General features: G+C 44.0%; 3 protein-coding genes across 4 annotated transcripts; 1 reads left to right on the plus strand and 2 right to left on the minus strand.

The window, feature by feature from the left end:
- The first annotated feature begins 11,844 nt into the window (after nt 1-11,844).
- On the plus strand, nt 11,845-36,695 carry LOC120032395 (voltage-dependent calcium channel gamma-1 subunit-like). The gene is made up of 4 exons (XM_038978471.1): nt 11,845-12,079; nt 24,396-24,470; nt 35,947-36,084; nt 36,288-36,695. The coding sequence occupies exons 1-4, from the start codon at nt 11,845-11,847 to the stop codon at nt 36,515-36,517; spliced, it is 678 nt and encodes a 225-aa protein (XP_038834399.1). The 3' UTR covers nt 36,518-36,695.
- A 4,509-nt stretch (nt 36,696-41,204) lies between these two features.
- LOC120032877 (probable helicase with zinc finger domain) lies at nt 41,205-100,624 on the minus strand. 2 transcript variants are annotated; one of them, XM_038979100.1, is made up of 31 exons: nt 100,585-100,624; nt 95,067-95,306; nt 94,596-94,632; nt 93,304-93,428; nt 92,237-92,293; nt 92,023-92,071; nt 91,652-91,724; nt 91,063-91,261; nt 90,474-90,581; nt 89,523-89,829; nt 87,965-88,232; nt 85,845-86,181; nt 83,368-83,498; nt 79,018-79,197; nt 77,710-77,811; nt 76,276-76,454; nt 73,213-73,331; nt 71,418-71,563; nt 70,732-70,879; nt 69,445-69,628; nt 68,031-68,259; nt 64,739-65,009; nt 59,835-59,886; nt 58,700-58,887; nt 57,001-57,223; nt 56,787-56,869; nt 55,577-56,078; nt 50,399-50,618; nt 49,611-50,217; nt 46,910-47,219; nt 41,205-45,647 (listed from the first exon to the last, which is right to left on the minus strand). In XM_038979100.1, the coding sequence occupies exons 2-31, from the start codon at nt 95,286-95,288 to the stop codon at nt 45,268-45,270; spliced, it is 6,036 nt and encodes a 2,011-aa protein (XP_038835028.1). In that variant the 5' UTR covers nt 95,289-95,306; nt 100,585-100,624; the 3' UTR covers nt 41,205-45,267. The 2 variants fall into 2 exon arrangements, with proteins under 2 accessions (XP_038835028.1, XP_038835029.1); XM_038979101.1 differs by lacking the exons at nt 93,304-93,428; nt 100,585-100,624 and having other exon boundaries at nt 95,067-95,176.
- A 774-nt stretch (nt 100,625-101,398) lies between these two features.
- LOC120032916 (26S proteasome non-ATPase regulatory subunit 12) lies at nt 101,399-107,749 on the minus strand. Its single transcript, XM_038979178.1, has 11 exons — nt 107,624-107,749; nt 106,905-106,964; nt 106,636-106,764; nt 106,172-106,279; nt 105,887-105,991; nt 104,977-105,126; nt 104,420-104,554; nt 104,067-104,179; nt 103,469-103,643; nt 103,135-103,212; nt 101,399-102,057 (listed from the first exon to the last, which is right to left on the minus strand). Exons 1-11 carry the CDS (start codon nt 107,747-107,749, stop codon nt 101,848-101,850), a joined length of 1,389 nt encoding a protein of 462 aa, XP_038835106.1. The 3' UTR covers nt 101,399-101,847.
- Between the last annotated feature and the right edge of the window lie 442 nt (nt 107,750-108,191).

The raw sequence follows: 108,191 nt of genomic DNA on the forward strand, positions 1-108,191 counted from the left end.
GTGCTATACACTTTCAACACACTTTGAATATTCTGATTACACTCTTAGAAGAAAGGGTTCCAAAATAGTTTTGGGCTGTAGAACCCTTTTTGCTTTTGGGTTCCATGTAGAACCCCATGTAGAAGGGGTTCTATACTGAACAAAAATATAAACTCATGTTTCATGAGCTGAAATAAAAGATCCCAGAAATGTTACATATGCACAAAAAACGTATTTCTCTAAAATGTTGTGCACAAATATGTTCACATCCCTGTTAGTGAGCATTTCTCCTTTGCCAAGATAATCCATCCACCTTACAGGTGTGGCATATGAAGAAGCTGATTAAACAGCATGATCATTACACAGGCACACCTTGTGCTGGGGGCAAGAAAAGGCCACTCTAAAATGTGCAGTTTTGTCAAACAACACAAATTATAATTGGCTAGGCCTGGCTCCCCAGTGGTTGGGCCTATACCCTCCCCGGCCAACCCATGCCTGTGCCACAGTCATGTGAAATCCATAGATTAGGGCGTAATGAATTAATTTAAAATCACAGATTTCCGTATATGAACTGTAACTCAGTAAAATCAGTAAAATCGTTGCATGTTGCATTTTATATTTTTGTTCAGTATACATAAAACCCCAAAAGGTTCTACCTGGAACTAAAAAGGGTTATTCAAAGGGTTCACATATGGGGACAGCTGAAGAACCCTTTTCAGTCCTAGATAGCAAATCTTCTAAAACCTGGGAAATTTTGGTAAACTTACTGGAATTTTGTAACCCTAATTCTTCTCTCTAACTGTCATGTGATCCTCATCTATCTATCCTCTGTGGTCTTTGTATTGGAGGGAACTGGTGTACCTGTACGCTACGTATGTTTGTACTATGATCTGACCCACTGCCACTCTTACTATTAGTAAATATCCAAATACAAACCCGTTGTAGATTGAAAATAAGTAAGGGGATGTATGGAAATACTGAACTCATTTTCATGAATATCAATATAAATAGATTTAATTCAATCAAATGGACATTGTCTTTATTGAGTGTTATGTATTATTTTCGATTTTGCTCTGGGAAGCTGTATTGGTATCAACTAATTTACACCTTTATGAAGCATTACCTATTAGGTATATTACGTAAAAGCATTTATGCTGTTATATCTTGTCTAACGCCATAAAGACTGTCATCAGTGTCCACAAATAGAGGTGAGATCACACTGTAGGCTATGTCTTGTTGTTTATGAATCTACTTTTTAAATCATGTACTTCTGTGGAGGACTGTGTGTATGGCAAGTTCCATGTAGAAGTTGCCCGTAGGAACAGATCTAGCATCAGCTTACTAAAATCCTAACCTTAACCATGAGGGGATAAAACGCTAAACTTACCTTGGATCAGCATCTTGAGAAAATGTCATTCCCTTATGTGTTGGAAAACTAAAGCCTTGTTCACATTAGCAATTTGAAGTGACTCAAATCTCCCACAAATGGTATATCCTACTTGAATATGTTATTTTTCCCGCAGTCTGAACAACCAAAAAGCACATGGAATTGTATAGTTGAAGCCACGTTTCTAACCACCTCTGTAGGGGGTTTAAAGTCAGATACAAATCTGATTCCTGGCCATGCGACTTGTGTCGGAACGGTCAAATCTGATTCCTGGCCATGCGACTTGTGTCGGAACGGTCAAATCTGATTCCTGGCCATGCGACTTGTCGGGACGGTCAAATCTGATTTATTTGCCCTTAAGTGGGTTTTAGGCTGTTATTTGGAATATCTTGTTCCTTTTTAGCTACACTTTTGACAGTTCGACAAGAACATGTGGTAGCCAACTAACGTTAGCTAGTTAATTGTTTGCAAACAAATGAGTGAATGTGCTAGACCGCTACCTCGCTAGTTGACTGCTGTGGCTAGCCAAAAAGGACTTGTTTTGAAAGTTGGATCATTTTATCCTTTGAGGCTTTAAAAGTGATCTTACACTATAATTTTGAACATTCAAAACAACTGGGAAACATCCATGGAAGGCATTGTTGTCACTTTAACTTGCTACATAACTTCTGAGCGACAGGAAGTAGTAGCACCACCACCAATCAGCCTACACCACTGCACACACACCCGTCATTACTATGACAACTAGCATAGCCATGTCAGCAAATGACTTCTGTCTGAACACACATCCGGTTTGGTAACTTGATGTTTGGACAGTCAATATTCCAAAAAGGATTTGAAAACAAAACTGATTTGAGCATTAAAGCCTGCAGTGTGAACAAGGCTTAAAAGGCCCCTATTCAGAGCCAACTTCCTTTAAATTGGATCTTCTGTGTAGCACCTTATTCCCTCAAACGCCACACTGTTCATGGTGTTCAGTTCCCCCTGACATTGAGCTAATGAGGCAGGCTTGATAGTCCTGTAATGCTCCATTCCGTGGCAGCACGAAAGGCAATAAGACATTACGAGCATCCACAGGGTGTGAATGAAGGGAATCAACATCAAGTCACTTCAAGCACGAGTCTACTAACAGACTCCAATACAGTGGCAAGAAAAAGTATGTGAACCCTTTGGAATTACCTGGATTTCTGCATAAATTAGTCATAAAAGTTGATCTGAGCTTCATCTTAGTCACAACAATAGACAAACACAGTGTGCTTAAACTAATAACACACCAAGTATTGTATTTTTCTAATCTATATTGAATACATTATTTAAACATTCACAGTGTAGGTTAGAAAAAGTATGTGAACCCCTAGGCTAATGACTTTTTCAAAGGCTAATTGGAGTCAGCTAACCTGGAGTCCAATCAATGAGACGAGATTGGAGATGTTGGTTAGAGCCCTATAAAAAACACTCACAAAAGAGTTTGCTATTCACAAGAAGCATTGCCTGATATGAACCATGCCTCAAACAAAGGAGATCTCAGAAGACCTAAGATTAAGATTTGTTGACTTGCATAAAGCTGGAAAGGGTTACAAAAGTATCTCTGAAAGCCTTGCTGTTCATCAGTCCACAGTAATAAAAATTGTCTATAAATGGAGAAAGTTCAGCACTGTTGCTAGTCTCCCAAGGAGTGGACATCCTGCAAAGATGACTGCAAGAGCACAGTGCAGAATGAATAAGAAGAATCCTAGTGTCAGCTAAAGACTTAAAGAAATCTCTGGGACATGCTAACATCTCTGTTGACGAGTCTACGATATGTAAAACACTAAACAAGAATGGTGTTCAAGGGAGGACACCACGGAAGAAGCCACTTCTGTCAACAACAAAAAAACATTGCTGCACGTCTGAAGTTTGCCAAGAGCACCTGGATGTTCCAAATATTCTGTGGACAGATTAAACTAAAGTTGAGTTGTTTGGAAGGAACACACAACACTATGTGTGGAAAAAAAAGGCACAGCACACCAACATCAAAACCCCATCCCAACTGTAAAGTATGGTGGAAGGAGCATCCTGGTTTGGGGCTGCTTTGCTGCCTCAGGGCCCAGGACAGCTTGCTATCATTGACGGAAAAATGAATTCCCAAGTTTATCAAGACATTTTGCAGGAAAGTGTAAGGCTATCTGTCTGCCAATTGAAGCTCGGCAGAAGTTGGGTGATGCAACAGGGCAACGACCCAAAACACAGAAGTAAATCAACAACAGAATGGCTTCAACAGAAGAAAATGCACCTTCTGGAGTGGCCCAGTCAGAATCCTGACCTCGACCCGATTTTAAAATGCTGTGGAATGACCTCGAGAGCGGTTCACACCAGACATCCTAAGAATATTGCTGAGCTGAAATAGTTTTGTAAAGATGAATGGTCCAAAATTCCTCCTGATCCTGGTGCAGGTCTGATCCGCAACTACAGAAAATGTTTGGTTGAGGTTATTGCTGCCAAAGGCGGGTCAACCACTTATTAAATCCAAGGGTTCACATACTTTTCCCACCCTACACTGTAAATGTTTACATGGTGTGCTCAATAAAGACATGAAAACGTGTAATTGTTTGTGTTATTAGTTTAAGCAGACTGTGTTTGTATATTGTTGTGACTTCGATGAAGATCAGATCAAATTGTATGACCAATTTATGCAGAAATCTAGGTATTTCCAAAGGGTTCACATACTTTTTCTTGCCACTGTATCTCTCCTCTCTTCCCCAGCTGGAGATTTTGGAAGGGAATTGGGTAATACGCCGGTGTTCATTTAGAGTTCACATGACTCATTCCTTTCATTGGATCCTGGTGTTAGTGGCCATTTTGATTGATTTAATTAGGTGACTATTTGTAACTCTGTTGTTTCCGGGGACTATGCGTGTTTAAATCATCAGGTTTGGTTGCATGGTTCCGCTGCTTCCTTTGCTACAGTAGTTGTCACTCACGACATGTGGAGACAGATTATGGCGCCTTTGTTACGCAATAATGGTCCACGGAACATACACCCTGGTCTGTTCATCAGCCGTGAATTTGAACAATTCTCTCCCCTCATCACAGATAGTTTCATCCATGATAAAGCTAAGCTTGTTCTCCAGTGTGAGCCAGTGATTTTTCCTCCCCCTCTAATTGAGACAGAAATGACAGGATTTTGTGGCCAATGACTTAGCTGTTAGTTAGCTAGCTACTGTGTGACGGCACCGCTGCACTATCTATGTTGAACGATTTGTCTGGGTCTGTCAGTCATAGCAATTGAGGATAAGATTACAGACAAAACAGTGACTGGCAGTCTTCTTAGGAACACATTTAAATCGTCAACCTTTTCCATGTATGTTTTTTCATTTGAACTTCACATTGATACACAGCGTCCTTAGATTTTTTTTTATCATGAACTTTCAATCATTATTTACTTTAACCATGGTCCATGGCTATCACCACAACATGCTTGGCACTGTATATATATTTTTTTTATTTCTTAACAGCTTCCCGCTAATGATTTTGGTATGCTTTAAGAATAGAGAAGAGAGCCCTTCCCAACGATTTAGAGTAAAAAAAAACACAAACAAATAATAATTATATAAAATAATACAAATAGTAACACAAAAGGAATAAGATACACAAGAAATTAAGCTATATACAGGAGTACCACTACCATATCACCGTGCAGGGGTACGAGGTATTTGAGGTAGATACACTATACAATGCATTCGGAAAGTAATCAGACACCTCGACTTTTTTCACATTTTGTTACGTTACAGCCTTGGTCTAAAATGTATTCAATATTTTTTCTCATCAATCTACACACAATACCCAATATAGATAAAATGAATACAGGTTTTTAGAAATGTTTGCAAATTTATTAAAAATAAAAAACAGAAATACCTTATTTACATACATATTCAGACCCTTTGCTATGAGACTCGAAATTGAGCTCAGGTGCATCCTGTTTCTATTGATTATCCTTGAGATGTTTCTAAAACTTGATTGGATTTACCTGTGGTAAATTCAATTGATTGGACATGATTTGGAAAGGCACACATCGGTCTATATAAAGGTCCCACAGTTGACAGTGCATGTCAGAGCAAAAATCAAGCGGTCAAAGGAATTGTCCGTAGAGCTCCGAGACAGGATTGTGTCGAGGCACAGATCTGGGGAAGGGTACCAAAAAAAATTCTGCAGCATTGAAGGTCCCCAAGAACACAGTGGCCTCTATCATTCTTAAATGGAAGAAGTCTGGAACCACCAAGACTCTTCCTGGAGCTGGCCGCCCAGCCAAACTGAGCAATTGGTGAAGAAGGGCCTTGGTTCAGGGAGGTGACCAAGAATCCAATGGTCACTCTGACAGAGCTACAGAGTTCCTCTGTGGAGATGGGAGAACCTTCCAGAAAGACAACCATCTCTGCAGCCCTCCACAAAATCAGGCCTTTATGGTAGAGTGGCCAGACGGAAGCCACTCCTCAGTAAAAGGCACATGAAAGCCCGTTTGGAGTTTGCCAAAAGGCACCTAATGGACTCTCAGACCATGAGAAACAAGATTCTCTGGTCTGATGAAACCAAGATTGAATTCTTTGGCCTGAATGCCAAGCTTCACGTCTGGGGGAAACCTGGCACCATCCCTACGGTGAAGCATGGTGGTGCCAGCATAATGCTGTGGGGATGTTTTCCAGCGGAAGGGAATGGGAGACTAGTCAGGATCAAGGGAAAGATGAACGGAGCAAAGAACAGAGAGATCCTTGATGAAAATCTGCTCCAGAGGTTCACCTAACAGGACAACGACCCTAAGCACACAGCCAAGATAACACAGGAGTGGCTTCGGGACAAGTCTCAATATCCTTAAGTGGCCCAGCCAGAGCCCGGACTTGAACCCGATCGAACATCTCTGGAGAGACCTGTGCAGCCATGCTCCCCATAGAACTTGAAAGAGCTTGAGAGGATCTGCAGAGAAGAATGGGAGAAACTCCCCAAATACAGGTGTGCCAAGCTTGTAGCGTCATACCCAAGAAGACTTGAGGCTGTAATCGCTGCCAAAGGTGATTCAACAAAGTACTGAGTAAAGGATCTGAATACTTTTTGTAGATTGATGAGGAAAAAACGATTTACTCAATTTTAGAATAAGGCTGTAACGTAACAAAATGTGGGAAAAGTCAAGGTCTGAATGCACTGTATATACACAGACAAAAGTATGTGGACACCTCTTCAAATTAGTGGATTCGGCTATTTCATCCACACCCGTTGCAGACAGGTGTATAAAATCGAGTACAAAGCCATGCAATCTCCATAGACAAACGTATGGGTGTGAATGTGTGTGGTTTTGTGTGAGAGTGTCAGTGTAGTGTGTGTGAGTGTATATATAGTGTATATACTGTATAGTCTTGTGAGTGTGCATAGCGTCAGTGCAAGATCGGGTCAATGCAGATGGTAACCATTTAATTAACTATTTAGCAGTCTTCTGGTTTGGGGGTAGACGCTGGTCCGAGAACCAATGCTCCGGTACCGTTTGCCATACGGTAGCAGAGTGAACAGTCTATGGCTTGGGTGGCTGAAGTCATTGGCAATCTTTCGGGTCTTCCTCTGACACAGCCTGATATAGAGGTCCTGGATGGCAGGGAGCTCGGCCCCAGTGATTTACTGGGCCGCCCCCCCAGCCTCTGTAGCGCTTTGCGGTAAAAGGGCGGTGCCAAGACTCATCGCCGTCGGTGATTAGTCCTACCACCGTCGTGTCATCAGGAAACTTGATGATGGTGTTGAAGTCGTATTTGGCCACGCAGTCGTGGGAGAACAGGCAGTAGTCGTGGGTGAACAGGCAGTAGTCGTGGGTGAACAGGGAGAAAAGTGTATCCATCTGCTTGATGTTTTTCCTATCTCAATTTAGATATTGATGTCTGCCATCGTCTTGGTAACAGCCAGTGCTACCTTAAGGTAATGTTATTCCGGGAAGATAATATTAGGCTACAGGCCTTATTTTTGCTAATCTCTGAAAACTCTATTGGGGCACATGAAAGTGAGAATATGTATGTGGTGATGCTGGCTTGGTAAAACATTTACGCCAATGATGAGGGTACTGTGTGTGTGTGAGAATGAGATACAGAATGAATGAGAGTAGCTCTATCATCTGCCAGGGCTTTTTGTCTTCGAGGCTCTTTCTTAATGTAGGGACACACAACAACATCAATCCACTGAAATCTCTGTCAGGCATCCCTCTAAAATATATGTACTGTATATGATTCCAGGTGTCTTTGAACATTTGTTTTAATTGAATAAAAAAGGTAATGTCACTGTTTGAAGCGTGATTTGATTGAGTTGAGAGCACCAGAGAGTTGTGCTCATCCACATGTATATTTCCAAGATATTGTCTGAGTGCTCAAACACAGAACTGGAAAAAAGCACTGCCATCCCAATACAGTTTTCCTTCTTAAAAACTTGAATCCTCATTTTCAAAATGGCTGACATTTTTCATAGTGGGAGTTCAATCCCCTAGCGTTCTGTTCCTAATCACTCTGTAGAATACATCCATGTGTGAGGGTACATTTTTTATTCATCTGATTATGTTTGAGGACTGTATCGTTTCAGAAGGAGAAATGTCAGATACTGTTCTACCGTAATTGATATCAAATCTGAAAGTGTGGTGGAATGCTTCCTTGCCCTCTCTTTTGTGTTTTGGTTTAGAAATGAACATACAAAGAAGTTTGCTGTGCTAAGATGAAGTCTCTCCTTTTCCTTCTCCCTCAATTTCAAAAAGTATTATGCTTTTACTTTAAGATAACAATGAAAAACAACTTGAAGTGGAGATTTGTAGATAGTATAATAAAAGGCTCAGTTTCAGAGACTAGGAGAACAAGCAAAAAAATATATATTTTTGGAGGCAATCTTCACGATAATGTGTCTGGTTTCAGTGTGTTGAATACAACAATTGTTTTCAATCATAACAATGCATTTTGTGCTTCAGGAAAAATACTAACATGAAGTTTTCAACAAACAATGTGCTGTACATGCATTCTGGGAATTTATATAGACTACATGGCCAAAAGTATGTGGACATGCCTTCAAATTAGCTGATTAGTCTATTTCAGCCACAGAAACAACGTAACAAATCTGAACTTGCTGTTAAAGGGTAGCGGCAGGGTGGGACTGACTGACTGGTGTCCTTTCTAGGGATTAGCAATAGTCTCCATAATCACAACCCAAGCAGAAAAATACATATTTAAATATACGTAAATCATACTTCATTAATATATTTAAGTATCTATGATAAATATACTTTAGTGTATTTAAAATGCTCTAAATATAATTTTTTATATACATGTAATGCATTTAATATGAACTTTATTAGCATTTATGTATATTAAATACATAGAAAATGATCTAAATTGGGACACTTTTGTACTTATATTCTTAGTATATTAGATATAGAGCACAACAAATATACTTTGAATACATCTTAACTACATTTTTTGTATATTTCTCAAATTAGAAGTATACACAAATTCTAATTCAGTGTAAATGTTGTACGTTTGATGTAGTTGACCAAACGTCGTTGTATTATTAGTATACTAGCATGATCAATTAAATGGTTTTTGAATTAGAATTCCTGTATTTTCTTTACAAATAAAGTGTATTTATAATGTTTTTCATGTATACTTTTACAAATAGACTTCTACTCATTAACCACATTGGCTATTGTAATTAGCCATGTAAAAGGTTAACTTGATTGACCAAGGCATCATCTCAGCCAATGTTACATCAGGCTACTTACAAAGCACTTGTGGTGGGAGCAGCACTTTAGAAGTAAAATTGTTGATAACTATGCACCAGTAGCATTTCACACTTTAGTTGTTCACACTACAGTGATAAATTAACAATGAAAAACATTTGTAATGTGTCATTCAAAGTACAACATTATTAGATTGGAAAACATCAAAAAATGTGATTAAGCTAAATATGAGGGAAAGCATATTATAAAATCAAAACTTTAACTGCAGAAAAGGATCCTAGGTAACGGTGGGAAAAGTACTCAAATACTTGAATAAAGATGCCGTAATAGAAAATGACTTGGTACAGATAAAAGTCACCTAGTAAAATACTACTTAAGTAAAAGCCTAAAACGATCTGGTTTTAAATACACTTATGTACCGTGGTGGGAAAAGTACTAAATTGTCATACTTGAGTAAAAGTTAAAAGTAATTCATATTCCTTATATTAAGCATATCATTGCATATATATATATATATCATATTTGTTTACGGACAGCAGAGGCAAGCCAGGGTGGGGCCTGGCTGGGCCCAGGTCCTGCTAGGTTGAATACTGGCTCACCGCTGGTTTAAAATATAAATATTTAAAAATGTATGAAATAAAGGAACTTGATTCGCTGGTTGTATTGTCCCCTAACTAATCAGAAACGTTGCAAATGCAGTAAGAAGTTACTGGGACCTAATTGGTTAAATCGCAGTCATATGGTAAATCATAAGCACCTAGGCTACAGGGAGGCCTGCAGCTTGGTCAGCGCACGCCCGGCAAATATGAAATAGTCCGTGAAAAGCCCTAGCCTATCGCAATATTTCAAAATTCAATCGCAGGATAAACACAAGGCACATTTTTTCCTGAGTGATCCTTTCAAATGATTTAACTGTAAAACGTACTGTAGTTTATTCCCATTAGTAGGCTACACCAGGACTAATCTATTCGCACCAGCGGAGAGCGTCGGACATATGCCTGTTGAGTGCGCATATTCACCGTCTTCATTGGGCGAGTCAGTGCCACTGGAAAGTTTAGCACAATTCTTTACTCCGGTCTAGATGTATGTCATATTGTACAATATGTATCTCCTTTTCGCAGGCCTAGATTAGATTAAATAAATGTATTCTAGTTCAGGCTGAGCTGCTACGCCAAACATGAGAAACTCACACGCCTCCTATGATGTGTATATAATTATGTGTGTTTACTGTTTCAGCGGTGTTGTTGTAAACGGTTTTAACCTGTGCTGCCTACTTGGCAATAGGCCTAATAACGGGCTTGTTTGACAAGGGAAATTTGTGGTGTTTCTTGGTCACATGTATCACGTGTTATGTGTTAAATGATGCAATTGCACAAATTTTCACTTACAATGTCGATGTTTTTGCTGGAAAATATTGGCCCAGCTCCAGACACTATTACTCGGCCTCAGACACAGCAATTTCTGCCCACGCCTCTGACGGAGAAACAGGGGACACACTCTAACGTCATTTGCAAACGCAGTATTTGTGTTTATTGAGTCCGACAAATCAGAGGCGGTAGCGATGACAACGTGTTATATTGATAGGTACGTGAATTGGACCATATTGCTTTTCTACTTGAGCATTTGAAATGAAACAGGTACTTTTTGTTTCAGGGAAAATGTATGGGAGTCAAAAGTACATATTTTCTGTAGGAATGTAGTGGAGTAAAATTACAAGTTGTCAAACAGATACCCCCCAAAAAACTTCTTAAGTAAGACTTAAGTATTATTACTTTTTGGGACATTGGTGAAGCTCACTACCATGTATTATCAATCTGATATGTGCCGGAGTTTGGCATAGAGTCAGTAATGTGAGTAATGGCAATACCTGAGTCTGGTTCAATGAGGGGATGCCAAAGCCACTCTCAGGCCTGCAGCGAGACAGCTGCTGTTTACAAACACATTTAGTCCTTGTAAATAGTTTAGAGATACATAGAAACTCAGACCCAAGCAGTTTGAGAATAGCAACAACACAAATCCTTTTAAAACAGCATCCACATATTGCCATTGCATGGACATGAGGTGTCAGTACCCCAATGCAGTTGTAAATGAACTGGAAAAAAATGGCAGGTCCTATACTTACTCTGTGTCACCGCACATATATAGTTCACTGAGATGTTTGCCAAATAAAGTGTGTTGAAAATATTCAAGTAAGTACCGGGAGATAAAAATGATTTACGTTACTAAGTCCCTTATCATGACACTTTACACATTTCCACCCACTTTGATGTAACCCAATAAAGTCACCCTGACATCTTGAATCACTGCACACATTTATAGCAGCAGACCCCCCCCCCCCCCCCCCTTCCATACCACGGCAGTCGGTTTGGTCATCAACTTTCCTGATCCACCTTAACAGCTGTAGTCTGAGGAACACAGGCCCCCCTCAGTCGGCACAGTCAGAGAAGGGAGAGGGCCGTGAAAACTAGGGCACAACAAAACTGACCCCTTTCCCTCAAACCAGAGGCACAGATCCAACAAAGAGAGAGGACATAGTGAGAGGGTGTAGGCCGGGGAAGAGAGAGACATTTGTGGAAGGCTGTGTGGTTGTTAAGGAGCGAAGCCCGCGGAAATCCACCATCGACGTCCCCAGAAGTCCGATGTCCCCAGAAGTTTGATGTCCCTTCAAGTCTGATCCAAGCGAGGACCTCGGTGCTACGCATTTCTTCTTCCTTGTACATCTTCGTGTCAGTGTTTCCACGTACAAAACTGCACCATGCACAAGCGCACGAAGGTGAAGATGACGTTCTTTGTGATCCTGGTGGGTATGGCGTCCATGTTTACGGCGGTGGTGACGGACCATTGGGCCGTGCTGAGCCCGCGGGTGGAGCAGGTGAACGCGACGTGTGAGGCGGCCCACTTTGGCCTCTGGAGGCTGTGTAAGAAGGCCATCTACATCAGTGAGGCGGACTACAATGGAAAGGGTTGTGGCCCCATCAGCTTACCTGGAGGTAAGACAAGATAACACGGAGACGGCTTATAGGTTGGACCTGAAAATCTGCACTGTCTGTGTCTATCCGAACCCTGGACCTCTCTGTCCAATGTCTGAGGCTACCTAATGTAACACCGACCAATGTGGCACTTTAAAACATTGTCTGTGTCTATAACTATTGTTAAATCGGATACACTAACTGCTGATCAAGAAATATGTGCTATCACACAGTATAAAAAACAGTATTTGGATTGTTGTAGAGATTGGGTTTGGTGGAAGGGGGTCAGTGAACTCTTGTCAAGGTCATGGTTCAACACTTAGCGGTTAGCCATGTCACCAAGCACCAGTCATCTTTGCAATGTGACCAGCTAATGTTCCTCTTAACCCACAAGCCTTCCTGGTGTGTAGAACCGCTTGTCAGACAATTATTTAATTGAGATATTGAGGCTTCAGAAGCCGGTAAACAAGAGGTAACTACCCAACAGTGTGAGGATTAGCATATGCTACAATAAATAGCGCAACAATAATATAAACTAAGTCAAGCACTTTCAGACTAATCTTGACCTTTAAAGTCCCAATCCAGCTACATCCCCACAGTAATTAAACGATGAGGTGTGTCTCTCCCCCAAGCTGAGGTGTTTGCCAGCTCCTCAGCAACTAAGAACTCTTGAAGCTGCAGTATCCCCTGAGTCCCAGCTCTAACAAGGCTAGCTCCAAGGCCTTAAAATACACTCTATAATGACTGCAGTTATCATTTACTCCAATCAAAACAGGACCACGGGCAGAATTCAATCTGGACCACGGAAGATCCGTTTTGTAGCACGGTTGACATTTAAAAAGGCCATTTTTTGCAAACATCTGCAGCATTTACTTTGAATGCGATCTCCGTTTCTGGTTAGAGAAGGTTTTAATAGTCACAGCGGGTACGACATCTCCGATACACTTGCTAATAAACTCGCTCACCAAGTCAGCGTATACATCAATGTTGTTGTCTGAGGCTATCCGGAACATATCCCAGTCCACGTGATCGAAGCAATCTTGAAGCGTGGAGTCCGATTGGTCAGACTAGCGTTGTGTTGACCTGCGCACGGGCGTTTCCTCTTTTAGTTTCTGTCTATAGGCTGGGAGCAACAAAATGGATTCATGGTCAGATTTGCCGAAGGCAGGGCTTTGTATTCATCGCGGAAGTTCGAGTAGCAATGATCCAGAGTTCTGCCAGCTCGTGTTGCGCATTCGATATGCTGATATAATTTAGGGAGTATTGATCTTAGGTTAGCTTTGTTAAAATCCCCAGCTACAATAAATGCAGCCTCATGGTTTCCAGTTTACATAGAGTCCAGTGAAGTTCTTTCTGGGCCGACGAGGTATCTGCTTGGGGGGGAATGTACACGGCTGTGACTGTAATCGAAGAGAATTCTCTTGGAAGATAATGCAGTCGGCATTTGATTGTAAGGAATTCTAGGTCAGGTGAACAAAAAAGTAATGCAGTGGATAGGCGCCAAGATTAATATAACCTTTCTAGTAGGTACAATGCCAGACACCAGGGTTTCATTTGGTATCGCTAGCTCTATTTGGGAATGAATAGCAATATTTATTATAGCCTCACATCTAAATGAGAGAAATACCAACCACTAGGACAGTTCATGCCCCTCTGTCATCTCTAGGATGATGGTGCTCTCTAAGTGACCCTCCATGAGTTTTGCCATCTGTTGGAATAAAAAATGTATATATATATATTTTAGCTAGTAGTCTACATAGATCAAGGAGAAATGGAGATCTCTGTATATATGTACATAGAGGTTGCTCACCTTGTTTGCCTTCCTAAATAATCATAAGAGATGGTTAGAAAATAAGAATGACTGTAAAACAGGATATTGACATAATTTATTACATAAGAATACTGTCCAGAACAGCAAACATACAATCTAGGTTAGGGATGTGGCGAGATGTTCAGCCAAAGCCAATATAGCAACTGTTACAGAAACAAAGATATCGGTGGGATTTTCTGTTGTGCGCAGCACTATGCAGCGGGCCAATGGAGGATAAATATAGGCCGTGTAAATACCCAGCTGTCCCGGGGTAAGAGCCGTGAGGGAGTCAAGTGTGTGCCCACCTTCAGAGCCCATCTGAGTGACAAGGCCACCTGCACAAGCCAGGCATAGCCCTTCAACCCCTAACCCCTAACCCCCTCCCTGGCGCTGCCCTGCTACCCACCGTCCAAAATCATTTCCCGTCCCATGGGGGTGGGCTACAAGGGTCCTGGGGTAGGCTAGTCAAAGCCCGGGCATGTAGACAACCGGAACTTCAACCACATACCAGTGCTGGGAGGGGCAACCCGGCTGTGGAAGTGCCAATGATGATTTGTTGCATGTTGGTCTTTCTGGTTTGCTTTTCTGTCTATAACGATCTCAATGGTAGAGTATCTAATGGTTGGTTATATTTCCCTATTTCTATTTTAGACATGAGCTTAAATGTTTGTATTTAACTTGTGTTTCGTATTCATCCTATCTGGCACCATCGGATATAAACTGGAGTCGTTCGGGGGGGGGGGGGGGGGGGGGTTCAGGGTGGGTCATTTTCGGCTACAACACGACACGTTGTAGCTATAGCCTATGCAACAGGCAAAGAGAATGAAAACATGGGGCTGAAAGAAATGCCTAACATAGCCCCTTATGTTGATGAAACGGCAGACAAACTCACTGTGAAGCACCTCATTACGGCACGATAGTGGAGTCTTATTTTGATCTCCTCACCTTTTTAAAGATAGATGAGGTACTGTTTAGTAGTGCGTAGATTTTCTGCATTGAGCAGGTCAGCTAATTGATACGCTATTGACTTGCCAGTTGAGTTCCATCGGGTGCCATTACTTATCGTCTCCTTGAGATGTTGACGTCGGCGAAGTGGCTCCTAGTTAGGGTGCGGTTTGGACTCTATTCGCACTGAAATGTATATACCCTGTTGGTGTGGAGAGGCCTGGGGTGTCACTGGGATGTTACACAGTGGGACCACCCTGGCATTACTAATCCACTCACTGCTAATCCACTCACATAGACAGAGCATTGTCTGGACATGTGCTGAGTCATAAGGTTCCGGGGTAGAATTAATACAACACAAAGAGAGCCACGGCATCTAGTAGTGTGGGACTATATTCATGGATGTTGTAGTAGGATATCCTTTGGTGGTATCCATACCTAGGTATTACATGCGAGGGTTAGGTTAGTAAACATGCTGGAGCTAGAACCTCGTTGTCATGTGTCCTTATTTTAGATCATACTACATGGTGTCAGAAGTGGTTTTAATAATCACATAAACGTGAAGGACGTACCAAGTAAATCGTACATTCCGGCTGTTTCAAAGCAGGGGGGCACAGTGTTGGAGATAAAATAGCGCATATCATTATTGTGCTAGCTAACGAGCAAGGACTAAGTTACTGCTAAGCAACATGTTGCAAGAGGAAGTAACTGGCGAGATTTCAGGGTTTGCGACTCCAAGTTCAACGGGCTCTGGCGCAAACACGGACAGGCCAGTGGCTAGTGCTGACGGATTTTGCATTAGTCCCCCGGAGAATTTTGTTTGTATGGACATTCAGGCGCTTTGAAAGGTACAGAGTAGCATCAGGCTTAAACGTGAAAAATGAGGCATTTCAAGTTAATACACTGATCTACTCTATGGGTGATGAAGCCGAGGATATATTAAATGCATCAATGTTGACCGTGGAAGAGAAACTTAACTACAGTGCCGGTAAAGACTGTTTTGAAACGCATTTTGTAGGGAGACACAACATTATATTTGAGAGAGCTCGGTTTAATATGCGCAAACAGGAGCAGGGTGAAACCGCAGACAGTTTTATCACAGCTGTTCACAAACTAGCAGAACATTGTCAGTTTGGGGCGCTCAGGGAAGAGCTGATCCAAGATCGGATTGTAGTGGGAATAAGAAATATCACTTTCTGAAAAGTTAGTTGGATTCCCAGCTTACCTTGTCCAAAGCGGTAAACCAGGTTAGGCAGAGTGAGACAGTAAAAAGACATCAGACGATACTGCGCGACAGCATTGGTATGCATTTTCATACCAAGCTAAAAAAACAGAGAGGAACACAGAACAGAGACAGACGTGGAGAAAACAATCACAGACAGCACCAGTAGCTCAAGTGTTTTGTCGCAAATGTGGGAAATCCCCTTTCCACAGATGGAAAGATTGCCCAGCAAAGGATGCGGAATGCAGGAAATGTCACAGGAGAGGACACTTTTCAGCTGTCTGTCGATTAAAGCAAATGCATGAGGTCTCAGAGGAGGTACAGCAGGACAGCATCTTTCTGGGAGAAGTAAAGGAAAACAATGCTGGCTGGCATTCAGACATTAAACTCAATGGGGAGGTTGTGTCATTTAAACTAGACACTGGGGCAGCAGTGACAGCTATCCCAACTAGGCTGTATAGCTATAGCAGAGATGGCCCTTTGCTCTCTACAAACAAGAAACTGTACAGGCCCAGTAATAAGATTTTACCAGTGGTAGGGCAGTTGGTGATTAAACTGGAGAGTAAAGACAAAAGTGCCATCCAGCCTGTCTTCGTCATTGACTCTCTAGCCAGACCGTTGCTGGGGCTGCCAGCAATTGAAGCATTGCAACTCATTGAGAGAGTGAGCGAACTGGAGGACCCAGGTGAGGTTTTCAAAAATAAATTCCCACAAGTGTTTTCTGGTCTAGGAAGGATAGAAGGTGACTACAAAATCCGCTTGAAAGAGGATGCTGTTCCCTATGCCCTTACCATCCCCCGCCGGGTGCCTTTCCCTTTATTGGCCAGAGTAAAGGAAGAGTTGGGGAGGATGAAAGAAATTGGGGCGTTGTCTAAAATAGAGAGTCCCACTGACTGGTGTGCAGGGATGGTGGTGGTCCCAAAAGCCAATAGGGACATAAGGATCTGTGTGGACATGACTAACTTGAATGAGGCACTCTGCAGAGAGAGACACATCTTACCATCAGTGGAGCAGTCACTGGCTCAGTTGGATGGCTCACAAGTCAGGTTTCTGGTAGACACCGCTGTCATCAGAGAGTAGGGCGCTCACAACGTTTATAACACCGCTTGGCCGTTACTGTTTTGCCATTTGGAATCGCTTCCGGTCCTGAGCATTTCCAAAGACGCATGTCCCAGCTGTTGGAAGGGCTGAGTGGCGTCATAGTCCACGCGGACGATGTGCCCGTGTGCGGAAGGGACAGAGCAGAACATGATGTAAGGCTCACAGCAGTTCTGACCCGACTCCAGGAGACTGGCCTGACACTCAATGAAAAATGCACTTTTCCACAGTCAGAGGTCTTGTTCTTGGGACACAAAATCAGTGCAGCTGGAATAGAGCCGGACCCGGAGAAGATCAGCGCCGTCACAGATATGCCCAGACCCCAGACTGTGGCTGAAGTCAGGACCTTCTTAGGCATGGCCACATATGTGGGTAAGTTCCTCCCACAGTTTTCAGATACAACCAAACCCCTGAGAGACTTACTAGCCAAAGAGAATGACTGGCCATGGGGTCACGTGCAACAGGTGGCGTTTGACAATATCAAAGGAGACCTGGCCTCACAGAGAGTGCTGGCCCAGTACCGTCCCCACGGTAAGACAAAGGTATCAGCAGATGCATCATCCTTTGGGCTAGGGGCGGACCTCGCACAGATGCAGGACAACATGGAGTGGCGTCTAATAGCATACATCTCCCGAAGCTTATCTGACACAGAGCAAAGTTATGCACAAGTGGAGAAGGAGGCGTTGGCTATCACATGGGCATGTGAAAGGCTCAGCCAATACCTTATTGGCCTGCAGTTTACAGCAGCGACTAACCACAAACCACTGTTGGCTCTGTTAGGGACAAAAGCACTGGACGACTTGCCTCCCAGAGTTCTGCGCTTCAGCCTCAGATTACTGAGGTTCACCTACAAGATGGTGTATGTGCCAGGAAAGGCACTCATCACAACAGATGCACTCTCTAGGGCCACAATTAAACGTCCATTATGAGAGGAGGAGGAATGTCTAGAGGGTGAGGTACAGGTGTCCATTAATGCAGTAAGGGACAGCCTACCTGCATCTCAGACCAAACTGCAGTAGATTGCAGAGGAGCAACAACGAGACCCCATCTGCTGACAGATAGTGCAGCAGTGCAAAAAGGGATGGCCCGGGCAGGAGGAACTGCCTCAACTGCTGAAGCCCTATTGGGTGCACCAAAGTGACGTCCACTGTAATGGAGATCTTCTCATGAAAGGACAACGAATAGTTATCCCAGAGACTCTACAACCAGAAATGCTAGACAGAGTGCATGAGGGACACATGGGGATAACCAAATGCAGACTGAGGGCTCAACAGTCGGTGTGGTGGCTTGGTCTGAGTACTCAGATTGCCAAGCTGGTGGCCCATTGTGAGGTCTGTACAAAATGTCAACCTTGTCATCCGGAGCCAATGATGGCAACGGAGCTGCCAAAACGGCCATGGCAAAAGGTAGGGGCAGATATGTTCTATTGGAAAAATGACACATCTGCTAGTGGTAGATTACTACTCAAGATACATTGAAATAGCAAAGACACCCATAACCACATCAGCTGGTTTTATCAATGGATTAAAGTCATTTTTTTCCAGGCAAGGGGTCGCTGAGGTCCTGGTTAAAGATAACGCTCTCCAGTTCTCTGCAAGCTCCTTTTCTGCTTTCGCCGCAGAATATGACTTCACACATGTGACCAGTAGCCCCTACCATGCACAGAGTAGTGGTGAGGCAGAGAGAGCTGTGAAAACAGTCAAGGGACTGCTGAAAAAGAACAAGGATCCATACAGGGCTCTGTTAGCGTACAGAGTTACACCACTGCATCATAGGCCGTCGCCTGCCGAGCTCCTGATGGGCAGCTGCCGGCTCAGCTTAAACCCCGATGGCCTAACAGTAAGGCCTTCGCTGAGAGGGACAAACGGCTGAAACAAACAAACTGGAGACTTTAATCGGAGACACCGTGCTACGGAGAGGTCAGAGCTGGCAGAAGGTCAACGTGTGTGGATTACAAACTCAAAGACACCAGCAATAGTGCTGAGGAAAGCGGATGCCCCACGCTCCTATGTGGTGGACACAGGCTCAGAAGAGGTGCGAAGGAACAAAACACACCTCAGAGCTCTTCCAGATCTACCAGCCACACAGACTGAGGCCACAGAAAATGCACAAAAAGAGGGTGAAGGAGAGAGAACGCTCACAGTGCCACAAGTGCGCCCAAAAAGGGATGTGAAGCGCTGAAAGACTATGTTACGTGAAAAGAAAACATACTGTTGGGGACCATACCCAGCAAAAAGAGACTGTACCTAAGTTAATGTTCATACTGTGTGATTGAATGCTTTCATACTGTTTCAGGGTGTGAAGTAGCATGTTAGAGAATAATACTGGTTTCCAAATTGCATTTCAGTTATGCTTCAGTGGTTATGCATGTTGAGTTCTTGTTCATGGGAGAGGGGAAGATGTAGTAGGATGTCCCTTGGGGGTATCCGTACCTAGGCATGACATGCGAGGGTTAGGTTAGTAAACATGCTGGAGGTAGAACCTCGTTGTCGTGCGTCCTTATTTTAGATCACACTACAGATGTGGATAGACATGGGGAGCCTTACAAGTCCTTATAGAGACCTGGGTTTGAATTCCAAGCACATATACTGTAAGCCAGTTCCTGGAAGGCCCGAGTCTCTTCTACCCATCATTAGAGAGACCTTTTGAGTGTCTTCCAATGCCATTAGAGAGCACAGCGGCACAGACCATGTGTGTGCGAGGGAGCGTGCACGTGTGCTTGCCTACCTGCGTTCAGTGTGTGTGTGTGTGCGTATTTGTGCCAACCTGACTGACTGCCTTTATATTGTGTGTGTGTGTCTCTAAAAGGTGAGGATGGGAGTGTGTAATGAGGACATCAAAAGCTAATGAGGCAAGCGCCGCCGCCGCATAATTGGCATAATCCCTGGATTTAGTGTTTCAATTAACAAACACAGAAGGACAGCGACACAGCCCCAATGCCTGTTCAAGTGTCTCATAATGCAGCGTGGGCTCTCTCTCTCCTGTCAGCGCAATGAAAAGGCACTTGGTCTTCAGCATGATGACAAGAATCACTTCTGGTCCATTACAGTTATTAACACAGGAGTTTGTGGTGCGGAGAGATACTACCGAAGCTAGAGCCGAGGCTTTTGTTAGAGGGGTGAACGACTTAAAATGGCTGGGTCGAGCTGAGGTGACTCAGCAATTGACCTTTCAAGGCCCGAATGTACTCTGACTCTTCAATAAACTAGCTCTCTCTCTCTAAACCAAAACATAGAATTCTGTGGCTAGTCACCACGTTCCCCTGCCCGCCTTACATGATAAAAAGAGCAGACGAGCCAGTTGCTAAGTAACCACCTCTGGGTTTTCCCTTGATGGCCAGTCTCGGTCCTCATTCACAAAAACATCCTCTATTTGTGAGAGTCAAAACATTAAAACATTTAGATCCTTTTTCATGGTCCTTTACCTTACCAAAACCAATCATTGTCAGGTTGTATAATAGTCGTATAAGGATGCTTTGTGAGCATATTTTAAAACCTTTTGTCAATACCTTTTGTCAATAGGGGGGCGCTATTTTCACTCTGTAAAAAATCGTTCCCAAATTAAACTGCCTCGTACTCAATTCTTGCTCGTACAATATGCATATTATTATTACTATTGGATAGAAAACGGAAGGAAGTGAAAAATCTGAAATCGAGGCTCTGTTCCAGGGCCTTCCTATTAATTTGCCTGAAATCTATGGATCTACATGCACTGCATACGCCTTCCACTAGATGTCAATAGGCAGTGAGAGGTGGAATGGGGTGTCTAGCTTGATCTGAGGCCGAACAAGAGCTTTTGGAATGACGTGACCAGAATTTTCATTGTCTTGGAAGGCGCGAGAAGGGACCCCAGATTGCGTTCTGAAAAGCTTTCGGAATAGACGTTAGATATCTCCGGCTCTGATTTTATTTGATATGTGTTAAAAATATCATAAAGTAGTTATTTTAAACCGAGTTATATCAGTTTATTGAAGGTTTATTGCGATTTTCGGCATTTTCTTTTCTTTGCGTTATGTGAAGTTGGGCACGTTTGCGCCACATGGCTAGCTTTGGTTGCTAATTCGACAGGAGAAGTGGACATTCTACAACCAAACAACGATTATTCTGGACAAAGGACAACTTGTACAACATTCTGATGGAAGCTCATCAAAAGTAGGAACCATTTATGATGTTATTTCGTATTTCTGTTGAAAATGTTTAGTCATATTTTCCGCCCTGATTTTGGGCGCTGTCTCGCTATAACGTAAGCTGTATGTCGTACTAAAGTTATTTTAAAAAATCGAACACAGCGGTTGCATTAAGAACTAGTGTATCTTTCATTTGCTGTACAACATGTATTTTTTAGTAAAGTTTATGATGAGTTATTTGATTAGATTAGGTGACTCTCCAAGATTTCTCCGGACAATTTTGTGCATTTTGACTACGTATTCACATTTTAAAACCACGATTTGTACCGCTAAATATGCACATTTTCGAACAAAACATATGTATTGTGTAATATGATGTTATAGGACTGTCATCTGATGAAGTTTGTCAAGGTTAGTGAATAAATGTATATCTTTTGCTGTTTTTTTCGCTATCGCTACCTTTGCGGTGAATGAATGCGGTTGTGTGGTTGGCTATTGTAGTAAGCTAATATAATGCTATATTGTTTTTTTCGCTGTAAAACACTTAAAAAATCTGAAATATTGGCTGGATTCACAAGATGTTTGTCTTTCATTTGCTGTACACCATGTATTTTTCATAAATGTTTTATGATGAGTATTTAGGTATTTCACGTTGCTCTCTGTAGTTATTCTAGCTGCTTTGGTGATATTTGTGATTGTAGCTGCAATGTAAAACTATGATTTATACCTGAAATATGCACATTTTTCGAACAAAACATATGCTATACAATAAATCTGTTATAAGACTGTCATCTGATGAAGTTGTTTCTTGGTTAGTGACTAATTCTATCTTTATTTGGTCGAATTTGTGATAGCTACCTATGCGGTAAAAAAATGGTGAAAATATGCGGTTGAGTCTTTTGCTATCGTGGTTAGCTAATAGAAATACATATTGTGTTTTCGCTGTAAAACATTTTAAAAATCGGAAATGATGGCTGGATTCACAAGATGTGTATCTTTCATTTGGTGTCTTGGACTTGTGATTTCATGATATTTAGATGCTAGTATTTACTTGTGGCGCTATGCTAGGCTATGCTACTCAGCTTTTTTACTGATGAGGGTGCTCCCGGATGGTGACTCGTGAGAATTAAGTAAACAGAACTAGATAACAACACAAAATCTGAAATATTTAACTTTAGGTTTTCATCCTGTACTGAAAAATACATCTTTACCTGGTTGTAACACAGACCAGTTGGTTGTACTCTGATTATATGATGATGTCTTCTCAACTAGAAAACCAGTTTACACAGAGAAAATTAAGTCATTAATCATGTGCCAAATTTGGTCAGCTGGATTCCACTCATTAAAGAGTGCTTTGCTGGCGCCAAATCCAGCTAATTGAACCTGCACATACTTTGTGTATCTTTCTTTATTAGCCTTCTCTCAATAATACATCCAAACTGGCAACCCCACCCACCAGTAACTCTATCTTCCTAGTTGTCCTGGGAGAAGGGGAATTATCTCTAGCCCATGTGTATGTGTGGATTTGAGGAACGCTGGAGCCGATGTGATAATATGCTTAGCTCACATAATTCTACATGACAGCCTGTCACTTACTCCTGCGTGGTCCCTGCAGTTGGCCCACAACATTAGATGCCAAGTATCTGATGCAGAGCAGGCCTCTCCGGTGACAGAACAGAGTTGAGCGACTGAAGTTCCCCTTAACGTCTGAGTGACAGAGCCGTCTGCCGCCGCTGTTTACAAATATAGTTTCCCCGGCGAATGGATGTTTTGAAGTTCTGGTTTAGCATCAAAGCGTACGGCGATACTCCTAGCCCTCTGCAATCGCTGTGATCGTATTCTGTGGGTCAGCTTTTACTCGTGCTTAGCACGGATCCCCAGGGGTTAACACATTGGGCCTAGCAAAGTGAACGGGATGCCCCTATAGGCTGCGCGTGAGTTTCAAGTTAGTGGAGGCTAAAAAATAAAGAATTGCATACATCTATCTATTTGCAGACTAATGTAAGATAGCCTTCTATTCGTAACATGGTGAGTGGATTGAATAGTCATAAACTAGGCTAATAATATAACTAACTCACTGTTCGCAAAAAAATACCGTCCGGCTTTTCTCTTCCTTTATTTGCACACGTCCAGAGCTCGGCACCAGCTAGATGGATTTTAAAAAAAAATGAGGATCCGAAAAAAATTGCCGTTTATAAACATATTTCATGCAATTCTACGACACTTTCGTCTCCATAATTGGAAACGAGCAGAATCTTTAATGCCACAAAAATCGCAGGCTACTCTCTCACCGGGGATATGACCGATGGTCTCCGCCATAGAGTGCCAATAAAATAGGCCACTGTTCGCTCAATAGCCTATTGTGAGTTGAGAATTTTGATAGCCTAACTTCACCGACAGCCGCAAATCAACAATCCGCTCTTTGATATGGTGCGCCGCCTGCCCAAATTGCGCGCTTCCCAACTGTAGGTTATGCCCTGGCATTGTGATTTAAAACAGTCCACAGCTATCTTTTAAAAGAAGCGAATCTTCCTTTGTGGCTAAATCATGCTCTCTGGTGTAGTGCTTTGAATGAATGTATTTATTTTTGTATACACAGGAGTAATTATCATTTTGGCAAGTTGAATTAAATGTACTTCCTATTGGATGCGTCATTTATGGATGCCAAACAACCTATGCTAACACAAAATCAGACACTGTCAATCAACATGGTGAAGATAGATAAGGGTTTTATGTGAACTCAGCGCAAACCATCAGATGAAAGTGGTGCGCCTAAATGTTGATCCGTGTGGATTAACTGTTACATCGCAACTACAGAATGCTTATTCATCGGTACCATATACAAGTAGTTTAAAGGTAGTCCAGGTAAAAAGCATCAACATCCTTTTATCTGTTTTTTATGAAGTTAGCGTCTTTACATTTGTGGAAGACTCGTGAAACAGTTTTTGGTAAACACATTGGTCTATTATGCTACTTTATTTCCGAAGTGTTGTGCATCTATTATGAAATAAATAGAGCTATTTTCACGATTATTTAGTATCTTCTGTGATGTTCAGTGTATTGATGAGAAATTGCACATTGCCTGAAGTGCTACGACCTGAAACTCCAGCTGACTGTGTTTTCATGTCTCCTACAGCGGAGAACTGCACCTACTTCAAACACTTCACTCCAGGGGACGAGTCTGAGATTTTTGAAGTCAAAACCCAGAAAGGTAAGGTTTCTTTTGTGCCTCGTCCATACACACGTTAATAATGGCCTAACAAACACACCATGATTCTGTTTTGTAACTTTCATGTACAAAACATTAGGAACACCTTCCTACTATTGTGTTGCACCCCCTTTCGCCCTCAGAACAGCTTCAATTCGTCGGGGCATGGACTCTACAAGGTATCGAAAGCGTTCCACGGTACTGGCTACTGGCTCATGGTGACTCTAATGCTTACTTACCACAGTTGTGTTAAGTTGGCTGATGTCCTTTGGGTGATGGACCATTCTTGATACACATGGGAAACTGTTGAGTGTGAAAAACCCAGCAGCATTGCAGTCCTTGACACACTCAAATCAGTGTGCCTGGCACCTACTACCATACCCCGTTCAAATGGCACACACACACAATTTATGTCTCTCTTGCCTCATGGCTTAAAAATCCTTCTTTAACCTGTCTCCTCCCCTTCATCTACACTGATTGAAGTGATAAGGGATCATAGCTTTCACCTGGATTACCCTGTTCAGCCTATGTCATGGAAAGAGCAGATGTTCCTAATATTTTGTACACTTGGTTTATACACTATATATACAAAAGTATGTGGACACGCCTTCAAATTAGTGGATTTGACTATTTCAACCACACCCGTTTTAGACAGGTGTATAAAATCAAGCACACAGCCATGCAATCGCCATAGACAAACTTTGGCAGTAGAATGGCCTTCAACGTGGCACCATCATAGGATGCCACCTTTACAACAAGTCAGTTCGTAAAATTTCTGCGCTGCTAGAGCTGCCCCGGTCAACTGTAAGTGCTGTTATTGTTGAAGTGGAAACGTCTAGGAGCAACAATGGCTCAGCCTCAAAGTGGTAGGCCACACAAGCTCACAGAATGGGGCCGCCGAGTGCTGAAGCGAGTAGCGCATAAAAATCATCTCTCCTCGGTTGCAACACTCACTACTGAGTTGCAAACTGCCTCTGGAAGAAACATTAACACAAGAACTGTTCGTCGGGAGCTTCATGAAATGGGTTTCCATGGCCGAGCAGCCACACACAAGCCTAAGATCACCATGCGCAATGCCAAGCGTCGGCTGGAGTGGTGTAAAGCTTGTCGCCATTGGACTCTGAAGCAGTGGAAACCTGTCTCTGGAGTGATGAATCACGCTTCACCATCTGGCAGTCCGATGGACGAATCTGGGTTTGCCAGGAGAACGCTACCTGCCCCAATGCATAGTGGCAACTGTAAAGTTTGGTGGAGGAGGAATAATGGTCTGGGGATGTTTTTCATGGTTCGGCTAGGCCCCTTATTTCCAGTGAAGGGTAATTGTAACGCTACAGCATTCAATGACATTCTAGACAATTCTGTGCTTCCAACTTTGTGGCAACAGTTTAGGAAAGGCCCTTTCCTGTTTCAGCATGACAATGCCCCCTGTGCACAAAGCAAGGGTCCATACAGAACCCCCCATCGAACACCTTTGGGATGAATTGGAACGAGCCAGGCAGTGAGCCAGGCCTAATCGCCCAACATCAATGCCCGACCTCACTAATGCTCTTGTGGCTGAATGGAAGCAACTCCCCACAGCAATGTTCCAACATCTAGTGGAACGTCTTCCCAGAACAGTGGATGTTGTTATAGCAGGAAAGGGGGGACCAACTCCATATTAATGCCCATGATTTTGGAATGAGATGAGCAGGTGTCCACCTACTGTTGGTCATGTAGTGTATCTTCAAGAACAGAAGAAGTGTATTCTTTGATGTCCTTCTGGCAGAATGTTTCATAAGGGAAGATTCAAAGGAAACAGTCATAAAACAAATAGGCAACAATGAAACATGGGTGGTGAATAATACAAGCCAAATTGGATACATCTCAACTCAAACAGTCCATGCTAGGCGCAAGGCAGGGCTGCCCGTTGTCTCCTAAGTTTCATGGACAAATGTTAACAAAAACAAACGTACAAAGAACCAGACAATACTGCTTCATTCTAAGCTTTGCGCACACAACCAATGGTGATTTGGTCATTCTTTGGATTTGTGCATCAGCCTTGAATTAATTTCAACACAAGCAGAAACATTTAAGTATATAGAGTTTTGGTAGGCGCAAGGGTTGCGGCCAAGTCAACTGAGTGGATATAAGCTCCGGCAGGTAGCGTGATGGAACTCCATGTGACAGAGCGAATCCCTGTCACCGCCCATTCCCTTCTCTCCTGGATATTTTCCTTCTCCCATCTCCCCACTAGCCCCCTTGGTGACCCTGCCAGTACTGTGCACATGCTTGGCCCATTAGACACATGTACTCTCACATATGACAGGACTTCCATGTGATGCACGTAAGGGCGCCAAGCACATGCAGGGCCTTGTCAGACCCAATCAGTAGGGTGTAAATCATAATAGATTTACACACACACACAGCTATGTCTTACTATACTTGTGAGGACTTTTTGGGGACCAACAATTGATTCCCATTCAAAATCCTATTTTCCCTAACCCCTAAATTAACCTTAAACCTAACCCTAACCTCAACCCTAATCCCTAAACCTAACCCTATTTCTAACCCTAAAACCTAAGCCTAAAATAGCCTTTTTACAAGTGAGGACCGGCAAAATGTCCTCACTTCTCTGAATTTTAGTTGGTTTACTATTCTTGTGAGGACTTTTGGTACTCAAGTATAGTAAAACATTTATACACACACACACCCTTTAAGCCCACTATGGTCCTTTGAGACCCCTCTTTCAAAGTCACTGAGATCTCTTCATCTAGCCATGGTACCCAAAATAATGGGCAACTGGGCATTTATATACATGACCCCTAAGCATGGTGGGATGTTTTAATTGCTTAATTAACTCAAGAACCACACCTGTGTGGAAGCACCTGCTTTATAGCCTTCATTTACACAAGTGTTTCCTTTATTTTGGCAGTTACCTGTATATTGGTTTATTCTCTTCAAGAACAACATTTGTGTATTCTTTGATGTCCTTTTGACAGAATGTTTCATAAGAGAAGATTCAAAGGGAGAGTCATAAAAACAAATAAGCAACCTGGGATATGAAACATGGGTGGTGAATAGTACAAGCCAAATTGAATACATCTCAACTCTCTCAACTCATCTCAACAACATTGTCTCCTAAGTTTTATGGACAAGCCGATTTATGCAGTCGGAAGATTGCCTTTACTTTCCTAACGCGCAGTAGCGCAGCTCTTCAGCGCTACGGATTGAATGGGGCCCTTGGTCTTTATTAGCATTTGTCCATCAGCCTTGGTTTCAACACAAGCAGAAACATTGAAGTACAGTATATGGACTTTTCCCAGCATACCAAGGGACGCGGCCAAGTTAACTGAATGGATAGCCAGCTAGCACATTTGGTTCCTAGGAAATTGTGGAAACGTACATTTTTGGTTTCCCATTGGTTCTGCGAACGAAGCCATATGTTTCCTGACCGGTAGAACTGAATTTTTTAAAACATTCTGAAAACGAAATGATAATTTAGCCTGTTCTTGGAATGTTCGTTTTTAGGTGGCAGGGAGGTTCTGAGAACGTTTTACTATGGTTCCCTGGAAGTTTTCCTGGGAGGTTTTTATTTTATGTTCTGAGATCAGAAATTATAGGTTATTTGGTGTTTTTTGAATAACTCCCTTAAAACTTTCCCTGAATTTTTCAAGAACATGGAAATCTTGCTTAGGCATTAATCATGCAAATACATTTATTTTTTATTATGGCACGGCGTCAGTGAGATTCAAACCTATGATCTTCTGTTCTCTATCCATGGAATTAGTCCACTGCGTCACCAGGACGGAGCAAGCATGCCATGTTTGTTTATTACTCAGCTGTTTTCAACGCTGTTCATTTTAGTCTATTCAAACAGACCCCATTTCAAAGTAAACAAGTACTCATTAACATCAGGTGTGGCCAATTAGTTGGCACGGACAACACACTTGAACACACTTAGCAAGATAGAGGATAGAGTTTTGTTGACGCTGAGAACAGAATGTATATGTTGAAAAAAAATACATTCTTTGAACTAGTGTTGTCACGATACCAGTATTGTGATTCTACGATACCAGATTTTCCATGGCAAAAAAGAAAGCATGAAGCAGACTCAACTCTATGGTCCTTTAAAACCTACTTTTGTTAAATATGGTGTGCTATAGCTTGGAAAATAAGCAAATGTGACTCTGGGTGACAGCATAAGACTTCTTGTATCCAACATTAGGAATGTTTCCCTCAAGAAATTTAATCCGCTTCATAATTTGTTTCCTTTTCTTCCATACTTCCTCGTATCGCGATACTGGTATTTGAGAACACTACTTTGAACGCTATTAATGTTTTCTTGACTTGCAGAAAACGTTATGCTGAAGTATTGAAATTCCCATCAAAAAACATATGGTTCGGGCCTCCCGGGTGGCGCAGTGGTCTAAGGCACTGCATCGCAGTGCTAGCTGCGCCACCAGAGTCTCTGGGTTCGCGCCCAGGCTCTGTCGCAGCCGGCCGCGACCGGGAGGTCCGTGGGGCGACGCACAATTGGCTTAGCGTCGTCCGGGTTAGGGAGGGTTTGGCCGGTAGGGATATCCTTGTCTCATCGCGCTCCAGCGACTCCTGTGGCGGGCCGGGCGCATTGCGCGCTAACCAAGGGGGCCAGGTGCACGGTGTTTCCTCCGACACATTGGTGCGGCTGGCTTCCGGGTTGGAGGCGCGCTGTGTTAAGAAGCAGTGCGGCTTGGTTGGGTTGTGCTTTGGAGGACGCATGGCTTTCGACCTTCGTCTCTCCCGAGCCCGTACGGGAGTTGTAGCGATGAGACAAGATAGTAATTACTAGCGATTGGGTAACACGAAAATTGGGGAGAAAAGGGGAGAAAATAAAAAAAAACATGGTTCTCAGAATGTTATGTGTTAGCTGAGTATACGATCTGGCAGGTAGCATCAATGGAATTCCATGTGACAGAGCTAATCCCGCTCAACGCCCATTCCCTTCTCACTTGGATATTTTCCTTCCCCCATCTTTCCACTAGCCCCCTCTGTGACCCTGCCAGTACCCTACTGATTACCAGTACCCCAGTACTTGGCCCATTCAACGTATGTACTCTCACATATGACAGGACTGCTAAGCACATGCAGGGCCTTGTCAGACCCAATCAGTAGGGTGTAAATTGGAATATATTTACGCACACACACACACACTTGTTTTTATAGTTGATGATGTCAGTCAGTTTGTTACATGGTTTATGGGGACACACCGTTCCCATGGTCCTATCAATGAATTGAACACATCACATTTTTTAATTTTATATGTAGAAGATACATCTGACTACAGATTTGTACATCGGATCATATTGAAATAATATACCTGTAAATGCACAGGCTTGTAAAGACATATAGTTTATAAGGACATACGTTATAAGGACATTGTGTATATGAGTACATATAAGGAGAGATGTACTGGATATTTTCTCAAATGAGCAATAGGAAGCAGTATTCTGCCTCAGAGTAATTGCCTCTTGTGCCTCTGAACGAGCATTGCTGGTGTAAGACTGGCTACTGCCAATCTGGGATGTAATATTTTCAATATTTTTTGTAAAGAAACGTAAAAACAGTTCGCATAGATCAGGAGACGACCATGTCACTGTTTTGATGTCCAGGTAACCATGACAAAACCTTTTGACGTTCCGAAGACGTCCTAAAGACTCATTTTTGTTTGCAGGGGTCACTGGGGAGGTGATTTCTCACAGTCAAAGTCCTGCAATAAGAGCTATGATGCTAATATTTGTGTAAACTCTTCCGAATTGTAATCTGTGGGTGTCACTGAGTAGGCTGATGCAGCATTTCATGGGTGCACACAGTATAGGTAAAGCTATATGAATGTTCAATACGTACAATAGTCTGAATAGTGAGGTGATTTCACACAGTTAAAGAGCCACTGAACACGCCGATCGGCCCGTTTTTTTCTGTTGCTCATTAGAAAAATTTGATTTCAGTCTTGGTGTTTTGTTTTCTGACCAACTACACGTTTGGTTAATGATGTTTGTCCCCCATGAGACACTGTAGATACGGAAGCCTATTTCACTTCCTCCAAATCCCCAGAAGGAATCTAAGATAACTCAAGAAATCTATCATTAATTTTGACGTTTTTGCCTTGCCAAGGATGTTTTAGTTGTGCAATTTTACATCTGACTAACACGGAACCCAAACCGGCTGCGCGCGCGCCATCATGCATAAATGTATTTTGTCCCCCCACACCAAACGCGATCACGAAAAGCAGGTTAAAATATCAAAACAAACTCTGGACATATTATATTAATTTGGGGACAGGTCGAAAAGCATTAAATATTATGGCAATTTAGCTAGCTAGCTTCCACTTGCTAGCTAATTTGTCCTATTTAGCTAGCTTGCTGTTGCTAGCTAATTTGTCCTGGGATATAAACATTGAGTTGTTATTTTAACTGAAATGCACAAGGTCTTCTACTCCACTAATCCACACATAAAACGGTCAACCAAATCGTTTCTAGTCATCTCTCCTCCTTCCAGGCTTTTTCTTCTCTTGACTTTATATTGCAATTGGCAACTTTCATAAATTACGTGCATTACCGCCACCGACCTATTTCGTCTTTCAGTCACCCACGTGGGTAGAACCAATGAGGAGATGGCACGTGGGTACCAGCTTCTATAAACCAACGAGGAGATGGGAGAGGCAGGACTTGCAGCGCGATCTGCGTTAGAAATGGAACTGACTTCTATTTTAACCCTTGGTAACGCAGACGCTCGTTGGCGCACGCGAGCAATGTGGGTGCAATAATTGAATAATATAGATTTCTAGACGCGAGCGGTGTAGTCAAAAATGCATGACGTGTTGTCTTTTGTAAACAAAGTCAGAGCTGCTGGGCAGGTCTGTCTCACTGTCTATGCTATTGGATAGAGAGCAATCACCGAAGCTGTTAGTGGGCAAATGGACATAGTCAAATCAAAACCCAACTTTCCTTTTTACCTGTTGTGATGCACGGATGTTATAAACGCCGTTTTAGACCAGACTGACTAAATGACAAAAATGATCATATTTACACATTGCAGTACATTTTGACTTTAAAAAAAATGTTTCTGACTCATACCGATACCACATAGGCTGTTTTCAAAGGGATTTGTTGCTTTTTAAACACACACACACATCTGTTTAAAGCAACAAGTAAAGTGTGGCTGCAGCAGGTCGGGAGAGAGGTGCAGCATTTCAGAGGGAGAAGGATTGCAGTGTATTGCGGGATGAGCAGTGGGCTCTCTCTTATTGCAGGACTTTGACTGTGAGAAATCACCTTCCCAGTCAGTCTATTGTGTGTATTGGAAATTCATATTGCAATGTACAGTCTTACCCCATATCATGGGTGCACACTCTATAGGTATCAGCTTGCTCAGTGTCACCCATAGATTACAATTCCATAGAGTTTACACACAATAATAGCTAAGATGATAATATGTGTGTAAACTCTATGGAATTGTAATCTATGGGTGACACTGAGCAAGCTGATACCTATAGAGTGTGCACCCATGATATGGGGTAAGACTGTACATTCCAATATGAATATTTAAAACACACAAAAGGTTGACTGTTGAGGTCATTTGTCAAAGTCCTGCAGTAAAAGCTATGCCACTAATATTTCAAATAAAATACAATTGTATTCGTCACATGCAAATAGTCTGGGTACCCATTTGATTAACTGTTCAGGAGTCTTATGGCTTGGGGGTAGAAGCTGTTAAGAAGCCTTTTGGACCTAGATTTGGCGCTCCGGTACCGCTTGCTGTGCTGTAGCAGAGAGAACAGTCTATGACTAGGGTGGCTGGAGTCAATTTTTAGGGCCTTCCTCTGACACTGTCTGGTATAGAGGTCCTGGATGGCAGGAAGCTTGGCCCCAGTGATGTACTGGGCAATACGCACTACCCTCCGTAGTGCCTTGTGGTCGGAGGCCGAGCAGTTGCCGTATCAGGCAGTGATGCAACCAGTCAGGATGCTCTCGATGGTGCAGCTGTAGAACTTTTTGAGGATCTGAGGACCCATGCCAAATATTTTCAGTCTCTTGAGAAATAAGCCATGCCCTCATCACGACTGTCTTGGTGTGCTTGGACCGTGATATTTTATTGGTGATGTGGACACCAAGGAACTTGAAGCTCTCAACCTGCTCCACTACAGCCCCGTCGATGAGAATGGGGGCGTGCTCGGTCCTCCTTTTCATGTAGTCCACAATCATCTCCTTTGTCTTGATCATGTTGAGGGAGAGGTTGTTGTCCTGGCACCACACGGCCAGGTCTCTGACCTCCTCCCTATAGGCTGTCTCATCGTTGTCGGTGATCAGGCCTACCACTGTTGTGTCATTGGCAAACTTAATGATAGTGTTGGAGTCGTGCCTGGCCATGCAGTCATGAGTGAGCAGGGAGTACAGGAGGGGACTGAGCACGCACCCAAGGGGCAGTGTGGAGTGTAATAGAGATAGCATCATCTGTGGATCTGTTGGGGCGGTATGCAAATTGGAGTAGGTCTAGGGTTTCTGGGATAATGGTGTTGATGTGAGCCATGACCAGCCTTTCAAAGCACTTCATGGCTACAGATGAGAGTGCTACGGGTCAGTAGTCATTTAGGCAGGTTAACTTAGTGTTCTTGGGCACAGGGACTATGGTGGTCTGCTTGAAACATGTTGGTATTACAGTTGACCTGTTTAAAGGTCTTACTCACATCGGCTGCAGAGAGCGTGATCACACAATCGTCCGGAACAGCTGATGCTCTCATGCATGTTTCAGTGTTACTTGCCTCGAAGCGAGCAAAGAAGTAATTTAGCTCGTCTGGTAGGCTTGTGTCACTGGGCAGCTCGCGGCTGTGCTTCTCTTTGTAGTCTGCAATAGTTTACAAGCCCTGCCACATCCGACGAGCGTCAGAGCCAGTGTAGTATGATTCAATCTTAGTCCTGTATTGAAGCTTTGCCTGTTTTATGGTTCGTCGGAGGGCATAGCGGGATTTCTTATAAGCTTCCGTGTTAGAGTCCCGCACCTTTAAAGCGGCTGCTCTACCCTTTACCTCAGTGCGGATGTTGCCTGTAATCCATATCCTCTGGTTGGGGTATGTACATACAGTCACTGTGGGGACAATGTCATCGATGCACTTATTGATTAAGCCAGTGACTGATATGATGTGCTCCTCAATGCCATTGGAAGAATCCCGGAACATATTCCAGTCTGTGCTAGCAAAACAGTCCTGTAGCTTAGCATCTGCTTCATCTGACCACTTTTTTTATTGACCGAGTCACTGGTGCTCCCTGCTTTAGTTTTTGCTTGTAAGCAGGAATCAGGAGGATAGAATTATGGTCAGATTTTCCAAATGGAGGGCGGGGGAGAGCTTTGTACGTGTCTCTGTGTGTGGAGTAAAGGTGGTCTAGAGTTTTGTTCCCTCGTTGCACATTTAACATGCTGGTAGAAATTATGTAAAAACGGATTTAAGTTTCCCTGCATTAAAGTCACCGGCCACTAGGAGCGCCGCCTCTGGATGAGCGTGTTCCTGTTTGCTTATGGCTGTATACAGCTCATTGAGTGCGGTCCTAGTGCCTGCATCGGTTTGTGGTGGTAAATAGACAGCTACGAAGAATATAGGTGAAAACTCTCTTGGTAAATAGTGTGGTCTAAAGCTTATCATGTCATTATGAGTTTGTGTAAACTATATATATATATATATACACACACACACACACACACACACACACACACACACACACACACACACACACACACACACACACACACACACACACACACACACACACATGAAATTGCTAATGGCTAGCCCCAGAAATAGAAATAGCCCTTACTTGAAATGTAGCACTGACCCATTCCAAATGCCCATTGGTATTCTTCACTCCTCAATAAACCAATGGTTACCATTTATACATAGAGCATTGATCCAGCGCTGCCAGTACGACTAGCCACAGGCAGATCCAGCCGAGCAGCGTAAACAGAGCTAAACTGAAAATGCCACTGGGATAATAAATCACTAAAGCACCAACAGAGCGCAAACGAGATCTTTCAGCCCATACCTGAGACATTAAACCACTGATCCAGCCTACACTGAAACCACTCACCCCTCTGTTTGGGGTTGCAAGGGGAAGAGAGCTAGCACTCCATGCAGGACATAGCATGATTCCAGAACTACTCAAGGGGTGAGAGCCAGCATTGGCCCATCCTCCCCCAGAATGAGATGAAGGGGAGCCCCCGAGGAGAGGCTCTCCCCTGGGCACCGATTCTAGGAGCGCAGGCGGAAGATCAAAGCCTAGCTCCTCCATCCACATTACAACACCAACATAACTGGAATGGCTGGTTAAGCAGCTTTGAACAACGTACAGTAATGCCAAGCTTTAGTTTTTTTCCTTTGGTTGAATAAAGATGGCTGCCTTACTGCAAGAGGAACTTTTTCACTGGGTAACATGTCTCTCATTTCACACAACAATTTTTACTTCAAGCGCAATGTCAATTCAAATGTAACCTAGTTATTTCATTCCGTTAGTTAGTTAGATTGATTTAGCTAGCTTGTTAGTTTGACTGATGGCAGATTCCACCAACCAAATGAAATTCCATCTTCCTTATCATGCTTCACACTCCTGTTCATTTAAAAAAAAAAAAATTAATTGTCCATTCTGTGACTGTACACAACCTCATGTACTGTAAAATGAGGTGACAAACTAAATTGGTCTGCACACGTAACAATTCAGTTAGGTCCCTTCAACTATTTTCTCAGGCAGAAATGAAAGACGAATTAAAAAAAACACATAAGTGTTTGCACATCCAGTTACGCCCAGCGCTGCAATGTAATGAAATATAATTTATATAACTCAGCTGGAGACATAAGGACTCACGCTGCTCTGGAATAAAACAATCTTTCTTGGAAAGCCTCCTATCGGCTTATGGCTGATTTATATAGACAAGAAATTAACCCCCACAACCCACCATAATGACTCTTGCTTACCTTTTCACCTTTTCGTGTGCTGTAACGTTAAAAAAAACGATTTGAGTATTGAAAAGCTAAAGTTAATTTGTTAATTAGCTAAAGTTAATATATGTTAATTTATGCAGATCCAGTTTCGAGAGGTATTTTAGTGTTTATAGGAGGAAAGTAGCACTCTACAAGTTTACAGTATGTACAATTGCTTAAGATAGAAGTTGCACTTAACCACAGATCTAGGATCAGATTACCTTTCCCTCAATCCTAGTTGGATGGAAAAATGTCTGACCCTGTATCAGTGGTAAGGGGCAACTTTAACCTCCTCCTGTGTTGTGTATTTACATACTTTCTATCTCGGTTGGTAGAGCACGGCACATGTAATGCCGAGGTAGTGGGCTTTATTCCCAGGACCACCCATATGCATGCATGACCAAGTCGCTTATGGATAAAAGCGTCTGCTAAATGGCATACTATATTTCCATAGGTCAGGGGTCATCTTGAAGTGACCTCTATTTGCTCTCTTTTCAGAGTACAATATCTCGGCAGCGGCCATCGCCATCTTCAGCCTGGCCTTTATGATCCTGGGCACCTTGTGTCTCCTGTGCTCCTTCAAGAAGGGAAATGACTACGTCCTCAAACCTGCAGGAATGTTCTTCGCTTTCGCAGGTAAGACCAGACAAGCAGATAACACATTACCTCTGTAATCTTTTGGTTGTACTGTTATCAATGGGTTAAGGGAACAGATACAGTACTAAAATCATAATGTAGTATAGCAAATTAAAAACAAATATCTGATTCAACTGCTTACCTGTGATTGGAGGTTATGCCCGTTAACCCATCCTCCTCTCTCCCTCTATGCCCAATCGCAGGCCTGTGCGCCATCATCTCAGTGGAGGTGATGCGTCAGTCGGTAAAGCGGATGATCGAGAGCGAGGACACCATCTGGATAGACTACTCCTACGCCTGGTCCTTCGCCTGTGCCTGCGCTGGCTTCTGCCTCCTTTTCCTCAGTGGCCTCGGCCTCCTCCTGCTCTCCATGCCCCGCATGCCCCAAAACCCCTGGGAGTCCTGCATGGACGCTGAACACGAAGTGGAGTAATAGACAGAGGGATGAGACGAGGAAGAGAGTGACACTTTGTTTTAAAAGCAATAAGATCACGATCAAGATAAACTTTGTGTTGTTATATAGTGGAACCAGAAGGTTATTTCACACAGTGCTTGGGAGCAGTCGAGTCCTGCATGCTTTCCCGAGTCATAGTGGGAGGACCACACAACATAGTGTCATCGTGTGACTCCAAGTTTTCGCCGATATGATGGTTATTATATCAATATTTGCTGATAAAAGGCCTTTCCACTGCAATTTCTCGCATAATTAATTTTACAGACACATAAATGTCAACAGACACACAAATGTCAATGATTCAAGTCTATTGGCCTTTGAGTGCAAACTGTTGGGGTACTGTACACCACTAGCAGCAGTTATGGGTAGGGGGGCTATGCACCTGTGGAGGCAACGGTTGAGACTTTCCACTGCAATTTCTCGCATAATTAATTTTACAGACACATAAAACATCCCACCATATCGAATGAGCAAATTGTCTGTTTTATAAAATTGCACCGGCATTTCCTGTTTCCATCAGCCCAGTCGTTACTTTTTAAGTGTTTTTTCAAATTAATCAGCATGAAATGGTTGGATGGAAACCTGGTTAATTATACCTTTTGACATGTTATTTAATGGTATAAATAGTAATTGATTGACATTTGACCTATGAATCCACCTTTTCCCCAATGTGTGTTTTTTATGATAATTCTGTACATAAGTCAATCAATTTATAACTGGGACGGTTCTGTTATTTTCAGTGCATCAAGCAACTTGCAATGAATTTATGTCAAATGTATTCAGGCAGATTTCAAGATAAACCAGAAAATTGTTAGAATCAGATGCCAAATGATTACTTCATAATTATTTAATATTACAACTCCTTTAAAAAAAAATATTCACAGCATACATAACACTAATTGTGATGTAAAGGAGTGATATTAAAATGATCCGTTTTAATTCTATAATTTAGGTCATGTTAGATTTATAGTGAAAAAAATATATTTTCAGTATTCAAAAGGACTTACTTTTAGAAGAATAATACATGGCTGTCACAGCAAATTGGAGAAGCAAATAATGCTGTCTGGTGGGTTTAGTGTGCATACCAGGCAGAATGCTAAACACCAACAGTCCACTGAATGCTTGGGTTGTAAAGTATTCAGTTCTAGCAGGTGCACACCAAACACTAAAAAACCCTGCTTTTTAGAGCTGAACACATTGCAGCCCAATTTCTTTGACTATTTGATCCCATTCAATTTAGGTGAACCAAGTACTCTATTTTTTTTGTATGAAGGTATCAATTTCTTCTAGTTTGGATTTTAGTTAGCATCTGATGCATTTAACTTAAAACTTGGAAGGTACTAAGTAGCCAACACTTTCAGGGGCATTCAGTTCAAATGGTCAGGGAAAAACTCAGAGCCTTAATATGTACCATCTAGATCCAGTATATGGCTTTAATATACACTGCTCAAAAAAATAAAGGGAACACTTAAACAACACAATGTAACTCCAAGTCAATCACACTTCTGTGAAATCAAACTGTCCACTTAGGAAGCAACACTGATTGACAATAAATTTCACATGCTGTTGTGCAAATGGAATAGACAAAAGGTGGAAATTATAGGCAATTAGCAAGACACCCCCAATAAAGGAGTGGTTCTGCTGGTGGTGACCACAGACCACTTCTCAGTTCCTATGCTTCCTGGCTGATGTTTTGGTCACTTTTGAATGCTGGCGGTGCTTTCACTCTAGTGGTAGCATGAGACGGAGTCTACAACCCACACAAGTGGCTCAGGTAGTGCAGCTCATCCAGGACGGCACATCAATGTGAGCTGTGGCAAGAAGGTTTGCTGTGTCTGTCAGCGTAGTGTCCAGAGCATGGAGGCGCTACCAGGAGACAGGCCAGTACATCAGGAGACGTGGAGGAGGCCGTAGGAGGGCAACAACCCAGCAGCAGGACCGCTACCTCTGCCTTTGTGCAAGGAGGAGCAGGTGGAGCACTGCCAGAGCCCTGCAAAATGACCTCCAGCAGGCCACAAATGTGCACGTGTCTGCTCAAACGGTCAGAAACAGACTCCATGAGGGTGGTATGAGGGCCCGACGTCCACAGGTGGGGGTTGTGCTTACAGCCCAACACCATGCAGGACGTTTGGCATTTGCCAGAGAACACCAAGATTGGCAAATTCGCCACTGGCGCCCTGTGCTCTTCACAGATGAAAGCAGGTTCACACTGAGCACATGAGACAGACGTGACAGAGTCTGGAGACGCCGTGGAGAACGTTCTGCTGCCTGCAACATCCTCCAGCATGACCGGTTTGGCGGTGGGTCAGTCATGGTGTGGGGTGGCATTTCTTTGGGGGGCCGCACAGCCCTCCATGTGCTCGCCAGAGGTAGCCTGACTGCCATTAGGTACCGAGATGCGATCCTCAGACCCCTTGTGAGACCCTATGCTGGTGCGGTTGGCCCTGGGTTCCTCCTAATGCAAGACAATGCTAGACCTCATGTGGCTGGAGTGTGTCAGCAGTTCCTGCAAGAGGAAGGTATTGATGCTATGGACTGGACCGCCCGTTCCCCAGACCTGAATCCAATTGAGCACATCTGGGACATCATGTCTCGCTCCATCCACCAACGCCACGTTGCACCACAGACTGTCCAGGAGTTGGCGGATGCTTTAGTCCAGGTCTGGGAGGAGATCCCTCAGGAGACCATCCACCACCTCATCAGGAGCATGCCCAGGCGTTGTGGGGAGGTCATACAGGCACGTGGAGGCCACACACACTACCGAGCCTCATTTTGACTTGTTTTAAGGACATTACATCAAAGTTGGATCAGCCTGTAGTGTGGTTTTCCACTTTAATTTTGAGTGTGACTCCAAATCCAGACCTCCATGGGTTGATAAATTTGATTTCCATTGATCATTTTTGTGTGATTTTGTTGTCAGCACATTCAACTATGTACAGAAAAAAGTATTTAATAAGAATATTTCATTCATTCAGATCTAGGATGTGTTATTTTAGTGTTCCCTTTATTTTTTTGAGCAGTGTATATATATTTTCCAAATGTCCAGTCTTCTCAGCCAAACTAAACTGGACTTCTCTCCCATGTTACCATTCATCTTTGGCTTCTATAGACAGGCAGGAAATAGGTGTACTGTAAAAACCCAGCGGGTACATTATATTGTTATGGATGATACTGCTTTTCTATTTACTCAGTGGAAGTGTGAAACAAGGATTCTTTTTGATACAGAAATGTACATTACTAGTGTCTCAAAACAAGCTTGCAAGTTCTAATACCATTGCTTTCCCCATTTGATATGTGATTGAATAGATGAGGGCAGTTGATAAAAGGTACTGGCACTATGGTACTTAAACACTACATAAGACTTCATGAATGTAGCAGATAACTTGCTTAGCCATCTTGTCTGTTAGAACTAGCTTTTGGTATGGAATGAATTACTGTACAGTGGTTGTCTTCAGGTGTGCGTACATGTTATGACCATGAAACCATGCATTTCTAAATCAAATAAATTCACTGATATCCAGCTTTGATGAAAGCCAGTTTCCTGTATCTCTTTCGTCCTTCTCTTCTGTGTACAAGACACCTGGGTCGTGTTCATTTAGGTACAAAATGTAAGAAATGGGATGGACTACCTGGACTTGCCCAATAAGAAATGCTCATTTTGTTTTCTGTCGCAAAATGTTTTCCTTCGCGTGTCCCAATGAACACAAACCTGTTTTGAGAATAAAGCCTTGAATCATGGCCATAGAGGGGAATATGTAGAAAACTCAGGGCTCGGACAGTGAGTGTCGACAGAGTGAAGCCATGTTAACTGGTCATTTCCCAGGTGGATCATGAAAGAGGGCATTCTATCATTTATGAAATCTTTCTTGGAGGGGGGGGGGGGGGGGATTTGTGAAATGGTTACTGTTGCTAGGAACCCTGCCGTAACCTGTGCTGGTCATGAGCAGGAATGACGGGTGGGGGGGGTGATGAAAGGAGGGAGGAATCTTTGGAAGCGTACCCTCACTGTGTGTGTGTGTGTGTAGGGGGTGATGAAAGAGGAGCAAGAGCACCCTCCCTGTCCTTCGCCACATCAGAAAGAGTCCAGGCTTTTGATCCGGATCTTTTCGGTCTCCGCTCCCTTGATGGGTTCATTTAGATTCCAAACTCACAGCCAGGGTTAGTTTGGTGGCAGAGAAGAGGGGAAAGAGGGAGTAACCGCATGATGGAGAATGGATCAAAAACAGAGAGAAAAATACTTCAGAGCTGCCTTGGTTGATTCTAAACAAAAGTGACATCAAATGTCAATGACGCAAGTCTATTGGCCTTGAGTGCAAACTGTTGGGGTACTGTACACCACTAGCAGCAGTTATGGGTAGGGGGCCTATGCACCTGTGGAGGCAACGGGTGCATAGACTGCTAAGGATAAACCGATCCTAAAACGGATACAGTGTGTTGGGGTTAAGGGTTCCTCAGGGGCCACATCGCTTCTGAGTGAGATAATGACAAGACACCCAGCGATTTAATGAGAGTAAAGTCAATTGCGTAACCCTTCGGTCCCTTTTGGGACATTGAGCCACATGGTGTGCACTTCCTTTCCACACAGGGAAATCACTCCGAGCAATAAAACTCTACCTCATCCAATCCAACAACTGAAGTACGTCTCCGCAATAAAAACAAGGAGTAACTGATTCAATAAAAACACTTTAATAGAGAAACAAATTTTGAAAAACAAAAAACAAAATAAAGCCTTTGAAACAAAGTCTAAATCCTTTATCACGACCACCACCAATTGAATTGAAGAGTGAAAGGGATATATTCATCATTATGTAGCCCACTCGTGTGGGTCCAGTGGGGGGTAACAGTTAACAGGTGTGCCATTGATTTACTGTGGGAGGGGAAGAAACACAGGAGACTGAAGACAAGATGGATGACAACAGGAGATGTGGTTTAACAAAGGCTGAACACAGTGCTCTCTACTGGCTGGGCTAAAGGCTGCTCCCAAGACAAAACCGTCTTTTCAAGTTAGGGTTGTTTTAGTTGTTTTATGAAGGCATAGCGAAGAACTTTCGGAAGCCACTCACACACGATGATATGTGACTGGGTGGAGGCTAACTGACATTCAAACTCTGTTGACGACAAACTAATTAAAAGTTTCTGTCTCGATGCAAAGTCAGTCAGGTCACGAGTCATGACACGGCACAAAATTTAGATTTTGTTAGCGAGTAAGCAATAATGAAGGCCTGAAAAGGCGCGGTATGGACACAAGCACAGACCTATTACTTACTCTTGGACAAGATTACTAAGAACAAAACACAGAATGGCTCAATCTCTTATGGATTGGATTTTACACAAATACAGATCAGACATTGCAGAAATTGAGAGGAATGAATATTGCACAATTTAGAGGTTAACAACTAATTTGTGGGAAACTGATTCAAATTTAATATCCACTTCTTTGCAAAGATTTTCAAAGCGTATATGTGCCCCGTATGTCTGGGAGCAACTTTCGCTCAGCAAAATAATTTGGAGGAAAAACAACTCTTACATGAGCATTACATAATTCATTGACATGTTAGTAAAATATCATACTTTTTTGTTCATAATGTCACAAGTCATTGTACACATCAAACAATATACCAAAATGTTACTTTGTAGGGAGAGAACAAAAAAAATATATTTTTTGTTGTTGCACAAATCAATAAACTATTTGAAAAAACCGGGGATATAAACAAGCCATGTCATCTTGGCATGCACAGAATGAATGTAGTCTTACGTGAAAAATAATTGTCGAACCACAAAGCACCGCTGAAATTAAAATCGATTTTTTAAACTGATTTAGCGAAGAAACTGAAAAGGACAAATAATACCTGCAACATTGATTTTAAAATTAAGTATTCTACAGTAAAATAACATGTTTTATATGCCTGCAACAAAAAAACGTTGTAAAAGCAGCCAGACACCATCTTATAAAAATTAATTAAAAAAGTTATTACTATAAGATGCTGTGACTGCCAACACGGTCCATGTCCATTTTTGTGAATTTGCATAATTAAAAAGGGCATACCTCCTCTTTTAAACAGCTTCTACAAAATTGAGGCGCTCCCTAAACCTTGTCTGTAAATACCTAGAAAACGCATATTTACAAGTATGTTTTTTGTTGTGATGAACCTAAAATTCACAACCTCTTGAATCTGGACCTTGGAAAGTTAATGACCAAACATTAAATAAACTGAAGTCCCCGTAAATGTTTCGAATGATCATTTCAACTGTTTAAGAGACGTTTTTAATTCCGACTAGATTTGCTTCCTGAATAGCTGACAGCATGTTTGACAATTATTATTATTATTTTTTGTAAATACTTCTGATTGATGGGCTCATACATGAAAAAGAATGACAAAATAGTTACATAAATGTACCAGTTAGAATCCAAGGGTCTTTTATTACAATATACTGAAACAAACCATTAACCAATTAAAAATATATATTTGATGGGGGAGAAAAGGCTGCAACACAAATGAATCATGAAGAGAGAAAATGGTTTCCAGGAAAATATGACAACTATGGCTATTACACAAAAGAAAAATCAGTCACAAATTTGCATTTGATAATAACCGTCAATAATTGTCATGATAATTTTATCCTTCTGGCAATTAATTTTTTGAGCGTGCACACTAATACAAATGTATAAAGATTGGACAGCTTGATGGTTGTTTGCAAATGATTTTACAAAAATGCAAATAGATTTCACTCTCAAGATACACGTGTCACCCTAAAAACAAAATACCTCACTGATTGGACTGCATGTCAGAAAAGACCTACAAACAGTGAACAATCTCTCTTTTGTGGTTAAAATAACCCACTGATTGCATTTATTTGTTAACAATTGAAACATTGAGTCGTCAAAATAAAAAAAAAACGGAATATTTTTTCCTGTCTAAATTTCCAGCCAAATTGCCAGGGCAAACAGACAGAATGAGTTACCTCAGTCATCTAAGCAACTATCTAACTATCTAAGCAACTATCAGAGCAAGAGGTTGGTGGCTAAAAGTGATGTCTGCTGATGACACAGAATATCGGCGAAAAAAACTGTGGTATTGCAGTACCAGTACAACTCAGATAAGAAGAAACCAAAAAGTAACTGATGGCACTGGTCTAAGCCAGCCGGTTTTCTTTCGGGCCGAAGTCCTACATAAGCACAAAAATAGTCTACGGTTGCAAGGTTCCCAAAATTCCCAGGTTTATCAGAAATCCTGGTTGAAGAATTCCAAGTCGGGACGATTCCCTAGTTGCTTACTCCCTTGCTAATTCCAGAAAACCTCCAACCGGGCTTTCAGAAATACCAGGGAATGTTGGGAAATTTTGTGACACGATCTTTCTCAAGACTTTCTAAAATGACCTTAAAGCTCTGAAGTGGGTCAAAAAAAAACAAGGACACAATTGACGTAGACCCAACATCTCACTCAACATGAAACAAATCTTTCCAACTTGGCCGTGATCTCCCTCTATACCTTCAGATTCCCTCAGCAGCCGTGCCTTAGTTATGACTCACGTTTTACCCATCCACCAATATATGCAGTTTGTCTCAAGTTTCTCCACATCATTGTTATCACGCAATACGCCTACATCGAAGACCGTGGTTAACCGACTAGACTAAAGGGAAAGCCAGTCGCCCAACAAGAGAACAACCATCTTTGGGCCTCAGATGAAAACGGCAGAGGAAGCATACCATGGTTGTTTCTGAAACTAGTTTGTCCAAGTTGGAATCAGACAACAGTAGACCTCACTTTGATGTGGCTTTGCATGCTTATCATTATCTATCCTAGATTTTTCTCTTTTAAAAAAAGAGAGGAGGGCCAGTGAAAAAAGGAATTTACGTGCAACCAACCCATTTGTATAAATGTATAATAAAGTAATTGTGTTTTTTTCTGAATGGTGTGTGTTTGCATGTGCATGTTTGTATGCATGTAAGAATCCCATTTACTGCACTAATCTGTCACTGAAAATTATTTTCAGGTGAGAATGTCTAAGGTTGAGGATGAAAAGCAAACCAAACGAAGTCTAATGTAAATGCTAATATGATACAGGAATTTAGGTACATGTCTGTTGCATACAACTCAGTCATTTATTTTCTTTATATGTACAGATTAGAGGAAAATGTATCTACTTCTATACAATGCTCCATATACTTTATATGAAATTAGTTGACCACTTAGCTTTTTCCCTGTTAACACAACTATGATGAAAATCAAGACAAAGTCCACACACAATTTTAAAATGAAAAAAATAAAAATAAACTTCAACATAAAAAACTTCAATAAGGGAAAACAGACAGGCAGCCAAGTGGTCAACCAAATGTTGTGTTTTTAAAAACATTTTAGTTAATTTTTAAAACCTTTTTTTGCATTACATACATATATAAGTGTACATAATATAAGTATATATTCATATATACATCATGTATGTATATACCAGTAATGCATCCATTATATATACTTAAGTTTTACATATTAAAAAAAAATGTTTATGTCAGATATGTGAAACAGAAGAAAGATTTGACTGTTACAAATAAAAGTTTAAAACAAAACAAAAAGCAGGAAACAAAAACGAATAGAAACTATTTGTAAAAGCTGTTTTTTGTCTTTTTCACAAAAGTATTGCCATTATTAGATTTTTTTTAAATTTTCTTAATATTTTACGTTTTTTTTTTATTTAATATTTTTCTAGGGGGTATTTCTCAGGGGTGAAACTCATTTAAAATAGGAATAGTATCCGTTGCTACCATTTGAACTTCCTATGCTGAGCTCTTGGAGTAGGGAAAGTGGGTCGCTGTGCTTTTTGACCTGTTCCGGGCGAGCTCTGGGTTTGGGTGGGGCGCGGAGGGCACTGGCGTAGGACATGGTGGGGGGTTTTCCAGGGTTTTGGAGAACCCCGGGGCCCTGGCCGGGCTCTGGGGGGGCTTGCTGCTGCTGCTGCTGCTGCGGCTGCGGCTGCTGCTGCTTGCTGTTGGGCATGAGAGGGGGGAACTGTCCGAGGTGGTGGAGGGAGTGGGCGGGAGGCTGGGCCGCAGCTACTGCCGCTTCAGCCTTCATCTGCTCCTCTGCTGCCTGCCGCAGGGCCTTGGAAGTTACTGGAGAGAGGGAGGAGGAGGAAGGGAGAGGGAGGAAGAAGGATGAGGGGGAGGGAAAAGAGTAGGAAGGAGGAAGAAGAAGAAGAAAGGGAAAGAGGAGAAATTAGGGTTGGAGAGATTAGTTTCAACTTCCAAAATATACAATACATTGGGGGTTGCTTGTCAATGTCAGGAGAACAAATGGGCACTTAGAAAGGAAACTGTCACTTTTGTTTTTGTCACGCTTGCACTGTTGGAATCATTGACAATGACAGCCACTTCAGCATGCGGATTCGTCAACCTTACAGTGGCCAACAGCCTTCAAATTGTATTCACCAGGTCCAAACCTGATGACAACCGTCAGAAATTGAACACCCGACTGGCTCTCACCTGAGTGTCAGACACTGACCAAACCGGACGCGTGCGTTGCAAAATAAATGTACACATTCATGTTATTCAATCATTGCTCGCTCGCTCCAACGAGCGTCTGCGTGGCCAGGCATTAAAATAGAAGTTGCTTCTATTTGTGACGCAGAACGCGATGCAAGTCCTGCCTCTCCCATCTCCTCATTGGCTTTTAGAAGCATATGCCCATGTGCCATCTCCTCATTGGTTATACCCACGTGGGTGATTGAAAGATGAACTGAGGTCGGTTGTGGTAATACACCTTATTATGAAAGTTAGTTGCCAATCGCCATATAAAGTCCAAAGAAGAAAAAGAAGCCTGGGAGGAGGAGAGATGACTAGAAACCATTCTGTTGACCATTAATTGTTAATTAATTGTCGGAGTAGAGGACCTTGTGCATTTCAGGTAAAATAACAACTCAATGTTTATATCCCAGGACAAATTTGATAGCAACAGCAAGCTAGCTAGCTAAAAATGACAAATTAGCTAGCAACTGCAAGCTAGCTAAATTGTCATAAATGTTTAATGCTTTTCGATGGGTCCCCAAATTAATATAATTGGTTCAGAGTTTGTTTTGATATTTCAACCTGCGTGTCGTGATCGCGTTTGCTGTGGGGGAGACTAAATCGATTTGCGCGTCCGGTTTGGCCATGGTGTCCGCTGTCACTATTCTGCCACTGCTAGAGAGTTAACACAGGCACTGCCAAGTACAAGGAGTGCAGTATGCTACACTTGAACCATTATATATTTGTATTTTAAAAATGTAATGATCTGCACTGTACCTCGCTCAGCTACATAGTCAATAGAATGCTGAATAATTAGCATAACAGTTTGATAACGGTTTCAAAAAGTCCTTTGTGGTGCTTCTGATGCGTACCTAGGATATCCCGGTGTTGGTGTTGAACGAGTGTGCTGGCTCCGTTGCATGGAATGTTCTGGAACGGGCCGGGGCCACCCCCGTTGCCGGGCCACAGCTCGGGCGGTGGGTAGCCGTAAGGGGCGTGGGGGTGTTGGTGAGTGTGTTGGTGGGGGTGAGGGTGTTGGTGGGGGTGCTCCTGGGGGTCTGCCGGGCAGGGCTGTGGCTGCTGCTGGGCCATGGCGGCGGCGTTGGCGGGGGATCCCTCGTCTGGGTAGCTGGAGGAGATCCGCCGCTGGTAGAGGGGCCGCCCGGGACCCCTGGGTTCATACTGAAAGAGGGAGAGAAATAACAGAGACAGGTGTGATACAGAAAGGAAGCAAGGTGGGATAGAAAAAAAAAAAAAACAATATAGGTCAATCTAAATCGCCCATGGTACATTGAGAGATCATCCCTATTCCTTTCCTCACAGTGCCATGTCATTGCTGTAGGAATCACAACATCCCTCCTCAGCGCTCCTCTTATTTGTCAACTAGTAACAGCAGGTGTGAGTGAATCCATTCCACAACGTTCTCATTTCACTTACACAACACATTCACTCTTCTGCCAGAGTACCCATTACAGTTCCCGTAAGCTGGGAACATGCAGGGAATCATGATAAAAACACTGGAATACTCATGAGAACACCAATAAGACGGGATGAGAGCCACATGAGGGGACAGGCTGAGCCTTCTGAAGGGCAGTTGAGAAAACACCCGTTTCCGAAATTGGACAGTGGTATGAAAACAGAACAGCCCTTAGACCAGAACACCATCCAGAGGTGTTGATGACTGTGGTGAGATGAGCCTTTTGTGGAGTGACAGTGTTAGACCCAACACCTTGTGAGAGACCCTTTCTTCTCTGGAAATGTTAGTCGCATTGGGGGGGGACAACATTTTTTTTGTTGGAACAAACGGTCAGCTCAGGTGATTTTCCAAAAGGACTTTCTTCCAAATGTACTTTTAAGCCAAGTGAAAATGTTAAATGTTCAGGATGACAGTAAATTGGGCTTCCCGAGTGGCGTAGCGGTCTAAGGCACTGCATCGCAGTGTTGCGGCGTCACTACAGCCTGGGGTTCGGCCGTGACTGGGTGTCCCATAGGGCAGCACACAATTGGCCCAGTGTCGTCCAGGTTAGGGGAGGGTTTTGCCGGTGGGGGTTTACTTGGCTCATCGCACTCTAGCGACTCCTTGTGGCGGGCCAGTTGAACGGTGATTCCTCCGACACATTGGTGCGGCTGGCTTCCGGGTCATGTTTCGGAGGACTCATGACTCGACCTTCACCTCTCCCGAACATGTTGGGGAGTTGCAGCGATGAGACAATATTGTAATTGGATATCACGAAATTGAATTGTTATCGCACCAAAACATGTTTGTTTTTTTTGGAGGAGGAGGGGTGAGACTTGACTAGTGCAGTGTTGAGACTTGACTAGGTGAGGGGGTGTGCTGTCTCTCCAGGTCTGACTATCCACCGTCTTGAGAACAGCGGCACAAAATACCTAAATAACCTTAAGAACTGTGTTGCACCTGGACAAATTATCAAAAGTATGTCGACCTCCCAAGTGGTGCAGTGGTCTAAGGCACTAGTGTGCCACTAGAGATCCTGGTTCGAGTCCAGGCTCAGTCGCAGCCGGCCGCGACCGGGACACCCATGGGGTGGCGCACAATTGGCCCAGCGTCGTCCCGGGTTAGGGGAGGGTTTGGCCGGCAGGGATGTCTTTGTCTCATCGCGCACTAGCGATTCCTGTGGCGGGCCGGGCGCATGTACACTGACACGATCGCTAGGTGTATGGTGTTTCCTCTGACACATTGGTGCGTCTGGCTTCCGGGTTAAGCGAGCAGTGTGTCAAGAAGCAGTGCGGCTTGGTTGTGTTTCGGAGGACGCACGGCTCTCGACCTTCGCCTCTCCCGAGTCCGTACGGGAGTTGCAGCGACGAGACAAGACCAACTACTAATTGGATACCACGAAATTGGGGAGAAAGGGGGTATATATATAAAATACTATGTAAATTTGGTATATACGCACACACCTGTATATTTTCAGGCGTGGCGCAGCACCACAGCTAAATGAATGCAGCGCAAACACTGGAAAGTTCACCTGGATACACAGTGGTTTTAAAACATTAAGCACTGGGAAACGAAAATGTCAGTTTTCTTCCGTTTGGTGCCTGATAAACAACCCACTGTAGCTCTCAAGGACCAGGGTCGGCCAAACCCTGGACCATACCTTCACCCACGGGAATCCTTTATGCTATTCCCTAGCATCTCCTGTCCTCAGTCACCTGGCTATAACTTTCTACTCCGACAAAGTTAGCAACGTTGAGGCAACGGTAAGGAAACTATTTTCCCACAGAGAGCTTTGAGCAATACGCTGCGCTTTAGCTGATACATTTCTCTCAGTCAATTTTTAGGTCAAACAGACAATTACAGAAAGTGAGAAAGGCATAGCTTCCATTTCCTGTGATATTGGCATGGTGAGAAAAATGTTTTCAAACATTTCTGTATTAAAATCTTGAAATACATTTGCATGTACCCGTCCGTGTTAAAACATAGCATTGGAAATGAGGTGAAAAGACAGTATATACTGTAGCACAAAACTGTGACAGACAGGGCATACTAGTATAATAGTCACAGCTACTCTATTCTTTACACACACACACACATGGATAGAGCATGGTCCTTACCTCTTCTACATTGTGAAGGGCGGTGGCACCTGTTGTTCTGGGGGAGAGGGGGTGGTAGGGCTCCTGGCCTGGGCCTTGACCCTGCTGCTGCTGCTGTTGGTGGTGCTGCTGCTGCTGGTGGTGCTGGTGGTGGAGCTGCATGAGGTGAACCTGCTCCTGTCTACTGGGGTGGGCCATGACGGGCAGCCCGTAGGGGAAGCCCTGGCCCTGGGCCAGCATGTGGTTCTGAGCAACGCCAGCTCCGCCGTGAGGCCACTGGGCCTCCTGGAGGAGGTACTTGACCTGCGGGGGCGGGGTAGTAGAGTGGCCCAGCTGGTGGGGGTAGGCGTTGGGGTTGTAGAGCTGGTTCCCCGGGTGCTGCTGGAGACCCGGGTTATTGAGGAGGTCCAGCTCGTGGCTGGTGGGGTCTCGGCCAGGATAGGGGCCAGGGGGGAAGGGGCCGGTGTGGTTGGAGGTTGCAGACGAGGGGGAGGAGGGGTCTCCTGGGGAGCGGGACTGGACCTGGCGGTATTGGAGCAGGCGGGACTGGGGAGGGGGCTGCATCTCTGCCAGGTCCCTGGGATCGGGCTGATCCTGGGGGGGCATCTCTCGCAGGAGGCCTGGGAACCTACAGAGAAGAGAAGACCGATACATACCCTTAATATCCAAAGGGAGTCAAATCAGTAGAAAGAGAGGGGGTAAGAGGTCAAGAGAGAGGAGAAACCGCCAGAGATATAGTGCGAAAGAGAGCGCGAGGGAGAGAGAAAGAACAAGACAAAGGGAAAGCCGTTCGCGGCCCTGAAGGTTACCTGGTGAAAGGCGGTCCGCCAGCCTCGTCCTCCATACCGGCGCTCATCCTCCAGTTGGCCCGTGCCAGCAGCTGAGGGGGGAAGCGGGCTAGGCCGGGCTGGGCCAGATGGGCCAGCTGCTGGGGCAGAGGGAAGGCCACACCGCCCTGGAGGAAGGGCCCAGGCTCACCCCACTGGCCCAGCCGCGCCTGCTGGCTCAGGGCTTCCAGAGCTAGGGGGTCTGTTGTAGGGAAAGGGAAAGAGAGAGGAGAAGAGAGCAAGATTGTTAGATTATAAATGGGTTGGTACATGTTGTTGCTGCAAAAAGCATCATACTGTGACACTTGCTGTATTTTGAAAGTTCTATATCTTGAAAGAGTAATTGCTGACATGCAAAATATTGTGAGACTGTATCAACAGTGGACTAATGAAACAAATCCCAAAAGATAGTTTGAGTGGTATTTGCCTAGGTAGTAGAAGCATTGGAAGACTTGGAGGTCATCATCAGATTGCTTAAACCTAGGCCTGTCCGAGTGTCTTTAGATATGAAAATATCAAAGTTGTGGTGACCTGGGGTTGTTTCTGGACCCAGTTAAAGTCTCAGATTAAAAACAAGGCCAGGCCTACAGTCGCTACCTCACAGCCCAACCAAGGTGTGTGAAACAAAGAGAAAACAGGAACTACAAAAGATGTTCAGACTGAGAATAATTTCAATATATGTCTGCGCAATTAAACCCAGATGAATGCTGTAGTGTCACGATGTGTTGGGTTTTATTAACAAACAAACACCTTTTAAACTTTCCCTTTCCTCAGAGAATGGCTGATATATTTTGTGAAAGTGTAAGGTTGACAGTGTAAGGTTATTCTTTCTGGGAGAAAAATAACTTGGAAGTTTGTCGAAGGTTGGTAGCTGTTTAGTTTTTCTGAAATGTTTTGCAAACTGTACTGTAATTCAGTCACTCGAATGGAAAGTAAAAATAAGCCTTCATGCCAAAATGCATTGCATTTTATCAACAGGAACACCCTTTACTGAACTTCCCCTTTCAGAGAATGGTTGAATACATATTTTTTGAAAGTCTCAGATCGACAGTGTAGCACTATTTCAATAAGTTTATTGTTGTGTTCAATTAGTGGATACATTTAATTTTTTTTATTATAAAAAAATATATATATATATTTTTAAATTGTGATATACAATTGGTAGTTAGTCTTGTCCCATCCCGTACGGACTCGGGAGAGGCAAAGGTCGAGAGCCGTGCTTCCTCCGAAGCACAACCCAGCCAAGCCGCACTGCTTCTTGACACACTGCTCGGTTAAGCCGGAAGTCAGACACACCAATGTGTCGGAGGAAACATCGTACACCTGGCGACCATGGCAACGTGCATGCGCCCGGTCCGCAACAGGACTCGCTAGAGCCCGACAGGGAGAAGGACATCCCAGCCAGCCAAACCCTCCCCTAACCCGGACGACGCTGGGCCAATTGTGCGCCGCCCTATGGATCTCCCGGTCGAGTCCGGCTGCGACAGAGCCTGGACTCGAACCAGGATCTCTATTGGCACAGCTAGCATTGTGATGCAGTGGTCTAAGGCACTGCACCACTCGGGAGGCCTCAATTAGTGGATAATTTGTAAGTTGTTTTCACAAAGCCATTTCAAATAAAGAATTTCTGTCAAACACTATTTTCTCTGGATTAACCGTGACTTGAACCCTTCAAAGTCCAAAAACGTTGTTTCCCTATAGCTAATTACGTGACCTTTGTACAACTGTGTGAAATTGATACTAGCCTCAACTTTAAACAAAAAGTGAGGGGCAACACTGATGACTGGATCTCCCACAACAACAGGAGGCACTCACTGAAGTGTCCAGAACCATCGGTTATGCAAATGTGACCTCAGACTGTTGCATGTCAAAGATAGACCACACAGCCACTACTACTACCACCACCTCAGAGATTCTGAAGAAAAGGAAGTTAAAACGAGGTGACCAATAATAACCTTATCTGTGCCCCAGAGCCTCTCGGGCAAAACCACTCAAAAAACAGACTAGGAAAAGATTGCAGAGCTGCAACAAAAGCTATACATGTATACAGTAAATAGATCAAGAGGAGATGCACACAGCTACAACACAGCAGTGAAAAAACTCCAGGTCATTCCACTGGACAAGTCATCTCACCAACGTCTCGTCCCATTGGAAAAAGGAGCTTCCTTCTTAGCACGCAGGCCTTTATTTGTCACTGAATGACAAGAAATGTTCTGGACAAGACATTTATTTCCTTGGACAAACTATCAAGTGACCATCACCTCTTTCTATTGAACCAGTGTCTACTTTACAAGAAAGATGAGCCTGCTCGGTGTTCAGTTTGGACTATTTGCAGCTTGGATTGTTGGTTCCTGGGGTTGGTTGAGTAGCAACTGTATCCTCTAGGAGAAGACTATTGGGAGTTCATTGACCCTAACTGCCCATATGGCAACCTCAGTGCCAAGTGCTGGGATGTATGCGACCTCAACCTCTCCATCATTCCGTCAAACTACCATGCCCTCTGTCTTGAGATAAGAGGTTCTGTCCTGCAGTCTGGCGCTCTGCCTCGATTTGACAACCTCAAGAGCCGTTACATACATGGCTGTCTGCCCACGATTCTTCCTGAGACCTTCCAAGGGGCTGTCCAGGGTGAAGAAACGTGGTACTCCAGTAAGTGTTACAATTCATTACTTCTATCCAACACCTTTACTAACCTGACTAACCTGGAGGAACTGTCTATTAATAACTATAGGCTTTCGGTGATGGCACCAGACGCATTGGGAGGGATCTGAAGAAACTCAAAGTCAACACCTGTACACAGGAGCTCTCTGATTTGTTTTGTAGGATTGTCAATATGTCACAGTCATTGACGAGCCTGGACTTTACATCAGACGGGATAGTAATTGAGACACCAGAACTGCTTTGAAACAAAAAGGAGCTGTTCTTGAGATTCCTTATTTCTATCGTCTTCAAGAGGCGTTTTTTTTTTACATTCCCTAATGCACGACATTTAGAAAAAGGAGCATTCAAATGCTTTGAAAACATCTCATCTCTGTATTTACCCGCTATCAATGAGGTACAGAAACAGCTTCTGCAGCCTGGTATTAACAGATTAGGTTATTTTCCCTTTGACGGGAAAAGCATTTCCTTCGAGTCAGTTGTGAGACGGTTTTCAAACTCTCAATCACACAACTTGAATTTGATCACTGTAAATTCAGGAACTACACCACATCTGCAGTCAGAAACTGCTTGGGTATGAAGACGATCATTCCTGTTGGCTTTGGATTTCATGCCAGCATAAACTTGAGTTTGATACATTATTTGAAGAATGTCACCAAGATGGGTTTCCCCTTTTGACAAAGCTGAGCTTGGTGTTCTTTGTGACACTCAAAAAGGGACCCATCACCTGGCTGAAGACACAGTCTCTGAAAGTCTTCAACATGCCAAACATCTCAGCAGTTCTGTTTCACACATTTGGAGCGGCTGGATTTGGCAATCAATCAAATCACCACTATTGTTGACTTTACATATAATGGACGTGGTCAATTGAGGTTCCTAGTGGTAACAAGATCTCACAGATTACCAAGCACATTTTCTATGGCCTGCGAAGCTTGGAGACCCTAACACTGGAAGATAACACAGTTGTACACATCGAAGCTCATGCATTAATCCACCTTACTTCCCTAAAGAATATAGATTTAGGAAACTTTCTCCAGTGAGTCAGAGAGCAGTGTAAATCTGACGTACATTTTTGTAATCTTCCCACAATTTTCTCAGTGGGGTACAACCTGACAATTATCATTGGCAGCGACAGCACCCCAAAACCAGGCTTGGCCCTTCGACTCCGTGCCCCAACTGTGTCCTTCCAAGACTGCTGTCAGCCTCACGGGCAAGACAGAGCGCCTCCTGTGTGGGTCTCACTTCGCAGCAAAGTACTTCCCCTTCCTGCAGGAGTTTGACTTCCAGTCGAAGCTCTATGCCAAGTTTATGGACATAACTGACCTGAACAGGCTTGTGCAGTTGAGGTATCTGAAGCTGGAAGAACTGGACATTTACCTGCAGCCAGGGCTGGCCATCATGTTCCACAAGCTGACCAGGCCGGAGAGCCTGAACCTTATCGACTGTGGAATCCTAAATCTAGAGAAGTATCTGAGCGGAGACCTGCACTCCCTCAGGCAGCTGGCAGTGCGTATCGATGAGTTCACCGTGATGGAGAGCTTCCCAGAACCCCTGACCAGCCTGAGGTACATGCTATTCGCAGACCCTCATCTGCACTGCAGCTGTGAATGCTTGGCTAATCACCTGGGCCCAGAGACAAAAACAAGTCAAGGTCATCTTGTTTTAGGCCAGAGAAGCGGAGCTGACATGCAAAAATGCTAACGGTATCCAGAACTTCAGCAGATACTTGGGATGCCAACTGCACCCTGGACCTGGGATTTTTCCTGTTCCTCTGCACCTCCCGGGGCCCGCTCCTCTTCATGCTGGTGGTCCTGCTCAATCAGCTGGCCCTCTTCCACATTGCACGAGGCTGGCTGGAGGAAGCATTGCAGAAGCCCAACCCCAGGTACTGCTATGATGCCTTTGTGTCGTACAGCAGAAAAGACAAGCGCTGGGTGGTGGAACAGCTACTGCCCAACCTGGAACAGAGGGGGCCTCCATTCCTACGTCTCTGTCTGCACAGCAGGGACTTCCAGCTAGGGAAGGACATCGTAAACAACATCACAGCGAGCCTCTACTGGCCACTCTCCGTCTGCTGGTGGAGCACAGGGACTTCCTCATCCTGGTCTTCCTGGAGAACATCCCACATAGGCAGCTGTCTGCCCACCACCGTCTGGCTAGAATGGTCCAGACTAGAACCTACCTGGACTGGCCCCGGGACACGGCCCTGCAGCCTGCCTTCTGGGACCGTCTGTGGACCAAACTGGCCCCTCCTGAACCACAGTCCAGACTAACGCAACACACAGATATACATTTATACCTACCTGTATCACAAGAGTATTCAATATTTATAGACGTGAAAAAGCATGATTTTCTATAGCTTCTTTTTATTATTCAACATTTACAGATTCTTGTTTGCTATTTTGTTGTTATTATTGTTCCCTTGCTTTGAATAAACCTCCCGGGTTAGAGGGGACAAAAAAAAGTACACTCGTAGAATTTGAACTCTATGGTAGAACTCACCCATCCCATCTCCCAGGCCTCCTTCCTGGTTCTCCTCCCCGAAGCTGTTAACTCGGCTGGGCTGTGACAGGGCCGGGTGGTGCCCCCCTTGGTGTCCCATCTGAGACCTCATGGAATTCCCCATCTCCTCCGGCCCCTCCTCTTCAGTCTCCGGCACAACCCTGTGGGAGGCCATGACCCCACCAAAGAAGGAGGGGTTGTGCCTGCCGCTGTCGTAGGCTGGTGATAGCTGGGCCGAGTGATGCTGGTTAGGCTGGCCCATGGCCGGGCCCCCACCTGGGTGCTGGGACGGCACCCTAAAGGGGAGCCTGGACACGCCGGGGTACTGTGGGGGGAATGCCCGGCCCACAGGATGGGGGGCAAAGGCCGGGTTGGGGGGTGCCAGGTGGTAGTTGAGGGGTCTTTGGCTCGAGTTGTCCTTGCGGTGGAGCATGGCATTGGGGAAGCCCAGTCCGTCTGTCTGAGAGTCCAGACTCCGGCCACCGCCCGGATCACACTCTCCCTGGAGCAGATGAACACAGTGTGAGCTGGGCTACAATCACATTGCTCATTTAGCCATACAGCAATTCTACAGAATGAATTAAACTATATTAACTTAGATACGTATTCATTTATCAATTCTAAATAGTTCATTAACTATGAATGGGTTAACTGACAACGTCACGAAAACGATGCTTCATTCGGGCAGAAGTCTGTGTATTGTTGTGATTCTGGACGGCCAGATGGATAGAAACGATGACAAGAAACTGCCATGTGGGGAATTGCAGGTGGCTCATTTCAGCTAGTTTTATCCTGTTCTTGATACCATGTGTTGTTTTGTGTTTTGACTGATGTCACGTTAATGCTAACATGGCTAAAATTCGCTAGCTCGCTAACCAACAATTGTAACAATGTATTTGAGAGAAAACAAGTGCTGATTGTGCAAATGTATTTATGTTTTCAATAAACATTGGAGACTAAATATAGTTTACATGCCGTCAACAATCATGCCAACCCAGTCTTTTTAGTTGTATACAGACAGGTCGTTTTTATTGCTAAACAACCAACCGCTCTATATCAATACTTAAATATGTCTTAGCAAAACTCCTTTTTGAAATCATATTGTTGCTAAATAGAGGCTTTAATGGAGAGTATTGAAAGTCCTTTTTCTCGTTGTGATAAAGCACCAACTAAGCCCACAGCGTGACTACAGAGCGAGTCAACAACGTACCGGTTTGTCCTTCATCTCCGAGGTCTTCCTCTCTGGTGTCTGTAGCCGGCTCTGCTCGGACTTTGCACACCCGTCCATTTTACCTGAGGGGGTTAAAAAATGCAGACACTTTTTCAGATTCTGTGCTGTGTGTGAGTCACTGTGCTAAGACACCGACTTCACACAGTTTCTACCCATTTCCACATTAAAGTACTACAACTTATTTTCTACACACCGTTTCTGGTGGAATCAGCCTGAAGCTCCTTGTCGGGACTAGTCTGCTGGCCCATGCCCAAGGGGGAAGGGTGTGTGACTCCGCCGTAGGGGATGGGCGAGCCCCGGTTCTGGGCCTGCAGCAGGTTCAGGTTGTAGGCCATGGCCGCCTGGTGGCTCATGATACGTGGGTCCATGGCAAAGCGGTTCTGGTAGCCGGGCCACGGCAACTGGATGGGGACAGACTGGACACCACATCAATACGAGTCAATATAAAATCAATGCACACACATCAATAGACATCAAACACACACAATACGCCTAGTCAGTCGGAGCAGATAGGGTTGACAGGAAGCAGGTCAGCATTCAGGGCTCGAACCACCCAGTTTATAATTTCAAATATAATATGGCCTAGACTAGTGCACCCCCCCGATGTGCTGACGGTCTATGTGAAAAGCACAGCGGCTGATGCAGGTCGGAGGAAACAGACAGTGTGTTAAAATATTAATCTGGTTCTGAGATGGAGAGCAGTTTGTTGTTGGATTGGACTCTGGCACCTGTCAGGCCAGCTGGTGAGTGAAACATATCCCTTTATTGCAGTGGATGTAAACTGACTGACAACAGTGAGCAGAAATACAATGAACATTTTGAAAAAGGCCATTTTAAACAAAGCACATCCATCCATAATTTCCACAAGATGTCATTTTTTTTTTTTTTTTTTTAAAAGGCATTGGTATGTAAAGGAATTAAGACTGATTGTTTGCATGGTCCATAGAATAAACAAATTCCTATATAAAAGCATCTTCAAAAAAATGCTTACAAAAAAATCCTCCTCAAATAAATAAAAATGGCCCTGAAAATAGTAAAATAATCCCCTTTGTTCCCCCAAAAAACGCAATAGTGCGGTGAACAACATAAAAAAGGATGGCATCTATCTAACGAGAACATCGTTTTTAAAACAGCCTTCCCCTCCGCGTGTCGACACAGCCATTTGCTGTGCCAAATCATCCTCCCGATTAAAAACGCTCATTCTATCAGCCATGTGCCATTATGGTTTAATGGGGAAATAAACAGCCTAGATTGGGTTAGATGGAGAGTTTACTTTCTTCCCATTACTGAACGAGGAATAACGAGTGTGAAATCTCACCCTGCGGGCCAGGCTGAAATTGTTCAGACTAACAGAAGTCATTATTCTCAATTAACGTGTTTTTCTGTCTTGTTTTCAGAGGATGAGGAGGGATGTAGACAGAGGGCCCAAACACAAAAGGAACATGTCGAAATCAAACTGATGGGGATTTTGGCACTCACTTAGCGATCATTACGCACTGCTGAGTTTTCGTTAACTCGGTATAACACCGAAGCCCAACGGACAAGTCTGAATTAAATGCAGTATTGCATAAGGGGTCCGTGTTTTGTCCTTTGACTGACTCATCACGTTACAACCAAAAAAGTATTGTTTTCCTTGACTCAAATAAACAGTGCATTTAGACCAAGAACGAACACCAACTGAAAGATCTGTGTAAGTCAGTTTGTGTTTGCGAGTATGCATATGCATAAGGGTGTACAGTATGCTGTATGCTCTGCACACACAGTTAACCCGTTCCTCAACACCTTCCAACTCTGACTCAAAGCAATACACTTACAAAAATGAATTAATTCAAACCAAAACATTGAGTCTTTCCTCAACAATAAACTACAATTCCCAGTAGCAGTATACTTACGGGCAGTGGCATGGACATGACCATGTTGCCCCCGTAGACGGCAGGCACGTAGAGTATGCTGGCGCCCGTGTGGGGGTCTATCCTCTGCACGGGACTGGGGGACTTGCCCATGCCGCCAGGGGTGCCCCCCAGGGGCGGCGTGAACGCCCGGATGGGGTTGCCCATCAACACCGCAGGGTTGGGTTGAACTGGAGAGGGTTGGGGGAGGAAGAGAAGAGGAAAGTAAAACTTCATATATGCTAATGATCTGCTACTCCTAAAGTGATACTCATTACAGCAGTGGATAGTCTTGTTGCTAATCCTGAAGGATTTTATTATCTAGACCTAATCATTGTTTTGGTCTCTGTTATTTGTGCCTATGCGGACCAAGCTAATTTCCCCATGAGATAATGTTATTGTATTTTGAAACAATTGGTACTTCTTTGGATATAAGATGTCTTAAAATCATTTTAACACAACAACATTTTCACAACAACAATTGCACCATGTTGGTCTTCAAGTGTAGACAACTCCTGCGATGATCTAGCTAGAAAGATATGTTTGTTTGTGTATAATTAGCCTTGGGCCTACTGATGGTACTCGTGGTACGCCTCACTGTTCTCCTCTTCGCTCTAGCTCTCCGTCTAAAGTGATGGCACAATATACCTCCTTTCTATCCATCTCTCCCCTACCCCCCTCGTGCTTTCTCCATACGGGGCGACTAGATTCACGGTGACAGCGCACCTACACGGTAGGTGTGCACTATGCTACACCTCTCTAACCTTGAATCTTCACATCCCAGTGAAACATGAACCGTTGAGAAGTGAATCCAATCAATGGAAAATGAATAAATACTGTGTCCTTCCTGTATTATGACTAACGTAATAGGTATTTTTTTTTGGAGAAGAGGTTAAACATTCTGAGTATGTTTGTGGAGAGATGGCAGTTTAAAGACTTGGACAGTGCTTCACCCTCAAACTACATACAGCTAGAGTATAGCGTTCTTGACTTTCAGTTTGCATTGGCAGTGTTTACCCTGACACTAACAGTGGTAACTGTTTCTGTCTGTGAGCGGTTTGTATGGACTCCAGAAAGAGATACAAATAGACAAGTCAACACTTAGATGACGGAAGGAAGAGAAAAGATGGACACTCACCAAATCCTTCAGGTGGGAAGTGCTCCGTGTGGTTCGCATGTTGACCTTTCCCCTGGAAGAGCAGAGAGAGGGAGGCATCCTTAGAAAGCGCCGGAGCGAGAGAAGTCCATAGAAAAAGAGGGGGAGGGATGGAGTAAGTGGAGAGCGAGCGAGGCTCTCGCTCCAAGGCGGGCAGGCAGCGGTAACCGTAAGGTCCGCGGTGGCCCACATATGTCCCAATGGCACATTGGTCACAATGGCTACACAGTTAACGCTTGCAGAACGCTTTAAATAGCCAAAGGTGTTGAATCTAAATGGCAACAACATTCTTGGAGGATAAAGCATTCTGCTGCAGCTCTTGAAGAATATAAAGCCCCTTTGTGGATTCATGAGGGCGGCAGCTATAGTATTCTAGGGCCAGGAGTTTTACCTGACGTGACCTGAACAGGGAAAACCGCTGATAGAAAGAATCAGCAATGGGTCAAAACATTTCAAACATCCTGCATTTTGAGTTCTTAGCGAAAGTAGGCTTTCATGTGGTCAAGTCATGTGGGCAGAAATACTACCGGCCTCCAAGACATCAAAACGTCGTAGGTTTCGTATTTTCAGACTCCTCGCTTCTTTAAATCATTTGACCAATTCTGTGCTCATAGAAAAAATGGCCATCCTATACTCGTGCCTCATTTAATAATCAATTCAGCTGGAACTGGGTGGTTCTATAGCTGTTATGATGGTTGCATACAGAAGCGCTTCCTTACATCATTACTGTACTAAAAAGGACAGCATACATTAGGCACCTTTTTCATCAGTTTATAGGCTAATGACGACTGACACTAACTGGAGTGAGCAAGCAAACACACACAACAGCCAATTTAGCAGACACTTTTATCCAAAGCAACTTACACACTCACGCACCAATACATCTTAATTCTCTCTCCAACTCTACTCTTCTCTCTCCATACAGAGAAGAGAGGCAATTCCGTGCCCCCAGGTTCCATTTTAAAGCCCTCACAACATTGGGCCGTATCTATTTTTCAGACAACAACGTCTGACATTGATTGATTGTTATGTGACCAACAACACGGAAGTTGTCCATCCAATTGACTTTAGGTGGATTGCAACCTGTTGTATTATTGATGCACGGAGGAACGTACGCAGTAATCTACTTTAGCGTGTCTTAGCGTAGCCGAGCTGAGGCACACGGTCCCCCTAGGCGGTGGTGTTAAACTGATAACACTCGACGTGGTTTCCCTTGGGGGATGCGCCTCATGATAGGTTAGATGGCTGGTTTGGTTTCCCCCTTTTCTGTTTAGACAATCAGGACATGCTTCTTGTGGTTGTGTTAAACTATTAAAAAAGTGTGAGGTGAAAACAGGAAACTGTGGTTAAAACGAAGGGGCACAAACTGTAGTCAGGGACTGGGGTTCATTCGACTTCAAGCCAGTCTAGTCAGCAGATGATCTGGAATTAGGAGAGACTAATGATGCACAGCCTGGACCGACGATTGAGACCCCTCGCTAGCGAATGTAGTAACTACCAGCCTACGAGGCTAGAGAGTTGGCATTACGACTGTTATTACAAGGAATAAGGGCTAAGTTATTTGTTAGGTGTTCAGTGACAAAACAGAGTGCACACTAGCAATAAAAACTACCTTGGGAAAAAAACATCGTAACATATGGAGGGGCAAATGAGTATGAAGTTAAAAAGCAGTCGCTACCAAGTCAATATCACAGGTTGTCTTGGCATAATGCGTCTCGTCTTGCCACATACAGCATATTCATAGATGTTTAAATAAAATAATGTGTTATTTTCAGGGGTGATATATTGTAGTCGATCTGTACTAGATCTAGACGTACCATATATAAATAAAGAAATATGAGCAATGTAATGTGTGTTAGGACTAGCAAAAAAATGGAAGTCAATAGTAAACCCCATCTTTTTAGATGACTGCAGGAGCATGAGGTGACCGTATCAAAGCCTCTCAATGTCACTCCTGCCAAGCCAACCTCCGTCACAGGTGCAGTACAGTGGCTAATGATCGCTCCATTGCATCTGCCTGGCATAGATTCTTTTAGGTCTATGCCAGGCCAGATGACCAGTGCCACATAGCTAGTGAGGGAGATCGAGACAGAGCTGGAGGAGGACACCTTCAGACCAGGGGACACCGGGTGATGGCAGCGCCATTTCCTGCTTGGCAGCCATATTGGGCCAGTGATATTGGGAGCTCGGAATGAGTCTTCGCAAAGGGACAGCAATGTCAGATGCACCTGGAAGACGAATACTTGATCAAGATGGACTCACACGGATATCAGTCTGCTCATCCAAGATGGCAAACGAACTTGCTCGAAGAGGTCTGACTGGGCACGTTTCACTGTACTGCAGCAGCGCCTCTAGAATTTGCTTTTAGCAGTGGCCATTTAACATATTGACATAAGATGTATTACAGCAAGTTATTTGAGTATGTGTATACAAGAGTGTGTGTATAGGTGTTGGTGCATGTCACACCTGGTAGTAGGGCTGGGCGATATGGCCAAAATACTGTATCACTGTATTGTTCTCATTTTTGACATTATTTGACATTTGTGAATAACACAAGTTCTAGTGCTTAGCAACAAATTAATAAACGTTCTCCTTTCCGATTGCGTTATACTGTTCAACCAAACCAACCAAAAATAATAGGACAAAACCGATAGTGAAGTGGTCCTATTTGTAGGACTTTTTTTTATTTTTTACAAGAGATTCAAAGTCCTCTTTGGCAGACTCAAACTCTGGTACTTCACCAATGGTTTCCATTTGCATAGTCATTTGTTCAAATCCAGCATTTACACATTTCTTAATTTCCTGCATTCATTTCCTCTATGTAGTACCCCCCCAAAAAATCCTTTATGAGAATAATTATTCTATTTGACTGTGTATTCTCAGCTTCAGGTGCAGTTCTAACTTTCATCACTAGGGGCAGTCGGACAATTTCTGGGGGTCTGTACTCCCAAAGTTGTTGACTGTTGTGCTTGCAAGTTAACTAGCAGTTCTCAGCTGTTAACAGAAACTGCCGATAAAAACAGATGACTTCCATAATTTTTTCAAGTCATTACTGAATAATTGTACGTTATAAATCAAACATTAAAATAGCTTTATAGAAGGTAAAGTAAAAATCCAAACCGGTCCATGAATGAATACTGGTATATTGTTTTTTTACATTTTACCACCCATATGGCAGGAGACAGAGACTTACTACTGACCTTTCTGTATGGAGTAGTACTTTGTGTGTGTGTGAGCCAGTATGCGCTCTTTTCGGTGTTACCGTGTGTGTACGCACAGGGCAGTGCACGTGACTGTGTGCACGTGTGTGTGAAATGGATATCCACCTCATTAGACCCAGTGGGCGATACAGGGGCTTGACAGCTGTGGTGATTTAGTTAACCTTTACGCCAGTAGCGAGGACAGCAGAAAAACAGTTAACATTTTCACAGGGGGAGACAATAAAAATTAAAAACAGACGCACTCGTGCAAACTCAAGCGGTTATTCTCTCCTCGTCTTTTCAAAACCCACTTTCGAAAAGAAAAACATGGTTTTGCGATAATAATTACAACTACCTCGAGGACTTACTTGAGGAAACTACTCTTGAAGCAACCACAAAAAGTACAAAATGTTCCGAAATGTTTTCCAAAAAGGCCCACGAGGGAACCAATTACATTGTATTGAACTGAAGCTGATTGAATTGAAAAGAAGATGAATTCCTTGAGCTCTAAAACCACTGACTATGTGAGTTCTGAGTGTACTCTTGTACTCCCACCAAGACAAAGACACTGATAGCCAGAGCCATGCATCCCTCTCATTAGGACTGTGGCGATCATGGAATTTTGGATGAAGATTATCGGTCCGCAAAATGGTCACATTCACCCCCCTCCCCACCCCCAAAAAATAAATAAAACGACATACTGAGTATGTGTGTGTATATATATATATATATATATATATATATATATATATATATATATATATATCTCTATCAAATGTAGTTATAGAGCATTTTTACAACAGCAGTTGTCACAAAATGCTGACACAGAAACGGCGCCTAAAACCCCAGAGAGCAAGCAACGCAGATGTAGAGGCATGGTGGCTAGGAAAAACTCCCTAGGAAGGCAGGAACCAGGGAAGAAACCGAGAGAGGAACCAGGCTCTGAAGTGGCCAGTCCTATCCTATTTTTGTTGAGACTGACATTTTCTCCTCCGCTCTTGACTGTATGTGCTGCTGCAGGAAGGGGGCGTTGCCTAGGCAAACAAAGACTTGTTGGCTACAACACCTTGATTGTATCACCAACGAGCAACAAAGTTATATCAAGTTGTAGAGTCCATGTTACAGCAGAAACAGACTCAAATGCACGAATGCCCGGACGTCCTGTCTTCAATCAGCTTTTTGTTCCACACAACAAAATTTATACAAATTGTTACAGTTATTATATTTTCATGACGGTCTTCATCCATAACCATCGGTTAAATGGTTAAAAAGTAATTGTGCCAGCCCCATCTCTCATCATTGTTCGCTTAATATACACTGAGTGTACAAAACATTAGGAGTACCCCCTTTTGCCCTCAGAAGAGCAACAATTAGCTGGGGCATGGACTCTACAAGGTGTCGAAAGCATTCCACATGATGCTGGCCCATGTTGACTCCAATGCTTCCTACAGTTGTGTCAAGTTGGCTGGATGTCCTTTGGGTGGTGGACCACACGGGAAACTGTTGAGCGTGAAAAACTCAGCAGCGTTGCAGCTCTTGACACAAAAACCAGTACAATCAAGACCTCAATGCACAGTACCTCCAACCTTCAGTATCCTATTACACCACCACACCCAAGACCCATAGCCCCAAGACCCATAGCCCCCAGCTGCTCTGCCACCCCTCCCCCAGGCTTAACCCACTTACCTTTGGAGGAGACTGCTGTTGCTGGGGCCCGGGCTGCTTGCTGGCCGTGTGTCCCTGGGGGTGTGGGTGTTGGTGATGGTGTTGGTGATGATGGGGGTGCTGGGCCGGCTGGGGCCGCAGGGCGCGGGGGATGAACTCGGGCGCCAGCGGGTTGAGCACGTAGGTCTTCTTGAGCTCAAGGGCCTCCAGCTGGGCCTTGATCTGCTCATAGGTGATGCCGTGCAGGCTGGCGTTCTCGTGGCAGATGGAGATGAACTTCTCCCAGAACTTTCTGTGAGAGGGGAGGAGAGGGGGGTGATGTGAGTGGCATGGACATATACGGACGTGTTCTCATAATACACTTTATCTTGACTCTCGAACACTTGGTTGCACACTCGCTCACACACCGACTTAAGTCATTTCAAGAAATGCCTAGTGCACAACGCGCGCACACACACTAGATCACATCATTATGCTCTTTTTGTTTACAAAGCCCTGCTCCACAAAAGTCCGACTTACCTAACATCACGGTTAAGATTTAAAATGACAAGTTACCAACCCCGTTCACAGGGTTGGTTAACTCTGGAGACTCTTTTAGGTAATTCAGCCTTTCATTTCCTTCCACCTTACATGTGGAACAATCTACAATATGCTTTAAAATTGGAGGAATTGGTGCCTCCAGGGTATTTCAGACATTCTTTTCACTGAACAATGTCTGTTTTTTATGATTGTGTTTTGCTTTTTGTGTATTGTTGTGTACAACAACGTGTATTTTAATGTGTAGTTTAATGTTTTGATGTGTATTGGGGTGCTATACAGGGCTCACCTGGAAAATACTCCCTGTCAAAAAGGTTAAATAAAATAGTCAAATCTTGCACAGAATCTTCATGTAAAAGGCTCCTACTTTCAGAATTCGATTATTAAACCACCCACTACTGTAGATAGGACTCCAAATAATGTACTGTAGCATAAATGAATAAATCATGGTCCATTTAAAAAGGGCTATTGTAGGCAACACCAAAGCAAATGAAGTTCTTTGTCAATTTAAAAGAACATGTCTTTAGTGGGGTTGTCATGTTCATAACAGATCAGTTCTGACGAGTAGACCGTGTGTTTTGTGAGTCTATGATTTACATGTTTGTGTATATATATGTGCACGCGTACGGAAACAACACAGCTTGCATAATGTCCGGGTGAACAAAAATTTGCGGAAATTATTCACAGATTTGCATATTAACTGCAGAACCTGTGGCCGAGGGAAAATAGGCGGTCAGCCCTTTTAAGGAACAGAGACAGGCCCCTATTCACAACTGTCCCTTACATCATCAATATGCGACAGCTACAGGTGCTGTCAAATGACAGCATACTCATCACAAACCCAACGATAAATATTCAAAGGGGGTCAACGTTAGTGACTTGAAAATGACTGCATCTAGAGTAGACGTCTCTATGAAAAAGCATCACTATGACGCAAGCTTGCGAGATTCACTACTGCCTAACTTAAGGGTCAGTTCCATTTCAACTCCATTTAAGAAGTAAATTGAAAAATCCTTATAGAATATTAAATGGTATTGAATTTACATTTCTATGAATCTCTAGCTTTACTCTGAAAGCAAATGCAAGGCTTTTGTGCTGGTATCAAATTGAGGGCACCTCACAATTATGGCTGGTGTGGTACAGTGCACGTCTCACAGAACACAGCGCTAGGACTCCAGTGGCAACGTGCATCTTCTCTCCTTATTGTGGCTGGATGGGAGGTAGATGTGTGTCTGGGTTATATCATTGATCTGCAGTGACTTGCGAAGGCTATTTTTTGTCAAATCAGGCGTCAATAAGATGGTCTGAGTCTGTCCCCCCCATAGGCGAGACCACCCCCACCCCATCCCGTCTCCTCAGATTACCCACGTTTAAGGCATCACTTCCATGACCCACATCCAGCCGACACGGGCGGCATGGACAGAGACAACACAATCTGTTCATTCTGAGTTTCAAGTCCAAATAGATGGAGAATTCTATCAATTTTACACAATCCGTAAAACAAATCTGAATTAGTAAGTTCACCGCCAATTTGTTTGTTTATTCGATGTGCATTCACCAAGAGCATGACTGTATTCCACACGTCACTCACGAAAGACCATGTGAATCATGTGAGCAATAGTAGAAGTGTATAAAAAGATAAAGAGAGATCATGATTTGCTTGGTGACATCTTCCACTGTGGAGGGTTATATGTGTATATAGAACTGCCATGGCCTCTCTCTGTAGTCGGGCTGCTTAACCTTTGTGGCTACCCGCTGGCTTATCTGACAGGCACAGCAGAGTGGTGTGTGTGTGTGGCCAGTGCCCTGTTCTTACCAACATGAAGGGGGGGTGGGGGGACATATCTGTGACATATCGAAAACGAGTCAACGCCCCAATCATCTCTCCCTCTCTCTTTCATGCTCCTCCTCTTCCCCACCTGCCATGTGTGTGTGTGTGAGTGTGTATGAGCGAGTGTGTATGCACGTCACGTGCGTCTGTGCAGCCTACTCTATGGGGCCATGATCAGCCCACTGGGCTGTTCTTTTTAAAGGTGACAGTTTGATGTTGGGGGTGCCCCCCCTCTCCAGGCATTTAGACTGTCCATCTAAACAGAGCTTCTTCCTCGTTAGCGCCATTGATTTAACTGGGGGAGACATTTTCCAAACAACTGCCGCAGCCGGATGCCGCGATTGGCTGACGCTCAACAGTTGCCACGGCAACGGGAGAGAGGGACTGCAGCTGGGGGTCGGTGAGCGCCGTGGGGGTGTTGTTTGTGTGTGTGTGTGTGTTTGCAATGGGGAATGGGGTAGCAGAATCTATGCCCCAGCCCTGAAGACGCTTTGAATATGGGGAAAATTCAGACGTAAACAACACAGAACTAGGCAAAGTGTCGATTTTGGCTTAATTCCATTCAGGGAAAAGATGAGAACTCTATAGGTCACAAATAGATGCACCAAATTCAATACAGAACATGTATATGTTCAACATTCAGAACATGTAATGGAACATGAAAACAGCTAAATTACAAGTGCAATACTTCGATGACTAGGACGTGACCAGGGAAAACTCCAGGCCCTGCTTGAGCACTATAAAAACACCCCTCTTTCCTCCACCCCTTGGAGTAATCACCAATCTAACCCAGATTGATAGGTGTAAGCAACAGTTCAACCGTATAGCTTTCACCAATCCAGCCATGTCAGATCAGGGATTTCTTCAAGGAAGGATTCATTTAAGTATTCAAAACCGGGCCCTAACCCATGACAACACTTGACAACACTGGTTGGTTTTTTGTACCTGCAGCGGCCCACCGAGCAGAGCGCTATGGGGTCTCCCACCACGGCCACCAGGGACTGGGCGCGAGTGATGGCCGTGTTGAGCAGCTTGTAGTTGGACAGGAAGCCGTAGTCCAGGTCCTCTGTCGAGTCCTCCACCAGCTGCTCCTTGCGCTTGATGGCCGTCTGTTTGTGCTTGCAGGTGTGCCGCGTGCGCACTGTGCTCAGGAAGAGCACCCGGAACTGCTTACCTGGAGAGAGGGAGGGGGAACATACAAGGCCTGTTTAGACCTTAGTTTTCAGCCAGCACTGAGGAGCTAGTGTGTCGTATGGCAAAGGTTTTAGTAATGAATTGCATTCACACAATGCTTTTTCATTAGGTCACTAAGTGCCACTGGTCATATTCAGTGTGCTTTCGTGGATATTAATCTCATAGAAACAATTACTAATTCATTACATAATAATAATTATATGATCCAAGTACCTCGACCAAGCGCTGACATCATTCATGACCCAAAATACGATCCAATTACTGCAGAAATGATTCATGATAAAGCGTAGGAGTTTGGCAATAAAAAATAAATGAAAAAATTCACACCCAAACTCCAGCTAGTGTATGTGTACTGTACACCAACACCACATTGAGAAACAGAGACAGCTGTGTGTTGTGAGATCCGTCCTGATCGCTGCATCTTCTCCTTAATGAGAGAGTTAATGAGCTGGAAGCAGCAGCGTATGGCTGTGAGAGTGTGTGTGTGTGTGTGTGTGTGTGTGTGTGTGTGTGTTGCCAGTGGGAGCATTAGCCTCATCCCGGAGACGAGAGGAGCTGCTAGCTGGGAGATGAGAGACAGACTATGTTAGGAGAGAGGATGTGAAGTGCTGCTGCCAACTGCCCCGGCCCCACATCTCACACACGGTCACTGAGAATCTCGGAGTTGTCGGCTAGAAATGGGAAGGGTCACACTTAGAATGCCAAAACAGAATTTTAAAATGGGAGAACGGGAAAGTTCCACAGTGAAAGTCCTGTAAATGCTTCAGTGTATGAATAGTATGGGATTTGATCGTTACAATTCCATTGTGATTGCTGTATTGACATTCTCAATCTATTTGATAGCAAATATGTGCCAAATGGCCATCTGTGCAATGGGTTACAGTGGAATGTAGTGGCGTAAGTTAAATGAAATAAACATTTTTTTTTAAAATAAGGAAATGGATTAAATAAAGTATTCTTCTTGTTAACTCGAAATGACACAACGACAAAGTTCCAGTTTAACAAAGTTTACTATACTATATGAACACACTACAAGTAGCCATTACACTCGAGGCTAGGTCCAACAACGACTCAACTTCCTGCGCATGCGCACTCTTGACTGAGTGATAGCCCCGTAATAACAGAAATATAGGGATACTTAAAACATGAACTTAACACTTCTCACCTTGGACGTTGAGCACCCTCTCCACGCTGACCTCGTGCATCCTCTTCTTTCGGAGCTCGGCGCGGATGCGGAATACCTGGTCGGCGTAGGGCGACACCACGCCGATGCTGCCCTCGTCCAGCTTGCCCCACGCCACCGGCCACTTCTTGCGCATCTCTTCCACCCGCTCCACGATCTCAAACACCTCGGGTAACACAGGAGGGAGAGACTGGTTACAAGTGCCAGTGTTTCTCATAGATCATGTCTGAAAATCGGCATCTCTCTGGGGTGAAGTTTCCCCTAGGTACAGATCTAGGATCAGCTTCCCCTCCCCAATATTAGCCTTAACCATAAATGGGGGAAATGCAAAACTGACCCAAGATCAGCGTCTAGGGGCAACTTCACCCTACTCCCCAGTCCCCACTGACTACAAGGTGGCGCGCATTTTCATGGCCCTTCGAGCTGGATAGAAACAATTGTCCTGGAAGGCAGGGCGCCCCGCCCCTGTTGCCTCCCGCCAAAAACCTTCTCGTCTTCCATTGGTGTCAATTGAATCTTTACAAGCGCAACGCAGGAGAAAGTCAATTTTAAGTTGTTGACATTATTTATGAGTCATTAAAGTACTTAACCAGGGCTTAAAACACTCAAAGAGAAAGCAGAACTAAAGAGACGGCGGAAATGACTGCTGCTCAAGGGGCCTTTTCAGCCGAGAGGAGAGAAGAAAAAAAACTAGGAGAATCCAGATGTCACATCAGCAGACAAACAGGACACACGCTTAAATCAAGGCAACCTAAACCTATGACATTATGCTAATGTCCCGAAGCCGTTTGACACAGGTGCAGTATCATCAAAGGGAGGCAGGGTAATTCCTGTGGCGTCTATGACAGGTTAGCGCAGCGCTGTGATTGGAGTAGATCCAATTTAATTGGGCAGCTTCTGTCAGCTGGTTTCAGGGGTCAACTTGGCAAGTTTCCCCTCAGATTTAGCAGAGGCACCTCTGAATTTCAAACTCAGTCGCTGGAGTGCCTGGTTTAAATGCTGGGCTTTCACAAGGAATGAGCATTTAGTGGTTGTGTCAAACGTCTGGTTGTGAAGCGCAGTAAATAGTATGAGGCACAAGTAATACATCACAGTAATGTTGACTGTATGGGGTGTGTTTTGTCCGCGTGTGCATTTCAACTCAATTCCATTGAATCATTAGCCATTTCAATTCACCATGAACGCACTAATTCAATTCAATCAAAATTAAATTCACTCTATCAATGCAGTCTTAAGTCAGTGGCATATAGGGAACAAAACGGTTTATACCTCTGCGTTGTTGTAGTAGGCCGTGCTGTTCTTCTCCTGGACGTCCTCGCCGCGCGCCGTGAAGAAGGTCAGCGGGTAGAAGTCCTTGTGAGACGGCTGCTTCCCGCTGGCCATCAGCTTCCCGTCGTAGAACAGTTCTGATGTGTAGCTGAAGGTAGGGAGGGAGGGTGGGAGACTTAATATCAGTGGGTCTTCACAAATGTCAGTTGCGTCAGTCGAGAAAGGCATGGTTGCATGAAGCGTTGTGTACGTTTACAGTTGCGTGCATTGTGGCTATTCTTCGACAATGGTGCCATCTGTTTTTGTTAGTTTTCCATGCCATGTGGTCCTCGCCGTTCCTAATGACTTTCGAGATTCTTGTAAAGAATGTGCATTCACAATGTTCTCCAAATGTAAATGTGTGTGAGTGAAAAGCATTATATAAAATACCAAGACCACTTTAAGGTGGAGAAACCACTTCAAACCCATTGCGTAAGCTTCTTTCATAAACCACCAGTTAAAAATGTCAGCATCCCCATCTGAGAATAGTTTAACACCGTGGTCATGGGACTCAGTGTACATTGGGCTTTTATGTCTGTCAACTCTCAAGTTTCCTGTCTACATAAAATCTCTCATTTGTAAACGACGTTGCAGAGTGAGGGTGAAAATTGGATCCGTCTTGGCGACGTGACAAAGTTCACACCTACCTGATGATAGCTTCGTGGGAGCGGTAGTTTTCACAGAGCAGGATGCGGCAGGGGAACTCGGCTGGGTAGTGCTCGTACAGACGGTCCAACAGCGACACATGCAGGTTCCGCTCCCGAGAAAACTCGCTGTACACAAACGGACTGAGCTGGAGGGAGGGAACGGGGAAAAGAGAGGGATGGAGGTAGAGAAGTGAGGGAAACCCAAAGACAGAGTCAAATTCATTTTGTTTCTTTTTAATGCAACAGGGATATGCAGGTGGTGATATAGCCTGACTGGAGTTGTGTCTTTTCTGCATTTGTAGTCAATATAACTGCAACTGTACATGTTTAGTGGCAATATTTGGTTTGATCCAAATGTATTCTACATCTACTTTTGGTTTCAGATAATGTACATTTGGCTTACGGAACAAACGTCGTCCGTTCTTCGACAGCTCGAGTCATGCAATCCGTGCAGATAACTCAATGCTCCAAATCAATGAGTTCACGTCCAACCGTCTCCAAATCGAAAAAATATTTTGACCTGTGGCCAGTATCTGATCATCGGTAGCTACATTTCTGCTGAGATGTTTCGCCATTAGAGTGATTTGTAAAGTTACGTTTTATTCGTCGTATGTACAGGATACACATGGTATCGACAATGCAACAATAAGACATAATAATAGTTCAAGTTAGCATAACACGTTGAGGTGCTCCGGAAACATCCTCAACAGCAACTTTGATTAAGATGCACTGAAGACACACAAAAAAAACACAATAGCAATTACCTCTAATCTGACACTGGCTGAACTAGATTGTTTTGTGTTTGTGGTAATTTAGCTCCACGTTGAACCTCCCAGTCTCAGGGGAAAAGTTCAGCCAGGCATTAAAATAAGGCTCACGCAGCGGATAGAAGACCTGAAGTCAACAGGAGCCGTGGACCTTCATTCACTATTCTCAGCCTACTTCTTTCAGCTGAGACACAAAACATCCCATAATGAAGAGTGATAAGACAGAAGAGAGTAGGAGGAGGGGCAAACAAATCCTCCTTGGCAACAGACACGTAGCGCACAGACAATGTGCAACAGATTAAGATGTAGTGGGAGATATAGAGGGGGAGAGAGAGAGGCAGACAGAGCGCAAGAGAAAGAAAGTGACAGAGGAGAGGCAGGAGAGGAGAATTGAGCGTGTTTGAAGGCGTTGTTCCTTCAGAGAGGGTGCAGGAAGGAGTAGAGAATTAATTAAAACCGTTATCGCATGGTTAAACTCCCTCAGGGTGTATTTATCTACTGCCCACTCTTAATCCTGTCCTGTCGCGCTAAAATAAACACAATGTCCAGAACACAAAAAGAAACGGAAATAAGAGGCTACTTTGGAGTGTTCCACAAAGCTTGACTGACAGGGGGAGTTTAGTTTAGTTTGCCTCGTCTGACTGGACTGTGAATGGTAAACATGATCTCCCTGCCCAGTTCTGTCTCTCCTCAGTCTGTTTCACTCACGGCCAATGTGAAGTTAGCCACAGGCTAACGACGGAGTCCAAAGTCCTTTACATTTCCGTGTGCTTTGGACTCCGTCGTTAGCCTGTGGCTAACTTCACATGCAGACCTTTATTTGCTAGCTTGGCAAAGGTCTGCAGAACGCGGAGGTAATTTGCATGAGAGAATAACGAGTAAGGCCTGACCAAAAAAATAATAATAATAATTTAAAAAAATCGGGGCCCTAAAAAAAGGAGTTACAGTGAGAGTTTGTTTCAAAGGTCAGAGTTTGTTCAAACCAATGACATTATAAACCTCCTCCTAAATCGCGGGTTCGCGGGTACCTGCATGTGGTCTCCAGCCAGCACGATGCGGGTGCTTTTGCTGGCCAGCGCGAAAGGCATGATGGTCTCACACTCCATGGCCTGGGCCGCCTCGTCCAATAGGATGTGGGAGAAGAGCCCTGCGGACACAGAAGAACACAAACCCATTCAGTCAGAGCACCGTCATATGACCTATTAATTACCATGAGGTGGGGATTCATTAGGCTCCTTGAAACAAATGGTGCACGGGTCATTGCAGGCTAGCAAGTTCAAGACATTAGCAACGCATTGGTCTGTGGTGCTTATGGTGGATGCCATCGGTAATGACACTTGTAACATCACAACCTCATTGGATAATGATTGATTTTGATATTGTGTGGTGTAGAGCTGCTATGTATAGTTTTGCATTTTGGTCCTTTTGGATCGGGGTCCAAACGTTCCTATGTGTTGCTCTTAGTTGTTGCACTTCAAATATTAAAAATTCACACACATTAACTTTCTAACCCAAAATAAACTATTACCAATGCTCTCATTCACTATTCGTTCTGTAAACTTGTTGGTCTACTTTAGATGGGATATTTGTTCCAGCTCGGTTTTGTTTTGTCTTGCCTGTCTGGTTTTGTGATTTCTATTTTATTTAACCTCTAGGCAAGTCAGTTAAGAACAAATCTTCTACCCCTTCTCTATATCCATCTTCAACAGTAGCCACTACACACCAATGCTGCTTCCGCTGACGTCTGAAAGGGTTGGAGCGGTGGTATCCCTGATTTAAAATACTCAAACATTGCTCAGCCCATGAGGAGAAGGTTATGTACAGACAGTTTTTATTTTTTGTTCCTTGTCCGTCTGGCTTTGTGATTGCAGACAGCAAAAACACACAGAAAAAAAAAGATGAATGCGGGCCTGTCTTCTGCCATCATCTCTCCATCTCTTTCTCTCCCTCAACGTCAGACAGTAGCCCGTATACACACACTAAAGCTGGTATTGCAGACGTTCGAAAGGGATCGAGCGGTAACCCTGATTTAGAAGGCTCAAACGCTGCTTGGCGCATGAGGATGAAACGGCATAGTCGAGGACTGTCTGAGCAGAGCAGGCAGGGAGAGGTGGAAGAAACAACCACTGTACAGCCGGGGTCCAAACGCCTCAACATTTTCACAGTATGACGGTGGAGAAAGGGATCCATTGAGGGCGTTCGTGGATTTTTCATTTAACGCTTGGTACTAGCAAAACAGACCGGAGTGGAATGCATTCATGTTCTGTATAGTGTAAGGCCACACTTATCTTTACAACAAAATCTTTTGCAAAACGCACAACAACATTTGTATTCATGTTGAGCGTTGGAACTGCAGTCGCACTTGAGCAAGAGATTAAATATAAAGCACATTTGACCATCTATTGTAGTAGGGTTATTTGTGAATGGCACCCTGTACGTCAGTTAAGAGACTACAAAGACGCCAAAGCCCCATAAATTCACCTCCCGTTGTCATGAGTCATGAACAACATGCACTACAGGTGACCTCTAACCCCAGCCATCTAACCCCAGCCAAAGGTGAAGCTAGCGCCAACGCTCCCTGCTGCTTGCAGCTCCACCCTCATAAATATGCAAAACAGCACATAATGTACAGGAATGACGTACATGGATAATTACAGAAGAATCTGTAGTGTGCCTCGAGGCTGGGAAGGCAGGTTCTGTTCTGTTGATGAGCAAGGGCAGTCGGACATGAAGGGGGGGGGGGGGGGGGGGGGGGGGCTAAGAACCATGGGACAAACTGCATTTCATGTGTCTAACAATGGCCGTGGAATTTGGCCTGAGCTGGGGGAAGAAGGAGCGCCCTCGGGGTGAGGTGGTGTTAGGAGGTAGACTATTTAGGAGTAAAATGTTCTTCTCTCGGTTGTCTCACACATACAGAAAAAACATCGGCTGCCAAAAGCCTGGCCCATCGAGGAGGGGGGGATTAACAAGCCCAAACTAAAAAACAGATAAGAGACAACGCAACCTGTTCAACATGTGTACTGGATCTAGTGATTTGTTACCACTACAAAGGAGCGCGAGGGGCTCCCAATTGCATCTTGTCGGGGTTTTCATCAACGGCGAGCGCGGGAGATAGATGAAACGGGGGGGGGGGGCTAATAAAGTGAAGTGCATTCGATACAGGCAGACGGTGTTCCTAAGCAACAGACAAAGCCTTCCGCTGACACATTAGAGATGGTTATTAGCTCGCCCCTGACAAATTGGTTTGTTTTCACCGTCTTTTTATACTCCATCTTAAAATTACTTCTTCGCTCTCCCTGCCTTCTCCTGCTGTTATGGGGAAGGTGTGGCGGCTGATCAAAAGACGCGTTGGGGCGGGTTTGAGATGTGTCATGTAGCTACAGTACGTGGGTGTCTGGGTCGTTTTAAGGCCCCGTTGTCATTCTGTTAACTTTATGAGCTCGTTAAAACAAAACTGCTTGGTAAATGCATACAATTTGCATGTAGCCTAAGCCGTTTAAACACGCAGTTTGCTGTTGCATTGCTCACTTATTCCTGGCTATACAGCGCCTTGTATGAAGTAGTTATCGCACCAGTGTATGATACGTTTGCTGTATATGCTACATTAGCTGTGTATTCCATGTTATTTATGTGGGTATACAGCTCAACGTATCAAGTCATTGTAGCACCAGTGTATACTATGTTAGCCATGTATTTCACCTTATCTATGTGCTACGTTAGCGGTGTATGCTATTTTATCCGTGTATGCTACGTTACCTGTGTATTCTTATTATGTTAGCAGTTAGCAATCCAAGCACCAGTATATGCTGCAACATTAAATCAAACCAAACTTTAATTTGTCACATGCGTCAAATACAACAAGTGTAGACTTTACCATGAAATGCTAACTTACAAGCCCTTAACCAACAGTGCAGTTCAAAAAGAGTTAAGAAAATATTCGCCATGTCTGCTCTGTAAGCAATTAGCAAACAAAGCACAAGTACAGTATATGCTGCTACATTAGCCATATTTGCTACATAAGCAGTTAGCAAACCAAGCACAACTGTATTCTACGTTAGCTGTGTATGCTACGTCAGTGGTTAGCCACTCACCTGGCTCCAGGTCCAGCTGGCAGAGGTACTGGGAGGTGCTGAGGGTGACCACCACCACGCGGTGCCTGAGGATGTCCTCCCTCTCAGGCATCTGGAAGGTGTACTGTGTGTTAGAGATCAAACAGTACTGCTGCACCAACGGGTGGACAGTCTTCACCCAGCGGTTCCTGAAGTATACCCTGGGGGCAGAGAGAGAGAGAGAGAGAGAGAGAGAGAGAGAGAGAGAGAGAGAGAGAGAGAGAGAGGACACAGTGGGATGGTTAATTCCAGACAAACTGGGCTGACAAAATCAAAAAGCAGCAGATACATATTAACATTGAGAAGTATCCATTGACTGGTTTTATGATTGGGGTTATTTATTTTACATTTCAATTGCTGAACTTGCAATTGACAAGTAGACACACAAATTAGCAACATCTCGACTTTTCATACTTTTAGCAACTGTCCTGACATTTTCATAACACTCCATTGGTTGTATCTTGTCTCATTCCTTATGGGGTTTTGTGCCACGACAGGATTTAAGCTGACCTAAAGAACTGTCTGTGTATCGCCTTCAGCATGTACACTTATGGCCTTCTCACTTGGCTAAGCACACAAAGCCTCAGGAGAAATTGGCTGATAGCCCAATTACATGGCGATTATAGTGGGATTCCCAACACAGCCCTTGGTATCAGGCCATCAGTCAAGTGTAACAAGTCATTTGTTCCCCCTGCAGGCCCTTCACTGCAACATGGGGTCTGGCTAGAAATCAGGGATACATTTTATTTTGTTGGGGGGGGCTGGATTACAGTTACTGTGATTAGAAGTCACTGAAGCAGCAGTCGAGGGAAGGAGATGGAGTGTAGGCGAGAAAGGGAGGAACGTAGGAGTCTTCATGTCACAGCTGCTGTGTTGTGAGGCTGGGACACATCTCCTCAGAGAGATCTGAGGTCTGCCGAGCTCACTGCCATAAGGCAGCCGCTGTTCCGTTCCACCTCTAACCTCAATGACGTGGATGGATCAATCCGATCCAGTCGTACTTCTGCATCTGCATTGCTTGCTGTTTGGGGTTTTAGGCTGGGTTTCTGTATAGCACTTTGAGACATCTGCTGATGTAAAAATAGCTTTATTAAATACATTTGATTGAGCGATCATTGGTTTTGACTGCGATTCCATGCAGTTGATACAACTATGAGCGGATTTGAGTTTGTTGATGCCTCAGGCTACAGCCAGCAGGGAGAACTGAACGCCTGAAAGCACACTGTTCACAAGAGGTGGGGATTGATTTCAGGCGGCAGACATGTTCCTTTAAATATGTTGTAAGCAATGAATTCTCAAGGTTGGGTACTGTAACGGGAAAAATAAAAAAAATATCTTGGAATAAATCTTATGAGGGTCTCGGTGTTCTGAAGAGGTGCTGCAAACCCATCGTAGAGCGTGTCTACAGACCCTTACCTGAGAGGTCTTGCATGCGCGTTGCCCGCTTCTACGTATGGATGAAGGTAGTCCTTTATGTACAGGTCAGCTGCACTGTTGGAATGGGTGCAAATGAGGACCCTGCGAAAGAAAGGGGATAAATGTGTCAGCAATTAAGAGATCTTTAACAAATAAATAAGGCCAGGAGATTTTGTTGACCATGTGATCTGACCAAGGAAAAACTCCAGGCCATGACAATAAAGACAAGTAGGTATGTCGGAGAAACACTGACTAGAAGTGCTAGAACTCCTACTGTTTCTACTTTCAGGCCATACTGACAATTCTAGGACCTTCATTTTGAAGTGAACATGTTAACACGTCCCTTAAACAGCGCTGCAGGAACGTTGTGCACTTGACCGTGGACTTTAAGTTCCTATTTCTCAGAAAGTTAACATGATGATGAATAACCGTCTATAGGGGTCAATCACCCTCCTTGTATCGGCTTTTAAAACATCCATAATTCATTCCCACCATTTAATATTTAACATAGTCAGTTGGAAAGTTTCAGATGAATATTGCATTCCAACACATTTTTCAGAACATATATTTTTTAAATTATGTATGAAGGCTTTATAAAATTAAAACGTATCTTATGTTCAAGGCCAAATGCCACAATGTATTCCACGATTTAAAAAAATAAAAACATTGTCATTTCCTATTTCCTGCCAGCGCCTCGCAGTACTAACAAGAGAATGTGAATCTTCAGGCCATTTTGCATTCTATTACATCATGGCATTCTGTTGGAAGTGAGATAACAGGCCGTTATAATGACAATCCAATTGAACACGTGATTAACTTGAATGTGTTAAGTTCATGTTTTAAGTATCCCTATATTTCTGTTATTACGGGACTATCACTCAGTCAAGAGTGCGCCTGCGCAGGGAGTCTAGTGGTCGATGGACTTAGCCTAGTGTAATGGCTACCTTTGAGTGTGTTCATACGGTATAGTAAACTTTGTTAAACTGGAACCTTGTCGTTGTGTCATTTCGAGTTAACAGAATGGAGATTAACCATCCAAACACAATCAACCAACCAATCGCTGCCTCAATCCCAATCGACGGACATTCCCATAACCCGCACACATCCCCCAATTGCTTTCAGTGACACATTCTGATCGGAAGATACACCCAACTTGACAATGTCACCCTGAGTGTTTTCTTAACTAAATGTCAACTCCAAGGAAGCTGGTAGCCCCCGGGAGCAGCAGTAACCTTGCCCTTTCGCCCTTTGCGCTTTTAGAGCGACCTATCTGGACATAGCGGAGTTGCTGTGTGGTGCCCGCCTCACCTGCTGTCGTCCTGCCTGAGGATGTGCTTGACGGCCTGTGCCAGGGTGAAGGTCTTGCCCGTGCCGTAGGGCCCGATGATGAGCACAGGGGGCAGGGGGATGGTGAGAGGCGTGGTGATGGCCAGGATGGCCTCCTTCTGCTTGGCGTTGAGACGCGGGTCCAGCTGCTCGTCCCACTGCCTGCAGGGTGGCAGAGAGAGGGGATGAGATAGGGGAGGAAGAAGGGCGATGAGATTCACATGGAAACTAATTCGATTAGTTGGCTGGCTGGCGAACAAGCAGCATCGCTCATGGGTTCCCTTACACACATTTACACACCAAACCCCACTAACACACCCTCTTAAGTGTGATAAACCGTGGGCCAGTCTCCCAGTCCACTAGCATCTCGGTGCTCATTAGAAAGCACTGGCCCAGTGGAGTTGAACAGCCCGCCCGGTCGATCGTATACAGGCCCAGCCTTGCTAAAGGCAGCTGTAAGCACCGTGAAGGGGCTGTGAATAGGTAGAGGCAGAGGGACGGGTTCAGGGATCAGTGGGGATGAATGGAGAGCCGGGTCAGGGTTTAACACTGAGCTGGGCTGCTACACCCACAGAGTAATGAGGTCTGAGGGAAGAGGGGTGAGGTCTTGGAATGGCTGATCGAAAGCACTGTGTATGGGTGGTGAAACAAAGCGGACACACACAGGGTGCACAGCTGGTCTGAGAAACTCAGACACGGGAGACAAGTGCATTGGCGCTGGCCAATTAGCTTATTCATGACCAATCACCATGACAGTCAATAGTTACCATGCAGTCAGGCAAGGCAGGGGCTTTGTTAGGCCTACATAACAAGCAATATAACCTACTTATTCTAAACAGGCAACACTTTCCATAAATTTAAAACCCATTTTTAACACTACTCTCATACCACTATTCTCATACCATTATCTTAATGAGGTGAAGCATACGTGGACCCATAGTATTTAGGGACTTTATCCAAAGCTTGTTACTGCCATATGGAGCTAGTTAAGGTGGTGATTGTACTAATAACCATTGTCAATTTAGTAAGTGTTCCCCCTTTAAGCATTTAAATTATGGCCACCACTGCAAAACACATATATAAACGCAGGAATTAGAATCTGACTTGATCTTTCAGTAGCAAAAGCTTTAGCGCATTAAATATTTAAATCAAAGCCTATATACAGTGGTAATCATATTCAGGAAACCAGATAGTTATTTGGAAGCAAGAGATTAGTCTTGACATGGTTGATTCTTGGGTTCGTGTCAATTAAGATTACTCTGTGGCCCTCCAACATTTGTCCGTCTTTAGAAGAGATATCTAAAGCCGGGAGAACTAACAGCTTTTCAAAATGTCCGCCTAGTCAGCGAGGACAGCTAGTCTCGGGCACCTTTCTCAACTTCATTTCGTTGTGAAAGTATTAGCAAACCTAATTTACCATGCATGTTTTAGGGAGACTACTATACTTAACCTAAAGGAGTATGCAAGCTAGAATAACATTATACACACACACGTAGGTTATTGCATAATCTTTCTTGAAATAAAAATTGGCTTCTGCCAAAATTAATGTCAAAACCTCACATGGATCGATGAGGGTGAGTAAGGGGCCTGTTGGGCAGATTATGACAAGCAATGGCTGTTCTGAACCTGTTTGCACACCATGGAACAGGGATTGGAGGAGCTATGGCAGGCAAATTCAAATCTGGATCTCGAAGCCAGTTCCACTCCTGATTTTCATTATTTTCCTCAAGGACTGATTTAGACCTGGGACACCAGGTGGTTACAATTAATTATCAGGTAGAACAGAAGACCAGCAGACCTCCAGGCTTAGATTTAAATACTCCTGGTCTCCAGGGGATGGTGTGTGTACCTGTTGGGGCTCCAGGGGATGGTGTGTGTACCTGTTGGGGCTCCAGGGGATGGTGTGTGTACCTGTTGGGGCTCCAGGGGATGGTGTGTGTACCTGTTGGGGCTCCAAGGGATGGTGTGTGTACCTGTTGGGGCTCCAAGGGATGGTGTGTGTACCTGTTGGGGCTCCAAGGGATGGTGTGTGTACCTGTTGGGGCTCCAGGGGATGGTGTGTGTACCTGTTGGGGCTCCAGGGGATGGTGTGTGTGTGTACCTGTTGGGGCTCCAGGGGATGGTGTGTGTGTGTACCTGTTGGGGCTCCAGGGGATGGTGTGTGTGTGTGTGTACACCTGTTGGGGCTCCAGGGGATGGTGTGTGTGTACCTGTTGGGGCTCCAGGGGATGGGGTGTGTGTGTGTGTGTGTGTGTGTGTGTGTGTACCTGTTGGGGCTCCAGGGGATGGGGTGTGTGTGTGTGTGTGTGTGTGTGTGTACCTGTTGGGGCTCCAGGGGATGGGGTGTGTGTGTGTGTGTGTGTGTGTGTGTGTGTGTGTACCTGTTGGGGCTCCAGGGGATGGGGTGTGTGTGTGTGTGTGTGTGTGTGTGTACCTGTTGGGGCTCCAGGGGATGGTGTGTGTGTGTGTGTGTGTGTGTGTGTGTGTGTGTACCTGTCGGGGCTCCAGGGGATGGTGTGTGTGTGTGTGTGTGTGTGTGTGTACCTGTCGGGGCTCCAGGGGATGGTGTGTGTGTGTGTGTGTGTACCTGTCGGGGCTCCAGGGGATGGTGTGTGTGTGTGTGTGTGTGTGTGTGTGTACCTGTTGGGGCTCCAGGGGATGGTGTGTGTGTGTGTGTGTACCTGTTGGGGCTCCAGGGGATGGTGTGTGTGTGTGTGTGTGTACCTGTTGGGGCTCCAGGGGATGGTGTGTGTGTGTGTGTGTGTGTACCTGTCGGGGCTCCAGGGGATGGTGTGTGTGTGTGTGTGTGTGTACCTGTTGGGGCTCCAGGGGATGGTGTGTGTGTGTGTGTGTGTGTACCTGTTGGGGCTCCAGGGGATGGTGTGTGTGTGTGTGTACCTGTTGGGGCTCCAGGGGATGGTGTGTGTGTGTGTGTGTGTGTACCTGTTGGGGCTCCAGGGGATGGTGTGTGTGTGTGTGTGTGTGTACCTGTTGGGGCTCCAGGGGATGGTGTGTGTGTGTGTGTGTGTGTGTGTGTGTGTGTGTGTGTGTGTGTGTGTGTGTGTACCTGTTGGGGCTCCAGGGGATGGTGTGTGTGTGTGTGTGTGTGTGTGTGTGTGTGTGTGTGTGTGTGTGTGTGTGTGTGTGTGTACCTGTTGGGGCTCCAGGGGATGGTGTGTGTGTGTGTGTGTGTGTGTGTGTGTGTGTGTGTGTGTGTGTGTGTGTGTACCTGTTGGGGCTCCAGGGGATGGGGTGTGTGTGTGCGTACCTGTTGGGGCTCCAGGGGATGGGGTGTGTGTGTGTGAGTACCTGTTGGGGCTCCAGGGGATGGGGTGTGTGTGTGTGAGTACCTGTTGGGGCTCCAGGGGATGGGGTGTGTGTGTGTGCGTACCTGTTGGGGCTCCAGGGGATGGGGTGTGTGTGTGTGCGTACCTGTTGGGGCTCCAGGGGATGGGGTGTGTGTGTGCGTACCTGTTGGGGCTCCAGGGGATGGGGTGTGTGTGTGCGTACCTGTTGGGGCTCCAGGGGATGGGGTGTGTGTGTGCGTACCTGTTGGGGCTCCAGGGGATGGGGTGTGTGTGTGCGTACCTGTTGGGGCTCCAGGGGATGGGGTGTGTGTGTGCGTACCTGTTGGGGCTCCAGGGGATGGTGGGGGTGTGTGTACCTGTTGGGGCTCCAGGGGATGGTGGGGGTGTGTGCGTACCTGTTGGGGCTCCAGGGGATGGTGGGTGTGTGCGTACCTGTTGGGGCTCCAGGGGATGGTGGGTGTGTGCGTACCTGTTGGGGCTCCAGGGGATGGTGGGTGTGTGCGTACCTGTTGGGGCTCCAGGGGATGGTGGGTGTGTGCGTACCTGTTGGGGCTCCAGGGGATGGTGGGTGTGTGCGTACCTGTTGGGGCTCCAGGGGATGGTGGGTGTGTGCGTACCTGTTGGGGCTCCAGGGTATGGTGGGTGTGTGCGTACCTGTTGGGGCTCCAGGGTATGGTGGGTGTGTGCGTACCTGTTGGGGCTCCAGGGGATGGTGGGTGTGTGCGTACCTGTTGGGGCTCCAGGGGATGGTGGGTGTGTGCGTACCTGTTGGGGCTCCAGGGGATGGTGGGTGTGTGCGTACCTGTTGGGGCTCCAGGGGATGGTGGGTGTGTGCGTACCTGTTGGGGCTCCAGGGGATGGTGGGTGTGTGCGTACCTGTTGGGGCTCCAGGGTATGGTGGGTGTGTGCGTACCTGTTGGGGCTCCAGGGGATGGTGGGTGTGTGCGTACCTGTTGGGGCTCCAGGGGATGGTGGGTGTGTGCGTACCTGTTGGGGCTCCAGGGGATGGTGGGGGTGTGTGTACCTGTTGGGGCTCCAGGGGATGGTGGGGGTAAGGCTGGCGTCTGGGAACAGGATGCCGTTGTCTTTGATGCGGTCCAGAGCATAGTGCATCTCACACAGGGGCAGTCGGTTCAACTGAAACTGCAGCTCCACCTGGGGCAGAGGGGAACACAGGAGTGGTCACTCATGGACAGTTTGGTAACTTATTTAGGTCACTCAAACCAAGTGTTTTGAGACTAAATAAAGATGCAGTTTAGAGAGGTTCAGCTGGAAACAATTGGCTCTAAACAACTACATAACTGACATATTACTCAATGGCCTATCAACGCAATGCTAAGATGGTTGTCACAAATTCAAAGTGCCCGTCTCCCTCGCTCCTTTTTATGGACCAGGGGCAACCATTTACAGGGCCCTATAAAAATATTTTGTTTTTCTCTCTCCAGGTTCTCACTCTCAAAATCACACTGTTTTAATAGAAAATGGTTGAAGTCTACAACAATACTTAAACCACATCAGGATACCATTTTTGAGGTCTGGGATTTTTTTCCTTTTTTGTTGGTGTAGTCACCCTTTAATTCCAGCGTGCCCCTTAGAAAAGGCTGTTTAGATATATTTTTGTAGTGCACATGTGATGGTAGAGATTGCAAAACAAATAACCACTGGATTGATGCAACTAACCATGATATTCTGTCAGGTAAGCATAGGCTACTTCGTGTAGTTAACATTTAATTGAGGTTCTTGGGAAAGCCTTTCAATCTACCGGAAGACTTTTCATTACACTCATCGCTAACGGCTACATATAGTGGTAGACGCGCACACACAGACGGGGAATTCATTGGCTCTTCACAAAGTTGCAGGAAATGCGAATCACTGATGCATTCTGTTCATGTCTTATGTGCAACAACAAAAAAACCTGTGCAAATTAACTAACTTAATATCTTTAGTTGATTCCCTACTAAGTTCAATTCGTTTTTGAATATTGTTGATTTCCATTTTAATGTCTGGATTCTGTGATTCCTTCCGTGTTCTCCACATCGCGGTTTGTATACAGGCAGTTACAATTTTATTCCATTGCGCACCTAGAAAGACGCTGGGATTGTTTTTGTAGCGCGGGTAGAATTAACTAAACAAATACTCACTGGATGAATGCAGATAATCATGTCGTCATTCTGCCAGGTAAGCATAGGCTACTTTGTACTTAACATTTAATTAAACAAGTTTTGGGGAAAGCCTTTACGTCTACCAGATTTTTCATTAGCATCATAGCCATCAGCTACACAGAGTGCTAGCTGCGCGCACCGCATATACACGTTAAATAATTGTAATATAGTATAATACCGTTTAAATGTCTAGATTCCGTGATTCCAACCCTACATTTGTTCATTATCTGGGGGGTCAGTCTGCTTGACACTGGAAATCATGGCTCTTCGTTTAACTAGGGGGCACGTTCTCTCCCTGACAAACTTCTGTTTAATTTCATAATAGCATGGGTTTCCACCGGGTGGCTAGATAGCTAGCTTTAATTACACCGTCGACACGGGCCCTGTCCTAATCACTTAGCTAGACATGAGCTGCTAACAGGTACAGAGGCCAGCAGTAAAGTGTGGCGAAAGAGGGATAATGAAGGAAAGCGAGAAGGGGGAGTAAGATAAAGTATATAAAAACATTGAGGGGAGAGAAATTCAAAATGGCAATATGATAATGACAGAAAGTCACGTGCAACCAAGCCGCATGCTCCAAAACACGACGGGCAGATTATATTCCCTGCAACAGGCTTGTTTGGATAATTGCTCATGTCCGGGCCTCGCGTTCCCCTGCCAGCCCATCATTCACACCGGTGGGTAAGAACAGCCGTTAGCCGCCACTGGGCAAAGTAATTGGGATTTCTCGACGCGCTGGCAGAGTACAATTTTCCCTGGAGCGCCAGCCTTACCGTCGACGGCGCTAACCTTTGAGAAGTGGCAATCGATACTGGGACCTTTCACCCTGAGAGTTTGCTTTCGCTAAAGCATCAGACGTTGGAGAGGTGACCCTTTCATTAAAGATTTCTCAGCTCTCAAATGGCAGAGGACACAGTGGAATGGGAGATTGAAAAGACAAAAAGAAGGATGGGGCGGTGGGCCTTTAACGGATTTAAACCATTCCCCTGACTCAGAATAGTTTCTATGCCATCACTTCTGTCCGTGGGGACAAACAAGCTTTTCGAGGCTGACGCCACTTCAAGGGAGATGTCCTTGTGACTCAAAAGCATTAGACCTCACCCATGGTGTGATTATGTGTTGTATTGAACTACAGGGAACATATCCATATTGGACATTGGATCTGTTCATCCAATAACCTACCCACAAAAATAATTAGAAAAACACCTATTGTGGCAGCTGTCATGTTTTCAATCTCAGTTGAAAAAGAAATGATCTATTCTAACCAATCAACTCTTCTGTATCAACTTGTTGCTAGGTCAATCACACAGTGTTACACAATGATGTATTTGGTCCATACCTGCAGTTCCCTATCAGGTATCAACCCCAGCTCCTCGCAGCAGTCCTTGCATATCCGCAGGAAGATGTAGTCCTTGGTCTTCTCTTCGATGCAGGCCTCGTAGACCCGCTCCTTGACCCCCGGGGGCTGGCTGCACCACTCCTGGCGGGCCAGGGGCAACAGCAAGACAGAGTTCACCTTGGTCATGACAAGTCGGCCCGCCAGCGTGTCCTCCGACAGCGTCTCAGTCAGCTTGAAGCGGGCGAAGAGCTGTCCGTTCTGGGCGTACTTGGCACCACCCGAGATGCCCGTCAGCATGAAGCTGGTGACCAGCTGGAGGTTGACTTTGATGTTGAATCTGGTGGGAGAGGAGAGTTAGCGTCATTAGCCAGAAATTAGTAGAGGAACGGGAGCATTAGCATTGTTAGAAAATGTGACAGAGGAAAGGCGGGAGTTGGGGAGAGTAGGCCTGAGCGTAGTCAGCCAGAAATGGACATTAGCATTAGGCCTAATTTAAGTGGAAATAGACATTAGCATTGTTAGCCAGTGCTGAGGCAACTTTGATGTTGAACTTGGGAGGGGAGAGGGTAGGACAGTGGCAAAGATAGCTAACAATGAAATGGGACTGGAGTCATTGCAAAATATGCACCATGTTTAACTGGAATAAGGTTGAATCACTGTAACCTCTTTACTTCCTGAAATTTGACCTTTTCACATTCTGTTAATTTATATGCAAACAGTGATTGTTGTGATCCACAGTGGTTTACATGGCAAATGTTTTGCCCGGAGGCATTCACATAGACAGCTGTTAGTGGTAAAAATATGTTTGTGTTGGGTAAAAGAATCGGTTTGTTTGGCATGAAAATCTACCAATTGCTATTTCAGCAGAGTGGCAAAACTGACTTGGACCATATGTTTGTCAGCTGTGGGAGTCCCTTAGGTAAGCTAGGGACCTTAACAATTAGACAGCATTGCAGATTGATCGTTGAATGATCATTTGTTTGGAAAGGAAAAAAGACACGAGTTGTGTCAAGTGTGGTTCATGGACAGCGAAAATAATTCTCTGATCAATCTCTTATCAAGACAGCAATACTGTGAAGGGTATTTGACAGGGACATTAGACTATATTATAGTATTAATACAATATAAATGTTTGTATTATATATCCTAATATTGTGTATTAATTATATTATATAAACTATTACATAGTCTGTATTGAATCAGATGAGCATGCATGCAAAGCCAGAAATTCACAGGTCCTTGAACGCCCCATGAAGCCATACTTCCCGGACATAGATTAAGTCCTGGACATAAAATAACTTTAAAATGGAGTATCTCCATAGAAAATGCTTCTTGTCCAGGTCTCAGCTTAATCTGTTTCCCGGGAAACCGGCCCTCAATGGTAAATTGAGAGGAATCCATTCCACAGCCCCAGGCAAATGACAATAACAGTGATGAGGGGGAACAGTGAAGGAGTGGGGGAGGGCAACCCTGGTTCCTTCCACTGGGTTGACTGAGCAAAGGCTTGGGGGGCCTTTGATTAGGTCTTAATCAGGGTTGGATTGCTGTGATAACCTGGTCTCCTTCTCACCTTCCACTGAGGACAGCAGCAGGTGTCGAATTACAGGGGGGGGTTTTGGGGAGGCGCCTTAGTTTATACACAAGAAATTCCTTCTATTCTAAAACAAAATATCCTGGTCTGGGGAAATCTCTGGGGATGCCGAGGAGATATGCATAATCAAAAGGGCTTTAGCTGTGTGCCTGGCCACGTGTGTAGTGTACACACACCCTTTTACTGTGGAAGATCGACTCTGACACCTTGTGGTGGGCCAGTCTCAATCCAGACTGTCGCTCCGTACTGTCTACACACTACTTTAAACATTACACTAAAATGTATATTCGCAGGTATCAAGAGGTGTGACTGACTATAACTAAATAAAAGGAGCACTAAAGGACCAACCCTTCGGAGAAAAGACTCAAAATCAGTACATACTCTTTACAATTAAAAGACAATTATCACTAGCAATGGAAGTACTATTTAAAGTGTCTTTTTAGCAATACAACCCATTGTCAATGGTTGAAGGTTTTCAGGATAGGACTGAGTGGAAACAGACTACAACAACAAAGAGGCTCTCACTCACTTGCTGACTTCTTTGTACTGGGCGATCTCCTCGATGTAGAGCAGGTCGTGCAGGCGGGCCTGGTAGTTGTCCCGGGTCAGGGTCTTGTCCAGGACCGACTGGGTGAAGAGCTGGTCGGCCGACAGGGGGATCTGGTAGCGGGCCAGCAGGCTGCGGTCCAGGTCAACCGTCTCGTTGGGGCTGAACTCCACGATAGTCTTGCAGGACGGGTCCCAGCGCTTGGCCGTCATCAGGAGCTGCTGCCTGGCTTGCATTAGATGCTCCAGGTCTGTAGAGCAAGATGGGAGGGTTTGTGAAAACCACACCTTCCATCATTAATATTGACACTTGAGCATGAGGGTAATTGGAGACGGCAGGTAGCCTAGTGATTAGAGAGTTGGGCCAGTAACCGAAAGGTTGCTGGATCGAATCCCCGAGCTGACAAGGTAAAAATCTGTCGTTCTGCCCCTGAACAAGGGCAGTTAACCCACTGTTCCTAGGCCGTCATTGTAACTAAGAATTTGTTCTTAACTGACTTGCCTAGATAAATAAAAAAGGTACAAAAATAAAATATTGGCCTGCACTTGTGTTTTTGATGGCTCAGCTGGTAAGACCAGGGTTGTGCGTTGGATTCCCGCATGGGCCATATATACATTTTACTGTAAATCAGAGGGGATTTTGTGTAAGGCTTGACAGAATCTGCAGGTTCTTACTCATAGAGACTTATATAATCCTGATATTATTCCAATCCGATAGAATCTTATCAAATCGCTTTCATGCATTTGTCTGTACACATAATAAGGGCTAACAGTGTTATGAATTTGACGTTTTGATTCCACAAGTATTACTTTATTTCAAATCCTCTTCCAGCTTAGGAAGAGGAGCTTAGGAAAATTCTGCCCACACAGATTCACCTGGCCCAAATCATGGAGAATATTGGCTTGCTACTAAAGCTATGAGGACTGGCCAGTACAGATATATATATATATATATATTTGTTTACATAACCAAAAGGATAAAAAGAACAATGAACATTGCATTTGCACGTCTGAAATAGTGAGTAAAAGAAGTCTAAAGTAAGTCTGTAGCGTCATACCCACGAAGACTTGAGGCTGTAATCGCAGCCAAAGGTGCTTCAACAAAGTACTGAGTAAAGGGTCTGAATACTTATTTCTAAAAACCTGTTTTTGCTTTGTCATTAAGGGGTATTGTGTGTAGACTGATAAAAATAAAAATACATGTTTTAAATCAATTTTAGAGTAAGGCTGTAACGTAACAAAATGTAGAAAAAGTCAAAGGGTCTGAATACTTTCCAAATGAACGGTATATGGCTGCCGTATCACTCAGGTTGGTGCTACACATTGTGGTGGATAGGGTGAGTTCAGTTGCCTCCTATTACATTGCTAAGCACTTTGAGGCCTTGTAAGGAATGTCACACGTATAACCCAACTTCTATTTTCCTAATCATTTTAGTTTTGGTTTTATTGTTGTGTTAGAAACTTGGACTACTGAGGGAGGGTGGGAGGTTATATGTTATAACTGAAAATGTCAATATCTCTCACAAAAAAAAAAAAAAAACCTTCTATGGAGGCGGCATCCACCATGATGCGCTGCATCAGCACGGGCTCCGAGCCAAAGTCGAAGACGATGGTCTGGCGGAAGGTGCCGAAGATCTCGGTGCTGAAGCCCACCACCACCGTGTAGACGCAGTGGTCCATGCCGTTGTCGGCCGCCAGCGCCTCCTCGCCCGCCGTCCACTCCTGGCAGCCCTCGGCCGCCGCCTGCAGCCGCTGGGCGCCGGCATCGCCAACCGACACGGCCGTGATGGAGAAGTGGGGCCGGTGGGCGTCGTAGAGCAGGGCGATGCGGTACAGCTTCCTCACAGGCTGAGGGGGAGGGGCAGAAAGTGTGTAATCAGAGATAAAGGCTACTTTGCGTCACATGTGAGTGCTCTTTGGAAGCACTGTCAGTCAGTTACAGTCTAAGAGTATATCAATGGGTATATGAAAAAGTTGGCTTTTGAGAGTGAATGTTCAGACGCATAAGTACATGGTCTCCTGCTGTGGTGCTGGGAATGGGGGGGGGGAATAAAAAAGAAATACTACTTCTGTCAATGTTACAATTTTCTCCAACACACGACCTCTGCACAATTATTTTATGTGTTATGATAATGTCTTGATAAAGGTCGACATGACCAAAACGCCGGCAAAATCAACATGCAGAGCTTTCCTGTGCGTGGGAGCAGTCTTTATCAAAGATGCTTATACTGATATGGCCGTGTACGGCCTACAGATAACAGCCAGATGTTGATTTCAAATCAAAATCTACATGTGGTGCTTTTGGAAATATATTTATTTGAAACCATTGGTTGCATCTCAAACAGCACTCTATTCCCTATATACTGCTTTTGACCAAAAACCCTATGGGTCCTAGTCAAAAGTAGTGCACTATATAGAGAATAGGGTGCCATGTATAAGAAATAGGGTGGTATTTGGTGTGCTGACATTGAGTGAGACAGAGCCCCTGTTACCTTGCAGAACAGGGAGAAGGTCCAGGAGTGAGCTGATTTCTTGGTGGTGACAGTTACGGAGAGGTTGGAGCTGTGTTCCACGTTGACGCCGTCCAAATAGTCACTCAGCTACGGCAGGAACAGATCACAAGACCATTAATGCCAAGTTAAGGAGAGTTGAACAAAATAAAAGCCTGGCTAAAATGAGTACATAACAGCTAATATAATGTACATTTTAAAAAGGGCAGTTTATTTGAGATAAGACAAAATGAAAGAGTCAACGAGTCTAAAAATCTATATATGCTGAAAGTACAGCAGCACTGCATCTACACCTGTATCAGCCTCAAGGGCTCTGTCCCAATACAAGCATCTTTACTTCCTCCCCTCCTTGAAGTACTAATCCCTGATCTGACCACCTCTCAATTTGGGTTAGATCAGTGATTACTTCAAGGAAGGGAGCTCGTGTTAACGCATTTGAAGACCCAAGCAAACAGCTTCTCGGCCTATCCTCCACTCATTAAAATCCGTGATTACTTCCAGTAAGGGAGGGTGTATTTTAACAATAGTCTATTAAGGCCATAGATAAGTGACTAGACTAGGGTTAACTCACCACTTTCTCAGGGGAGAGAGAGTTCATCCACTTCTCGATGAGCGCCTCCATGTAGTTCTCGGTGAAGTGCTTGCTCTCCTGCTGCTGCTTGAGGCGGATGAGGCGCGAGGCGTAGCGCTTCTGCCACTCCATCAGCTCCTCCTGGGAGTGGGCCGACGTGCACTGGGCACCGTAGCGACACAGGCCCTGCTCCATGAACCTGGAGGAGCATGACGAGGACAACAGGACATTCAACCAGGTGGCGTCAACTTGTTACGTGGTTTTCATTTCCAATAGTGTCCGGGAAACCAACCCCCAAGGACCAAAAGCCAAAGGGCCTCACCCTCTGAACCAACACTGAAAAACTGTGTCAGCTAGGTAACAAGAGTTAATAAATGTTTATTGCTTGTAAAGCAAGCCCATGTTAGCAGCAGGTGGACATAACAGGTACAATAACAATGGCTTTAATTGTAGGCCACTCAATGTACAAATGTGACAAAGTGATTGCATACAACATGCCAATTACTTGTTAAACTAGTCTTGTAATATGTTATATGAACTATGGTCTTGCGTCACCGGTATAACAGTCAGCAACGCATGATAGCATTACCTTTTACACAGCGTGTACTCCTCACTGCTGGTAACTCCTCTAGGCGGGGGGCGAAACTGCCATCCATCCCGTACTTTTGACCACAAAGACATAACGGCATCAACAAAACATCCCGCTCACACAGTAAATAAGCACCTACATATGGACTTTGAATCAAGCTTTTGAGACTTGAGTCAAAGTGAAAATGAAATCCAATTCTAAAGGCTTGGTCTTTCGATATCCTGCGACCAGGCGTTAAATAAGAGCGTTCCTTTTCGAAGCAAGTCTGAGCATTGAGCCTGACTGTGTTGAGCACAAGCTGTGAAATCCAATTGACATATATAAAGGCATCCAAATATATTTTTTTTCCCGCGTGAGGACGACTTGCTCACCTTCCTCGTTGTCGTCTGTATATTCTGTAGCCATTTCGCCACGAATGGCCTGTGAGAGAAAGTATTGTATTCATAAGACAATAACATTTAATGTCCACTCAAACAATTAGTTGACCTTGAGTACTGCAACAGGTGATAAATCTGCAGTGTCATTCACTTTTAAATATAATCAATACTCATAGGCCAACATAAGGCAAGACCGCCTCACACTTACTTCAATTTCTGAGAGAAGCATTTTTAATCTAGTTAAGTCCTTTGTGACGATGCCGTTCTGAAGAAGATGAGAAGGTACAGGAAATACATTACAACACATACAATATCAGCAAGCATATCCAAAAGGATTTTAGACTATGTCAATTAAAGAGACTTCGCACAGTCACTGACCAATACAAAATATTCTTCGATACATAAATTCTCTGAATAACACATTTGTTCATCTCAAAACCATTCACAGGCTGGTCAAAATGGTTATGTGGATGCCGCTTATGATTCTTATACTTGATGCAGCAGCATGTTTGTTGCTCCCTGGTTCTAGTCAACTTGAGAACAAATAACTGGTTTCAAATCTATGCTTTTTGGTTGCCAGATAAGACACCAGAGTGTTCAGGCATCGCGTTTCACTGTTGAACGTTATCTGCTGTTGGGAGTTTAATTAAGGGACAGTATCCTCGTGTGAGAATCAAGCTTGTTTCCTGACACCAGAACAGGGCATCACACACTTAAAATAAATCACAAAATTGAAACGGTCACTTGGGCACTGCCTGTTAATCTAAAAAGGTATTGATATTTTAGGAATTACTTTTTTTCAAGTCAATTGAGATATGCAACACTAATATTTAGCTATTTTCTGACATTTACCCTCATGTAAAGAGGCTGGAGAATAACATAGCTACAAACCCTTAAAAGCATATCGATTCAACAGTCAACATGAACACTTCCTCTGTGCTGAGAGAACCTGCTTCATAAAAAACCCAGAGGACATTTCCTGGAAAAGTCAAAGGAACCAAATGTTCCAGCTGCTCTCAGAGCTAAATGGCTGTGTTTGTCTCCATAGATCAGTTATAGGAGGTGGAGGAAAAAGGAGGAAAAGGCAGAAGGAGAAAGAGGGGGAGGTAGAAAGGGGAGGGTGGAAAAGGAGGAGGTGGAAGAGGAGGAGAAAAAGGTGTGGGGGAAAATAACAGAGGGAGAAAGAGGAGGTGGTGAACTAGGAGGGTGAAAAAGATGGTGTAGGTGTTGAAGAGGCAGGGTTAACAGTGAAGTAAGGCCGGGAGCAAGTGTTACCAGAGGCTCCCCAAACAGGGACTTGGAGAGGAGGCCAGCCACTTCGTGCAGGCTGCCGTCCAGCAGCATGCAGCGCAGGCTGGCCTGAAACGACCCGTCTCCCTTGGCCAGCTCCTCGGCCAGAACTACAATAAACACACACAGGACGACAGGGAACGTTACTGTGCATGATCGCACCGCACTACATTGCATGGAACGTGTGCTCACTCCCATCACATCGAACTGCACTCTCTCCACCCAAGTCACATGACATGGGCATAGCTGCTGGACTGAGGCAGGCATGGTGTGGTAAAGTCCTGCGACACAGGGCTATGACCACCAATGTTATTCTAACTGCTTGTCTTGACATGGGCATAGCTAGCTACTGAAGCAGGCGTGCAGAAGTCCCGCTCCACACGGCTACGACAGCTGATGCTATGCAAACCACTTGTCTTGTAAGTTTTCACTAACTTGAGCCTGAACCTTAGCGCTGACATTTACCCAAACTGTTGACCTGTTTCTAACCCTAACATTTGTTTAGCATATCATCATGTCTAGAATGATTTTAATAGCAATGAAACTATCCGAGATGACTAATTGCAAATAAAAACTTAAGGTCTGTTGAGTAGGACTGTGTTATACTTATAGAGTTGGATAGAGGGCGTCTTTGCCGCAATCGCTCTGGGCAAATTCCAATCAGGGCTATATCCATTTTAAATATATATATTTTTTTTATATAGTTACATATCAGGCTATTATTTGACGATATCGTATCGTTTTAACAATATTTCAATACAAAATTTTGCGATAGTAGGCTGTACCTGCACCAAAACGCCAGTATTTTTCCTTCATAGCTTGTTTTCTATCTTGTTTTAATAGGGAGCCAATTTGTTTTCAGCACTTTTATTTCCCTAACGGATCAAAACTCGTTTTCTCATGCTCTCTCGTCTCTCTGCAGCTGACATAGGCTTAGCAATATATTTGGAACATCGACTCGCAATAAAATCATTGTATTCAAATCGCAATACATAGAGAATCAAAATACATATCATATCGGCACCTAAGTATTGTGATAACATCGTATCGTGAGGTACTTAGCAATTCCCAGCCCTGATTTTAAAGTAGTCAATGTCATCTTCTACAAGTTTTAAAATGGTGAAAGCACTCCATGGCACTGCCCATGCAAAAACAGGCTTTATGGCAAGTGCATCCTCTATCCAAGTCTATAGTTGGTATATGACTGTGTAACCTGGGGATGGGACTTCAATACAATGGGTTATGTCCTCGCTATGATAAGTACTCCACCAACTCACCATGTTTGCAGTCTTCATCTGCTTGATCATAGTTTTTCTGGTGGTAGAAAGAAAACAAGTAAACAGAAAGTCAAAGCAGCAGAATGACTGTCCTCGTAAAGATGGGTTTTATATGACAGAGGTCCTGACTGAGTCTTAGATAAGTGCCCAGAACTGATATCTTTGTTACTCAGAGCAGAGTCACTCGCAATATAATTATAGTACTTAAGCAGTCTCTATAATCATGAGGCTTAAGTAGTGCGGTATAATTTTAGTGCTAGGAGATAACAGTGCAGTTAGCAGCAGAGAAATGAAAGGAGGTGGGACCTTGGTTGTTTTATCTGGTTCTCAGAAAACAAATCCAAGTCAAGATGGGCTTATGAGACTTTACTTGAACACACTTAAATTCAAACCCATATGTGGGCCACACTGAGGGAGTGGGTACGGGTGTGGGCCGAAAGGTGTGCATCCCGGATCAGTCTGACGCCTCACCAGCTGTAGCAGGGCGGCTATCCTGTAGAGCAGGGCGCGGCTGCGGAGGGGGGTAACCGTGTCATTGGGGGGGTTGGATGCGGGGGTTCCAGGGCTGGGAGGGGCCGGGGGGCCGAGGGCCAGCAGCGCATCTGTGCAGTGGCTCACCGCCACCTCGTACTCCCGCCTGGCTAACGATCCGCTGGCTTCTTCACATGACTTCTCCGCTCTCCTGTCCGCCATGACTCAGGGACAGAATGTCTGGAGAGGGAGAGAGAGAGAAAAAGGCGTTTAAGTTGCACCTAGACACCGATCGTGGGTCAGTTTTAGCATTTTCCCCACTAATGGTAAAGGTAAGGATTGGGGGAGAGGAAGCTGAATCTAGATCTGTACCTAGTGGAAACTTCACCCCGGAGTGAGAGACAGGGGGGCAATGCTATTTCTGTGATGGGGTACTTGGGGTAGTGGGCTGGTAGGTCTATTTGTAGACACTTGCTTTGACGAGTTGAAATATCTTGGAATCCAGCTGTGTTGGTTCATAGACCTATATTCTCCTCACAGAGCTAAAAATAAGTAGTCACGTGTGGCACTACAAACCTAAGTTAGTCCTACTGGCGCCTAAGCTTGGGCGGTATACCTTATTTGGAAATAGCCATGGGATGTTTTTTTCAATACTGTTTAAACTATTTCTTAGATTTTTTATACATTTGAATATTTGCAGCTACCTTTTAAGTAAATACCTGCAGTCAACTTGTGCAATACGTTAGGATATAAAGATAGCATTCTTCATTTCACCCGTCACAATTCTTCATTATGAAGCTTACCGGTAGTCCCCAGTCACATGGTGTTTGTTTACAAGCACACAACTACGAGACCAGAGCCTTGTAAATTAATCTGTAGGGCAGCAATGCGCTCGTTGGCAATCTCTATGGGATTTTACATGTACTTGTTTGAATTGCTAACCTTCGGATTACAGAGGCTCAGTTGGGTTTGAACATTTGTGTTCAGTGCGAATATTACAGAATATCCCGGGATGGCTCAAGGTCGGTATGAAGGTATGACAATCTTACGCCGTCCCAGAAAGTTTGAGATCAGAGACAAAATCCCCATGTCGTTGCCTACTTGGGGCGTGCGGTCGTCACTGACGCTCGTTTAATGAGCAGGTCAGAGATGCAATTTGAGGACTACCGATCCTGTCTTCGAGCAGTCCCATACATTCCAATATTCTCAAACATGTTTGACAAAATCTGCAATGCTCTTGGAATGCGAGATGTGCAACGCCAAATGTTAAGAACGGTGAATAGTAATAGCCAATGAGAACTCGGCAGAGAAGTAGCCAGTGACATGATGACGTTGTTTTGCATCTGATGTGTAGACTCTCAAGCAGGAGATGACTACTAGTATGCATTTGTACTTGCCTTTAACCAAAGCTTCAAATCGTTACAGTTCTGAAGTTCACAATCAATGATATTCAATTCAAAAATGTTGGCTAGATAGATTTCAACTTTGTATGGCAAGGGTGAATGTCTGAAAACGTCTGAGGCTGCTTTGAGCCACAGCTCGTTCTAGCTAAGTTCAAAATCGAAATCACATCACATTGTTTTCCTCAAAACAGCGTGGTATCGAGAATCCTCACAACCAACTGAAGAATCTTGTACAGTGTGGCTCGTCTGTGGTGTGCCACATTGTTTAGTGCGCCATTACGTTGGCAAGACAAAAAAAGCTACAGGAAAGACAGTTGTTTAACGTGAAGCTCAGCGATGTTAGGATTTTGAAAGTGTCGGGTCTAGGGTACACCCGGCATTGCATAGGTGGTGTGCAATACTTACAATGCCACGGCATTCTAGGCTATGTATTCATCATTTCATAGTGGCAACAATTTTGTAAGTGATTAAAAGTTTAGGGTTCTCAAATATAGTAGTCAAATATTTTACACAGCTAGCACACCGGATTCAACTAGTCAACTAATCATCAAGCCTTTGAATAGGTGAATCAGGGGAGCTGGTTCAGGGGAGCAAACTCTTATTTACAATGACGACCTCCCCCGGCCAAACCCTAACCCGGACGATGCTGGGCCAATTGTGCGCCTCCCTATTGGACTCCCAATCACCGCCGGTTGTGATACAGCCTGGAATATGGTCAGAGAAAAAACGCTATGTGGGGTTCCCTGAAACAAGAACCACATCCTTTTTTGATGTCATAACAAATGTGCTGAGAGGCCGAGCAGTATTTCCTCCGTGGTAGTAGGTCTATATACAGGCTTAGTTGTTAACCAAGGCATTTCAATACATTTGACTCAATAATAAAAGCTCAAGTCAAATGACAAGCTTGTTTTAGGCAGGTTTTTCATAGTAACATATAGGCACCAAAAAGGCCCCATGGCCAATGCCACTCGAGTCGACTGGAGTTATCCATTTGCAGCGTTGAACCACAATTTGAATGATTAGCAAAGAAAGGACCCATCAACGGCACTTAATCAATAGAACAAATGTGTGCAGCTGCGGCATTGGGTACTAATGTATGCTGTCTACAGGTGACAAGTATTTCTGCACCTAATAAGCCTAAGCTATATGCACACAGGCAACAGGAGCATTGAGTGGACTACATTTGCCGTGCAAAAATGTACCCTAAATCAATTAGAAATAGCCTGTGTGTATAGCCTGTCCACCGGTGACACTTGAGTATTTCTGAACCTAATAGGCCTATATGCACAACTACAGGCAATAGGGCAGTCGAGTTCACTACTGGGCACTTGGGGCTGTTAACACTTGTGGTAGCGTCTGTCCTCTGCAGAGAGTGTGGTGTCCTCTAGCATTAATCACAGCACAGAGCTGAGCCTGGCCATGGCGTCCAGGGATTCAAGGGATACAGTGTCTCGAATAGAAACGCACGCTACCCTCCCGCAACAGAGTGCAATGACAAATAGCTGGAGGGGAGAAGGGGGCGACTAGCTGATGGGTAACAATCTGTTTTCATGCACTTTTCTAAATTGTACCTTTATTTACCTGGGCAAGTCAGTTAAGAACAAATTCTTATTTACAATGACGGCCTACCCCGGCCAAACCCGGACGACGCTGGGCCAATTGTACACCGCCCTACGGGACTCCCAATCACAGCTGGATGTGACACAGCCTGGATTCTAACCAGTGACTGTAGTGACAGCCAGACATTGGGAGGTACATGGAGGCCTAAATGTAAAACCTGACATGCAGTGTCTGTGGTGAGTGGTCGTCCCTGTTTGAGATAGCCTCTGCTTTGACTAAAAACAGAAAAGGCCTCCAGGTCCAAGGAGCAACTTAAAACAAACGCTCTATTTCTCCTTATCGGGGTTTGATATGGTTCTTTCATAGTGAAGAAACACTACGCCACAGCAGTTATATTTAAGTACAGTAGCCTATTACAACACCACCTCTACTTTAGCAGAAGTGGGGCTAGTCTTTGTTTATGACCATCATTGACTGAGCCAGCTCTCAGTGTAGGGTGTCCAATCAAAAATGCATATTTTGACCAATCGGTAAAATAATGTGTTAATTGTGTTTTTTATAGTCCAAACCTCCTCATAATCCGTTCAACTGTTATTGGAGTTTTAACCCTTGTGTCCTAGGGTGACTAAATCAATGGAGGCCAGAAGAAAAGTGGTAAAAACAAAATTGCATTGTGTCAGCTAGGCTGGATGGTGTGCGAGAAATAAGGCAAACTGACAGGCTCACTGTTGAACTCGTCATCTTTCTTCTCAAATCCGGAGGATATGAAACGAGGCAAGATAGATATCGAATTTGAGACATGATATGTAGCATTGCCCAACTTTTTGGATATAATGTTAATGATATGTTAGAGAAAGACCAACTGAACAATTCTGAACTTGAAGAATCAGATTTGTCTTGGTATACAATAAGGAAGCACATTTTCACCCACTTTGCACAAAGTGGGTGGACACCCCACTCAGTGTCTAATGTAGAGTTTCCACAAAGTGAATCACACATTTCAATTCCCTCACGATGACCAAGATGAGTGTATAAGCTAGGTTGCTTAGGCTATATTTTAGTCATGCCATAGTCCTAGCCTAAACCAACACCAAGGCCATCCCCCAGAACTTGTGTGTAACATTATCTTTTAAGGAATACCTCAGATACCGCCAAGGTTCAGAGGCAGGTTACCAAAGTATTCAAAGCATTTTAGGAAATGCTACAACTACTGTTGTGGAAATACCACTCACAGCACGTTGGAATGAAAATACATATTTGATGGCCCAAATATAGGCCAACACTTTTTGTTTGGCATCTTTAAGTCTATTAGCTTGAACTTTTTTACTATTATGGATTGGTCAATAGACAAGAAATTGAGACAGCCAAGTACATGACATGAGCATGCTATGGCAGTTTGTAAGAGCAAAATGACAACCATGTGGCTTGCAAGTAATGGCCAGAAGAGTCATTAATTATATTTGACTGTCAAATGAAACGCATTATTTCAAATAAACAAAGATGAATGAAAGGGCGACATTTGTAGGCTGTTAGCTAGCTAGTTACTACATCGCTATGGTTTAGCTAGTGCTTACCTAATGGCAAGTTTGATCAAAACACAATGCCCTACTCGGCATGATCGCTCCAAAAAAAGGCACTCCTATAGACTAATACAAATATAAAAAGAGTCTATTTTGAGATTCAAAAAGAGTCTATTTTGAGATAACGGGTCAGTTAATAATAAATGTACCGTGTCTGTTGGCGAGCCACTATTGTTAACTAGTAACTTGTCCCTCGTCGGTATTAGCTAAAACAACACCGTAGAAGCACCGTTAACTGTGGCTGGCTTCGAGTTCGCTCGCATGTTTGGTGGGACCACAGTGCAATAGTCGTGTGGCGTGATCTAGTTAGTTAGCTCACATTAGCTTGTATCAAGCCATTCAGCTATCTATTGTGACATATTGGTGTGCAACATGATTAAATATAGGAGGAATTTGAACCATGGAAATGTATTGCTTCTAACCTTAAAAACAAAGAAATTAGATTAGCAAATCGTTTTGCTAGCTAGGTGGGCTAACAATAATTTTGTGATAAGACTGTAGACTCACTGAGCGATAGTAGCCAATACCATTGCATTGGCACAATTTACAACAATATTACGAGAAAAAACATAAAACAGTTCCATAATAATTGTCGTTGAATTCATCATGAGCACATAGTGAGAAAATGGTGCTGTCGACAGCAGTTTGCACGTCAGCCAAAATAGGGCCCTTCGCGTTGGCTTTGGCACCAAACTAGCATGCTAACGTTAGCCATCTGGCTAGCATGCTGACCAAAACGTATGCAGAATGGATACACAACTAACGTTTCCGAGCTATCGTTAGCGATATTGCCCGGGCCTGTAATTTTGGCTCGGTTTTTAGACGTATAGAAGTGACATGACATTATATTGTGGACTCGGCATGAATTGTATACCTTCATTACTCTCAGAATGTGTTACAGACGGGAGTCAAGTCGGTGTCCTTGCCACTGAAAAAGACAACTGAAAGGACTGAAAATAGGAAGTCTACACTTACCTAGCTTTACTTTCTACGCCATCTTGGATCCACTTGTCAGCCCATCGCAAAGGATAGTGGGATATAGCTCATCTGAAGGTTGAGGGGATTTGGGTCTTTTTGGTGTAGGTTGGGGTTTGACCATTGTAAACTCCTAACCAAGTCATATACCAGTCTTTATAGCAAGTCATTATCCCAGTTTTCATACATTTCCCTAGATAATTGCATAAACCAGTTTCCAGGTTTCACCTAGCTGAGCACTGTAAATTATATAACAATATTACATCAATAAAACATTCTGTGTAGTATTTTGTCCACCTCATATAGGCTACTATCTGGACAATTTTCAGAGATATTTTGATGTATAGATGATTTGGATAATTAAAACAATAGAAAGGTCATGTTTAATCGTACATAACTACATTTGAATTTTATTTCTACATAATATCCCATTGTCTTTGCTTTTATATAACTGCTATATTTGTATTTTCATATGGATCTAACTACACAGTAAGGTAGAAATTGTCAATATAATACATAAGCTCACAAAATAAGTCTTGATTTAGTGTCAGCTGTGCATCCTGTAACATTTACAGTCATCACTAGATAGCTACAGAGGATCCAAAACCTTTCAAACCAACAACAAAAAGCTGCATCTGTCAGGTTTGCCTTTCACAGCTTTTAAACAAGTATTCTTAACTTGATCTGACAACAGTTAAAACGCCGTAACAATCACATTTTCTGTTACAATACTCAACAAAATAATATCCATTATGCCATGTGAGAATAGTTTGTTTACATTGCGAAGTAGACATTAAAAAAAGACGTCAAGAACTCACAGCAAATGTTTTAATACAGCAAGTTGCAAATGCTTTAACACTAAATCCCTTATGACGGTTACATGTAAAAGAGAGTTGGAACAGGAGATAAAACATTTACAGCGTATGCCCCTCTGTGGTCTAGGTTCTAGAACAAAGTACATGCCCAAATTGTGGTAGATAAATTGGGAGACCACTCTAAACAGTGTAATTCGTATTACATCAGTGGGACGAGAGATATGACCACTCTAAACAGTGTAGTTTATATTACATCAGTGGGACGAGACATATGGCCGTAAGACTTGTTTATTGTAAATGCTTCAACTTTGCGTGTGGTATGTGGTATTTGTTATTCCAAAAATGTGGGCAGTTGACATTGGAATAACAGTTCATTCATCAATGTAAATTCAGAAAAACTCAATAAAGTAAAGAAGGAAAAAAAAGAAAACAATGCACTCGGTCCTCATCACTGCAGGTTGTGTATCATCTCCTCTTTGGCGATGAGATGTGTGGTTTTGTTGACCAGGGACATGAGGGAGTTCAGTTTGTGGGACCAGTCGTTGAGCAGGTCGTTGGGGTCCTTCGGCCTCTGGAAGTTGATGATCCCGGCTAGCCTGTCCACCTTGGCGTAGATGGTCTTGTTCACCACCAGGTTGGAGAGGAACTCCTCAGACTCCTGCAAGAGATATTAGAGATGTTAGAATCGGTGTCTTCAAAGACCATCAATAACAAAATCACACATTTCATTTAGGGTACTATAGTACTTCTATAGATAACTCAACAAAAAAATGTTTTTCACACTCCAATATCAAGTTGAGAATATGGATTGAGCTCAACTGTCGACCACTCAGCGAAAATTAAGTTGCCACGAGTAGCGCCGCGCATATATTGCAATGAGCGAGATGCAAGACCTCGCTTTCACACAGTATCTGCGCATGGGTTCTCTTCACACCGTTACAGGGTGGTAGCAATGGGACCAAAACAGCGGAGAAGTTTAGCCTTGCACTTAAAATGCTTAAGTTATTGCGGAAATTGACCCACTATGCTGTTTACTTTGTACATTACATCATATCTCTAAGTCTACCTTTGATTTGACCTTTAAGGTATATAAATCTGTAGTTTAGTATTTTATTAGGATTCCCATTAGCTACTGCTAAAGCAGCAGCTACTCTTCCTGGGGTCCAGACAAAAGAGAAAACATGACATAATACATAACATTAGCAGACAAGTACAGCACAGTGACAGAACTACATATATTTAAAATAAGAATATACGCTTTCATACATTCCTTTGCTCTACTGTTACAATTGCTTTGTCTCAGCCGGTTCTGACTTCCTAATCTCACAGCATCTGTTGTTCTGTAAACACCAGAGGTAATCTCACAACATCAGGAACCATCCGTGTCCTTGGTTATTGCCTAAGCATTTCGTTGGACGGTGTATCCCGTACATACGAACAACAAAACTTGACGTCAATACCGCGCATAATCATGCAATTCATAGATGCTATTGAATGCAAGTGCAACGCAAGAAAACAGAAATGCAACAATCGTATGAAGTTTCAGCGAAGTCGTTCACTCCTGTTCAGTTCCCCTGGCGTGAACAGAGACGCATCATACGGAGCTGCAGTTTAAACCTTATTTTGGAGGGAAAACTATCCTTTAAGGCTGCATTCATTAGGGTTGAGGACCAGTAAGAATTCCATCCCCTGCCAAAAATGTAACAGATGTAAAGAGTAGATTGGTGGTGCTTACATCTATGGAGAGGTCCAGGAGGCCAGCCATCCTCTTCATTGTGATCCTTGTGTAATATTTGGCCATAATTCTTATATTCTAAAGGAGAGATTAAGAAAAACACAAAAATAAGCAACGGTGCAACATAACATAGCTGGAATCAAAAATACCAATTACGTGAAAGTATTCTAGATGGGAAAGGGACGTTCCCAGATCATTTTTCAGCAACCATGTTCCAACGAGACAGCATTGTGATCCCACCACAGACCCTTTGATAAAACAAACTATCCCACTAAAGTAATTGTGATATTCTATCTATAGATATTCCATGAAAGCAGTTCCATAAATTACTTACGTGCTCCACCACTCTATTCTTGAGGTCCTTCCACCTCTTTTCGCCCTCCTCTGAGCAGTTGAAAACGTCGGTGGCCGGGCTGTCGGGGGAGCCCTCCCTCAGCTCCTTCCCATAATCCTCCACCAGGGAGGCCCAACGCATCAGCTCCATGGTGGTGAACTGCTTCAGGAGGTCCCTGGACGGAGAGGTAAGAGGGAAACCATGATGAGACGAACCACAGCACGGCAATAGCACCAGAGTTTAGCCTAGGTTTCACCGTACCACAAAGATCAAGCATATGCAGTTGGTAGCTTAGCTAGGTTTCACCACTGGGAATTGGCTAGGTTATATGGTACCTTGGCGAATATATAGTTAATTACTGTGTTACAGAATTGGATGATGAGGAATATTGTGAAACAGTATTGAATGCTAAGATTATTACGAATGAATCATCTCGAGGTTACATTCTTCTGATGAGGAATATTTGGGCATTGCTGATGAGAAATAATGTGTTATACCATTGAAGATTTTAAGGAATGAACCATCGAAGCTAGATTACATTCTGGTATTTGAGGGGAGAAATTAAAGCACCGGAATATAATGCAATTTAATGTCTTACTTGTATTTGGGTATTTCTTCCAATTTCTTGTCTTCGTTGATTCTGTGCACCAGGTCGGACTGCTCGTTGTCGTAGGGAGCCAGTATCACGTACAGAACAACACTTTTCAGGGCCTGGAACAGGAAAGAACATTAGCGTTGTATTGTTATGTATTTTAAAGGTGTAATCTGTAACGTCTTAGTCCCCTGTGAAGGCAGACCCAATCTTAGTTCTATTTACGCCAATCAGTGTGCAGTACACTCACTAACACCCTCTCCAACTAAGTCCTGCTGCCAGAGCAATATTTTTCTCAGAAACAAAAAATGTACAGCTGAAGCCTAAAAGAAAAACAGTCTTCTGAGACCAGTGTTTACCTGTTGCCATTTGGAGCTATCCTCCAGAATGCAGGGGGTATCGTAGATGGCACGGTAGTGTTTGCAGATGGACAAGTAGGATCCCTCGTGCTGGTCTACTTGGATCATCAGATTATAATACTTCAGCTTAGACTCCTAAGGAAAAATAATGAGGTAAATGGTTAAAAATATTGCAGCTTGGTTCTTAACTGCTATGTTTCTTCATCAGGAGCAGCGTAGACAGCCAAAACAAACAGTCATTTTTTCCAAACAGCCGAAAAGAAAAATCTGACTTCAATATTTTGCCAGAAATAAATATTGTTTTCTGTCAAACTGTTCCGAAATAGGAAATGAAAGTGAACGTTTTGATTGGAACATTGAATGTTTAGGTAGTTCCTCCTCCACCCCAATAGACAAAACCACAAATGGAACCCTATTCCCTACATAGCATACCCAGACCCCTATGGGCCCTGGTCAAAAGCAATGCACTTTATAGAGAACAGGGTGCCATTTGGGAGGGAGGCCATATCATAACACCCAGCCTGAATAAACTCTTTGGCTTTCCTCTTTTCTCTCACCTCAGTGCCATCCTCTGTAAAGAACTTGGTGTTGATCTTCTTGCTGATGATCTGGGTGCGGATGTAGTCCTTGACAGCGATGCACAGCCTCATTTGCTCCAGGATGAACTCCACCTTCTCTTTCTTCTCCATGGAGCCGTATGTCTCCACCTGTAGGGTGAAAGAGTGCATGTTGTCAGAGCCCTGGGTCATGTTCATTAGGGCATATCGTAGCAAAACGTTTCTCATTCGGCAAGTTCAGTTAATACCCCTCCCATTTCGTGCCTACTGAACACGGCCCAGCTGTGCAACACCATAGCCTGGACCGGGAGAAGAATGGTTTGTGAACAACTGTTGTAGTGGTCCTGCCCTCAATAAGGACTGATGGAGGGCACAACACTTCACAGATACAAGATTTTATTTAGATTATTTATGGTGTCTCAGCCAACTTTCACTGAAATGATGAAAAGGGAAATTTCGCAGTTTTCAACTTCATATTCATCATCTCCAGCACCACCCCAACATATGTGAAAATGGCGAGTTTCTATGTTTTGTAGTAAAAAATATGGAAGAAAAGTGTTTCCAATGACAATGCCTACTCATAATTGGTTAAAATCACACGATGCACACCAATGATGTCATTGGAAACACTTTTCTTCCATCTTTTGTACTACAAAACAAAGAAACTTGCCATTTTCACATATGTTGATGTCGGGGTGGTGCTGGAGATGATGAATATGAAGTTGACATTTAAAAAATATATATATTTGATGTCAAGGGGATTTGGCCGCCAGTTTGAGTTCTGCACTTGTGTCTGAAGATTCAGTCCAGTAAGTCAAATAGCTTCATGCAACATGGATGGTTGAAACCTCATACCTCCAGTCTCAGAAATTGTGAAAACTGCCAAGGAATGCCAGCGAAAGCCCCTTACCTGCAGCTCTTGGAGGATTGCTGCGGCCTCTTTGACCTCGCCATGCTGCTCCTTGATGTTGGCCAATGTTTTGGTCAGCCTGGCCCGCTCAATCTCCACATAGATCTGAGTGAGGGAAACAAAGACGTTAGCGCATTTGAATTGCATGGAGACATGACTTGAACCCACAAAAGTAAAATATTTGTTTTATGCCATCTGAATATGCATGATTGGTGATATCATCTTAATGTCATTTTAGGATGATCCAAGTAAGGATAATCAGAGAAAGTTCATGACACCACGTACCTTGCCAGCGGTCACTGTGCGTAGTGTGTCAATGAGTCTCAGCTTAACGGTCAGGTCGGTCACGGTATCTACATACTTGTAACATTCTTGCACCATCTTAGCAACTGCCTGAGAAGAGAAGCAAAGCAAAAGAGAAGGTTATATATCGAAAGAGCTAATATCAGGCAACACTTTACTTTGTCTTGGAACACATAAAATGACACGAAGAAAACATTGTTTTGATGGCAAAGCACCTTAACCTACTGGTGCATACCTGGGGTGTATTCACGATAAACCAAATGTTGGCAAACAGAACAAAAACGAGGGACCTACATTCAATTTGTCCAACATAAATGTCTGTTGCGTTGCAAGCCATTTTCTATTGCAAAACGTTTTGGCAACTGCTTGCACTAATTAATACACCCCTGCCTCAAATGTTTTACCTTCTCTTAGTATCCCTTCAAAGAAGGAGCCCCAACTCTCACCCCTTTGAGCTGACTCCTCCTTTTAGAGAGCAGCATGATGTTTTCATTTAGGGCGTCCATGTCCTTCGCTTCATAGCACATCTGCACAACGGCCACCAGGATTCTGGAGGTTGACACCATGTCAGAAGCCTGTGCGGATGGATAAAAAGAGGACAATGTCACTCACAAAGATAGCTATGTGATTAGTGGAGGAGTATGATCATTTATATAGTTTAATCTCAATGGAGTATGATGTTTAATTAGAAATAAATGAATGAATTCACGCTCACAGTCCTCGTTTGCTTCTCCAGCGACAAGAGGCTTTCAACTGCCTCCTGCAGCCTACCTTCCTAGAAAAGCAGAGCAGATCAATCCTACAGTCAGGACAAATGACAGACAATTCTTACAAAGATCCATTTAAAATGACCACACATGATCAAATTATGAGATGGATGACCAAAAATACTAATGAAAATTGTATCATCCATAATGTCATTGCTGATCAGTCTGATTTGGGAAAGCCAAAGATGTCAACAAATTTCTGTCAGCTTTGACACATGATTAAAACTGAAAAACTTCACTAGCAAGCTATAACGTTAGTATATTTCTAACTAAAAGTAAAGGGGTCTTCGAAAAACAATAACTGTGGTACCTACGTTAGTAGTTGGTTGATAAATTAGTATACAATCGACCAAACCGGCTAGTAAGCATAACATAACACCAAGAGCGAAGATACTGTACTAGTAGAGTCTGTAGGTAACGTTAACGAGAGAAGTTACCTGACGAAAACAATTACTGTAGCTAACGTTACCTAGCTAACTAAGAGATGTATAACTTACCTTACAAGTACATCGACTCAATATTTGTGATACTTTGTTGCAATACTGTTGCAATGTTGCCTATTATTACAAACAGCCCTTTATTTGCTAACAAGCTAGCTAGCCATTCTGCTAACATTCGTGATGCACCATGACTCAGCCAGCGCTGGCCTCATTCATACTCAACTTACTTTTGCCATTTCAGCACACTCCGGTAGACGTGTATCTACAGTTGAACTGTAGTCAACCTCCATCTTCACAAGCTTGCCATCTGATCTTTCTGATCGCTCCACCTCTGCAGACATGTTTTCCGACATCGTAAGCTGAATACTACGGCGAATTTACAAGTGAAATTTCTGCTAAGCGCTAACTGCTGCTAGCCCGCTGCAGTTGTGTCAAAACTACAGGAAGTGAAGGAAAACCGGCCAATCACAATGAACTGCAAAGGCCACCTAGGCTGCCAGAAGGACCCAGAGAAGGACCATAAAAAATTGTTGTTATTTGTGTCAGACGTTTTGACAGTCAATCTTTACTTATTCACACAGCATCCCTCTCTCTCAACTTAACCTTTCCAGCTGTCCTCACTGATATTGTTTAATATTTTTTTCCATTAATAGGTTGTTGATGGGAGGAAACTGTGCTCAGGGTGAAACGTTATAATTTCCAGAATTATTTTCTAGGTTATTCTGGTATCTTTTTTTAAAGCATTAAAATAGTGGGCCAATAACAAAAAGACCCCTGTCTCTGTGAAGGAGGCAT

The sequence above is a fragment of the Salvelinus namaycush genome, chromosome 39 (genome assembly GCF_016432855.1).
Source record: "Salvelinus namaycush isolate Seneca chromosome 39, SaNama_1.0, whole genome shotgun sequence".
In the NCBI taxonomy this organism is placed as follows: domain Eukaryota; kingdom Metazoa; phylum Chordata; class Actinopteri; order Salmoniformes; family Salmonidae; genus Salvelinus; species Salvelinus namaycush.

What these genes read in the sequence shown, in the direction of transcription:
- LOC120032395 (XM_038978471.1), top strand. Translation starts at nt 11,845, where the DNA reads ATGCACAAGCGCACGAAGGTGAAGATGACGTTCTTTGTGATCCTGGTG. An exon ending in CCCCATCAGCTTACCTGGAG is followed by an intron (nt 12,080 to 24,395) that starts GTAAGACAAGAT and finishes TGTCTCCTACAG; the next exon opens with CGGAGAACTGCACCTACTTC. An exon ending in AATGTTCTTCGCTTTCGCAG is followed by an intron (nt 36,085 to 36,287) that starts GTAAGACCAGAC and finishes GCCCAATCGCAG; the next exon opens with GCCTGTGCGCCATCATCTCA.
- LOC120032877 (XM_038979100.1), bottom strand. Translation starts at nt 95,288, where the DNA reads ATGGCGGACAGGAGAGCGGAGAAGTCATGTGAAGAAGCCAGCGGATCG. An exon ending in CTCTCTCCCCTGAGAAAGTG is followed by an intron (nt 90,582 to 91,062) that starts GTGAGTTAACCC and finishes TTCCTGCCGTAG; the next exon opens with CTGAGTGACTATTTGGACGG. An exon ending in GCGCATGCAAGACCTCTCAG is followed by an intron (nt 76,455 to 77,709) that starts GTAAGGGTCTGT and finishes CTCTGCCCCCAG; the next exon opens with GGTATACTTCAGGAACCGCT.
- LOC120032916 (XM_038979178.1), bottom strand. Translation starts at nt 107,749, where the DNA reads ATGTCGGAAAACATGTCTGCAGAGGTGGAGCGATCAGAAAGATCAGAT. An exon ending in CAATCCTCCAAGAGCTGCAG is followed by an intron (nt 105,127 to 105,886) that starts GTAAGGGGCTTT and finishes TTCACCCTACAG; the next exon opens with GTGGAGACATACGGCTCCAT. An exon ending in GAAGAAATACCCAAATACAA is followed by an intron (nt 103,644 to 104,066) that starts GTAAGACATTAA and finishes CTCTCCGTCCAG; the next exon opens with GGACCTCCTGAAGCAGTTCA.